At 44.6% G+C, this 144,179-nt stretch overlaps 4 protein-coding genes and 1 long non-coding RNA gene across 7 annotated transcripts; 2 read left to right on the top strand and 3 right to left on the bottom strand.

Moving 5' to 3' along the window:
* Positions 1-35,352: 35,352 nt before the first annotated feature.
* LOC311032102 lies at positions 35,353-106,439 on the bottom strand. The gene is made up of 4 exons (XR_014599151.1): positions 106,216-106,439; positions 76,202-76,222; positions 74,817-74,985; positions 35,353-35,473 (listed from the first exon to the last, which is right to left on the bottom strand). It is a non-coding gene; the product is annotated as an uncharacterized lncRNA (long non-coding RNA).
* A 3,786-nt stretch (positions 106,440-110,225) lies between these two features.
* Positions 110,226-121,720, bottom strand: brd1a (bromodomain containing 1a). Of its 3 annotated transcripts, none has more exons than XM_084038721.1 (14): positions 121,188-121,720; positions 120,565-120,598; positions 118,983-120,381; positions 118,407-118,575; positions 117,984-118,115; positions 117,737-117,865; positions 116,310-116,622; positions 115,863-116,216; positions 114,037-114,648; positions 113,524-113,665; positions 112,817-112,950; positions 112,040-112,149; positions 111,513-111,667; positions 110,226-110,560 (listed from the first exon to the last, which is right to left on the bottom strand). In XM_084038721.1, the coding sequence occupies exons 2-14, from the start codon at positions 120,569-120,571 to the stop codon at positions 110,377-110,379; spliced, it is 3,840 nt and encodes a 1,279-aa protein (XP_083894847.1). In that variant the 5' UTR covers positions 120,572-120,598; positions 121,188-121,720; the 3' UTR covers positions 110,226-110,376. The 3 variants fall into 3 exon arrangements, with proteins under 3 accessions (XP_083894847.1, XP_083894848.1, XP_083894849.1); XM_084038722.1 differs by having other exon boundaries at positions 118,419-118,575; positions 121,188-121,719; XM_084038723.1 differs by lacking the exon at positions 120,565-120,598.
* An 810-nt stretch (positions 121,721-122,530) lies between these two features.
* zbed4 (zinc finger, BED-type containing 4) lies at positions 122,531-129,059 on the top strand. Its single transcript, XM_084039056.1, has 2 exons — positions 122,531-122,686; positions 124,228-129,059. Exon 2 carries the CDS (start codon positions 124,423-124,425, stop codon positions 128,209-128,211), a length of 3,789 nt encoding a protein of 1,262 aa, XP_083895182.1. The 5' UTR covers positions 122,531-122,686; positions 124,228-124,422; the 3' UTR covers positions 128,212-129,059.
* A 128-nt stretch (positions 129,060-129,187) lies between these two features.
* On the bottom strand, positions 129,188-133,553 carry alg12 (ALG12 alpha-1,6-mannosyltransferase). The gene is made up of 9 exons (XM_084039057.1): positions 133,376-133,553; positions 131,598-131,730; positions 131,324-131,497; positions 131,057-131,251; positions 130,864-130,966; positions 130,523-130,747; positions 130,097-130,266; positions 129,834-129,909; positions 129,188-129,733 (listed from the first exon to the last, which is right to left on the bottom strand). Exons 1-9 carry the CDS (start codon positions 133,532-133,534, stop codon positions 129,484-129,486), a joined length of 1,485 nt encoding a protein of 494 aa, XP_083895183.1. The 5' UTR covers positions 133,535-133,553; the 3' UTR covers positions 129,188-129,483.
* Positions 133,554-133,871: 318 nt separating this feature from the next.
* creld2 (cysteine-rich with EGF-like domains 2) lies at positions 133,872-136,971 on the top strand. Its single transcript, XM_084038661.1, has 10 exons — positions 133,872-134,219; positions 134,362-134,444; positions 134,680-134,790; positions 134,976-135,067; positions 135,180-135,356; positions 135,438-135,536; positions 135,618-135,701; positions 135,816-135,911; positions 136,281-136,421; positions 136,620-136,971. Exons 1-10 carry the CDS (start codon positions 134,073-134,075, stop codon positions 136,676-136,678), a joined length of 1,089 nt encoding a protein of 362 aa, XP_083894787.1. The 5' UTR covers positions 133,872-134,072; the 3' UTR covers positions 136,679-136,971.
* The last annotated feature ends 7,208 nt before the right edge of the window (positions 136,972-144,179 follow it).

Here is a 144,179-nt window from a genome sequence, read left to right as displayed (position 1 = left end):
TATCTTAATAATACATATATAGTTGCATAAAAAAAAGGCACGGCTCGATTTCCATTTCGGTTTACATGAGTTATTGAAAGTGTGTTGATAATAAGGGAAGCGTTCGCAGCATCGAGCCACTGGGTATCAAGACAAAGAATGTGTTCTGCTCTCATTTAACTAGCGGGATTTCACCCTCAGCAGTCGTCTCGCTGCATAATTGGTTTCATTTTTCATGATGCACGGACACATAGTTGGATTGCCAATGACTTATCAGTTAGGACACAGAAGATTTACATGAGACAATATCAGGAAAGTAGCAACTGTACTGCAGGTTTAGATGGATTGATAGATTCAATTAACATCCCAAACTGTGTTTTCTTACATTAAAAGAAGACGTATTATAGTAGGGATCATGTTTAATACTTTTTTGGAAATGAGGGTTAATATCTTGACAAAAAAAGAATATGACTTTCCCCAGGATTTAAGAAAAAGTGACTTTAAACTGACTTATTATTAAGATAATCACTCATATTGACTGTTTCCTAAAACACGCCGTTGTGTTTAACATTTTGGGATTGCAACTTTCCCAGGAAGCTGCTAATTTTAGGTATTTCACAATATTAAAATGAACTATCGTACTCGTTTTTTTGTAAAAGTTATATAGTTTATGACTGATTAAAGCAATATTCAAGCCTTTGCTAATAATTTAGCATGAAAATTCATGAAAAACCACGGAATATGAGAAAAATGCTTTACGAATAAAATAAAAGAACAAAACAATGTATTGACTGCGAAAAATCAGAGCTCTCTTTATGGCGGTTACCACGACAACACAAATGAAGCTACTTGAAGTTAATATGAGTGAGTTAAGGAGCTAAAACTTGCCAAAAAGAATAACTTCATTGAAATAAAATGTTAATCAAGTGATATGAAATTGCAGCACTTGATCCTGAACGCTCACTGAACGATATCAAACGCTGACCACCGTCCTGCAGCCTGACAGCAGGTTAATTAACATTACACTGGCAGTGACGTCGCTAAAACGTATGTGTTGCTCCCGAGGTTGGCGGCTGCCCAAAAAACCCACAGTACATATTTATCACCGCCTCCGTCTCACAACGCTCCCCGAAGCCGAAGCGGCTGTCCAAGTTTTTTTTTTTTTGTTTTTTGCTAGACGCCCCTGACAAGAAATGGATTGTGGTGCTTTCCCACCCCAGTAAACAGGCTTCCTGCTTGTGAAGGTATAGATGGGTTTGATATAGGATGCTGTTTAACCCAGAAACGACGCCGCGGCCCCCGGGACGGCCCATTCCTCACGCTGCACATCCATCATGCGGGGCAATCGAATGAGCGGGATGCAGGGCTCTCCCCGGGGAACGGGCGAGGAGATGCAGAGGGAGTGAGGGGAGAGAGAGAGGGTGTCAGATTCCACCCGTGCATGTAGGTGGAGGTAACAATATGCCCGCCTACCGCATCCCCCCCCCCCCCACCCCCCACTTACGGTGCTAAATTTTTTAACGGCCTCTTTTGTCAGCCTCCATCATGCTCCGACTGCTAAACAGCAGCGAGGAGATCGGCGGGGGAGCCGGCTGGAGCGCTGGGGAAATCTTCTGTTTAGGCCTGAAACACAGGCTCTAGATTGGTGTAGTCGTGCTGGATTGGCGGCGGCTGTGAGGAATCTTCTGTGTTTACCAGCTCATTTTGATGTGCCAGACCTTGTAACAGCTTTTAGGTGCCACAACCCGCCTCCCTCGTCCTCATCCTCGTCTCCCCCCCCCCCCCTCCTCCCCCGGAACAATATTAAAAAGCACCGTTGTGTGCTTTGCCCATCACGGCGTGACAGCTACACACTTATGGAGTCTGCCTACCTTGAGTCTGGGAATCATTTAGAAGTCACCTCTAGATTCACTGCGCTTGTTTTTGCCAGACTGAAATGAAAAGAAATTAGCGCTTACTCCATATGTGTTGAAAAACCAGCAAAACAGGATTTTCCCTCTTTTTTTGGTTATTATCTGCTATGATAGCGAGATTTTTTGGTCACAATTTCACGATATATTATGATTGTTCGCATGTGATACGTATATTAATGCCAGCTTATTAGTGTGTGTCCGTACCATAGATTGTATATAAGAAGTGGACGTAGTCATGGTGATGTCACCCATTGGCTACGGATTTTGAAGCTTTTGGATTTAGACCGTCTTTGCATCCAGTGAAAGGAAGTGACCATATTTGGACTACATCTGGCTCCAACTGTTAACAAAGCTGGTATCAAAGCCATGGTAGCGACCTGTCAATCACAACGTAGCCACGTCGTAAAATGACTGTAAATGGGACTATAATTAATTAAATAACGACTTGAAACCATACCATAAACTCCATGTTTAAAATAATATCACAACATCCATCGCTTATAACGCCGTTCCAGCTCGCCTTTTATAGCCCGAGGCTCCAACCCCGAATATTGAATGTCGTGCTTAGGGGGGGTAACCATAGCAACACATAGGTTACAGGGCTATGAAGAGCTCCACCACAGAAACCGACAGTTTCTACGAGAAACCACGACCTTCACATGTCAGTCGAGGACGTTGCCATTGGAAACATGGAGAATTATGCACGTTAGTTGCAGTATCGTTTTAGTTCCTTCCAACTTCAATGTGACCGTAAAAGGAAATCTTTATGTGCCGTCACATGGATTTCCACTACTTTCATCATTTCAGTAATATCTTCACACTTTATCTGATATTTAATAAATTCAAATCATAAACACGCACAATTCATTGGGCAGATGACATCTCTCTACAGCAGGGGAGCGACTGTAATAGCACATCTGATTGGCTGAGACATTAATTATGCACTTGGCTTCCCTTGACCGTCTCCGTGCCCCCCCCCCCCCCCCCCTCGGTCCCGACTCTCCGCTGAGTGCTCATTAGCGAAATGGATTACTAATGGATTATTAATCTGAGAGGAGGGAGTCTGCGGCGACCCAGCTCTGAACACACCTGGAAAGGAAAACAGTAAATGGCAGTTTACACACACACACACACACACACACACTGCATAAACACAAACACACCCTCATCCACACACACACACACGCTTGTTGGGTTTTAGTCACAAGTCTTTTAGGATAAAAATAACTTGACTGTATGATTTATCGTTGGCCCAGTAAATATAACGGATACATCTAATTAGCCGTAATTAATTGTTGCGCCGTCTTTGTTTCTCCAGGTTCTGGCCTCCAAATGGACGGCCTCTGCCACGTCCTCTCTCCTCCTATCCTTTACCGCCGGCAAACAAATGGCCGCGCGCGCCGAAACCACCGCGGACGACGTAACATACATCTTTCTCCGTGGCCGAGGCACCATTACGTTTGCTTTTTGTCACATAATTATTCCTCAGGAGAGGCAATTAGCCACCGCACAGCAGCTAAGGCAGCATGATTTGAAATATACTACACACACACACACACACGCATAACATGCAAACGCAGGTATGCACAAACACGGCGGCACGTGTGAATGCACTTAAGGCACACACACACACACACACACACACACACTAGGCATAATCACTCAGGAGCTTTGGTCCAGAGAGAGCACAGTGCATTTCACAGATAAAAGAATCTGTGAAACAAAACCAAGGAGCATATATTTAGATGGTTAATTTAATCAGATAAATGTTTTTTTTTATCTTATATGCAGAGAAAACCATAAATATATGTACGTATTATCCACATCAAAGACAGACTTCAAAAGGAAAAGTACGTCCATTTGGGGGTTTGTTCTTTTTTTTTTAAATAATCACTGGTCTAAGCAAAAGTATCACAAAGGGAAAAAGTGAGAGAAAAAGTCCTTCGTTGTGGGAAAAGATGCCGACTTCTTATTACGGAAGTTTTTGGCGCCAACTCATCGGGCCACAGAGACTAATCGCCGAGCACCTTATTTGTGTTTGTGCCCTTAATGTGTCATGGAGTCGTCAGTCGACTCGGCCGGCCGGGGCCTCGCCTAAACACTCGCTTATCACATCTGCAAAGCTCCTCGCTGGGATGTCACTTCTCATCAGAGGCCAATTACAAGTTCCAAATGGGACCGAACACAGTTCCAGTAAACACCGACACGCCAGACGTCTCCAGTCTGACTGTGCTCTTCATTAAAAATGAAAACGGAGTGAAAGCTCTGACAGCTGCGTTCGGGGTAATACGTCTAAAAAACACCTCTGAGGACCAAGTATCATTGTTTGTCCCATTTAAACAATTTCATTATTTCATTATGAATTTTGAGCACACATCCTACATGACATTTATTTCCTGAACGATCTTATTACTGAGAAAACGGCTCAATCTTCCCTTTTTTTTCCCCCGCCATCCCGGGAGCTGATTAATTCAGCCGGCCTCTCCGAGTCTCGCGGAGACACGAGTTTAGAAATGATACGATGGAGGTCTACAGCTCTCTTTTCTCTGATTGCTTACAAAGGTCTCCCTCTCGCCGCCCGCCATCCCCGGCCAAGATACTTGGCCGAGATAATTTGGCACTCGAACGCGCGGCGTACGTACGAGCACGTCCCCCGCACACACACACCCATCGCGGCCTCCCGCTGCACTTAATTTGGCCTCCGACGCACGCCGAGCAAATCCACCAAGCCGCCCCCGCTCCCCTCACACAGCGTCGGTTATTAGGGCCCAGGGTTTTTAGGGATGCAAGGGAGGCGGATGAGGAATTTGAATTCCTGGCAGGAGTATCAGTAAAGGTTATTAAGCCGTTGTTGATGCATCCATTTGTCGAGGCTGTATCCAGCAGTGTGACATTTATCAAGTATGTCCAGCTAAATGTCACAGAGAGAGGTAGCTCGCTGTCCTGTCCCTAATTAGGACCCTGAAAGTCACACTGAAAGTCCCTCTCATCCACTCCTCGACTTCAGGACAACATTGATCTCTTTCTCACTCTCGCCTCTACTTTCTGCACCTCCCTTCTCCCCCCTCCTCCTCCTCCAGCATAGCAGGGACTGCATGTTAAGCAAACTTTGGGGTTTAACAATTGATTCTGAGATGGGGATAAAGCGCAGACAAATGGGGAGGGATGTAGGCCATCCGTCACGGACACAGGCCTCATTGTTTGCAGATTTTAACCTATGGGAGAGCTCGCTTCTTCCCCCAGTGGAGCTCCACAAATCATAGACAGGCAGGGGAGTGCAGCGCAGCAGGCAGGCCTGGCCTGGGAATAGCCTGGAAAGCAGGACGGAGACTCAGCTGTAGTGAACAAAATGCATAGCTTGTACTCTCGCTGCTTCCCAGCCCCACTTTTACAGCACGGACTTAGATTTTAGGTATAAAGAAATACGTTTTATGCGGTTTGAACATGCCACAAATAATGTATGCAAATGAAGTCATTTATATTGAGTTCTGCTTTTCTCCTACTTGTCAATAACTTTAGCAAATATACTGAACTGTGGTGTTAATCACAGGAGAAGTTGTTGTGATTATATTTATAGTTACCTTCTGTCTATTATTACAGATCTGAGGAGAAGATTCCACTCCTTTCAAAGATGAAATGTCTCGTTTTGCAGCGATTATAGCTCATAACTACGTAGCATCCATAACTGCTGAATGAACCGTGAATGAATGATGATTAAAAGCTGTAATCATATTTAATGATCCTTTCACAATGGAATAATATATTAACCCTTAATATCATTCACAGGCAAATTGAACTGTTTAGAAGTGCGTTCAAACTCATGACTGGAGTTTAGGAGTTTTCATGCTGCATATGTATCATAGATCGATAGATCAGGTTACATATTTGTAAAATATGCTAATAAATAGAGCCACAGGATTAAATTATAGCTGGGAAACCAGCAACGAGGATTGATTCTGCACTAAGTTGCTTTCATGAGAAATGTCCTTGCTTCCCTTCCAGGCCACCGTAGATAGCAATAAATATAAATATATACAAATGTAAGCTGGAATTCAGTCCGTATTTTATAATATCTGACACAAGAACAGTTGTTTCAAAGTCAAGTGTAAACTAGAACTTCACAAGAAGCAATTTATTAAAAAAATAAATTAAAAAAAAAATCTGATTTTTGCTTTGTTGGCTGACTGACTTGTGAATTACAGTTGAATTAATTAGATCAGCCTTACTTTCACATGAGAAATAATCACTTAACGATGATCTCGGCACGTACGCGTTTGGCCATTCAAGTCGGTGAAAAGTTAGCGGGAAAGAAAAGTTTCTTTCTGTCATTAGTCGGACAGGAAAGTGCAGCTGAGACTGATCTGGGAATAGGCTACGGAAAGCAGGACGAAAGCCTCAGCTGTGGAGAACAAAGTGCCAAGCTTGTTCTACACCCTTTACTATTCACCGGCCCCGTTTCCTCTGGACCTTGTTTTACTCTGAAGGTGAAGAAAAAGAAAATTGCAGTTGTGCAGTGAGTTGGAGAGCAGCTTTGAATCAAGTGTTCTGTGGGTTCAGGTGTTGGGGTTGGCACACACCTGCCCTGCTGGAGTGTTTACCTCTCCCCTGACCTTCCTACGCATAAAAACAGGTAAAAAAAATAGAGTTTAACCTGGTTAATGAAGTTGTGAGCTCTTAAACATCCAGCGTTGCCAAAAACATCAAACAAGCTCGGCTCCCTTTTGCCACTTTTTCTAGTTAGTGAGAAGAAGATCGATTAAAATGAGGGGAAAAAAATAAATTAGCATTAAACATCCAGAGATTAGAGAAACACAAATTGGCATAATGTGCTATCTAAATGGCCCCTGTGTTTGAAACAGGTGTGGTGAATTTAACAACCTACTTCATTTAACATGCTACCTTTAAAGTTAAAAATAGAGATACAAAGAGTGCCTCGACGTTTTTTTTGCATTAACAAACAAATGCCGCCACGATACAAATGAGGCCATCTGCTGCACAGAACTGTGCCTTTTTAAGTTGGAAGCCGGCTTCATTACACAAACTCATTTTTAACAATTCAGTAACGATTAACATATTTGCGTAGAGCTCCATAATAAAGTCAAAATGATAATTTTCATGTTTTTTTTTTTACTTTGCGACTTAACAAGTTCAATGATACAAAACTTCTGTCATTAAATATATCAATTTAACCTAAAAAGGTCTGATCAGCCACAATTACCTATTAAAGAGTAATAATGCAACATATTTTTAGGAGTTTATCGTGTGTTTTTTATGATGTAATTAGTAACCAAAGCTCATGATTATTGATTACTATAATGAAGTATTGTGACGTACAGATGTAGAATTAAATGGAAATATATATAAAAAAAAAGAAAGACAATTAACTCCAAATGGAGCTGGAGTTCAGTCCTCGGTTCCACTACATGCTGTAAGGTATTTGTTCACTCATTTGCTGCAACCCATCTGTGTTTCCGTCGCCACGCGTTGTGGAGAGCCTCTCGTGAAATTAATATTAGCGCGGTGAAATGGCGCTAGTTTAGCCGCCCGATGAACCTGGCAGCGAGTCAATTTCCCAAATTGTTTTTTTTGTTGCATTTAATTACTTTGAATCCATTTGGCACGACGTAGACTCCCATTGTTCCTCTCGCAAAAAAACATCGGGATGCCGTTTCGTGTCCCGATTCCGCTACAAGCAAACAACGCGGGTCACCTTGTTCTGCAGAGTGAAAAAAAAATAGAAACCCAAATAGCGCGTCACGTGTTTATCTCTATTTCCCCCCCCCCCCCCCCCCAACCCCACCCGTCCATGCCCCCGATTTGAAACCCCGGTATTTGTTTTGGTTGGGGGAGTTTTGAATGTAGGCCAGCGGTGGACAGAAAAAAGAAATCCCTTGAAAAATCCCTCAGGGATATCAAGTGTGGTCCTTAAACATGGAATATGCTTCCGCCGGAGTCATTCTGCATTTAGATGAAAATCCAGCACAGTCACAAACAATACGTCTGATGTCATAAAATATAGAGCCATATATATATAAATATGCGGTGTTGAAGGGGAAAGGAATGGAGGCACATCTAGGGTTCTTAATGGGGGAGTGTGTTGCATTAATGTGTAGTGAGCTAACCCAGCGGTGAGTATCAGGAGACCTCCTACCTGCATGGAGACAGAGCCAAAAACAGAGCCACGGACTCGGGGGGGGGGGGGGGGGGGGGGTCTGAAGCCTGAGATTGATGATAGTTGGGGGGGGTGCATGTGCACGAGTGTGTGCAAAAAGCCAGCTACTTATTTAATGTATTCTTAGATATCCGTTTGTGTGTGTGTGTTTACAGGAAAACGTGAATCAATGATGAGATAAATGTGTGTTCCTGTGAGAGTTCACAACATATCTGTGCATGAACGTGACCCCCCCAGCCCACACCTCCTTTCTGTTTTTTTTTTTGGTCATTTAATTTCCCCTCGCTCGTTACCTCGGGATCCCCACCGGTTCCCCCGTGGCTCCTGAGCTGGCCCCCCCTTGGCCTCCAGGTTCTCTAACTGAAACCTGTGTTCTTCAGGCTCTGAGCTGTCTAGGGGCCCCCGCCTGCTGCAACCTAAATAATTCATTGGATTCCTATGCTTTGGCAGAAAGGTGATAATGCCTTTCTGGGTCCGTCTCATCCCCCCAGGAGCGCCGCGGCTCGGCGGCGAGAGCACCGAGCATCAAGCGGCGGCAGCATGTGAGGGGGAGTTTGCATAACGTCCTGATAAACACGTACAACAGGAAATACGCGTACAAATGTATGCGTGTTGGTATCTGTGCATGCCTGTAGCCCACACATCCTCTGCTATGATCTTATGCTTGTGATGTTAGAAAGCAGAATCTCTCATTTTAATGGGAGAATATAAATAAATAGATATTATGTAATGCAATAAATGGAGACGATGGAATGGCACGAGTTAAAAGCAAATCAGTGGATTTACCTTTAAAAAGCTGCTGTGTGCTCAAGGTAGAAAGGGATTATTTCGGCATTACCCACAATGCAACTGATAGCTTGGGCCAAGATTTGGGGTGCACTATGCTAGCAGCGACTAACGTAGCCTGGAGCTGCTGGCCTTAAACATTGATGAGGAGCTACAGAGGGAGATTTATGTAAAACACTGCGCTTCACATTTAGCTGATAAAACGAATGCAAATGAACGTTAGCGGAGATGATTTTGGTGGGAAAAGACACAGAAAGTCTTCACCTACTTTTTTAAAAATGTGTTATTATGATTTAGTAATTGAGTGCACACCAGCTGATCAAATCTTCCAACAACACTTGTCATTTTACCCCCTCAAAAATGCACTCTCTTTGCCTGAAATCTGGAGGAATCTAATCTGTGACTAAACCAACTACATTAGAACAGTTTAAAACACCCGTTTTCTCCAGTTTATAAGCTACTAAAGGTCACGTTGTGACTTTAATGACGGTGTGCTATCGCAGCACGATTGGCATGACAACGGACGAAGCAACAAGTCCTCCAAAAAAATGAAACAAATGTAAAACACGCTCCGTCTGCCACGAGGCTAATTATCAGATCCACAAAGCAGAACAAGCTTCCTCTCTTCCCGTCTCACATAAAAGCATACTGACGGTGCACCCTTTGTGGTCGCGGAGGAATAGAAGCACATGCCTACATGGGTACACACACACACACACACACACACACACACACACACACACACACACACACACACACACACACACACACACACACACACACACACACACACACACACACACACACACACACACACACACATACACACACTTCATCAGCAGCATCTGATGAATGAAGCGCGGCATCAAAGATGACAGAAGGTATAGTCCCAGCAAAGACTTTGTTTGTGTGTTTTAACCTAATCAATGCTTTTCCTGCTCGTTTGATCCTGAAGGCTTTTCTGTTTCCTCTTCTTTCTTTCTTTTACGTTCGGATATGAAGCTCAGCAGGGGAGCCGGTGTTAATAGAGCAAGAGGAAAAGAGACGGCGAGGGAAGAGGACAGATGGAGACAAAAGATCGGCGTTGATATGAAAGGAACAAGATACGACTCAAACCAAATAGCGCGGATCAATCAGCTCCCGGAGTGTGATGCACGCTGGGAACGCGGCAGGTTCCTCGCCTGTGCGATGTCCTTGCTTCGTCGAGGTTCAATAGACACAGGAGAGCTCATTCACTTTTCTTTTTTGTATTTTTTTTTCTCCTCCCTTTCTCAATAGGTCTCTTCCTCTTCTTTGCCTCCCGCACACTCTTAATCCTCGCTTTTGCAAATTCACCCTCCGGTGTTTTCATTCGTTATTAAAAGCTGTCAAGCCGAGGCCGGCCTTCGCTCCGTCATCCCCAGGAGTTCCCGTATAGTCGGTGCAGTCCCGATGTAACGCGCTCATCTATTAAGACCAAATTATGTGGGGGAATTCTGCAGAATATTCACTCAGTCTCACTCGGTGCCTTTTTATAAATTATCATATTACTAAAGAGGTACATTTGCTATGTATGGTTTGTTGCCTTGGAGCTTGCTCTAATAGCCTTCTATAAAGCAGGAAGGGTGGGGGGGTTGGAGGGGGGGTGGACTCTGATGTATGCAGGCCAGAGCCCACTGTCAGCGCTTGGCCCGGACATCATTTATCAGATTTTTTTAAAGAGATCTCCAGATGGGGAATATTAACGAGCATATTTGGTGGAGCTAAAGTCTAGGATCGTAGCGCTGGACTTTGCTGACAGTATAGTGAGGGGGGGGGGGGGGGGGGGACATCCATACAATACTAATAAAACTTTTACTCTATTAAAACGTATTGTATGTGCATATGAGTCACATCCAGTCATTGAAAAACATGGCTTCCTTTCATAAAATGATCGCATACAGCTGTGGTCGAGGTTGAAACCACACTTTAAGAGTATTTTAATGTATTGGAGTCAATTAAGAAGATGGTTATAAACCATAATTAATTGCATGCAGAGATTATTTGCACCCATGTGTCAAAAGCTGTTAATACTATTTACATCTGAATGTTACATGGCAGAGACAACAAGATAACAATGCTATTAGGTACACATTAGTGTGTGTGTATGTAGCCGAGGGCCGGCTATGTACATTCTTCTTCAATTCAAGTCAGTTTGTTGCCTAATCTGCACCGGAAAACCATAATAATACAAATTAGGAAATAAGTCAACTGAGAGGAAAAGGCTTCAGATGCCTCCTGGGTGAAAGTCCTAAATTCAAACTATTTATACTACTACTTTCTATTACTATAATCCTAAACCTGCCTTTCGGCTAGTTAGCTGGTGCTAAATTAAGTAACATATTCAACCTAGCCGGTTGCAAATAGCCAAATAGCTGCCATGTCCTTACCCAGAAAATATACTCTGTTAATTTAATTCTTAATTGGAAACGTATAATATGAGAGAATCTGACAAAGGAATCTTCGCCCTTTGGTGGTTGGATTTCAGTCTCCAACATGTTTTCCCCCCTTTTTTTTTTGTCAAGGAAATCTGCCATGTCATTTTAAAAATCGGTCTTCACGGTCATGCCCGGCGTCGTTGAACACAAATTTCTGGCGAGCTGAAATCTACTCGACAACAAAAGGCTGGGCTCAAATTAAAAAGAGAGAACGCCAGCGAGGACACGTGTCCCGGCCGCCGTGGCTCCCACGACCACAGGAAACTGTTCTGGATTTATTCGTTTCAATTTCACACCTCTTCTCTTTTAACGCCCGCTGTTTCGCCGCGCTCCTCCTCTCCCGTGAACGCTCCTCTCGCCGTCTCCGCTCCTCCTCGCCAACCTGCTGCTGAGCTCCACTCCTCCTGAACTCCCCCTCCCTCGTATCCCTGCTGGCTTTAACCTCCTCCTAACAGTCATCCCTCTCCTCTCTCGCTGAGTCCGATTCTGCAAACGTGGCTGCACAACAACTTCAGCGGGTTTATGGAATAATATTAGAGTGGAAGGTTATCTATATTTTATTCTTAAATTAAGTTTTTTTTTTTTCTTTTGGGACAGCAAGTGAGAGCTTTTTAGGCTTTTTCTCACCCCAGATTTATAACGTATTTCCATCTTTCGCTTGTGAGATTTACTATTTATTATAAGAAATAGATACAGCCCTGTCTCTATATCAGGGATTTACTTTTCCTCTCGGAATCACCGGGTAGAAAATGTCAAAATAGACGTGAATCTAAGTTAATAAGACATTTTTGAATCTTTGAATGAATATCCAAATACTAATAATACTAATAGTTTTCATAAAGTCCCATAGGCATGAAACATGCATCAGCTTGACGTCAGTATGAGGTTGTGGTCACAGTTAAATAAGAATCCCATTTGCCTCATAATTCCAAACTTTCTGAATGCTGCTCATCCACATGAACACACTCTCCTCTTCATCATTTCAATGTCAAACTCCCACCTGTTTCAGCCATGTGACTCCACCTTCTGCTTCACTTTAACACAGAATTTGTGCACATTTTTTTAAATGTATCTATAATTAAGAATTCCAGGCTACATTTTCTGCTATTGCAGCCGTGCCCTCCCTCTCTCCTCCCCCGTCTCCTCTCATCGCCGGGGCCTTTGCTTGCCCTTCCTCCGTGGCGTGTCTGTGGTCCCACCGCAGAGGCAGAGTGACCCGCAGGCAGTGAATTTAAACGAGGCTGAGAGCTGGGCAGGCCTGGGCCGCACCCGGCCATATGGCTCTGTCTCTGATAGAGGGATGAGGGGGGAGGGGGGGGGGGGGGGTAAGGGAGGAGAAACCAAAAGGAAGGGGGCAAGGATGAAGGGGTAGGACAGAGCAACGCGGGAGGAAAGCTTACTTGGCAGAATTAAAGGAGAACAAAAGTGGGGATCCGACAACTCACGGAGCTGAAAGGGGAAAAAAAAAATGAGAGTGGCTTTCACCTGGAGGAGGAAACACAGAGGAGCAAATTAGCTGGCATTAATCTGGAGGCAACAGCGGGGAGGATAGAGGACGGAGGGCGGGAGGGGTGGTCGCAGGTGTGGAGGCGCCGGCTCACCTGGCAGGAGAGCGGCGCTCTGAAGAACACGGAGAACGAGTGGAGAGGGGCTGATGCTCGCTCACTCGGCTAAAAACGTGGAAGGTGGGAGCAGAGTATCACAGCAGCATCAAAGGGGTCAATACGAAAAAGAATGGATCGATCACATCATGTTGCGGTTGTGAGATCACCTCATTATTTTTAGAGAATGCATGATATTAATATCTGTTAATTAAGATTCAAATGTATTAGATTTAACGTGCACTTTCAATTTAAAAGTTTGAAAGACGACAGGTAAAAAGAAATGAATCGTTGGCGCTTCGATACTAGAGTACAGAGGAGCAGATGGGAGGAGAGAGCGAGGGAGGGACGAGGGAAGGAGAGACTACACGAGAGGACGGGAAGGAGGGCGAGAGACAAGACATACTGGCCCGGTGCAGAGCCGGCTGTGGAGGCTGGGCGTCGGGCTAGTCCCGGCGGGCCCAAGGGTGCAGACGGACAAAGGGAGGGAGATGGGGAAACAGAGATCAATTCTGTCAGAACTGGGTTCATACCCCCGGGGCCCCAGAACTGGGCTGGCCTGGGGAGAGGAGGAGGAGGAGGAGGAGGAGGAGGGAGGAGGGGGGAGGTGGTGCTATTTATATCATTATATTCTAGACTTAACACTTCCACAGAAAGAGAAGAGGAGGATACATAGATGTGCTGCACGCGCTTGAACATCTGTGCATGTAGAAGTACTGCATGTGCATGTTGTGCACTCATAAATCAGTCAATAAAGGTCGCTGGCTGGAGAAGACACACACACACACACACACTCACACACACACACACAGAGCGAAGCATCCTTTTGTCATTGCGAGGGAGAGTCGTGCATCGGCGAGAGCGGCGAGCCGGGGACAAAGACGGAGAGAGAGCGAGGTAACCCTGCCTCGTCCCCCCCCAGCACCGGGGGAAATCTCCAACTCCAAGGTTAATTAAGCACTGGAAATGAGATCAAGAAGCTTTCGCTTTCCGACTCATTAACCAATCACAACGCTTCTTCAAAACAGTTCTGCAGAGTGCAGAATAATTGTGTGTCGATGCGGATCAAAAATCAAATCACGCGATCGACGGGGACCAGCTTCGGCGGCGGTGTGTGAGTGTGTGTGTGTGAGGATGTCCGAACAAGGAGCTGGGTGCTAAAATGTGCGGTTGCCATCTTTGAATCAAGTGTGATTATTCAACAATTCAGAAGTTAAGCGTCGCATTAAATCAGAGTGATATTAAAAGCACAAGGATGAAGTTATTTTGACACAATAAAAAGAAATAAATGAAAAAGCTTTTGACTTCCTGAAAGACTGTAAAACCTTGTGAGAGTAAAAAGGTCAGCTAAAGCCTCCCACTCTTCTTCTAAGAGCTTCTTCAAAAATACTCAAGGATAATCCTTGGGACAAAGAGAAATGGGACAGTCATATTTTTTTTGACCCTGGTAATAAAATAAATAAAAAAAAGAGTGTATCAGAGAGTCTGACTCTCTGTGTCAGCGCAGTAAATTCAGTCCCATGTCAGCAGCTTTTGACCCCCAGATCAGTAGTTCTATCACAGCCACACAGCCACGGGGCGTTTCGCTTACATGTGCTGACAAGGTCACCGCACAAAATTTCTTTCATACAGGAGCTGAGATCAAGGCTTCGTCGTATGAACATCGCCGCGGCTCGCATACTGAACATGGCCGACACTGTGAGAGGAAAATGGAAACAAGAAAAAAAGATGAGGATTGGTATGTTTTAAAAAAAAAAAAAGAGCTTTGCTGGAGGATTATCGAGGGGAAATGCTTTGATTTGTTCCCTTAAAGTGTTTTAATATGGTATACTGTCTGGATTCTACTTTAGAATGGCACAGGCTGGGCATTTCCACCATTTATCCAGCACTTTTAGCACTTTTACCGAGGGGGAAAAAGGTGTTTGAGAGCAGGTGAGGAGGGGAGAGGCCAGAGGCCCCGCATTGATCGCTCCCTCGAAAGAAGTCAATCAAATCAGTGGGGTGAAGTCCAGGGAAAGGTAACCCCGAGTTCGCAGGTAGCAGCATCTCCGCCACGGAGGAGGAAGAAGGAAGGAAGACGAGTACAACGGGGCCAGGGAGGTGGTGAGGGCAGGCAGCCGCCGAAAAGACAGCAGTGATGGGCAGAGACCCAAAGTGGATTGGCCCGAGGCTGGAGAGAAGGGCAGATCTGAGAGGTGCGGCGGGGGAGCTGAAAGGGATGTTGAGAGGGAGTCGGAGGAAGATGGGAGATTTAATTTATGAACGCGGAGTGGAGAGGGTTCGGGGTTTGTGAGAGAGTACGAAAAAAGTTCCCATAAGAGTTATTGGAGTCAACGCGGCAGGAGAGAGATTGATCGGCTCGTCCGAGAGGAAAGGCAACTCAGGACTCAGTGGAGGAAGGACCTCAAATCTACGTCGGCAACTTTAAAGGGCAACTTCGGTGTTGATATTATAAGTGTCTGACAGTATTATGGAAAAGATAATAAAAGAGAAACTTTCACTTCATGCAGTCTGGTTGTTATTGTGTCTCATCAAGTCTTGCTAAAGGGGAGGTCTCATTATCTATCTATTTCAGCCATTTATTTATTATTTTAGCTAAGTATTTCAACCGTTTATTCATTATTCTAGGTAAGTATTTATTCATTATTTTAGGTAATATTTCAACTATTTATTCATTATTTTTAATTAACTATCTCAGCCATTTATTTAATATTTTAACTTACTATTTCAGCCATTTACTCCTTATTTTTTGTTTACTATTTCAACCATTTAACTATTATTAATCTAACTAGAATAGAAGAAGAATAAACTAAATTTGTTTGCACTGTATACTTAAGAAAGAACTCCCCGTAGTGTTAGTGTGTGACATGGAGAATAAATGGAAGGATTTCACAATGACTCCTATTGTATAACCTAATTTAACAACGAGGTTTGCCATACATGATTTATAGATTCCAAATGTATGAGAACAGGGAGATGGGACGCGCTCTATATTGTTATTCAGACTAAAACAGCTACGCACGAGTAAAGCCGGGTGTGGATTTAAATAAAAAAGGGTGAGGTAAAAAGGGCAAAAGATGGACTAGATAAATCCACTGTCTCACACACACACACACCTATCTGCTGTTGTTCATTTGTCTCAATTAGTGAGGATCCATTCAGGTTGTACAGTCGGTAAATCCATCACGCCGCCATCTATTTGCTTAACCTTTTTTCCTTTTGTGTCTCGTTGCCTCTTTCTTCATTTATTTTAATTTTCCAGATGAGTGGCATTAATGTCTGACGTTGCCTTTACACTATTACCGAGATAATTATGTAATTACTGGATAGAGGTCAAAGGTCAACTGAATATTTTACATTTTAAAAGCAGGTAGAGGGACGGACAACAACAACAACAGATCTTAATTTTCAAAAAGGTACATATCATGGGTTTGTTGCCGATGGTTTCAAATTGTGAGCCTGGATAATCATCGAAAAAATGGTTCTGCTGTTCGTCCTCTCTCTCTCCCTCCTGCTCTCGTTTCCCTCCCCTCCCCTCTGTAATGAAAAACAGAAGCGGCAGCAGCTGGGTGGTCAACTGTTGTCCTTCACATCCCAGTGACCAGCTCACACTGATCACCGTGCATTACCTCAGCAAGGCTTGACGCAAGCATGCAGGGACGCACGCAAACCGGATCGTCACACATACAGGGAGAGGGTGGAATAACAATGAAATAAGAAATTTAACAGCACAACATATTATGAAGTGAACAGTATTTCCTGCATTGCCTTATTCTGAACAGGTGCAGTTTTTTCTTGATGCCTTCACACCTCTGCTATAATAGCTTTAAACTTTCATCAACATCCTGTAGACTTTTCCCACAGAAAAGATTTAAACTTGTCAAAGCACAAAACAGGTATAATTAACGGACTGAACTTGTTATGTTTTAGCTGTGGATGTAGCGGTGTGAGTGCGTTTAAAGTTCAGACTATCTTTTGGTGAATAAAGTATGGGACTGGGGACATGAGGGACATGAGGGCGGGCCCTACACTTCCCTGATAACACCGCTGTAGAAGCTAAAGGGCAGAGAGGCGGCCACCTGATGCCGACCCGGCTCCGTCGACAAAGCGAGGAGAGAGAACAACTTTCATTCTCTGAAGAGTCTTTAATTCATGGCGGGCACTAATCTAGTTAAGGTTCGTTAATGGTTCGGTGATTCAGGGATAACGAGCAGAGAACTCAGCAAACCTCTTCCTCTGCTTTATTTTCTGTGTTGGCCGATCTCCATGAATACAATCATTCGAGATCAAAAAGACACTTTGAATTTACCCTTTCCACCTTAAGTAAAACTTCAGTACCATCCTCTGACACTCATCCGCCTACAAACAGCAATAAATCGAAAAAGGCAAATATATCAGGTCAAAACACAAACCGCCTCATAACAAGCAGGCGGATACCAAATTGAAGGATGAGTGCGCTCGCCAACGTCGGACCTTTTCTCCTCCCGCCGCCCATCGAACCGCGGACCGGGCTGAGAAATCGACCTGCTTTGTGATATCTGGGTATGAATATGCAAAGATCCGCCCTGATGCTGCGGTGAATGATCAATGTGTGACTCCGCCCGGTGTGACTGATTTCAACAGGTGTTGCCGCGGTTCATTTTTTGTAAATGAGATGAATAGAAATGTCCCCTCGGGGCCCCGCGGTGAAGTTGAATGTCTCTATTAACGTCCTATGGGGAAAGGACAGTGTTTGTGTACGTCCCCCCCTGCGGATTATTCCCATTCCTCTCACCGTTGTATTCCCTCCAGCAAAGACAGTTTCATTGTTTGCGTATGTATAAAGTGTGATATTGGTCATTAATATTGCATGCTCTCCGTCTGGGTGGTTCCCACCATGTAAACGTGTGTGTGTGTGTTTGTGTTGTGAGGCTCATGTCGTGGTTTGAGTTCCAAGCTGACCTTTCATGTCCCCATTGGATGAAGCCCTCCAGAGATTAACCAATCACACGGGCCCGTTGAGCCCGGATTAAATCTGCCTCCCTGAGGGTCCATCTCACACAAAAACACACACAAATACACAAATTCATTCCCTCCATGTGTGTGTATATATCATGTTTTTCTACACGGTTTCCATCTGTTGAGGTTTGACTAGCGCTGTTTTAATTACATCATGTCATCGTGACCTATTCGTTTGCAATATTTTAATTGGCTCCAACTCCTAAAAACGTGCATTAATTAGCATTTTATTTTGCAGATTCTCTGGAAATTTGGTTCAAATTTCTTCTATATTTTGCAATGTTTGCTTATTGTGTTGTTTGCCCGTTTATTTCAGAAACTTCTGGATCTAAATAAAAACTCCTCCTCCTCTTATGCCGGCTCTTTATTTAACACTGATGCATTGAGACATTTTCGTATTTGCTTCAAAAATATTTCAGAATTTCTGCAGATTCCTGCAAGTGCGTGAATGAGTGATCTGCATTGCCAGTGCCGTAATAACCGCTGAAACTAAGATAATATGGCGTGGCTGTATCCTGCTGACTGAGCATGTGATTTAGTGTTTATTTAGTGGTTCCTGTCAGGTTCTGCACAAGGTTACTTTAAGTTATAGGGGAGATTTTCTTGCCACACCGATACATGAATTGCACTTTGTATTTAAGGCATATATACTGAGGCATATAGACCTGCCGGGGCACGACGATTCAATCACAATAGGTGCACCGTATCAGGAAATAACAGTAAATAAAAGGCGGGAATTGCAACGGCATCCCTTTTTTTGCATTTGTTGTTAAAAAGGTAAAACGCAAGATAAAATTGAGCCTTAGCAGCAGCGGCAGCATCCTCTCCTCTGGCTCATTTTGTTGCTTCCCCTCGTTCTCTCCCTCTCCGGTCCTCCCAGTTCTAATCCCTGTTATCTATTTGATTGACCAAACCCTTTAATCACACAGCTATCTCCAGGATGGAAATGGCAGTGGCTAGATAATTAGCTGCTAGATAATGGATGCCTCTTTTTTTTTCTTCTTCTCTTCTCTCGCCTCCAACAGCCAGCCTCTCCTCCCTTGTTCACTGGTCATTGCTGGAACAAGTTTATAGTTAATTGACTATTCATCACGAGCCATCTGATGCTTGCCGAGGGTTGCTTTTCGCCAACACTCTCCACTTTTATTTCCTTGCATACAGATCCGCAATGGTGGGACTCCGCAAGCACACAGTGGGCATTAAACAGACATGCAAGTACAATCCCAGAAAACCACATGCGCATTAGCATACAGCATTCCTTCACGGGCGAGCTCATCTACATTCATGCCCAAGGGTTGGAATTTAGAGGTTGATTATGTGGTAAACAATGTGGAATGAATAAAAAAAATGAAAAAATGAGGCGTGACTACACAGGCACGTGTCAAAGTGTGTGACCTTTGACAAAATATAGAAAGCGCAGATTGAGTGACCTTTATCAAAACACGCGAGGAAAAGTCGGGATCGGCGTTTGTGTACGTGTCATCGGAGTAGATATCAGACGGCTCGTTTATCTCGGGCTGAATCGTTAGAGACAGTTATATTCTTGTCTTGTCAGTTATATTACATTGTTACGTTTTTTAATTTCTAAATGGATTCCACCATTGATCTCCTTTGAGTCGTGCTGCCCAGCTCCCTTGGAGGGATACTGCTCTTGTGATACTGGGTTTGATCCCCGTTAAAAGTTCATTTGATGTTTTAACTCTGTGAGGAGTTGACACGGCCTGAAGGGGTTTGTACTTTGTAGCTTAATAAAAGTGCTAAATTAGAGAACATTATTAAAGCATACAGTTTATTTGACTTTTTTGTATGGTTGGTTGTATCTTGATTTTGTGCCGATATATGGTTTTAGGATGTTGGTTTGGTTGGTTTAATGTTGAATTTGAGTTGGTTTCATAGCGTTGCTTGTATGTTGTTTTTTGCGTACATGGTTAGTTTTGTATTGACATGGTTGGTTTTGTGTTGGAAGGTGTTATTTATGGTTGGTTAATTGGTTTGGGATCCTGCTGAGGATTATTTAACACTATTGTGCTCATATCACCAAATCAAATCAACCAGCGTTCCCCACATCTTCATCCCCTCATCCCATTTGTGGAGTCTGTCTCACGGTATTGCATTATTAATATGTCAGAAGAGGGAAAAAATTAATTATTCAGGGCCATTCCAAAAATTTAGCGAGGTAAGGGTCCGGTCGTGCCAATGGGTTTCCTTTACTCACGGTGACAACGTTAACCCGGAGATCCGTCATCGCGATAACGCAGTTTCTGCCACCAGGCAAACAGAGTGACATTCACATTTGTCTCCCCAATTAAAGCAACAGGATAGATTGCCTCCTAATCGGGCAGGTGGGCTGCGAGGACTCTAGGCATCAGAAAGCTTCAGATCATTCCATTTATTAACACGTTTGATTGAATCAGCGACGCTGATTTGATGAATTGCTCTAATAAGCTGCTTGGTGAATTGTTCATCTTTGAGAGAAAGACAGCGTCTTAACACTGCTTACATGCAAATAACTCAGGGCATTGAATGTGAAAGCGACGTATGGAAATATAAAACAAAGAAAGTAGAATTATGAAATATATTAAAATAAAGTGTGAATCTGTAAATGAGGTGAGAAGTGGACCGGCTGGCAAAACATTAAATCTGCAGTTTATTTTGCAAAGAAAGTGGACATTTAGTATAAATAGTCCCGACATGCGAGATGCATTTTGCTGTCTGGAAGTTGAAAAAGTCGAGAACAAAGAAGACAACCAATCTACATGCATGTGGTGGTCTCATGAACTTCAGTGAGGCCGCTGTGATCACAGACATAGTTGGACAGCAGCTTGTTAACTTCACTCCATCATCCAATTTATTACCGCAGAACGCAGCAGAGGACAGTATGTCCACGGCTTTATGCTCCAAATACTCTTTTTTCATGCCTAATTTACACATACAGATGATTAATGAAACTGTAGCCCGTTGTCACATGAGCCCCCGTGTGTGTGTGTGTGTGTGTGTGTGTGTGTGTGTGTGTGTGTGTGTGTGTGATGCTCTGGCACGAGAACATCCCACAGACTGTGGTGAGAAGTCATGCAGAGAGAATGTAGTGTGGGGTGGTGGAGGTCTGTCCCATCTGTCTCCCTCAAGAGCACAGCGCACACACACACACATCAACACACACACATATAAACACACACACACACGTAGGAGCACATAAATAAGTCATGTATTTGATCGGAAGCTTGGTTTGGGAGTTAGTACCTGTATCTATCTATCTGTTATCCAATTTGTCTTTTTAAGCCAACACGTGTGACAGGTTGACAACATTTATTTTCTATTTGATCTTTTCTTTTTTTTAGCGAATATAATTGGACTCGCAGCCTTTATTTACAGGAATTAATTATGCATGGGTCCTTTTCTCTTTGAGACAAAGCAGTCTGACCGTGTTTGCTCACATGGGGACTGTTTAAATTTGCTATTTGTCCTAGTTAATCAGACTGATGTGCGTCTTTGCAAGATTTCTGTTACTTTGAACTGTGTGTGTGTGTGTGTGTGTGTGTGTGTGTGTGTGTGTGTGTGATGCTTCCAAAGGGGAATCTGCTTTGTTTGTGGTGTAAAGCAACGTTTGGTTTGACATTATGCAAAGTGACTGTCATCTTAAACGCACACATCTATCAGTTGTGCATCATCCATAAATCATGTTTCAAATGTCTTCTAATAATTATGGACATTTTCATTGTTTTTCCAAGTCATAGGAGAGGAGAAAAGTAGAGCAGAAGATTTTGATTCAAATGAGTGATTCAGGCCATGTGGTGGATGGATAAAGGCTTGAACAAAGTGATGCAAACTACTGTGGAGGTCTCTGGTAGCAGCCATACTGGAATTCATTTGGTGCAACTGGTGAAATCCGTGAGTAAACGTTGAATACTACAGCTTATATAACTGGCAGCGTTATTTTCTTATCAGCTTCAATCAGGATTTGACCCACACTCCGATGACAGCTGATGGGCTGTTTGCACGTCCCAGTCCTGATGAAGCAGATTCAATTATGTTGTCGAGCAGTTAAAACCTAATTTAATTCTTTAACTATTTCAATGCAAACAGCTTAAAAAAGTGTTGTCCGTCAGACAATTCCAAGGTGATCTTGTAAAGCAGACGAAAAGCACATTTACATTTACATTTAGGGCATTTAGCAGACGCTTTTGTCCAAAGCGACTTACAATAAAGTACATTTGTCAAAAGAAAGAAACCACAATATATCATTGCCGACAAAGTAAGAGCGAAAAAATGTCCTCGTCTGAGTAAAGTAGTAGATGTTCAGCAAGGATACCTTAAGTACAACTGTGCTATGATCCCAAATAAAACATATATAATACATTTTATCTAACAAGTACTCAATCTTTAGAAAGAAAACTGAAAGTGACATCACAAGGCTGCAACACAATGTACGAACAACAAATCGACATTGATTTCTTGTATCCAAACTGCAAAAAAAAAAGTGTACCATGAGAATGAGTAGTGTAGAACAAGTGATGGTAAACACTGCATATCATCATAATGCACCATAAAGCAGCAAATGAAAGGCGACACGTTTTTAATTGGCCTTGTTTACGAAACGCCTGAAAATACACTGCAGCCTCAGCCGACATTACACAGTACGATGCACACGTTCCTTCACGCTACTGATTGCTGATGGGTTTCTTTGCATCTTCAGAACGCGAATTAGGAGTAAAGGCTTCGATTGTATTTGAAATCTACGCGGCCGTGTAAACAGCTTGGTATATTCTTTTAGCGACGAGATAAGAGACGAGAAAGATCTGCTATAATGAGTGTGGTAACTGTACACGCTGTACAAACGCATGGCGGAGATAATGCAGCCCGTGTAACCGATCCCGCCTTTGTTCTTCAATGGAGGGAGCGCATAAAAGAAAAATGTACAGTCACTATCTCGTTAATAATGATCATGCTGGTTTAAACAGGGGAATGGGGTTTGATGCCATCGCGCTCGCTGTTTCAATACAATCTTCACACAGCTGAAGATGGGCGTTAACAGTGGTTAAGTCAGGATTCAGGTTTTTCCATAGGTGGGTCACATACTGCTCCGTCCAAGGAGGGCAATAACACAATACTGACAAATCTGCACAACCAGTTAAAAACAACATCAACGTGATGTGAGAAATGATATTACGTTAGACTGATAACTATTTTTTGATACCCGTTGACGTACCTGGACGCCTTTAGCTACAGAGGCAGTCAAAAGTCTGTGACATCATGACGCCAGGAAGTAAATAAAAATCCTGCGAATGTGACCTTGTCTCCCGGACCTAAGGAGACGGCAACTTCCTGTTACGAGTGCACGGTCGCAGCTCAAGTGATAATGTCAAAGACGTCGCTGACCTTTCGTTGCTGGAAAACGTCCACGGGCGCTCATTCACACACACACACACACTATCTCCTATCCTGTCTCATTGTCTGAAACTGCAACGACCGATTCCCCCTGAACTCACCGCGGCCCTCTGAGTGACACCGCCCGCAGACGGACACGCATCTTCAGGTGCGTGAGCACGCCGCCGCGGTGTGAGGTGACCCGAGTCACGCGGCGAAGGCAGCGCCGACATCAGAGGGTTCGGATGGGGGTTCCTGTCAGGGACTCTGTTCTCACATCTGTCTCTGCCTTGACCTCTCCCTATGCTCTGAACTCTTCAGCCAACACACACACACACACACACACACACACACACACACACACACACACACACACACACACACACACACACACACACACACACACACACAGATCGCTGGCAGCTAAACTTATTAGAAATGACTGGACATGCCAGGACCAGCTCGGCCTCAGCCATGAAGAAATACGACACGGCCACACACACACTCCCACATCTACACACACACATTTACACAATTTCTCTTCATTGGACAATTTCAAGAGCAATTAGTCCACCCATGCCACCGGGGTTAGGCGGCATGCCCGAGCGTGTCCCAGAACCGGAGGCGAAGCACTGCTAGCTAATGATGTGGAGTCGGGGGAAGGGGCTCGCCCCGTGACTTTGGTCAAAACTCGCTCAACGCGCTTCCTCTCTTCCCTTTATTCAAATGCGGGCTGAAGGCTTGCATTCACGCCTAATTGACTCGACTCCTCCCGCTGGCCGTGTCCTCCTGCCCACTGTCATATTATATGTAATGTACAGGAAGTCAAGCCTTTTCTTTCAACGGCTTCGGCTCATTATACAGAGAACACGCCGACGTAAGACACATTCTTTGAAGAGATAATAAGACACGTGAGCGTCTCGTAGGAAACGCGTGATTAAAAGAACAAACAGGACACACGCCTTCGGATTTCGTGATTTTACAAAGCCGCTAGTTCGGCCTATTAACGTTAATGGCCGGCAGTCCACATCGCTGACCACGGGAAGAGACAAAGTTCAGGTAGACGTGTAGAATCGGAGGTGTATGACAGCAAACCAGGAAATGAGACCTCGTCGGTCGGGAAGCCTTATAAGAAAATTGGTAGGAATGAAGCCAGGAATACATTATTATCCGGGTGTGAATCCAGATGACATATAGTGTCAGATAGACCATTTGTAGCAGATAGACAGACAGACAGACAGACAGACAGACAGACAGATTCTGCTGGGGGAGAGCCCTGATAAACTAGACATTAAAAAAAAGAAATGTTTGCAAAATAATTCATGATCTTTAATAAGTAATCTAATAACTAAAATATTAAACAAAGCATCAATTATAAAACTAATGAGGTTACACGCATAATTACGTTTTTAATATGATTGATGCTCCGCTGGAGACCGGCCACGGAGGGGGAAACACATGAGGGAACTGAAGCTTAAAAAAAAAAAAAAACTTTATTTGCAGTCTGGCAAAAGCAGCCATCGATTATTTGGCACCATCTGAGAAAATCCCACAAACCATTTGGTTAGAAATGTGCGGACTAATTGAAGACGGTTGAGAGACATATCGGCTCTCGGCGAGGGATCAGCGATTAAGACCTCGGGAAGGGGAGCCGTGGAAAATCTGCTTCCCTTCCCTTCAGGATGAACGGCGAGATCGGTTACCACTTGTTGTGTCACACGAAGAAAAAAAAACCTCGGCACGTACGTGGCTGCCGTCTTGAAAAACGATGGCGACGAGGACTGGAGACGAAACGCTCGGAGGGAGGGAGGGGGGAAAAAAAGGCTCGCCGCTCTGCACGTGGCGAGCTGAGAAATGAACGAGTGAGTGGCACAACAGCGTGAGCCCACAGGAAGTTTATGGGCGCGACAGGCAGATCAGCGCCCCCCCTCCCCCCCGGTGGCAGATTACACAGAATACACACAATGTGAGACAGGAATATGGCAGCGGCTCACTTTTTCTCCCCCTAATTATCAGACGCCATATTGGCTCTCTTCAGGAAGAGAGGAGGTAATTTTGTTTCCGAGTCCTTTTGGGAAATTAATTCATTTTACTAAAGTGACTCGGTAATTACAGTGACATCAAGGTTAATTGCCAAATCTGTATTGCTTTGGTGCCGTCTACGTCAAAGAAATCTGTTCTCTAAACACTCGCCAGCAGACAACACACACACACACACACACACACACACACACACACACACACACACACACACACACACACACACACACACACACACACACACACACACACACACACACACACACACACACACACACACACACACACACACACACACAGTTGCATGTGATTTTTTTGTCTGAACAAAAGCCTGCAGTCGTGCACACAAAAATACCACAGTGTGAAGGCTTCAAAGATGCTTCATGACTGAAAGAAAAAAGGGAAAGGTCAAAAACAGAATAATACTACAGAGGAAGAGAGCTACAAAAAAAAAAACACGCTTATTTTGGACTTAAATAAACATGACAAAAAAAACCCCAATTCATTCTATTAAAAAAAGTGTTTTTTCTGCTGATGACATTCCGCTGTTTCCGCCATAAATACACACGGAGAAGTTTATTAACGAAAAACAAAAGACAAAGTCATCAGGGTGAAAAACTTGGGTAGTCATCGTTATGAAACAGAACTCATTTGTTCTCCGGGGACCAAATCAACAACAGAAGACACTGTCCTCATTAACGGATCAGAACAAGGTGCCAACTGTGGTTGGAACGCCCAAGTACGGAACGCTCCGCAAATACAACTGCTGATTTGCAATCTTCCTTCTCGCCCTTTTATCCTTGAATAATATGAATGAAATTATGTTTTCGTCTAATGTCGGCGCCCCGGCACCCTCATCAACGTACACTTTGATGTCTTCTTCAGTGTGCATGTTTTTTTTTTGGTTCGCTACTGTTTTCCTGCCAAGCTGGTCGGACAGCTTCCTCTCGACAACATCAGAAAAGTAAAAATTAAACCATTGCTTTATCCAAAAGTCCTTTTTCTTTCTCTCTCTTTTCTTTCTTTTCATGACTGGCGAGACGTCTGCATTCAAAGAAATGCCAAAATCATCAAATACTTTTAAAGGTACTTTCACAATCCCTGACAACTTCACAAACAACGTGTCCGGCCCGTGACATGCTTTTTAGAGTTTTTATACTCCTCAAAGAATAAAGCACGAGCAGAGAACATGGAGGGAATCAACAAATAACGTCAACATGTGCTGAATTCTTTTGCATCCAAAATCTTAGTTCCCACGACGGTCATCTATCCCGTGTCACTGCAGCTCGTGTTTGTGCATATGCCTTTTCTGTTCCCACCAGCCCGACAGGATGTTCCTGGATGTTAAAGGGAATCCCTTAGGCGTCGGTCTGGTGCAGCTGCCAACAAGCACGACGCACAAAAGAATATTTTGACCAGACAGTGACACACAAGAATCCACCATGTCTGTTTGCAAAAAAATAAATAAAAAGTGCTGTGAAATACAGTCGAAGCCGAGAAAACGTGCACCTTTAATCCTCAAAATGTCTGTCTGCATGCATGAATCCAGCTTTAAGGCTTCCTGTGCGACCGAGGGTTTTAAGCCAAATACACTTTACAATAAAGTGACAGCATGCGTGAAATAACTGCTGTAACTTTGCAAATTCTATGGGAAAAATAATAGACCACGAACACCTTTAGCAACCCCACAAAAACACACTCTCAATGCCGATCAAAGCCTCACACCTCCTCCACTATTTTATACATTTAAGTGCATCCATTGACAACATTTCTAAGTACCATAATTACAAACATCCTTTTTTTCCCTTTTGGATTGAGAGAAGTGAGAAAAAGTAAGACACATCTTAAAGACATACTTCAGTTCACCCTCCCCCAAAAAAATACATTTGAAAAACTCGACTGCATAGTCCCTTTCTTTGCAACAAGGTCTGTGGATTATCTCCAGTAATTGCTGTTGTGTTTTTCAAATTGTATTTTTCGATGCCTTGAGCACCTGAAAGCTGAGTGCCACGTAGTCCCATTATATTGGAGAGAATGGAGGACATCTCTACAGCTGATAACTCCAAAACAATCCAGATTGATAATAAATAACTCTGCAGGTAAGAAGGAAGAATATGTAGTTTGGATTTTGGGAGAAAATGCCCTTCAAGGGCTTTAAAAGTGTTCCAAGTCGGGCATCTAGAACACATTTTTGAATATCTTAAACAATAACTCAAAATGGAATTACGATTAATTTTTGTACAATGCACATTTGTGCACATTTTTTGTCTTAACGTCATGTTTTTAGCAAAAATAAGAGACATGCCACACTGCACTAAACCACATACAACTTGTATGTAAATGACAAATAAACCTTTGATTCCTTGAAGAAATGAATATGCAAGATAACATTATCTGACGATGCATCGCCTCGACACAGGGCATCAAATTAATCACATTTGCTGTTAATTTGTCAAACTTTAGTGCCTTTTTTAGTGTTTTTCACACTCTACATGATTAATGTATTCATTTTATTTAACCAAAGTGGCCCTCTGTGTGCAAATTCAAAATGACGTCATAAAAGAGAAACATGGACATTATTTAAGGAGTAAAGATTCATTGTTTTTTCTTCTTTTTTTTTCTTAGAGATCCATAATGAATCCCGTTATGTAGATTCACGTTGACTCTCCTAAATAAATGATTCAGTTGTGCGTAGAAAGCTTAACCCAGGAGTCCACGGCACTTGTGCGGCTCTTAACCAATCAGAGAACAGCTCAAGGCCAGTTGATCCGTGATCAATGATGGGTCTTGATTTGCTCATTAGGCCCAGATGTGAGGTCTAATTAGGCTCACCCGTCTCAATTGGTGTTGTATCAACACACACACACACACACACACACACACACACACACACACACACACACACACACACACGAGCGCGCGCACACACACACACACACACACACGAGCGCGCGCACACACACACACACACACACACACACACACACACACACACACACACACACACACACACACACACACACACACACACACACACACACACACACACACTGAGCTTCCTGAGTGATCAATGTCTCTGTCATCCAGGGCTGTGTCCGGGGCGCCGGGCAGGGCCGGTGAGCCTCAGCGGCCAGGCTCGGGGCTGACATTAGCGGACACAGGGTGAGTGATGTCAGCCTGCTACTCCCGGGGGGGCGGCAGAGGCAGGGGGATCTGGCTCGGCCCAGAGCAGTGGGCTCGGAGAAAGGTCACTGCTCAGACTGGTGTGATTAATAAGACAAGAAGCCGAGTCTCCCCAGCGCCATTATCAATATCCGTGGCCACCAGCCCGCTCCAGCTGCATATGCAGCAGGGGCCGACACGAAGCGTAGCTAAGGCTCACCGCCGCGCGTCGGCTCGCTCACATTTGCTCGTTAATGTGAGAGGTCAGCTATCAATTAGATCATATTTATTCACAACAACGGCTCTGACTCAACCTGATTCCGGTAATGACTCACAGCGAACGGAATCCGAGAGGTGAGGAGTCTGGGACTCAAATGTCAGCGCAGCCTCGGCGACAAACATGACATTTAAACAGACATCTGTTCCGCTGTTCTGTTTCCCCACCAACGGAAAATATTTATCCTAACCACACAGTTATCCCATGTAAATCAGGGAGGGAGAGACTGCAAGCCATGAATCTTCATTTCCATGCATCTGTAGAGTTTGGGCAAATGGGAAATAAAACTGAATTTGACATCAAACGCATGTTAAAGGAATCCAAAGTTTACAAAAGGCTTCATCACTCCATTCCAGTCCCGTCCCTCCACTCTCCGATATTAACTTTCAGTTAAACCCATCAGCAGCAACAAGCAAATCCCGCTTCCTTAAATCAATTAGCCTCCGCGTGTTGAGTGTAACTAATAGCCCTGCTGAATCCCAGATTAAATATGCGAGATACACGCCGAGTATGAAGCACCATAGTTAAGATAATTAAGAGTGATAAATACTTGAGAGGAAGGCGGGGGGGGGAGGAGGAAGTGAGGGATTTCGAGACAGCGGTTTTGAAAAAAGGGCCGGTTTAAACGGGCGTAAGAGCAAAAAAAAAGAGAGGGGGAAGAAAAGAAAAAACACAAGGAGTGAAATTAAAACCGATGTGAGCTGGAGAGCCGGGTTGTTTTCAGCCTCGCCTCGAGCTGCCCAGATGGCGAGGACTCGTCTTCGTCTAGCCCGCGGTGCATTTGGCAGCAGCTACTCTTCACTGCTGGCTACTGTACGTCTCTCTCTCTTTCTCCGTCTCCTCTCTCGTCCGAGAGCAGCATTAGCGCAGGACAAAAAGTGTACCCTCCACTTCCGATTTGGCACTCCGATCTCGGCGTCCCATTTCATTTGGATGAATGTAAAGCGGTTCGTTCCTTGGCGATCCCCTCTACATATGTACATATATTTGTGTGTTTGTGTTTAATGCATTCACATAAGTGTTGTTGAATTCAATTATTCAAGACGGTGGAATAAAATAAACATCTCAAGCTGTGTTAAATGTTATGCCATCTCTCTCGACATGCTGGAGAAAAACAAACATTTTAGAGTATTTAGACGTCAGCTGCTAAATGTTGAACTATATTAATGACTCATCCTGCACTCGGAGGCGTAATGTATCCAGGAGCACTTTATTGGTTGGTGAATGCATAGTAATTCCCTTAATATATTCCTGTTTTTATAAAGGAAACATGTAATTTGGCACTAATTATCGGTGAAATAGAAGCAGTGTTTGGACTGGTACAAGTTCATCAATTAATTTCCATTAGTTTGCGAGCGGAGCAGGATTCTTTTACTCAGCAGGTCAGCTGAACATAATTCAACGTGGGTTGGAATACATTTCCAGGAATAAATGAATAAATACTTAGTTAGGTTTAAATGGAGCCCCACTGAGAAATACTCATGAACATTTAACCTGTTTTTTTAGACTTACCTGAATGATGAACTTATTAGAAGCAGAGCCCCATCATGGGCGAAACCACCTACTTTCCCATCCTATAAAACTGCACTCGGCTAGTGAATTAGCGTAGATTAGCTTCAGATTCAAGCATAACTAGAACGCTTATGAGGACTCTCTTTTTCCACCGAGCTAATAAAACCTTCAGGAGCTCTCCATCACCGTGAGATGCTTCATACTTCCCTCAGTCATAAGCTGGCAACTGATTCAGAGCGAACCGCACAACAATGACTTTTATTAGCGAGGTTAATATTAAGATGGGCGAGCGAGAGCCACAGAACCCAGATCGTCAAATGTCCCTCTTGTGTCTCTTCTCATTAATAGATTGGACCGCGTCCTCATTTTTAATGAAATAACAGGAAAAAAAGAACCGTCTTGACTTTTACAACTTTGTACGTGAAGCCTTTAAAGAAACAACCTGTGGGATTAACATGTGAGAATGTTAAGCGCTGCATGTCGTACCGTGGCGGAGGCATTACGACGGGGCAACAGTGTAAATGCACGCGAGCTCACTTAACATTTTCACACGGGGGTTTGCACAATGCCGCCCGGAATCCACTCGAAACAGCTCAGCGGAGCTTTTGAGGCGGCGCAGCGGGAGACGAGAGTCGCTCGGCGGCTAAGTGCCGCATCACACTTTTTTTATAAAGAGTCTCCTTCCCTCCCCTCCCTCAAGGCCATCAGTTGTCAGGCCGGGGGAGCCTCAGAGAGCCAGACACTGCAAGGACACATAAAGCTAGGCAGTGCTAGTAAACTGGAAATGATGAAAGCAGCTGGAGAGCGATCTGAGATGTAAGAAAGGTGCTTAGCTCCTTTACAGCAAAGCCGAACGGTGGAAAATGATTCACATTGATATTTGGTACTCGACCCCAGCATTCATCACACCTTGTCAGCAGCCGCCACCCTTCTACGCCCGGACGCCTCGCCTTCGTGAAGGTGAGGGTTCTTTTTTCCAAATCACATCCTCCCCCTCCACGATGAAGCACCGTTTCCCTTTGTAATGGCCGCCGTGACGGCTCCGAGATTAGCCTAGATAGATACACAGAGCGGGCGGTTTCACTACATGGCTCATTGGCGTGGCAGATGACAGTTATTACATGCTGCGGGTTAAATCCCGTGGAAGAGAGCGCGGAGAAAACGGCGAAAGGCAGATGGATGATAATAGCAGAACAGATGTGTTTCTTTTTCCTTTCTTTCTTTGAATAATAAACATTTGCTTAACGGTTTTTGAGCAGGTTTTTGAGTAAGAGAACTCCATGATGAGGAGGAATCTGAGGGAATGTCTGTCACCTCCCTTGTTAAGGAGTTAAAATACTTCTTTGCATGATACACGTTTGCAAGCATACTTCAGATGAGAGATGGCTGCAAAAGCTTTTTTATGTAAAACTATAACCAGCGTTGTATTTTCTCTGACCTTGCTTTGCATCTCCACTTGAGTCTCCCTCTTTGAAATGCACACTTTGCTTCTACCTACTGTGGAGTGCAGAAGACATAAACACACTGCCTGAGGGGCTTCGTAAAAGAGCTCTGATTGGGTGGAATCACCGGGTACATTTCAGCCAGACGGGGTTAAGAGAGTGCAGAGCCAGACTGTGGGGCTGGGAGGAGGAGAGGAGGAGGCGGGGTGCAGACTGGCTCCAGGGGTGGCTGCCGGGTACCGAGGCTGTCTAGGTTTTTGTCGTAAACCCAATCCGGGAGTGGGAATGTGCTCACCGCAATCTTTATGTCTGATACGACCGGCGGCGGGAGTTTGATGTGCAGCTGCGACCGAGTCGATTGAAATGAAATGATGACTTCGCTCACAGCTTAAAAATGGTAAAAAGGCACATTCTGTCATGTTTGTTCGCTCGAAGTTAGCAAGCGAGTGACTACGACCCCCCGATTCTCTAATTATTTCTCGAATGGATGCAGCTGTGGAGCCCTAATCTAGTGTAGCTGCTGAATTAATTATATAAATGAATGACAAGGGTTAAAGAGCGCCTCATTCTTCTTTCATAGTAAGTAAATCTCAACCTTCTATCTTCCAACTAAACTTTCTTTGATATTGAATCACATGACTTCCATTTTTACAGATGTGGAATTCTTGCACAAGTTTCCGCTTAAAGAAATAATTCAGTATCTCAGTTTAAAGTGTTACACATAAAGTGTTAATTAGTTCACTTCAGAAGTGTTGGTGGGCTAACTGTGTTACCTTTAGACCTTTTTCCCTATTTCCACACTTTATGCTCTTCTAATCATCTCTACTATGTTAGTTTCATATGCAGCCAATTAGCTTCGTTCCACTTAAAACACAGAACAGGTGGAAATAGCCACAGATGAAAAGGTCAGCGAAACGTGGATACAAGGTGATATTTTTTCACAGCTTCCCATTGCTGCAAGTCTTGAAGCTAAACTCAAGCTATCATGTGTCCAACGAAATGTTTACAATCCTGTCTTTTTATTGACAGGGAATAAAGCGTTTGCTGCGAGTGCCCAATGTGAACCACAGGGGGCGACGTATTAACTTCCAGGGAGGAGACCTGAAGTGTTATTGAGGTCGTTGCTGTGAGTTTCATGGCCGGTCCGCAGGCCGTCTTTTCGGCTCCATCCTGAAAAACAAAAGGCTTTTTTGTACCTGTCTGGCAGCGTGGACGGAGAGACAGCTGTTAGATGAACGGGTGGGAGCTGCTGGGTTTCTAAAACACTCAGTGATCCCTTCGTGGCATTTGATCTTTTTTGACAAGCTGAGCAAAGCGCAGACAATATTTTTAGGTTCGCCCCAAAACACTTCGACGTGAGATGTTACGGCTCCGGTGCGTTCCAGAGCGCTGCCTTTTCTAGCCGTGCATGTTTGTGTCTCACCTAACGAGATCTGTACACGGCTCCCCGCTCTCCGGCTGTTTCAGATTACAGCCAACTGTGGTTGAAATTCAACTCATTTGCACTAAATGCGATAAAGAAAAATATGCCGTAAAAACAACTAGATCAAAAACTGAAAATACACAAAAAAAAATGTGATATCGGATATTGTTTAACCGAGTTATATTAATAACAATAAGCTGTAATATCAGTTTCTAGTTTCCATTAAATACATTCTAGAGTTTATTTTATTTGTTTACTATTTATTCTTCATCTCGACCTCGAAAAAACATAAACAGCTTCCTCAACGAAACCCCTCTCAAGTGTATTAATTAAGAAAAAAAAAAAGAATGAATCTTTTTATAGCTGCGGCACCTCTGTGAAGGTTTTTTTTTTTTTCCTGAAAGCACTTTTAAGCAAACCACCGCGTCAGGTTTTTCCTCTCCATTTCCCGGCTTATTCTGAAAAGTAATTGGGGATAATGAGCTGTAATCCATTCAAAGCCTGAGCACACTTGTTCAAAAACGTGTACGACGCTCACGTGCACGGTCCCCTGGCAGGTATCACGCACGGGCCTGCACCTTCCCGTCTCCGTGACGGGGAGATTTTAGATGCCAACACGGTTGTTCCCGTCTTCGGGAGGAAGCGCGGATTGAAAGCGACTTCGGGGCGTTTAAAGTTCTGCTGCAAGAAAACAAACGAGGACATGAACGGCTTCATTCGCCTGGCGTATTTTTTTTTTTTTCCCATCACCCCCTGCAAAGCGCCTCGCAAAGCCGCGAGACTGTTCGCTCAATGCAACAATCAGAAATGACCTTAATGTTGACAACAAGGACACGCGCAATGGATTACTTGTCAATTTGACTGCATAACAGAATCATGGAGTTGGAAGATGAATTACCCTGCAAACCAGCCAAGACAAGTGGTGTGTGTGTTCATTTAAACCCGATTTATGTATTTAACGGCTTACGACGGGGCGTACGTGACGGAGTGCCACCGGCCGCTTAATTCAGATGTATTACAGCTAACGCGGCGCGCTAGGTGACTGACAGGCAAAACATAACGCTCGGGACATTTATTCATGGAATTCGGCGGGATTCTACGTCGTAGGCTGACCGCTCGGTTTCGATGATGAATGCGTCTTTTTTTTTTGCCCCCCCCACCCCCCCAAATTAATTTCCTCCATCAGCATTCATGGACGTCCCTGTGTGAATGCGATCCCTTCCCTTTGATAAGTGCCCTCAGCGCTACCGTCATTGTCGTCAACAATGCTGCTGATGTTTGCTGATTTAATCATACGGCCGTCAATGTGTCGGCGCGCTGGAAGCTTTGTTGCTCCGTGTTGATCATTAACAGGCCGTCGGCACAAAAGGGAGGCTCGCGTTGATCAATGCGCCAAGAAAACGACGGTTCGGCCCCGAGAGATGTTGTGTTGGGACGCATTTATTCTCCTTTTCAACTTGTATGGCCTCTATCCTTTTATTTTGGGCCCTCTTGGTGCTCCACCTACCAGATTCCCTTCCATTCAAGAACCACACATAGATAACATGCTCGACTTTTCACAGACACCTTGCTCCGTCTAAGAAAAAATGCATATACGTGGTTTGGCCTTTCATTTACACACATTTTTATCACGGAAAACGATCATTTCTGAAAAATTCTGGCCAAAGTGGAGATTTGTGAAAACGCTGTTTTCCTGTTTATTGGGTGAAACAGAGTTTTAGGTTCCCAAACGTCACAATATGCGACAGAAAAGACTGAGCGTTGTGTGCGTCCATGTTTACCCTTTTGAAAGGAACAGGAAGTGGCTTGTGTCATTAGATTCTGAGGATTCTGATTGGCCTGCATGGCTTTATCCTCCTCGTTACACTGCCGCCTATAGGTTTAGCATTATGAGGGCATATTTATGCAGGTTCATGAAAACTTTTTGAAAACGATCTGGTGTGTAGGATGTTATTAAAAACCGTTGTAAATACCTGGAAAACAATGGAAAACGACCACAAACATGTAAAAACTATGAATGCTGCAGCACATTTTCTCAAAATCCAAAATATTAGAATACTTAATTTTACAAATGAGCTCCCCTTCCTTAAAACTGTGGTATGCAAATGAGCCTTAACTTGTGCACACACATCCGGATTGTGTCATGTGTGTGTGTCCTCGCCATTTTCCGCATGGCCACTTATCACTTTAATATGCTCCCCTCACCTCTGGAGAACGTCCCCGAGCTCCGCCGCGGCCTGTCACTTCCTTCCCGGTGGCTGGACGTCGCCACCGCCGCGTGCCGCGCTCTCCACGCCGCCTTGTTATCTGATATCTCTGTTCCTCCTTAACGCCTGATCTTCTGGAACCTTCATCGAGCAGAGGGAAAGAAATGCACAAACAAAAACAACATCATTAAACTCCCTTATTCATTTGAGCATTCAGGCTTCACGCATCACATCTACTTAGACGAGTCAAATTGATTCAATTTGCCGTGTTTGCATCACGCTTAATTCGGCGGCCTCTCGGTGAGCTGTAAAACACGCGGCACTCGAGGAGATGGTTTTATTTTGAGTCTTTTTCCTTTTTTTTTTTCTTTTTTGGCACTTTAGCCGCAAATGTGTCTTCCAATGAAATCTCATTTATTAATATTACGGAGCAGATGAAGGGAGCTGAATAAAAGCAGCAACAAATAGCGCCGTGTGATGAAAAGCTGTAGATTGGGTTGTCAAAAAGCTAAAACACTTATCTGATAAAATGATTGTTTTATATAAACAGCAGCTGCACCCCTCAGAAAATTAACAACAGTCCTTAGAAACTGTTGTATATACGTATGATAAGGATACAAAAACAATACAAAAAAAATTCAAAATTAGAAACAATTAAGCATATAAAACAAAGCTGTCAGCCAGACTACCAATCAAACAGACCCAGTGCAGCACAGTTATTAAAATAAAAAACATGTTTTAGTATTGACCCTAAAATACAGGATAAGCGGTAGAAAATGGATGTTTTAGTATTGTTGGGCTGTGATATGTAATATCAAGTAATTTAAAAGCAAATCAAAAATCTCTTTTAGTCTTGACCTCCAATATCAAACTGAATTTCATCAATGTGTTAAATAAAAGTAGCATGACATTGATTCAACAAGAGTATACAAGTATTTGCTTTGTTTCGTTGTCTTATGTGATAGTACACTGTCGGCTGAACACACACACACACACACACACACACACACACACACACACACACACACACACACACACACACACACACACACACACACACACACACACACACACACACACACACACACACACACACACACACACACACACACACACACACACACACACACACACACACGGAAACAGAGGAGTTTGTGGAACATTGACCACTTTAGCATGATAACGAGTGGCGAGTTTCTGGTGATGTTTCCCCTCCACAACTTTACCCAACACACCGAAGTGACAATGAAAATAAAGTCTGCCGAGGACTCCCCCCCGGTTACCACACCTGCAAGTCTGTTCAACATTTCTCATCACCGGCTTGGTCACGAAGAAAATGGCACAACTAATGTATTTATGTGGAACCAGATATTTGGGTCTCGAAGGCTGTTGGTGGAAAGACAACCGCTAACATGCTCGTCAGGCAGGAAGGTACTCACATTATTTCTATTGTACTTCTACATATACTCCCTCCTGGTATTTATTATTACATACTGAATACAGAATACAACAATAAAACACTCACATGAGTGGATCAGACACCAAAACACAGATTGGTTGGTTGGTTCTCTCGGAGCTAATGGACTTTCTAACTGCTTCAAGTCAGTAAGCTTGTCAGCTTGGTCTCTGATATGATTATGTCTTCAAATGGTTTATTCAAAAGCTTCCTGTTTTGAAAATGGTAAAACACAGCTGAGAACTGGACCCCTTTGTTCCCTCAAAGTTGGACTGGTTTATCAATTAATACTCAGCTCTTTTCGGGCGCCGAGTAAACACTCTTAACTTTGATTTCTCAGAAAAGCAGAACCTCCGAGTGCCCTCCCCCAATGCTCACTTTCCCTGAAGAATCCACCAAAGCACCTAAAGCGAAGCTAAATCAATAGCATGTACAGGTTAATAGCAGTCATGTTTTTGTAAGCCCGCGCATCAACTATTAATTAGCTGGTGATTAGAGTTGCCTGGCAAGAATGATTCTCAGCCCGAGGAGGGTGTCGTCCTTGTGCTCCGCGAGGATGAATCAGTATTAAAGAAGGAGATAAAGGGTGCATCGCAATATGTATCGTACTGTAAAGAAGTACAAAACTATAGAAGGCCTCGGCGTCTGCCCTGTGCAACATCAAGCACACGTTTCAAACCGCAAAAAGACCTGATCTCCGCGAGAGGTTCCCTCTTTCCAAAAACACAGAGGAAAGAGAGGTTTTACATGAGGACCACCAGCGTGGACTCGGCATCGATTTTTAAATCCTCCCGAGAGACGGAGACAGGAGAAAGCATGGAAGAATGAGAAAAACACAGCTCAGGAATAATGTCGGTGGCTGCTTTGATAAATGCATGGAAAAAACCAGTCCAGTTACAAATGAGAAAAAGAGATGTTTGCTAAATCTCAGAGTCCTCTCGGCCGGTTTACACCCACCAGAAAGAAGACAGCAGGCTCGTTTGATTGGTCCCTCTCCAATTCTTCCCATAGATATGGTGGAAATGAATCCCCTGCAGCCAGGAGACTCTTTTCTATTATTTTTTTTTCATTTTTACTCTCGCCACTTTCTTTTTTTAGGATGTTGTTTTCGCTCTTTGGCATTCATGTTCCAACAAAGGATAATTGGAATGCACACCTCCATATTCAACACCCAAAGTGGAGGAAAACAGAAAAGGATATTGGATTGCAAATCAAGTGTTTATAGTGTCTGGTTCTCGCCACGTTTGTGTGGTTTAGTGTTTGGTATGATTGTGAAGGTGTACACTGCGAGAAAAGAGGCTGCCATATTGATTGATTGTTGTTATTTTACATATATATATATAATTCTTTCAAAGTGAAATATGTTTGGGAAGTTAATTTCATGGACTGAAACATTGTTTTATAAATCTTTAAAAAAATATGTGTCTATTGTATTTGTACGAGAAAGAGCAATGCCGTCTGTTGGATCGGACCACATCCCCGGGGGTCCCGAATGCAAAAGCAACATCCACCTCAAGTAAATACCATCACAGACTGCTCAGACATAAAGGAGATGAAGAGAGGACATGTATCAAATACAAATGGTGGTTCCGGAGTGCAGTGTAAACGGATCGGGGAGCCCTCAAAAGCAATTACCGCTGCTATCCTCGTATTGAAAAACAGGCGTCAAAAGAGCCAAACCTCAGAGGTCGCATTTCATATTTTGTCTTTTGTTTGAGTCGGCAATAAATCAAGTCTGAAAGGTGCATGATGAGGGAAAAGGTCTTTTTTTGTTTTGTTTTGCCATATCTGAAGTGATGCTAAAATCTTAACAATTTGACTTTGTGATGAATATGGAGTCCTGTCAAAAAGAATAAAACACACACTGTTGCTGCATTGGTAGGAGTGCTTGTTTAAAGCATAATGCTGCTTTGTTTTTGCCTTTTGCAAAACTTTAGTGTAATATATCCAGGGTGTCAGCAATAAAACAACATGAGGGCGGACAGTGTGCAAATATTATTAAAAAGGGATTTCATATTATATAATATTAGGTTTAGTATTGCTATAGAGAGAAATAATATGTACTGCAACACAACAAATCCAATCAAAAGGCATCAAATACGGAGACGATTGAAATTTAAATCGCTTCCTGAAATGCTATCCAAACCTGATGCTCTTTCTTGAAGGTTCTGTGTTCAAATATTGCTTTGATCCCTTTATTTGTTCACTTCATAGTATTATTAGTCCATATTTTAAACAGTTTTTGTGTTAATTGAAATTGAGTAGCAGGAAACTATTCTAAAATAGTAGCCCACAGCTAATGTCTGCCCTTGGCCACCCTGGCAGGTTTAATCCCCGTCTTCCAGAGGCATCCCTTCTCCCTTCACAGGTAAGTGATCAGTATTGTGAATATGCACCCTTAAGCCCCGGCTACAGACCAGGCAGGCTAACGCCAACAGTGCAGGACGCACTGCAAAAAGAACAGTACAACATGGCAGCCGTTATCCCTCAGACAGATGAGAAGGTCTCACACCTCTGATGAAATATGAGGCTCCGTGGCTCGGTTATAAGGCAGCCGTCATGACCGACGGTGAGTGTGCACCGTTCCAGGCCACGGCGTTTGATTCCCCCACCGTACCATGTTGCATCAAGGTCGTTTCCAAATCACCCCCCATGCCCCATTAAAGCGGGTTCAAACCCCGATGCATCCCCGCGCACCGAGAAGACAACATAAATAAGCTCGGCTGAAGAGTCACTATGAAGCTTCCGAGTAGATGGAAGGGAGGAAGAAAATATTTTTCCACCCTTTAATGGAGCTGTCAACAATCACTTCCCAGCTGAGAGATGGAGTCACGAGGCAGATGGCGGTTTTGTGGTCGAAAGGCAGAGGGGAAGCGTCATTACTATAGAAAACATTATAGCGAGCGACGGACATCCAGGCCATCAAAGATGATCATCTCATAAATTCCTGCGCTGTATAATAAGCCTGTCACTGTTGAAGGCTGACGGGGAGAATAATGCCCACAGCTGATCTTTATCTTTCACAGTGCTTCTGCTGATTACGGCTAAATAGGCCTCAGCTTGTATGGCTAATGCTAAAAAAAAACAACAAACACACAATTTGCCGGGGGGCTTTTTGACGGCCCCACTGTCCGAATCCATATGTCCCTTTCAATCTCCCGCATCTCATCATAACGCCGATAATTTGATGAGCAATTAATGCCAGGGCCGTTGTCAACAACCACTCAGCCAGCTTGATGTGTGGCACGTCCGAGGGTGGAGAGAGAGAGAGAGGCCGCGGCCCCCTTTCGCAAAACCGCCGCTTAAATGCCAGCGGTGGGTAATCGACCATCAGCAGACACTCCGGATGGTCGATCGTGACAGCGGATTACACACACTATGGAGGTGTTCATAGCGCCGCGGATCCGGCACGCGGCCCCGTAAACAAATCCGCACACGGGCCGCATAACAATAAGCCGTTCATTTAGAACCGGGGTCCGGCGAAATCAGAGACGTATGTCTTCGGTAGGCCAGCCGTCTCCCCGTCTGAAAGGTCACTAATGATGTCTTTGCCTCGGAAAACATGGAGTCTAGACAGTGTTTTGGAGGGAATATTTGTAGCAGGAGCATAAGACAGGCAGTCCCCCCCCCCCCCCCCCCCCCCCCATTCTCCTTAATTACATGATTAAGCTCTGCTAAGGTTAAACACCCATTCAAAGCCCTGCATTGCTAATTGGGACACAAGTGATGCTGCTATCCGGACTTCATCTCCTAGTATTCCCCACACACACACACACACACACACACACACACACACACACACACACACACACACACACACACACACACACACACACACACACACACACACACACACACACACTTAATAGGTTACATCACGTGAAGGCACAAGTCGTTCTACATTTTAATTTTGCCAGCCAGGAAACACCCGTCGTGGCACCACATTTAACACAAATAAGCATTTAGCTAATGCACTCACCCAGCAGTGAGTAGAACCATTTCTACACTGAAGTCACAGTTTTTAGGCGACTGATACAAACGGAATACACGTTTCATTCACACACCAAAGCGAGGACGTTAGTTTGTTTATTTATATGAAATAATGTCAGGGATTTGACTGATTCTTACAGGTAAGGCTGTATTAGCATGTTAGGTATTTTCTTGACCAATCTTTGATCTGTCTCAATTATCTTTAAAGAGATTATATCTGCGAATAAACACACATATATGTGTAATCCACTCAAAGGTTAAATACAATAAGTACTCAGAGGTACTTGAGGGTGGACTGTGTGTCGCCTGAGAGGAGAAACCTAAAAAAAAAAAAAATCAAGGCTGCTGCTTATTAAGCTCATAGCTGAGAGCCCCGTCTAACAACTGATGGCAGCTCAAATGAGCATATTAACATATTCATCCAAACTTCTTCTCTTTTAGTTGCTGGACAGAAAGAACTAGAAAAGTGGAGGGGCCTAAAACAGAGCATGTAAGAGACATGACTTGATATGATTTGAAGATGAAAGGAAGGATAAAAACGTGGCCTACACTTACATCCCCCCCCTTTTGTTCCAGGATGCCTTCACTCGCGTCCGTAGAGCAATCCCTGACTTTCAAACGCAGACGGATGGCTTGTGGGAGCGGGCGAACAAATGAGAGCTAGCTGGCTGCACGGACTCTCCCAGGACCGAACCGTAACGAGCACCATGAAAGGCCGGCGGAGCAGAGAGTGGAGACCCTCATACCACGCCACTTAAATCATACAAAGAATACTAACTATAAGAGCTGTCTGTTAATGAGGAGCAAACACTGGACTTCCTGCTTCCCGCCGCTTCACTCGAGTCCTAGATAGAGACAAATAAACTCGCCTTGTGTAAATGGAGCAGAAAGCATGGAGGGAGGAGACGAATAGGGCACACATTCACACCGTTTGGGAATCCACTTTTATCCCTACATAGAAATAGCCCCCCTCGCTTTCTTCTCCCTCTCTCCCGACTCGCTCGGCCGTCTCCCGGGCGAACTGAGAGATGGTGATCTTTTCAAAGGTCATTCCAACCATTTGTCTTATCTCGGAGTTTCTTCACTGAGATGGCGAGCACAACAGAGAAACTTTGCCTCGGGGCTTCGGCTCTGTACATCTCATAACCAGCCAGCGAGAGGCAGAGCAACATCCCTCCTCTTTTTGTTTTTTACACGACACAACATTCCTGGGTTATTAAATTAGGATGCACTAAATCAAGCTTTTTTTTTTTCTTCCCCTCGACAAGCAATCAGCAAAAAGAAGGTTGCAAACAATATCAACTAGCTTATGAATATTAAACGCGGACCCCCTGATGGTTGAGTACGACCGCACGCTACCTCGACCCGAGTTTGAATCCGGCTTTTTGCTACGCTGCCATGACTTGCCCTTTTCATTTCTCCGTAAACACTAACAAGCCACCGGCGAGGACCGGCGTGCCCCTGTTCACTTCATATAAAGAAGTGAAAAATGACGGTGGGCCGCTGCTGCCGCCGGCGTCCTGCCGCGAGCTCTACTTGAGTATTTACCTGCTATTATGACAAACGAGTGCTGATTATTACCCAGGGTGCACTGGGGACAGCAGTCATTACGGGCGACTTCCTGTTTCTGCTGCAGTTAGCCGGTCGTCCTCCTGTGTTGTTCGCTAAACACCTGTGCTGGACGCCTCCGGCTTTGGCAAAGAAAGATGAGGAGAATGAATATTTATAAAGAGGAAACCGGCTTCAGAATGATCACCAGGACGACTGCAACACACACCGAGTGCAGTGGAAACACATTAGCCATAGTAGGAATTAGTAGAGAAATAATTATATGACTGATGAGTGATTTTATAAAAAAGATCATTGTCAAATATTTACCTGCAAAATAAAAGACGCGCTGCTCTGAGAAACGAGACGAGAGTGACATGGATTGTTGTGGATCAGAGCTGTAACTAATGATTATGTTCAGTCTGCAAAAATATTGAGATTAGCACGTCCCTGATCCAAGGTGATGTCTCATTTATTTATCTTTGTTTCTCTCAATTAACAGTCCAAGACCTTAAGATATTCAATTAAAAGTTATACTAAATGGAGAGAAAAAACATGAAGTCACATCTGAAAGCCTGGAATCAGACGACATCTGACATTTTTGTTGAATGAATCATTCAAACTGAGATTTCGTTGTGAGAAGCTGTCCTTCTCTCTGGTGTGTCATTCTGCACGAGAAGGTCAAACGTGCATTTTGGAGAAAAAATATATAAATCTGCATTCGGATTATCGGAAGGAATGCACACGCCCCCATTATTATCGACTAGCACGACAGGGAGGGGAGAAGGGATGTGTTCAGAGGTGGGGGGATGCTGGTCCAACCAATCAGCTTTAAGGGACAGGTCAACCACGCCCCGCCCCCCTCCCCCGTCTCCCAGAACTCATGATGACAAGTCGCCTTCTATTAACCTGCTGCACTTTGCCCGATGACATTCATCACAAACCAGCCTCCCCTCCGTCCTCACTAGTGTCCCACTTCTAATTGCCTGAAAGCAGCGATGAGACAGAAAGGTTTGTTTTTTTTTATCAGATGCAAAGAAGAAGCGTCTACAGTATAGGTGTGTGTTTTTCTCTCCCCACCTCACATGAAGGTAAACCCACAGTGTCCCTGGCAGACACCTCCTGCTCTCCCAGCAGCCCCAAAACTGAAATATGCATCTTTAAAGAACATGTTTACGGCGCATGATTTACGTTTATAGCCCCATGCCTGCTGTTGGGACCGTTCATTGTTGCCGTTATGGAAACAGAATATTCATACAGCTCTATCTTTTCCATCCAGACACCGTACCCCCCTCTGTTTTCCTCTCATTGATTTTGGCTGCTAGTGCCCCCAAGTGGCCGGACCGTCTCGTTTTAACACTGCAGTCCCCTCTTCTTTTCATCCCGGGCCGGGCTCGGTCTAAGTGCTGGATTGATCTGCTATGAAGGGAGCTGATATGCCTTTTTTTTTTTTTTTTAATGCTCAAAGCAGCTGAGTGGCCATCATCTAAAATACATCCCAATCACGGGCCGAGGAGACGGTTCACCATGACGTTCAGGGGGCCGCTGATAGATGCGTCGCTGATTGTGGAGGAGCTGCTAGATTGAAGAGCGGTCCACCCACGTCGCCCCGGCGCTCTCTCGGGCCTCCGTCTGGCGATGGCGGGGCGAGAGCTTTGAGTGATATACGAGCCGGCCTGAGAGAGATGAGAAGGACCTGCCATTCCCTGTCAAGAGGGGACGTCGCCAGACGAGAGGTTACGCACATTGAAATGCCATCCTCTGCACTTCGCCACCTCCGAGGCCCCGACGAGAAAGGCGCCTGATGAAAAATGGCTCCCATTACGGGGCTTGACCCCCACAGCTGATCTTTGCCCACCCCCCCCCTCCTGCATCTGACAAGCGTGAACCCGTTGCAACGCCTCAACCTTTCCACTCTCCACACACACATGCAGAAACACATCCGCTCGCCCCCCCCCCCCTCCCCCTCCCACGGGTGCCTTTAAATCAGTAATGACCATCTAGCTAGCTGCCAATAGGACCGTGGTGCGTAACTACCGCTAGCCCCCTTTTCTAAATCAGTGCAAATGGCTTCCCACCAGAGGACAAGAAATTAATCTAGCGCTAATCACTAGCACGGACTACTTAACAGGATCTGCATCAGCTGGAACTGGATCTATGCTGATCAATTAGTGACATATTACCACCCTGATGGCGTGTTTACCACTCTACTGTAAAAAAAAAAAAAGTATTTAATAAGAGTAACTCACTTCGGTTAAAGATGATGAGATACTCGCTGTAGCAATATGGCTCGTGCTCCCAAGTACGCCGTTACGGTTCCCATGCGAGGCTTTCGCTATTTTAAACACAAGAAGACAATTTTACTCACATCAAACATATGAATGGTCTTTTTTTTTTTAGAACGGGGAGCACAATGCACCATCAGGTGCAGCTTTAACTTGTTTTCGCATTTGCATTAAGATTTATTATTTATTTTGGTATACATATGAGTAGATAGAGACCTTCCTCTGTTGCTAAGGCACACATGATCTTTACATTTCTATACATCTATGGCTCCTATAGATACTGAGATAACCACAACCATCACAGATAAACGTAACAATAATGGTTTACGATATTTTTTTCTTTGCAGATTCCGTACACAGTTTTTGTCAAATACTGTCTATTTTTCTTTTTTTATTAAATAGTCACTCCAAAATAAAGATTTTTTTTACGCTTATAGTGTTTTTAATCATCTTGCTACTTTTATCGCTTTCTTTGACTTGCCTTTATTCTGTTTTATCGATCTTTATCTCCATTGTGTGGGAGGGCAGGAAAAAAAACTAATAAGAAACAGTTTAATTTCCCTTTATAAAAGGGAACTGTCGTGTGTTTGCATCCCACACTTGAAGGATAAAACCTTAATAATAATAATGAGAATAAATGTTTTTTTTTTCCAAGAACAGAGCTTTCCGGGTCACACGATCAGCGGGGTAGTTTGATTCTATGTTGCCCCTCAGCTGTTTAAAAGGTCTGTGCAGACGAGTTTAAATGTGAAAGTCTTTAAAGCTGACAGCGTTTAAGGAAAACATCCCACCGTTAATTAAGTGGACAAGAACACATAAGAGAACACATTTACATAATGATCAGTGAAATGTTTCCCGGTTCGTCCTGACCTCACGGTCATTCTCCTCTGAAAACAGCCTGTCTCACAGCGCCTGCCTGTCTGCCTGCATGCAGGCAGCAGTACATCATGCGTGGGATGTTTTAACTTTCAACACTACGACCAGGACGGCTTAGAGAGAGAACTGGCATAAGCTCTTCTATCGTCCGCCTACTGAAACAAAATCCTGCTTCTCAAATCGCAGATATACAGTAACAACTGCCTGCACCATCACACACACACACACACACACACACACACACACACACACACACACACACACACACACACACACACACACATCACACACACACAGTATGAAAACTAATGGCCATGTTTGTGTGATGAGGTCAGGCGAGTCGATGAACATCCCCATATCCGCTCTGCTCTCATATTTATAATAACTTCTCCAGCCACGATGGAGCATTTGGAAGCGAGACGCCTGAAAAGCTTTCTGTTCTCGCGCGGCACGCTTCCTGTTTACAGCGATACCCTCTCAGAATTATTTGTAGTTCTTATTTTAAATGGTGGGTCCTGATTTCCGAAGGTCTAGTCCCCCTCATGGATCCTTTACCTGACTGAGGTCCGAGGCGTCCACATGACACCCTGCACAACGCATGTGATCATGGCCGCAGTCAGCTACGAGGTCACCTGAGGTGCTGACCTCTGTAATTATTTTCTCAATGAGGTGAAACTGACAGCTATCGATGATACAGCCATATCTAGCTGGGGGGGGGAGGTGGAGGGTGACTTGATGAAATTTAAGCGTGTGTGACACAGCGTTTCCAGTGCACTCGTTGCGAAAACCAAAACCTACTCGGTGATGTATGCACAGTTTTTGAAGAGGATTTCATGAGCGGCTGTAGGGACGGCAGATTTTGTCCTTGAAATATTCTCACGTTATTCTCTATTAAAATTGCGACTTTATTCCCGACTTCTCGGAGAACCCGGATATGTGGGAAATGTTTTGAATGTGCAGAAAGTTTTGAACCGCGAGCAGAAATCCTGCTGGAACACGTACGCGAAAATTAATGAATGTCATCTACTAATGACATAAATAGATTCCACATGCAAGTTTTTAGGCTATTTCCCCCCAAAAAGAAGACATAAAAGAGGAGGGAAGAGTACATCATGACTCAGCAGAATTAAAATGATGCAAATAGTTGATCTACAGGAAATATTTGAAGGCAATGAATAATGCATGGAGCCTTGCTTATGTTTTTACATTCTGAATGTTCACCTTTAAAGAAAAGAAAAGGGATCATAGTTAATGATGTGCTCCTTGGCCTCGGTGCTAATGCTCAGTCACTAGCTAATGCTAGTGCTAAAAAAAATGCTAAAAAAAGTGTATTATATTATATGTATTATAAAGATATACCCACAATTTCTTTGACGAGGCACATGACTAAGAATTGAGTCTTCCTCCCCATCAAACTTACATGAATAAATACAAGCCATGATACACATGAAGCGTGATGAAGACGTGCTCCGCGGAGACAGCCGCTGAAGAGGAGAGGAGGCGTTTTACATGTTTAACACATCAGTGATTGTGTACGAAGAGACACGTCGTCGTTAGCGGAGACGGAGACGGCACTCACACTGCCGTTACACAGTTATGCAAAACAAATGTGAGCAGACGTCACCTCCAGGCAGCGATACAAGAGCAGAAACAAGGCATGGTGGGAGGAAGTGTTTGATCAAAGTTAGGGAGGACGTCCGCGTGTCACACTTTTCCATCTGTGTCCAACTTCCCCACCAATCACGTGAGTTCAAACGCCCGTGTGCAGCGGTGCGTTCTGTTCTGCCAGGAATACATAATAGAGGTCGCCGTGGAAGGAGTGCAACACTCAGAGAAAACCATTTGACAATTTGATTACAGTTTTGACTGATGGACACCGTGGCGCTCATAAAACATCATTTATTTGCTCGCCATTTTTTTTTTTTATGAGGAAATATTATAACAGAACAGTGTGAGGCATCGTCTTTTAATTTAAACCAATATGTTATGACAGCAGACTCGCCAAACCCAACTTGACTCTCTCATATTTAAAACTCCATTCCATCCATTTTCCAACGCAATAATTATGAAAATTACCTTTTTCAAATTCAAATCCACAATCTGGAACCCCAGAGAGAGATTTCTTTTTTTATCATCTTTCATATTCATCGGCAGCCATGTCAACAACACTGTTCTCCCCCATGGACGTTATTAAATACATGAAGTTTTCAATAACAATTCAGAAATCACAAGCTTTATTTTCCACCATGTTTTTGTGTCGTGCCGAATAACGCTGTTTATAAAATTAATTCTGTTTTTTTTTTGGACAGGACACAGATTTTCAAATTAATCTTTTGACCTAAATTCTCGAAAAGGAGTGTGACAAATCCATTAAATGCTTCCATTACACACATGCTCAAAACTGATTTGTAGTAACATCATGAAATTAGTTAAAATTTCATCCGACAAGCGACATCTTCACTGGAGTGAAACGTTGTTTTTCAAGCGAGAGCAAAAGGGTTACGAAGAAAATTAACACATAGAGCCGCAAAATAATGAAGAGGAGGAGCGGCATCATCTAAAAAAGTTTTTTTTTTTCCTCATTATCAAACTTGATATTTCTGTCAGTTGTTGAGTTCGGTTGTACAGCCGGGTTGTTGTTTTTTAACACATTTTTAGTCTCGTGCCCTCAAAGTCAACAAGCAAAATCAACTTTCCAATGTGTGATTACTGTCGGGATAACAGTTATTTATTTACACGTTCAGCGTAAATGCGTGAGGAGGATTTTGGCTCGTTTAAAGCGTCGCCCCCTAGTGGAATTCTCTGAACAACACAAAATTCTTTCATATCAGAAAGGCTCATTTTTCCTCCCTTTTGCCCACAACATGATTAAAAAGCCTCAATCAGCCTCCAGGCTACTCGACCTGCCACCATCACCCTCTCATATCTCGCCATATCTCGTTATCACAGCCAGCTCCCCAACGTCCTTCCGTCCTTTCACGTCGTTTTTAATACATTATTACAACGCCTGCCTTCAGACGCCCACCTCGCACCCCATGTTTTTTAGGGATTTAGTCGATTTCTCTCATCCAGAACGACTTTTTGACTTTAGTTGTTCAAATCACCGGAATAATAACACCCGAGTGGGCTGCTGATTGGTCACGTGAGAGGGCTGCGTCGGGGAAAAGAAGTGGATTCACAAGGTTTTATTTATGGATCTCTGTTGCCAAGTAGAGTTTTCACATAATAAAAGTTTTTTTTTTTTTACAAAGCATCATGGTCTCTTAAAAACCAATAGAAGAAATACAGAAGGATCCCACGCATCTTTTGTATCCACTACTGATATATGACAGCTTTGTTTGTTTGTTTTTTTTGGAATCGTAGAAGTACAAATTTATTTCAGTCCTTATTGACATTTTTCCAGAACATAATGCACATAAAAAAAGAAATAACAATAAGTCATTAAATAAAAGGGAAAATAAAAGAACACTGACAGAAAAGATGAATTCTCAAGCTTATTATACCGCCTTAATAACTCTTAACTCGAGGTTTACAAAAGCAATAGAAATGCTTTAAAACAACTTGTAGGTAAAGGGGAGGATGATGTGTCTATTAACGTTCAGTTACAAATCATTGTGTCACCAGAAAACTTCCTTCCAGCCTCTCGGAGAGATAATTTTTCTCTTATTCTAGGTCATCCTCAAAAGGTGGTCAAGAGAGAAATAAAAGCTGTCGGCTCCTACATCATCCGTCCGCCTCGGCCTTGAGGAACATCCTGCCGTTCATCTTTTTCCTGCACAACCTCAAATTCATCTTCATTTCAGGTCCACACATCCACACATCTGTCATCAGTAAACAGACACAGCAACACTTCTCAATAAGTCACTGATTATTGTCTCCCTGCTACATCTCTTCACTATCATCTGACTTCACAACCGAACAAACAGGAAGTGGAACCGTTTTTATCTGGGCCCTTTTTTTACTAGACCTCCCTTTGTCGACACTCTGACAACACCGCAGACAACTAAATCCTGTACTGTGGGATTTGGAGATATTTCAGGGTAAGTAAATTTCTGTTCTATCTCCTTCCTAATAATCCCTCCCCCCCGTTTGCATCCGTTCCCGGATTCTCCCACGAACAAACGTCTCCTCTCTGGCAGATTCGTGACTCTGATCCAGGGGCGTAATCTGTGAACGGCTTTGTCAACATCATCGGCTGCCTATTCGTGTTTATCGCTACATTTCACCGAGACGGGGGGAGCCGAGAAGGAGAAGAAGTGGGAACAGAGATGAGAGGGAAGGACAGACAGCACGGTGAATGAAAAAGGGGGGGAGAGAGAAGGGAGGAAGGGAGGGAGGGAGGCGCTCAATCGTTTCTGCGGAGGGGAAAGAAGTATGAATATTCCAATTTTACCCTGCTCATTAGAGACGGCTGCCTGTTCCTTTGGGGGGAAGCGCTGCTTGTGTTTGTTTCCAGCCTGATTATTTGCATGATGTATTCCCCAATTTTGTATTCAGTGATGGGAGAGAGACGGCGTTCTGGCAGGCTGACAATGAAGCCTAAGGGGCGCAGAGGCAGGCACAGTCAGCTTTTATTCGACGCAGAGTTCAAAGGCCACGCTTCTTTACCCCAAATTAGTCACTATTTCACAGTCACTAAAGCCCCCCCTCCCTCCAACAACTCTACTTACTTGAGCAGCTCCTCAACAGGGCGATTTTCTGAAAGGTTGGGCACGCCGAGGGGAGGTTGCTATTTTTGGGGACAGCAGCCTTCAACTAAACAACAACGTGCGAAGCGGTTCTCCATGTATTCTGAATAACTCAACGTCATCGTTTACTGGTGTTGCAGCATGGAGATGATGCAATGCTTATCAATGAGATGTCACGAGATATAGATAATCGTACGATGCTGAAGTACATATTATTGATTGTTTTATCAATATGAATCAAATAGTTTATAGACAGGAATGGAATCAGCAGACGAAAGACAATTTGAAGATGTAACCTGGGAAATTGTGTTTCCTTTCCTTCTCTTTTTTTTTTTTTACTTCTGGTACCTGCAGCTGACCTAACCGCTGTGATGCATCTTCCTTTGAGCAAAGGATTGTGGGTCAAAATCACCAGAAAAGTGTGCTGGCTGGCAACAAGATGCAGTACGACATGCTGGTATTTTTGACATTTGAAATATTGACACAATTAATCTTTTTTCTGGCTTCATTTTAAAGCGATTTCCCAAGAAAAAAGAATTGTCCGATTAATCAGTGATGAAAATGATCATTAGTCGCAGCACTGAAACACATTGTGTTAGCCAGAATTAGCGTTTCCCATGTAGCCACCTTGCTTCTTTCCCTCTCAAACATGCAGCCCGTGCATTAGAAAACGTTTGCCATGTCCCTTTATTGTGCTGTAGATGTTTCTGCCACATGACGGACCTTGCATGTGTTGACATCAGGTGCTCTGCTGACATTGTTTGAACACCTGATGCCTTCAGCGTACCTGACATCCAGCCAGCTCCACGTAAACCATAAGAGACGGTCGCTGCTGATGTTTGTGCTTCTTCTGTGCTCACGCTCAAAGAACATTTCCTGGAACCACATCGACGACACCACCCTCCCCACCCCCCCCTCCTCCTCCAGCACCGTTCCATCAACTCCGCTGGATACCTTTAATGTGCTGCATAATGAACTGCAGCAACGAGTGTGCAACGGCTCTCATTCCAAACAAATACACAACGAGCGGGCGCGTTGCATCACGGTGAAGCAGATTGTGCCTGATTAGGCTTAACGTGCGAGCGTGATGCCTTCCCAGCGTGGCGTCCACCTTCCCTCGCCCACTCGGCTCGCCCCCACTCTTTTCACCTTTTCTCTCTCTCCCTCTCTCCACTCGCCACGCCTCGCTGACTTTGCGGGGAGAAGCCTGCAGTCGCATTAGCTCAGAGCAGTGACTTTGCAACTGAGACGACCCCCCCCGGCGGTGCGTCGGCTATCTATAGATGTGAGCAGATACATACATGTTTCGGGCACTAAATGCACGTTTGACGGCGACACAAGATGTATGGCGTTCGGTGGCTTGATGGCAGTTTAGAAGTGCCAGGCGATGAATCAGGGGGGGAGCGAGGAAATAGAGACGGCAAGTCGTAAAGAAGGAGTGGAGCTCCGAGAGGAGAGGAGAGCTGTGAAGGTGAGAAGAGGAGTTGAGGAAGTGATGAAGCAAGACTGAGAGGTGAGAGAGAAACCGGTAAACAGTTCAGAGGAGAAGTTGCAGCAGCTGGAGGGCAGGTTTTTTTTTTATTTTTTTTTTTTTAAGTCGGCAGGCAATGTTATCATACAAGGATACTAAATGGAAAAAAATGAAATATCATTATGTTAAGAACAATAATTTTCAACAACTCCGGAGAACGAGACCGGAAAACGCCGTGGTAACGACCTGTCAATCACATGGTAGCCCCGCCCTCAAGCATTCCCTGCTTTCTGGTCTATTTGACTCTAAATGGACCATCATTTACTAAAGGAACATCATGCTGGGTTGAAGAAGACTTGAAACTAGAGACCTGGAGTCTATTTTAGACCCCATATCATTTACATTTACATTACATTTAGGTCATTTAGCAGACGCTTTTGTCCAAAGCGACTTCCAATAAGTACATTTGTCAAAAGAAGGACACAAGGAAACCACAACGAATCATTGCCGATAAGGTAAGAGCTAAAAGTAGAACAAGTGTTAGGTCCTCATCTGAGTAAACTAGTAGTTCAAGAGCAACAGTGCTACGATCAGAGTGCTATAGGTAAGGGTTTTTTTTTTTGGGGGGGGGGGGGGGGGGGGTCATGCTAGTCGAGGTGAAGTCTGAACAGGTGAGTCTTGAGCCTTTTTCGGAAAATGGCAAATGACTCAGCTGTCCTGACGTTAGTCGGGAGTTCGTTCCACCACTGAGGCGCCAGAACAGAGAAGAGTCTGGACTTTGCTGAGCGACATTTGTTTGATTTCAGCGATGGTGGTACCAGCCGGCCAGCTGAAGTAGAGGAGCGAAGTGCTCGCTTCGGGGCATGAGGTTTGACCAGTGTTTGAAGGTAGATGGGTGCTGTTCCATTGATGGCCCTGAAGGCCAGTGTCATCGTCTTGAATTGGATGCGTGCTGCAACAGGGAGCCAGTGGAGGTCACGGAGGAGGGGGGTCACATGGGAGAATTTGGGTAGATTGAAGATAAGGCGTGCTGCAGCGTTCTGGATACGCTGCAATGGTTTAATCGCAGAGGAAGTCCGGATGCAGCTGTGCTAGCGCTGGAGCTAGCAGGCTAATCAGTCAGCTTGTAGGAAGCATTGTTATAGAAATCATGATGTTATGAAAGCATTGAAAGGAACCTGATCTGCTGGTTTTCACCACAGTAAGATTACACCACATGCAGCCCTCGCTAGCAACAACGCTACTTAAAGCCGCCTACTGCCTTCACCTACCTCCGGCTGTCACGAGACAATTATCTTGCCAGTCTTCGCCGTCCCTCGAGAGGCTTCCAAAGATTGCTTAGCAACATTGCACCCCCCACCCCCCCCCCCCCCCCATGAAAGTTGCGAACACAACCTAATTTCTCAGGTGTGCCGTGTGAGGCTAAAGCCATTATACGCCATGATGTACATTAAGTGTATCTGACATGCAGCTGTCAGCCTGACTCTCTATTATCCTACACTGAACACACACACACACACACACACACACACACACACACACACACACACACACACACACACACACACACACACACACACACACACACACACACACACACACACACACACACACACACACACACACACACACACACACACACACACAGGTCTGGTGAACTCACCTGATCAAAGTCACTCATTCATGTCTCCCCCCTCAGTCTCTCGCTCTCTCACCCTCCGTCACTCACTCTGGTGGGAATCAGAAGGGGACACACACCTGTGTCTGTGGATGGCCTCGCTAAACAGGCTGTTAGGATGCATTCAGCGATGACGGCGACGCGCCTATAAACACAAAGGTCGCACTTAGATCGGAGGATCGCTCGGGACGACCTCATCGCCGCTGCATTCGCGTTCCAAATTTCAAACGACTGCTCGGATTTCTTCATTCAAAAATCGGTGGGATTTTTGTTGATTTGAATGATAATCGCCCCTTTTTTTCCCCACAGATTTATACAGTCACAGCAGGATACGTCATGTTTAACTAACCGCAATTGTGATGAACCTTAATTTCAGCTGAGCACACCCATTTGGGATTTCATTATTAGGGGGGTTCAATGAGATGCTGCACTAGCGGAGAATGGCATGTACAAGACAGCCTCCGTCTACGAGCTGTGGAGTTTAACTGAGCAGGGCGGCCGACATGCCTAAAGACTCTGAAGAGTTACAGCCATGAAACCACATAACCCCTCGCAGTATCAAATCCAAAATTGAATTTTCTGCTCCGTCGCATGTTGCTTGTTGAGATGGAGACGGGGCAGGCGAGGGAAGGGAAGGGAAGGGAAGGGGGGGGAGCGTTCTTTGAATCTCTTAACCTTTACGGCTTGTTGCAGTATCAAGCCCCGCGGACAAGATCGGACGCTGACACGTTTGTCGAGGGATGACAAATTAGCTGTCCTTCCACATGCCTGATTGCCTGACCTTTATTCACTAAGTGGTGGCGGTGGCGGTGGTGAGAAGGGGAGGAGTGACAGCGGTAAATGGTGCCCGTGTCAACGAGAGGGGCCTGCACAGGAAATACACATTTCACCCTGTCAATTAGGAGGCTTCACAATGAGCATGATAGATACGATGGAGAGGGGGACGTCTTATACGGCTCTTCTTCTCTCCGACCGCATTTTAGATCATATGTTTGCATTCGACTGCATTATGATTATATTTACTGTGATGAACTTTTAAGCATAACAGCTTCAGGACACTTAATGTAAAAAAAAAAAAACAGTCCGAGTTCTTTTTACCAGAGATTTCACCCCCTGCTGGCCATTAGAAAGAACTTACTTCCACCTTGGCTTCACTTTTCAGAACCAGAGGCTGCTGGGGGTTTTTAGGTGTCCGTTATGTATTTCAATGTGCAAAACCCACGTTCAATGGTCATTTTGGAATTTTTTTTTGTCGTATTTTTAAACGGGTGCTCAGATATTATGCATATATGTTATATTTTGATATTTTATTTAAAGGATGCCCAACCAATCAGGTAAAATGTCCAATAATAGGTATTATTGCTCACAATGTTACTTTAAACAAAACTAAACACTGCTATGGAAAACAACATTTTCTGATTACAAACTGTTGTCAGAATGATAAATCGAGTTTTAGACATTTGTTTTTAATTTAAAATACAGTAACAATATTATTATTATGCCATTAAACAATAAAATGGAAAGTTGAAGTTTGCTACAAATGCTTCACTAAAATACCTGTACCATAAAAATGTAAGACGCAGGTACACACACACACACACACACACACACACACACACACACACACACACACACACACACACACACACACACACACACACACACACACACACACACACACACACACACACACACACACACACACACACACACACACACACACACACACACACACACACACACACACACACCATGCCAGCTTTCATCGTGATCACGCTGAGCGTGCTCACTCATCCACCATGTTAACGTCACCTGATGTCATCGGCTGACATGAAGGCTCACCGAGCGTATGCGAGTGTAACATGAGCTCCCAAGACATCTGCTCTCTGACTCACACACAGAAACACCATAAAAGTCTCAAACCAGACACGTGGCTTCGGTGCCTCTACGCAGTTTCTGCATATCAAAGTTATTTTCCTCAACACGAGAGCATCATGTCTGTTCGTAATCCAGTCATTTATTTATGTTAATGACAGCGTGAGCTGAAAGAAATAGCCCCGTGTTGGTGCTTGAGAGAAGACGGACAGCTGCAGCGGAGGTGTCGGATCACGTAATTATTAAAAAAATATGTAACTGCCTGTTTGAAAGCAAATCAAAAGTGGTGAGAGACAGAGGAACGCTGGGGAAAAGTTCAGAGTGGAGAGTCATCAAAACAACACTATATATTTATCCGATCGTAGAAAACAACTCAGAATGTCTTCTATAATTAACATATATTACTAATTACTTGTTCACAACAACATGTTAAAAAACATTTATGAAATAAGACATTAGCAAACAATTATCATGTTTGTAATGTAAAGCATTTATGTTTGATGTGGATCTCAAATAACAGTTAATGGTCAAAGATGGTTGAAGGGCTGACTGGAGTTCAGTTTCAAGTGAAATATTGGCTGAAAAATACTTTTATAAATCTAATTTCAGTATTCAGTGAGCAAAAAAAGTGTGAAGTTTTTTTTCCCCCCCAATCTGTCAAGAAATGGTTTCAATTAAATCTCCAAACTTGCTTAAGAGGACAATTTTGTCACAATAAGTTAAAAGTCCACCAGTTAAAAGTTGAACTTCTGTAAAGCACAGATTTGAATGGTTTGCAGGCAAACCAGAACTCATAATGGATGTGAAGTTTAAACAGAAGTTCGAGGTCACATCGGCCTGTGAGCAAGAACACATTAAACTGTCAAACTCTCCCGTCCAAACACAAGGTGGGCCGGGGGGCGGGCCATCCCTGACCTTGACTTTTCCCTCCGTCCTTCCCTTGTGCAAGTCTAAAGGTTTCCCCGCGTGCTCCCACGCTGCATGTTAAGCAGTTCCATCCAGAGTAAACTTTACCCAAGTGCATCGTCTCCTACCTAATTGAGTTAGAGGATGCCATTTCCTTTGAGAACAGGACATTAAGCTTCCCTCTCAGGGAACGGCGAGGGAAAGTAAATCGCTTTTAATTAGAATAAACCTTAAGATTAGATCTGGCCTTTCCTTCACAGTCATTTGCATACATTGTGGCTCCTCTCAAAGCGATGCGGGCGCCTGGTGGCTGATAAGTGGGATTTGGAGACGAGGGGGTGCTTCGGTCGGAGCCGACGCTGCTCAACAGGTGATTTGAAAAAATGCCCCGGAGGTTGATTATATTTACTTTGGATGGACTTCATGGGTTACATTACTTTTTCAAATGGAAAAAAATGTCTTCAGCAAAAGTACAGATGACTTGTAACGGTAGCAGCTAATTATCATATCAATCTATTGACTATGATGATTGTGTTTCACCTGATCTATAGTGTGAATCTGAAATATATTAAAAACACAAAGATTTAAAAAAAGAAGAGCATAAACTCACATAAAACAAGGTGAAAGCATCAAATATTCTGCACTTTTTCTTGGAAAAACAACAATTCGATGATCAAAACAGGTTAATTTGTTAATTTAATGGTTTATGGTTTTAAAGACTGACATATGCTGCTTTAAATATTAATGGGTTTATGATATGATTCTATTGAACTATTCACACACATACACACTCCTATAAGTAACTGGGAGAAACTGCATTATAAACACTTTCATCGTCAACTAACTCCCACTCTGAACCTCTCTATCGCTCAGCCTGTCTTCTCAATGACAGAGAGAGAGACCCGGTGTGTCGCCGCCATTGTTTTCTTTATTAAATGACGGACGCAGTCAAGTTATTCTTAGTTGGAAAACGTCTGTGACTTTATGTATTTGATCTCCGGCAACATCTTAAATAGGCTTCGCGGTTCGGCGTCTGTAAATGACAGTTGGCAGCCGCAGCGATTTAACCTGCGACCTTTATGTGATGGAACGGACTTTCTTACTCGAAGTGCGTAGTTGTGCGGAGAGAGAGGAGGAACAGGAGGGATGAGGGGACGGGAGGACGGATGAACGGAGCAGAATGGAGGCAGTGAATGAGCCCCGCTGAGGGAGATGTGAGGGGACGTGTCCCAATCTCCTCTCATTCAGAGGTGACAGTCCATCTGTCACCGCCGTGGAAGTCCGCAGGGGGATCAATGTCTGCTGAGGTGGCCAAACTGAAAGCTATCTGCATCCGCATTAGTATTCCTCTGCGGCGGGGGCCCACCCCCGCATCCAGGCTCCGAACGCGAACCGGCAGCGCAGGTGCCACGTCGATAGATTGATAAGACAAGCCAGACGTGGCCCTGGAAAGCCCGCGACCGGACAAGTGATTTAACCCCCTCTGGGATCAACTTTTAAGATCTCCCGGCGAGGCACTTTCACACGTACGTCACATGCAAATGCGGGTGTACACATACACGAGTGGACGCTCACGTCCTCGCCCACACCGGGAGCAGACACGGACATCTTACAAGGATGAATGGCCGCCTCGCGAAGGACGGCAGGACAGTGTAATAAAAGCCAGACGAGGCATTAATCCTCCTTGTGGGGTTCGCTGATGTCTGCAGCATTATGGCAGGCCACTAACATTTGTCACGTCCCCGCTGTGCGAGGAGGGGGGGCTGGAAGTAAAGGGGCCACCGTTAAGTGTAATGGTAAATCATAACTATGTGCTTGGCATGTTGTGTCATCATTATAATTCAGGCGCAGCACGGGGGGGCGGCAAGGTTCTTTTAAAGCTGCATGCGGCCTCTTTTCTTTAAGGTCCATCGAATGGGATGCTACAGCCGGGAGGCTAGCTTGGGTTAGCATGAGGAGGAGGAACGGTGTCCTGGCTGGAGCTTCATATTTAAAGGAAAAGGTCGTTATTTAGATGACAAGGTCAATATCATTGATGTTGTTAATAATGATTAGCTTAGCATGAAGACTCAAAACTAGCTAACCTGCTCATTATGACTAATTAACACGTGATATTGTGTTTTGTTGTTAATTAGTGAGTTGTTGCTAGGTAGATTTTGTTAGCCAGGCTAGCTTTACGCTAAGCTAAGCTAACCATCTCCTGGCTTTATAGTTTAGCGTACATGTATGTGAATGGTATCAATCTTCTCATCTAGCTCTTGTCAAAGAACCTTATTTCCCCAAATGCTTCCTTTCTGACCTGAAAAGTTATTACCAGCCATTTTCTAGAATTTCATAACAAATAAAAATGCTGCTGACGGTTACTGGAGCAACAAGAGACAAGGAGAGTCACTAAAAACCTAACCTTTGTGACTTCAACGGGGGGGCCACGGCAAACAATACTTTTGGAACCATTTTTCATTTGATTTTCTGGGCCAAGTCTGTCAGGCCTGTTAATAGAAAAGAAAAAAGAAAAAAAAAAAACAAGTGAGCACTCCATTTTATGAGTAGAGATGACCTTTTGCAGAGCTCAGGCTACATCGACGGGATTCCAAGCCACCAATTAGCACTCGGGTTCCCGCGATCTCGGGTCTCGGGGAGACGCACACATCCCATCAACAACACCGGCATATTAAGCAGGACGCATAGGACCCCGGTCATCAACAAATGGATACAAAACAGCCTCTTCCAGTAGAGGTCATGTTGTGTTCCTGTACATTGTGTGGTGAAATGGCGGATTTTACAAGTGGTTGCCTTTGAAACGAACACGTAAGGTATTTTAGTATGCATAAACATTAACATGCATACAGATTTGGATAAAATTACTAAAAAAAAAATGAGGGATGAGGGCAGGTCATATTCACAGCATTTCTGAAAAATGACAACACCAACGTGCATTCGAGGATTATGCCCCAGTAAGCACACTAACAATGTGGTCAAGGGCAAGCATAATAATGAATTGATTGTCCTCTGAGAGTGTCATAATGAATGTGAATCAGACTATGCAGTGTGCTTTTAACAATCAATAAGGCTATGAATTGCCACCGCCATCCAAGTGATTGATTATATTCATTTCTATTTAAGCATAATGCGGGGCGAGATCAATTATGAATATATTTGGGTAGCCTCATAAATAAAACAAACATCAGAGGCAAAAATAAAGGTGTAAAAAAACAACTCTTTTTTGTTGTTGTTGGGAATGGAGAGAGAGACAGAGTGTGTGTGTGTGTGTTAACTATTTTGAAATTAATTTCCAAAGAGTTGTCAATATTCCTGAAGTGTGGCACATGCGGCGGCGCCTGGCTACGGTGCTGCATTAAGCTTTCATGAAAGTGAAAGTTAATTAGATATGATGACTGAACTCCCGGGATCGTAATTAGCCGAACTGCGTGACTGCTCTCCTGTAATTAAATGTCATTTTCCCTCAGTTCACTGAGCCTGAAAGTAGAAGAAGAGGAGGAGGAGGAGGAAGAGGAGGAAGAGGAGGAACCCCGGCTTGAGGAAAATGTCAGTTGCAACAAATTCACCTGTGCCCTGTGGCCTCAACCCCGGACATTGATGTTTTATGAGTAGTAGTTCACACTGAGCTAATAAAAAACGAGCCTCTGCTCGGTGGTCTCACACTGGTCTAGTTTCACAGCTGCCTCTGATAGTTGTGTTCTGGTGGTTTTTGGACGCTCCAGACGTTGCAAACGAGCGTAAACACACAGGTTTGTGTGCAGGTGAGAAAGGGAAGGTGAGAATGAAATGTCAGACTCCTTCTCCGGGCGCCAGCAATGGCAGGTGTCATGTGTGGACAACCCCGGGATGAGAGGGGAAGGGAGCGAGTCCAGCAGAGCACACGACGGGTCTCCTGTCATGTGTTCCGGGAGACGAGTCAAACCTGCAGGGACCAGACTATTGACCGACACCAGAGGACAATCACTACAACAACTACTTTCATTCCCCAAGTGTTTGCACCTTCTCAAGTAAAATGAGGGGCAGCTTTTAAAAAGAAAAGTTGCATCTAAATTGTTACCACAAAAATAAATTGCGTTATACACACACAGCAATCAATGTATATAGTCACTTGTTATTTAAGCAGCTGTTGGAATTGAACATGATTATTTAATCCGTGCTAAACTCCAGAGTGAGGGGTCTGCAGCTATGATGAGTAAAGAATTTTAATGATTCATCAGATTGATCAAATAAAATGTTTAAATCTCGTGTCCTAACTACAGATACAGGCTTTATATGTGGTGGGAAAAAGATGATTTCCTTTGATGTTTTTTATGGGTTTAACATCGTGTGTAATAGTCTTTTATCAGTTTCCTTTTGATGCATGAAAACTTTGAGGTATTTATTTTAGAGGGTGTTTTTCCAAATGTACCACTGATATGAGCGGACCCCTGGAGAGAGGGTTCAGTCCACTCATATGGTAACCTCTCATATCATTGTTCACCCTCGTGGGTCATTTGGATTATTATACGAGGCGTATTACAGCATCGAGAGGAAGGGTTGGAATTTTACCCAATTTGCCATATGAATCGTGATCTATATAAACATTTGAAACATTTGCCAGGCATTGTAGTGAATCCATCTTTTACATTTCCAAATGAATGGAGACGCTTCTTTCACTCCAATCGGGGCCTTTAAAGCGACGTTTAGCAGAGTGTAAGTCGGCATGAATATGCCCCTCAGATCTTCAACTTTACAATATAACAGTGTAATTCTCCTATACGTCTATTTCCGAGAGCGTCTCCGAGGACGACGCGTTCACAGGAACGCACGCATGAATGCTCGAGCGCTGGATGTCATTGATAGGAACACCCACGGGCTATGTTCTCTATAATAATCACTCATTTTACTGTCTGTACGTGGTGATGAGATACCATTGATGCTGGAAGAGACGGTGTGAGCGGGGGAACCTAATTAGCTCTGGCCTGATGGACAGAAAACGATCACTGTGAATGTAATAAGGCTTTCGCGTATTTGCCTGAGAAAACGACTCGGGGCTCCCCGCCGTCTTTTAAATTAGAAAAACGCCAGGTTAAAAGCCCCACCCGTGTCTCTGACTCAGCCGCTAATGCAGGAGTCGACCCAGCCCCTCGTCTCTGCTCGGGCCCCTACCTGTGAAATTATCTGCGTCGGGTCAAGGGCCCGGTGTGAAAACCTTTTTCATGTTAAAGAGCCCCATAGCGCTCAGAGTATAACAATTACTTCCCTTTGATGAAGTTTTGTCCCCTTATAAAACTTTTTTAATCTATCTACCTACTTGAGGGTAGATTACCGTGAGAAGATGAGGGTCTCTTTTCCCAACAGGTGTAAACTCCAATATGTTAAAATTGGAGTTTTGTTTTGGAAGATTTGTGGTCGGCATTGAATGTATTCACAGTGGATCCTGTGAGTGTATCTCTGCTGCGATGGGAACGTTACTTTTCCACCTTATTTCATCGGAAAAAGTAACGTTTACAAAAATGGAAGGAGATGGAATTGAAAATCTAGAAAAATCCGGCAAAAGGGGCGAGCCGTCGGCCCGTAGAGAGTATTAAGGATCCATCATGTGGATATTATTCCAGGGGGAGTCTTTTATGGGTGCTTTAAATTGGGTGATTTTACGACTGCAGCAGTCTATGTAATATAATCACATTAAAGTCCCTAAAAGAGCCTCCTAAATCCCCCTTATGCTCACCTGATCACTTATCATCATAGACCTGGAGTGGGAAACAATCTGCGGTGATTTTTCACACTAAATCATCGCTTCCCCGTCACCGTAACGAGTCATTACGGTCGACACGACTTCCTTGTGAACAACAGTTGTCCGTGTTGACCTTTTCCCGTTTCCGCCGCGGCGTTCCGCGGTGGCATCTGTCCTCCGGCTATACTGTAGCTTTACATCCCGCCTGCCTGAGGGCACTTAAGGTGTCTGGTGCTAATTCCACCTGAGCCTTTAATTACCTCATTAATTTAGGCTGACAGGGTAGGTTAAAACCCCCGTGTGATCCCCAGGCTCCGAACACGGACATTAGCCACTGAACGGAAGGCCGTAACCCAGTCCCCTTTTTTTGAGACCCTTAAGTGTTTAACAAGGTTTAAACCTAATCCACAACTTCATCTTTATGGATCTTTTTTGGAGTTTTTCTAAAATCAGCTTAATTGTTGATTGGCTTACAGTTGAACCGGACACCATCTCACTGCTTGGACGGGTCTGAAAGTGGGTTTTAAGGGACATTACGCCCAGTGTGGCAGCTAAGCTAGGATAGCCCCCCTTACGAAACCATCAGTTGAGGATTTCCACCGTGGCTTTAGCTAAGCCATCCCCCATCCGGATCCATTCCATGAAAGACGGGCCACCGAAGGAAAGAGAGCGAGGAAACACAACGGGAGCCTCGTGGAGATGCTATCTAGACAGAGCAGTAATAAGAAGAGGGTTATGCTGGTCCAGCTGGATGGCACGGCGGCCATCACACATGTCCAAGCTCCACTGAAGATGGGATTAGAGAGGGAAGGGAGGAGGGGAGGAGGGGGAGACAGGTAGATAGAGAACAGACACTGTGGAAGTGATAGCGAAGGAGAGCAAAAAGGAATGGCGCAGAGGAAGCTTGATGGCCGACTCATGCTCGTTTTTTCCATCCGAAAAGCCTCGCCTTCGGCCGCAAAGCAATAAGGGTGAAGATCAAGCAAGAGCGAGGGGAACGGGTGAAACGAGAGTTGAGGGGGGGGAAATGATTAAAAACGATGTTTGGCGGTTTTGTTTCAAGAAGAACGGTCGCACACTGCTCTTCCCGTTTGAGACACTGAAATGTAGTAAAACAGGGTGGAATTCGGCAGCTGGGGCTCTGGGCCATATGTGCAGGAGCAAACTGGGTTAAATGGCATAATTCCATCTAATAGGAAAAGCTGTCATTTGTGTGTTTTGCCGTATTTGAGGTAATCCAGGGGTTAAAATCGATTATTCAATTAAGCCGCTGCACATGAGGGCGGACACTTTACATCTTCACCGAGGAATACAAAAGGCCCGAGGAAGTAAGTTACTGTACAAGAGGGGAACAACGAAGCTGACAGTCCTAACTGCCACTATATTCAGCCGGAGCATCAATGAGTGCACTCGGCAACAGTCAAGGAGCTAATCTATTAATTGATCAGTTTTGACATAATTACATAAGCTCAGGCGCTGTAAGTCGTCTGGGTTGCTCTGCTGAAATCTTCACATTAACAGAATGCATTAAACATTTTTTCATTGAAGACCCCCGCTTTAAAGTTATGACCCTTTCATGAAAATCAAACCCCCCCTCCGGTTTTTGATGCATCGGTCGTAGCGGAGAAGTCCGCGTGGCTGATATCAGACAGAATCGTAAACTCGTTAACGCTCCCGTTTCCATCTTCAGTGCCTCCGCTATAATCGATTTCCATAAGGGGGGGGGGGGGGGGGGGGGTGGATTCTATTTTCACTAACCAATCACTAGAGACCAATACAATTGTCAATTGCCCTGACAACATACTTTGTGCCAGTGAAAAAGAAAAAAAACCTGATGTTGGTCGATAAGACATCGTTTTTCTTGAGAAGAAAATGTATTATAATAATACAAAATAATAATACATTTTTTTTTTTTTTTTAATTTTAATTCTTCTATATTTTTTTTCTTCTCACTTTGTTTTATGTGAAGCACTTTGAGTCTGCCTTGTGTATGAAATGTGCTATACAAATAAAGTTGCCTTGCCTTGCCTTATGTATCATAACAAATTTAAAACTATTCCTATTCAGCTATTTATATATATACACGTCAAAGGGAACGCTGCTTCACATTAAAGGCATTTAACTGGAGGAACACTTGCTGGCTTTTATTGTGAAGTACAAACCACACTTGCCGTTACCAATTCAACCAAAATCTTATGGATTGCACCTTTAAAACATTCGCTTTATTTAAATGTGCTGCTTCCAAGGTGTAAGTGAAATACAATGCTTCTGCCATACAAATAGTATACAGTTTATATACATACAGTGCATGCAAACACACTTGTTCTACCGATGTAATTGCTTTTGCACTGACGGCTGTGTGCGCTGCATAATGCCACATTATGACCGGAACAATAATCCCAGTATGGCTACGCTATATGGAGCGACTGCAGCACGGCGCTACACAGCTGACTTTCTTTTGTTAGCCAGTGATGCAGTGTTTGTTATCACACACAGTTACTATGACCCCAGGCTACAAAGGCTGCACCCCGGATCAGCAAAGTCAACGCACCATAAACCATACATGATGTGGGAGGCCAGTCCTCTATTTTGTTCAGCTCCACCGTACTTTTGTACAAAACGAGCACTATATTTCAACCGCAAAAGAACTGGATGTGGATTTCATTGGACTTTTATTCCATTGTGCATTAATTAAAATAGATCTGGGACCAAACTGGGACCATGTCTTTGAATATTTATGAGATCAAATTACTGTTCGCTAATGTAAAAGCCCATCAGACAGAGCATCACCAACTCGTTACCAAGCACTACACATGCTATGATTTCACAAAACACAAACATGACCCTAAAAACGATTTCAGAAACACTCTCGCCACTAAACGCCCCGGAGGCGACGGGGAAAATGCAATAAATGAAAAAAGATGATAAGAGATACGAAAACTTTTCCCATACCAACTTTTGCTAAACTGGGCCGAAACGAACACCGAGCAATAAATCACACCGATTTTCTACAAATAACTTGATAACGGTCAAGGCCGCCGTATGAAAGTAGAGATGAAGCCCTGTATGTCCTTCCCATGCCTGCAGGCTCACTTCCCATCCTTTAAAAAAAAAAAAAAAAACATTGAATCAACTATACTTGCAGTTTACAGGTCCATTAAATCAACTGGGATAGTGGCAGGGAGCGGGCAGGCATTACATTTGTGTTATTGGTCAAATATCACCGGCCTGTGAAGGGAAAAAAAGGTGATATCCAGCCGAGGCCGGGCAAATAGAGAAAGAGAGTGGGGGGGGGTTGGTGGGGGTGTGACACCGCTATGTCCTTTCTGATAAGTGAGTTTTCACTTGCCTTCAAACCCCTCCCCACTGTAATAAGAGTTGACACCCATTTGTGACATATGACTGTATCTCTGATTGCCTGGGGCGCGATAGCATCCCGACGCCCCGCTCAGCTGCCGATGGAGGGATAGCGAAAGGGAGCAATGGAGAAATGAAGGGGTTTGTGGCTGAAATGCAGCGGCCACTGGGATACAATATCTGTGGAGATATGGAGGCTGTACGGGTGGGTGGTTTGGGGGGGGGAGGAGAAAAAATTGGAAAGCTCATGTGTCCGCGGCTTTCAGATGTGTTGGATGGATGGTCGTGTGGATGGATTGGAAATGATCGGGTACCTCGAGGGAACCCATTTACTCACATCTTTGCTAGCTTCTAGTCCTGGGGTGTAGACGTGGGGGGTCGTGGGGCAGAGCCCTCACCCCCCAGGTGTTCCCAGACCAGCTGTGAGGTATATTCTCCTTGTCAACCCTGGGGTTCCTTCACAGGTGGCCACGTCCGTTACACCTCCAGTGGGAGGCTGCCGACTACTGGATGCAGGACGGGTTCTCTCAAGATGGAAGAGGAGAGCCACAATTCCACCGTCCTCCCGGGGCGCCGGACGCTTTAGCCTATTTTAGCAAATAAGCTCAGGTCCCGGTTGGCCCATAGACTTAGCGATGGCAAAAGGAACATAAAAAATTGCTTTGCTAGGCTCTTGCAAAAATATAATCATGATTTAAAATGCACAATAGAAAAGAGTCTCTTTTATAATGGCTGTCCATGGGGGAAATGCTTTCTGGGCAGCAGAGTGTTTTATTTTGCAGTATCGTGAGTGACCAATGGGGCAAAAATTGGCAGCAACGCTGACTAGTTGCACCATTCGGCCTTCTTGAAACACGGTGTCGCCAGGGAAGCATTTCCTGCCAAATTCTTCATAATGGTCGGTTCACCACTGCTCTCTCTCCATCCCGCTCACTCTCTCGACACCCCCTTTGTGCAATGCTGTTCGCATTGTCAGCGCGCCTTGTGTTCCTCTGTCTGAACACGGCCTCGCCAGGTGTTCACGAAGCTGATTTGTGTTAGAAATGCGAGGGAACGTATTGACGTGGGTGTTTTGCTTCACGCACCAGGGAGAGGATGAAATATAAAGCTGCTCTTTTGAGAGCTTTGTCATGTCTCGCTGCCTTTTTTTTTTTTGTCTATATGTATTATACTCTGTATCTATTTATCGCTTCCGTTTATGTGATCAACAGTGTATTGTTCTGTATGAATATATGTATGAAGTTGACACGCACTCGATGTTAAACGCTTGCTGCCAGATCATCGTTAAAAAGATTTTCCATTTCTGTGGGTTTTTATCTGGTTTAATGAAGCTTGTTTATAATAAAGGTTTATCTTCCGTCTCAGCAGTCACAAGGCAAAATGTAGAAAGCATATAGAAGTACATCGTTACAAAGGGATGTACGAGGAATGTGTGAGCCTGCTGCGTTGATCATGCAACCCGGCCTTGCTCCACCACCTCGGAGATACTTCCCTCCTGCCCGGATGGCAACCCTTGCATAGAAAAGACTTAAAGGTGCATCTAACAGCTAACGATGCTAATACGCTAACGGTGCAAAATGTGAAAACCGACAGAGCTAAAGGTGTTTACCTGAGAGGGAAGCAGAGGGTGGGCGCTACCGCCGTATCAACACATATGTCAACACAGAGCAAGGAGAAGCTCGGATAACAACACACACAGAGGGAGAGCAGCACAGGTAGACTTTACTCCTCTATATCTTTACATAGCTAATAGCTGTTTGCTGCTGTATTAACGCTATGAATATTGTATGGAGAACCTTAAAGTTTCCAGCCACTTCAAATTCAGAAGTTCAAACAGGTCGACACACTGACCTTGAACCATTTAGAGTATGCAGAGTAACAGACCCAAAGACCTCATACATCATCTCACAGCAAGATAAATGACAAGGTTTTTTTTAAAACCCAAACCCTGAGATGTGCCTTTATTACTTTATCAGCACGCACCACTGACTGGTACAGGGTTTTTAATGGGTATGGGATGAGACGTGCGACTGGCTCATAACAATACAAATTTACAGTCCATATCAGCCAACCTTTTCCTGAGGACTACATTATATATGGTACTGTGCAAAGTTAAATGTTTAAAAGGCAGCATTAACAACCTCCGGGATCCCAAAAAAAAAAAAAAAAAAAAAAGTTTCAATTTCCGTGCAGCCTTGCAGTCAACACAATGTTCACAGAGCAGAAGTTTGACACTGTGGTTTCACAGATCAATGGCCTGCTCCTCTGCGGTGTCTCTGGCATGATAAAGCACTCCTCACTCTGTATGCTTACTGCATTTAATGTGCCTGGCTAAGAAGGACAACAAGGTTGGATAGAAATGGATTTTTGTTTTATCAATAGGCATACAGACAGTTATAAATGTAGAAGTTATATCAACGATAAGCACACATTGTAGGAATTGTGCGATGGGAGATATGAATGCATGTCCATGTAAAAAAGAATAATTGAAAAAACATAATTGCCATTATAAAAACCGGTCAATGCAGAACACGATCTAAATCCGATGAGTTTCCCTTACTTTGGAAGAATATTTCAGCATTTCCTGATATTGTCATTTGTTCCCTTGGAACTCAAGTCCTTCATCAAGACAATACGTCATACTTATTTTCAAACCACTCATCGACTACTGTTACCTTCCCATTATACTACTTTTTTTTTTTTTTAACCATTATCCAATATTGTTAGCTATCTACTTGAACTGTTCTGAGCCATTTCAACCATTCATCCATTACCTCTAATTGCAAAATTGCAAAAAAATGTGTTCTTAGTATATCTACTCCTCAAGCTTTCCATGTCGCCCCTGGCAACCGTCCGTTCCCCCCAGTCCGGAAACGCCATCCGTTGTTTATAAAAAGCCGACTACATTTCCGTGGTTCCACTCAACTCAGAGGGTTTCTAAGAATAAATGAGGTGGACGAGATAACAGCACAGGAAACTCCACCAAGGGCCATTTGTCAGTCGGTAAAACCTTTTGTGTTTCTCTAAAATGTAATTCCTGGAATATCTTGAGCCAACGGAGCCGGCAAAGAAACCCATTTCAAGTCATAACTTCATGTCATTCCTTTTCATTGACCCGCGCAAACTCTGATGAAGCTCTAAAACTTTGAGCTAATAACCTTTGCGGCTAATGGCGTAAGACTGAATAATGTAAAGTCATCAGGTTTGGAAGTCGATGCTTCCTCCTGACCTTACAACCTGTAATGAAATGCATCTTCAGCCTAATGTAGGAATGATTGCCGCGATTAAATACGAGTCTTTTACTTCCTTTAATGTAAAAAAAAAAGGCAAGTGGGTTCAGCTGCAGTGGATTCTTTTTCATAACAGGAAAGTGGAAAATGTCCCTATTGGGGGCACAGGTGGTGACGGAGGTGTCAGACTGAAACGCTGCTCGGCCACATTCAGGACTCCTTTTACAGTCCTGACCTTTATCAACACGGGACAGTGTGCAATGTATTTTAGCCTAAATGTCTTTCATGTGTCTATAAGACATCAGATTTCCTTTAAAAAAAACCAATATCTTAATCCAGGCTGCTTCAGTCCACCTTGAGCCCACATTGATAGCGAGTTAATGACTGTTTGTGGAGCAGTTTGAATACTCTGTGTGGCGCCGGCTCAAAATTACAGGTCACTCTAATGCGTCTCAAGACTGTTGAGATTGTCACAGTCCTGATCGGGATTCATCAAAGGCTTCTCAATTAGAAGACATCTCCGTTGACACCGGAGAGCTTTTCCATCTAATGAAGTACCTCACATTATTGCCCTGCTAGTAAATTATTCAACTAAACTCCTGACAGGGAGTGGGATGGGAAGACAGACAGAGAGAGAGAGAGAGAGAGAGAGAGAGAGGGGGGGAGAAAAAATGTAAGAAGTCTCCTCATCATTTTCAATTCATCACCCTTCTTCCATATTGCCCTCCAGATCACAGAGAATATTCGCCTAATCAGATTTATGATTTATCCCATTTAAATTCAGTCGACTTTCTCAAACGCTGAGAGGCGGGTGGGTGGAGAAAAGGGAGGCAGAGAGACAGAGAGGGAGAAGCAATTTATAATCTACAGAAGAAAGACACCTAGAGTGGGTGACCTCTATTTGAATGAATAAAGATTGGCTCTTTATACGTCCCACTATTGTGCCATTTCTAATGAGCATAAATTATTAACGGTTAGTGTCTCAAACTCACAAATCAGGGGCCAGATTTCCCCCCTGATGTGTCTTCTTAAGAGTTAAAATGTGGGTATTTCTAAATTAGAAATGGAAGCAAAAAATGCAAAGCTATGAGACTATTATGTTATTATGCTTAATTTAACAATTCATGAGCATTTTGCCAGAGTGTGATTATGTTGTTTGAATAGTCTTCGAGGCCAAATACGCTTATTTAAGTCAAGTTGCATAATCTAATTAAAAATAAATTTTTAATAATCATAATATTAAGCCAGAGAAGAAAAAAAAACACTCGTCAACAATTTCATAAATGGCGGCACTTGATTTATTCCTCACTTTCTCAACATATTTTCAATGATAATTTCTTATTAAATTGCATGAATCAAAATGCACATGCAATTCAATAAAAATGTGTGTGCTAATCATTTTTTAAAGATCTCACGTACCAATCATAATTGGTTCAACACGACGGCATTGATTTATCAGGTTTAATTAGCGCAATATTTTGTTGAATAAAAACACATTTACTACAGGTAATTGCAGATTTTTGTCATTATTACGAACCGGCGACTTAATCGTGTTTATCCGTAGCTGAAAAAAAAAAAAAAAAGTTTGCAAACATACTGTATACCTGCCACATTAAAAGCTCCACGGTGCTATACTGGTATCAAACTCCTCAGGGTAGCTTTAAAGGGGCATTCCACCAATTTCACACTTGGATCAAAACAAACAATTAGGGGTAATCTGCATGAGTCATCAAGCTGTATGAATATGTAACACAAAATACAGTACGAATGCTGCTACCAAGGAAAAGTTTTCAGCTTGGATTGTCATTTATATGCAGATGCAAAGTTTACGAGAAGGCGTGAGAGGGTTAGGAACGCCGTAGCCTCAGAAAATAAGGGCAGCGATTCAACTCTGTAGGGGGAAAAGTCACAGGCCATTTTGTGCAAAATCAAAATGAAGCGCCTAAGGCAAAGGAGTATCCCAGTGGTAAAGCATATCATTCCACATTACATAACTTGCATGGAGTCAAGTGTAAGCGGAAAGAGAAAAGAAAAAAAAAGTGAGGCTTTACATAAGATGAAGAAGGTGGCCTTGAGGTGAAGCGTTGGTGTGTTTGATTTAGGGACTCGGCCCACCTCACTCAACAGAGAAGTGCTCAGGTAATGGAGGTAGAAGCCATTTCACTTTGAAACGTATCAGTCAAAGACAAGAGGTTAAAGCCAGGTGGGCGGAGCACATGAGGCAGACAGGATGATGTCACTCCATGATGCGGTTGTGAATGAGGGTGAGGGCGAGGGTACGGGTGAGTGACTACACTGGAGCTGACGACGGAAGTCTCTGCAGACGCCGCAGAACATCAAAACCCACTCCAGTGTTTCTGTCCTGCTTCGGTCTCACGGGGTTTCCAAAGACACAACTTCACTCCGGCGCTGTCAAACAGATCACAAGCTTATTTCTCCAACGGCTGTCCTAAAAGTAGGTTTTTCCCCTCCTCTCTTAGACCATCGGTAACATAACTGACCTGCATTTGCATTTAAAGGTTAAATCAAACACAATAGGAATGTGAATGAAAATAAAGCGTCCATACTGTACGCAGGTTTTTTGTATAGGCGCCGGTATAAATACACCAGCAAGAAATGATAATAAACTGGAGCCGTCGCATACGTTTCTGCAGCGTGTCAGCGAGAACACACCGTAAAAATAGTCCCCGCGTAGAATAACCATTACAGCCAGCTCCAGCTATAAAGCCATCTTTTATGTTCACGGGAGGCGAACCAATACGATTCGATAAGATCATGTTTTTCCGTTCCGCCTACAGCCGATCTGTGACACACTACTTTATTTAACAGATAAAGGCGTGCATGAACATTGGAGGAAAAAAAAACACACACACACACGTATCTAAACCCATCATTGACGGCGGTGTTGGGATCCACCGCTCCCTGTAATGACACGGACAGGCGGTTAAAGAAGATGCTCTCCGTGTAACCGTGACATTTATCCTCCGAGTGTATGTTCACTTAATGCACGTGGCGAGAGCTTGACATCACAACGAGCCCTTCAGTGACGGCGGTTTGACCCCGGCAGGTTATTTCTGTAAAAGTCAATGATTCAAAACACCCTCTGACCCCTATTTCCCATTTATCACATTACTTTGTCCGTCTGTCAATACGTGCGCCTCAACTACAGCAGAAAAACACATTCAGTTGGACCAGAGGTCTTCAACGTTTTCAATTTGACATCCTAGGCCAATAATAATGTGTAGTGCAGCCATGTATAACAGTACTTTAAAATGTATGTATGATGTATGTATATAATTATATTTTAATTCTATGTTGGCATTTCTACATCACAGTTTCACAACATAATATTAAACAAACAGGAAGATTTGCTTATTATATGATATATTATATTTATTCATTTTAAGGTGTATTTTTGGACATATTTACATTTTTGGAAGAAAAAAAGTTTGGGATAAAATCATTTCGGGGACCCCCTGCAGTAACTCTGCGGACCCTCTAGGGGTTTTTGATAATAATCCCAACATTTAAAGCAGATATTCTATTTGCTGACACAACATTCCTTACCGATTCGTCCGGATATAAAAGTACAGTAAGTGTTTCACCAGCTCCGATTTGGATTGGCCAAACTGAACATTTCGGATTGGCCAAACTGAACATTTCCCACCTAGTGTGGAAAAGAAAAAAAAAGAGCAGGCGTGTGGAAGAGAGGAAACTTCTGTGCGACTCGAGTCACGCTGAGAGGCGTAGCGGCCTTTATCATGGGCCGGCGCTGCCAGGATGACGAGTCTGAACAAATTCACACGCACGGGAACATATGTGGCGTCCGAGACACACAAATAAAAGCAGACACTGACAGAAATGTGAGCGAGCGTGTACACACTAACTCTCACACCAACGGCTAAATATCAAACACACACACACACACTTGGCGGCTGGGCTCCCTCGCCATGAAACGAGTGTGAAATGAGTCCGGGGCGAGCTGCGCTGCGGGGGAAGCTTTCAACACATGCCTGGACACCGGCGAGCGGTCACAGCGCCTCGCTGTGAGCCGGGTCGCAAAGGCTGCTGGGAAACAATTAGCTGCATCGTCTCTCATTCTGAAAACGAGGCTCACCGGAGCGCCGGGTGTGCAGACGGGGAGTTGAACCGAGGTTATACTGTAAACGCTCAGGGTTCGGGTTGGGCGATGACTTGAAAATAAACAAGATGGGGACTTCAGTTTTAGCTGGATTTCCCAGACAATTAGCAAATTAACATGTATTTCCATTTGCTAGCGAATATTAGAAGATAGTTCATGTATTCATTTGATGAAAGTTAGTCTCGTTGTGGCTCCACACACATCTGACATCACATATTTGTTGTAATGCTCCGCTGCTAATAGTTCTAATTTATAAAACGCCACAATGACAGTCATTGGTGTTTCCATCCAAGCGACTACATTAAAATCCAATCCCAGATCCCAGATATGGTGCATGACGATTATGAAGTCGTTCTAATCGCATTTCATATCCTGTTGCACTTTGGCACAGTTTAACTTGTGCACAGTGTCCTTGGTGACTTCGAGCCCGCCTCGCGTGTGAAACGCCAACGCTGACAACTCGGCTTTGAAGTTCGGCATCAACCTTTTGTTGCGCAAAGGTTATCTACTCATCTCTGAGCAGCGACTCGTCTCCTTTCCGAGGACGTCCATCCGATCATTCAGAGGTGTTGACTCGTAGCGAATGAGCGGCTACAAAAGGAGGCTTCAATGAAACCAGCAGAGGTGAACCTTGAAAAGTAAAGTGGATATTTAATTCGGAGCCGACAGTTTCCTGACAGTTTACTAGTGAGGTTTGCGTTACCATTCAGAAAGACCAAGTTCTACAAGCGTTCGGCTTTGCCTTTCATCAGATTTAATGGAATGTTTCAACTTGATAGTGACAAATATTTCCACTTACAATCAGTGATAATAATCACATAGTTTAATTAATTTGAACTATATTGCTTTTGATACACCATTTTCAGCGAGCTAATGCTAAGTGTATCAAAAGTTTAGTTAAAGTTAGTTAAAAAATGCATAGTCGATTATGTTTTGAGGGAAAAAAAATTCTCCCAGATTATGTTCATATTTTAAATGTATAACAAATAAATGTTCCCCTTTAAGTCCGTGTAGTGGACGTCAAGATGGACTGATGGGTCAAACACAGGACTTTCACCCAGGAAACCACAATTCATGACATGGATCTTTTTAAGAATCTGATCAAGCACTTTAGTTCCCTAAACCTAAACATTGATAAATGTAGAAATATTGATACAAAAATTGATTTTTTGCACAAACAAAACCAAAGGAAGCGAAGGTCTCGACTTGATAATCCACATTGCCACTAAAATGCCTGTTCTCCCCCGACTCTCTCGCCTAAATAACTCCTAGAAATCAGTGTTTGTCCTAAAAATAGAAAGACAATTGATTGCTCAGAATCTCAAGTCCAATGCCATAACTTTGCATTTTAAGCCTCAGTAGACACCGTGCCTCTCATTTGTCAGCACAGTTAATGGAGTACAAATGTTTCCCTGAATAACGGCTGAAACAAACACAACAACGGAGGCGGCATCCGGATTAAATGACACCGAAAATATAGCAGGAAATAATAAACGGCGTGGTTTAGTCTAAATGTATACAACGAAGCAAATAATGAATAAAATCATCTGAAAGCCGTGCTTGTACTAATAAGAATGTGATATTTTGTTTATCCCCTCAGGGGAAACGGCTAATGATCTGTGCTAAAACACAAACCACAGATTGCATTTCTGCCACCACCGATTCTTCACTAATCTTTATATTCACAGGAGATGTCGGTGGGGATCATAATCTTTAAAAAAAAAATCTCCATTTTTACTCGATTACATGACGTTTATTCATATTCAGACTGTAATACATGTGTATTATCGCACCATCACGCCAAGCCACTCCAGTCTGACCAAAAGCAGCCAAAATTCCCAAAATATATTCTTGAGACTGGACTTGAATTTTTGGCTACTGTGAAAGCGAGCAGCTGCTGCTGAAGTCCTGAAATAAACACTTGTGATTTTGTGCATTCCTTTACATATTTGGCTCCAAGGATAATAATTTGAAAATGATATTTCCGCCGGACAGAATTATGAGCACTTGCACTCCAAAAAAATATTCTCTCTGCTGCTTCGAGAGCTCCGACTGTCTGAGTCTGTTAAACTTCAGACATAGCGGGGCCCGTCTGACAGTGGAGGGCAGGTGGATTGTAACCCTGTCAATGAGCAACTTCACTGTGTGGGAGCGTGAAGTTGTGTGCGTGTGTGTGTGTGTGTGTGTGTGTGTGTGTGTGTGTGTGTGTGTGTGTGTGCGTGTGTGCGTGTGTTCCCATGTGCCAGGCGTGTGAGTTTATGACTCACCTCCAGTGATGGTCTGGGATTGCAGGAGAAGAAAGATGGGGTTGGAGGTTAATCTGAGGTTGGTACAGTTCATCAGTTCCCTGAAGTGATGTGCGGCAGCAGCAGCAGCAGCAGCAGCAGGAGGAGGAGGAGATGCAGGCAGGTAGAGCATGGAGAGTCGAACACAGATCTGCAGCATCAACAACATGGACTAAAAGCTGGGACTGGTAGCGATCCACACTTTGCAAAGAGGTAAACTAAAACGAGAAGCATCTGACAGTCGGAGACATCGTTAATGTCGTAGCAGCTATTTTGGTTTTCCTTTTAAAAAAAAAAGCACAAGCGGACGCCTGTTAGCTGTGTTTCCTCTGCTACCGCAGCCTTTTGCAAATAAGTACATGGCAGGAAAGCGATATAATGATTTCGACAGTCATGCGTGCCATCAGTAATGACAGCGTTGTTTATTCACCGCGTGTGTTCGTTTCAGGCTCCAGCACAAGTTGAGGAAAAACAGACATAACTTGAACAAAGAGGGAGAACAATGAGCGAGACAAAAATGAAAAGTGGGATTGATTTTGAGCCATGCCAGCCAGCCAGCCCACCACTTTGATATAGATTGATAAAACTCAACTATGGAGTGGAAATACTGCATGTGTCCACTTTGATTTCTGGCCAAATATCTGCAAAACTAACGCTGACATTCCCATCAGCCCCAGCTGAATGTCGTGTCCAGTGCTAATTAACTACCTCATCATGCATGCTGAACATCAGCATGTTAGCGCTTTAGCATGACGTTAGCATTCGGCTCAAAGCACCATTGTGCCTACAGGAAGTACAGCCTTACAGAGCTGTGAGCAAAGCCGTTATGTTTAGCTGCGTTATTACTTAACAAGAGGAAAAGATATTAACTCTATATTACAAACCGCCAGTACACTTGGATAAGAAACCCTTAACCTGTGGGTAAAAAAAAGCCTTAGAAGGCAGCTCAAACGCCGTCTGCTTTGTTCGTCATCTTGCAGCGAGGGCATGCGGTGTTGACAGTGACGGCAGGAAAAAAGGCAAGAAGCCATTCAGATTAAGAGCGCTAAGCCTCCAGAGGCACAGCCTCTTCTGCTCCCGTATGAAAAGACCCAGAGTGAGACCTGGCATACGCTTTGTTGGATTACAGGGGGAAAATGCCTTCCATCAAAAAAAAAAAAAAACTCTTAGTCAATGTGGATGGTGAAGAAAAAAAGCCGGATGAATGAATAATCATGGAGAGGAGAGCCGGAAGGAAGGTGAGGCGGAGGAAGAATAAAAGGGTGGAAGGTTTGCGAAGCAGGTATTTAAAATCTGACGTTTTATAAATAGTGAAGCATTCATGGAGTGTATGGTTTACATGCAGTACATTTCATTTCAGTACTCACCACAAAGGGCCTTTGTAGAATCTGTAAATTAAAAAAAAAGAGAAGCTCAGTAAGTTTTAACAACACTTCGGGAAAAACAAAAAGTTTCAACAAAGAAGCTCTACGAATACAATGAAGCGTCTTTACATTGAGATCGATGGAGCGTTCAAATAAATCTGTAATAAAACAACCTTTGTGAACAGATGAACACGGCTGGTATCGAATTAAGACTTTTCTTCATTTTAATGTTTTGTTTACATTTGGGGCGAAATTGGCGTAATAAGGCGCACACAATGCAATCGTGCTTCCAAAAGGGAGCTCGATTTTATGGATTCCCGTCTGAGTGGAATGAATGGCTCCTCGGGACCGAGTTAGGAACGCTGGGCGAGAATACTTCAAGGCCGACTCCTACAGTAACCTTGGATGCTTATATCATGTCAACCATCAGCTGGAAATATTCAGTGCAGACACCATCACATATAAATCAAGATGACCAGTGTAAATAAATAACTGCTGTGGCTGGTTTTGCAACATTTATTAGGTTTTTTTTGAAAAATAAAAGTGTGGATTGAAACTTTGTGCGACTTTTCTTGGAGGTGATTTAAGGACCCGTGACGATCACTTCATCTACAAATGTCCACGGGAGAAGCGATGCATATTCAGTAACCTTTCCAGCCACTAAACATGCAAAGGAGATGGCAGGAAGTGTGCTTCCAGATTGCTGCACTCATTTGATAAACAACACGCTAGGCACCAGAATGTGAGAGAAATTTAATTAAAAGGTGCTCAGTGAATCTGGCTCGGTGAGTTAGCTATACAGCAAAAACCGGTGTTACATAATGTAGCCACAGAGAGTCCGATTATTACTTTAACACAAGAAATAAAGTTCAAAACCATCGGACCAAAGGTGAAGCAAAAATATCTAAATTAGTAATTGAGTTAGTTCAAGTGCTTTAGGTGCATACAGTAAACAACATAAAAAAAAACCTTTTGAACAGTCCACCCTTACCAGCTTGGGGTCGCACATTAAAAACAAAAAATCAGCATCGGGGGGCAGCGCTCTGCAGGGCAAGAAAACACCGCCGACATCTTACACCCTCGACATCAAAATGCAACAAATGAAAGGCATGAAATTCTCTCTGAGACGAGGGCCAATGCTGACAGACCACACCATCAGGTGAGGCTGCAGCCAAGCCATCGCTGGCAAACCAGCCCGGCTCTTCTTCTTCTCTTTTTTATTCTAACACTCCTTCCTGTCCTCGATACACACCTCCTCTACACCAAACAATCTCCCTCTTTTCTCACATCCATCCACCTCCTACACATATCCATCCTGTTTTTGTATCAAATCGCACATTTGTTCTCCTCTCTCCGATCTGTTTCTCCCTCCCTCCCCTCTGCCTGCTACAGTGTTTTGCCAAGGCTCTTGCGTTTTCCCCTGTAGGGCCCGTGTGTCTGCTGTAATGAATTGTACTTAATTGCCAACTGGGACCCGCAGCCTTAAATATAATTCTCAGGACACTTAACCTGGGTCAATATGAATGATAAACACACCTTAATAAATGGGCTCGGGCTCGGAGCAGAGAAGAAAACCATTTCTCTCTCTCCAGGCCACAATCACTGCACAGGTATAGGCCAACACAGGGAACGGTCTTTAAATGAGCAGAGCATCTTTACATTGGAGGACAGAAACAAGATTTAACATTTCAAGCCTTATTAGAGTCATGACATTAAAACGGATTAAAAAAATGTTTGGCTTTATTTTTGCATGTCCTCTTGAGATCAATTAACAAGTCGCTAAACAAACATCATCCAATCACAGCTTGGCAAAGCCTAATTTGGGCTGTCGACCTTTGGATATGGCTTTTTCACAGCAGACATTGTGACTTGCAACATTAGCGATGGCTCAGTTCTGTACGGATTGTGCCTGGCTAGTTACATCAGCAGTGACGTAGCATTACTACCAAGGCAAATAGTTGGCATTTCCACTAGCGCATCCATCAGCTGCTTCAGCACCACGGACAGCGCCATGGATTTATCGATACACAGCCCAGTTAGGCTGCTGATACTTCACAGTCAGAACCATAGATTCTGACTTGCACAAACCCTCAGTCAGATAAAAAAAAAGATCAGGCAGACTAGATTAAAGATTGGACTCAACATCCCCTCTGCCACCTCTCTTATAGAGGGAGAGGAGAGCTGGGATGGCAGGTTAACAAGGGGCACGGCCATTTTGCTAACGAGGGGGGATGGCATCCCTCCTCATTCCCCGATCAAATCGCTGAGTGGGCATATCATTAGCTATCTGCATCATTACGTGGGGGTTACAGGCTGCGTTAAAGAGAGGTCGGTTCAGTACCAACGCCCCAGTCCCACATGATAACTTCCTAAATCAGAAGTGCTGACGGCTCGTACTGAGATGCCTTTGCTGAACACTTCAGTCCACCTTTATCCTTAAAGCATTTTCACATAGAAAAGTGAGCAATACTGTCTTCTAACACTAACAAAGACGCATAAACATGTGTAAAATATTGCTGATCCTTTATATTTTCACAAGCAGATGGAGACGTTAAAAGTTTAGCTGTTAACTAACATAGTTATAGGTCGAACACACAGAATTAAGATGAATTAGCCGGATGCTTGTTTTCATCTGCCTCCCTCTGAAATCAAACCCATTGTTTCAAAAAAATAACCACAGATTGTGAGTTTTAAATGTGCCACCATTATCATAGCAAACAGCATAGATGTTGTACTACATTGCAGGACACACATGGGACCAGTAACTAAGTGGAGCATGGTTTAACATGGCAACTATGCACATTCAGGGAGTATGCCAGCTTAAAAGTTGGCCCATGTCACTTTTGTTTAAAGAAACCGACTCCAGTGTGTGTTTCCTTTTTGTATATCAAACAAAATCCCCCCCCTTCATAGAGCTGTGGGGATGTCTGCTCTGTGTCTGCGGCCGGCAGATCCACTGTACTGGTTATGACACTCATGCATAATAGAAAGGGCGCAGGGCCCGGAGCAACTGAGGAGCATAGAAAAGGAGGCGCGGGGAACAGTTAGGGCGTCTGGCCGGTAGGACAGCGTCCCGCTGCGCTTCCACCTCACCGCGGGTCTCTTTCCCCTCCCATCCACTCTCCCCTCCGTCTCCATCTGACACATGCCGCAAATGCAAAGCCAGATCAAAGTTAGTGTAGCCCCTTATGAATAAAAGAGTACAACCCATCTGTGCGGCTGCAGAAAGAGAGAGGTTCTACGGCATGACAAAAAAAAAAAAAAAAGGGAAGCAAACTACACATCGGGTGGTGATTTGGCCACAGTGGCGCCGCGCCGCTCAGCCCTCATGAGGTCCAACCTAGAGGACCATCTCTCTCTCTATAACTAGCGGCAGAATCAATTGCTTGTAAAAAATGCATGAAAAGGACCATTCTGATTTAATGAAGTGATAATGATGATGGCATTTAAGAAAAAAAAGAAAGGAAGAGGGAGAAAGTCAATGTATGAGCTGTACAGAGTAGTTAAGTTTCAGTTTGTATCAGTCACAAGGTAGCTTTGTTTTATTCAATGTAATGTAATGTTAAGCATCCATATAAGCGGACGACCAAGTCCTAAATCTGACTCACTGCTGTCGCCTTCAGCACGTCAGACTCGGCTCTTTTTCCCCAAAGAGGCCTTTGAAAGCCGCCTTGTTGTGGGAACATAAGTGGGCTTCATAGACAAACACCCCAAATTGTATAGCTTCCACCGCGCAAAAAGACGGGGCGACTAATGCCGTGTTCAGTTGTTGTTTCCTAAGCACTATATCGAGTGCATGGAAGAGAATGTGTTTGATGATAAAAAAAAAAGAAGAAAAAAATGTAAAAAAACCCACAAATCACACCCCAGGCTAATTTCCTAAAAAGCAATTGAACATAGCTCGACTAGCCTCTGCCTGATGCATCATCCTTGGCAGGGATTTCTCGCTGGTTGGCACAAACATGCGTCAGCATCAAAGATGTATTATTATGCATCAACTGCGAGCACTCAGCAAGCACTGGACCTGGGAACGCTGGGTGAATGAGGAACAAACATAATGGTAATAGCAACACAGTTGCATAAAGGGTAAGGCGGGTGATATTCTATATTTCCCCTCCAAATCCCCGAAAAAAGAACAAACCAACAATAGCTCGACGCTAGCATTGTCTGTGCAGCCAAACCTTCATGTAGCTTATTCCACCGAGCCTCCGAGCCCCATTGTTGTTTCAAAAAAACTGCTGAGGCTGCACGAATAAAGCACGCTGTTGCACACGGGTGACGCGTTCCTCCGTCGCGAACATGAGCGCCGTGATTTATTTTAAGTCGGCGTCGCACACACCATCCTGCTGCTGTACTTTCTAGCAGCCAGTCTGTTAATCCGGGACTGAAGACGCCAACAAACGCACTGTTTACGCCTGTTGGAGGAACGACCCAGCTGTAGTAGGAGATTACTGAGACTTTAAATACCAAACTATACATTTGTGACTTCGTTTTAAAGATACACGTCGAAGTAGAAATGAATGGGAGTCAGGCAGGTTCGGGAAAGTTGGTTGGTTCTTCTTGTGGAATTTGGTCCCAATTACTTAATAATAGGAATATAAAATGTTGCCACACCTGTGAAGAAACGTACTCCTTCTGGCTCTATTTATTCAAATATATGAGATGATGCTATTCAAATAAACCGCTCCTAAAATCCAGAGAGTGTGTGTGATTCAGTGAGATGATGGTGATCTAAACGGACATAAAGAAGGAGTGAAATGCTTCAAATGTCAAACATTTCATGATTTTTTACACATCAAAAGCAAGCTCAACCTCAGAGCTCTGGACTTAACCTCACTATGTAACATCTGAAGAGAACCAGGCAACTTGATTTCCTATTAGCTGCTACAATATGAATGACACTCATATTCCACTTCATACAAATCATGTTTTTATAGTCAAATTTTAGCGAGATGTAGCATTATTTTTGCATGGATCTTACCAACAAAAAATCATCTGAAAGGCCCGACTCTAATGTAAATTCCTCTCCAAAAATCTTACATAACATTTCAAAGTCCTCTCTATGCGACAAGATTCTTCGCACTCCGCAAACTCCGTTTTTAATTCAGTCCTCGAAAGTAACATACTTACATCTGTACAAACAACACCATTTGTTCTCGTTTCAATGTCCCACCAAATGGCGCCTCCCCAGATAAACACCATTACCACAGCTTTATTCTTTCAGTCTTACCCCGAGGAAACGAGCCGAGGCAAAGGAAACACTCTGTGATGTGATGTGCCCGGCACAGATGCATTTACAGTGTGTTATTAATCATAGAAAGATCATTTGCTCCTCCGAGCCGCCCAGGAGCTTAATTTCATTTGTTCCCATCGATTTAACGGCTGTTTCAGAAACAAGGGGGGGGCGTCGGGGGCTCGATACAAGCTATTGATCAGAAACTAAATGACCTTGTGTACACAGTGACCGTGGCAACCGATCAGAAGGAATTGCATCATCCGGGAGGTCTCGGCAGGCTTACGGTGGCGACGCGGAGGCGAGGTTATCCGTGGTCGTGGCGCTGCTTCACGGAAGCACAGATGGACCGCCGCTCGTTAATGCAAAACAACACACGTGCAAATGAGCAACACGCTGCACACACACACACACACACACACACACCTGCCCACACACAAGCATCAACCCTCTTCTCCTGAGCGGGAATTATTTCTCTACATACTCACTCCCCCCGGAAACGCCGTCGTGACGGCCCATTTCCATGCCTCCACTCCTGCTTGGCACAGGGAATCAATTACGCAACCTTTGGCCCTTTTGCACGTGAACTACTATTCCCAGGTACGTCACCACATGGCGGTTAACGAGAGCCTGGGGGGGGAGGGGAGGGGGGCTCTCTTGGTGTGCAAACAAACGTTGTTTACAAGAATTACATGCTATAGGAGATGATTAACTACCCGGCTGAACCCAGGCTCCCGCTTTGGCAGCAGTCCCACAACACAATTTATGAGGTTTTGTGTGTGTGTGTGTGTGTGTGTGTGTGTGTGTGTGGATGGGGGAGGCGGCATAGGGGTTAATAGAATAATGAGACTGTGATGCTGTGAAGCCACCAAGCAGGAATTAGTGGCACTAAATGAACTGCTCTTTTGTTGGAGGGCCGTTTGATTACTTGGGTGGCAGCAGAGGGTGTGATTTCATTCACATTTCTAATCCTAATCTTGTTATAGCATACCCCCCACCACACACACACACACACACACACACACACACACACACACACACGCAGGTAAGCATGTGTGTGTGTGCGTTAAGTAGGTGAATGATGGATATATCTCGTTGCCTGGCTTACCTTATCAGCAGAAGGGCCAGTATGGGTTTCATCAGGAGGTTGATGAAGCTGGAGATACAGGTAAGCCAGGCAGCTTTTGAGGAAGGGACCACACACACAAAACAAGATTGGCTTGTCTTCACAGCAAAATAAATGGTGTTGTTGGAGCCGAGATAGTCAAAAGAAGAAAGGGGGAGAGACTGCTTTTAAAGGCGCAGCCCGCTTGATAAGAGCCCCGCTGTGATTAAAAAAAAAAGGGAAAAAGGAAAGCTTAATGCAGTTGTCCCTGATGGGAAACTGTCAAGAACTTCCCGAGGTCGTGTGCCCGGGAACTGAAAGCATGTTAACACGGTCTCACAGTGTGAAAAGACCAGAAAGTGGTTTAAATATGTGGCTCTGAAATAAACATCCTGTTTCCTGCAATAATGAAAATAACAATCACTCGTAGCCGAACCTGCTATATTAACCTGCTATATTATTCAAACTGCCGTTTGCTCTGTTTAACGACAGGTTGTCCCCTCTTTGATGCACTATACTGGAGATCCTCCTGTGTTGTAGCAGCTCAGTGAGTTTATAGGATGGAGCTCATTGTAACGACACTCCCCTCTGCTGCTTCTCCTTTTCAACAGTTTAGTCCACTCTCCGTTATGCACATTTGTAAGAAACACTGCATGAGACCACTTAAAGAGACAGTATACATTGGAAAAAAAATAAATGAATAATTTGGACCGGTCAGCTTCTAGCATAACGGCAGGAAGTGAGATTAGGGAGGAGAGCGATGCAGGCTTTCAGCCCCATCTTCAGATTTAGTCATACAACAACAACAACAGACGTGCCTTTCTGTTTAAAACCAGTCCAGATTATTGATGTCAGGCTCTTGTGGGGACAAAAAAACAAAACACCACGCATCCATGGAGATTCATCCACCCGATGGGGCTCTCCGGCAGCCCAACAAACCCTCCCCTTTGCTTTCACAGACACCAAAAAGCATTCGGGAAACAGGCAGAGCTGTCGAGACCCGGAGTGAAGGCTGAAGGTGTCGACGGGCGAAAAGGGAAGGTGACAGCTTTGCTCGGCGGGGCGCCCCGTGCTTCCCCGGAGCATGTCCTAAAACCATGCTTTTGATTCAGACAAATAGTGGCTTATCAAAGAGAGCCGGGAACGCAAATCGAGTGTTGACCACCTGCACTGGTTGTTGTGCCACTCTGGACCCGCCGTTCAAAAGGAATTAAGCGGAAGAGAAAAAGGGTGAGACATAAGAGGAGGTGTCAAAGAGCAAAAGATGAGACCGAGAGGGCTGAAAGCAGGAATTAATTTGGCATGAAAAAGGAAAGGAAGGTACACAGAACGCCAGCAGAGACGCGAGTGAGTGAGTGAGTTAGAGAGAGAGACTGTCGTACTCCAGCTGACACGACGTCTCCTCGGCTTGTCAAAGGGATAGCCAGGCCCGGCTGGGGAAATTGGGAAGAGTGGAAAACGCTGGAGCTCAGGCCCACAGTTCCCATCACTGTCACTCATGGGTGACACTCAGATCCCCTGAGAGTCTGAGGGCCCCCTCCCCATCCTCCCAAACCCCTTCCAGTCCTTCTGTTTCATCATCATCACCCCGACTCCTTTCTTCCATCTCATTTAACTCATTCTGAGGACCAATCTTACAAAAGCAATAACTGGGAATCAAAATGAAAAATCTTGATCTGCGAGGAAAGGGTGAAGCTACCATATAAGTTGGAAACTCTTCGTTGGCGCGCTACGTTGCGTGATCTCACCAGTGTTTCTGTGTACGTGTGAACAAATGTCCTTGTAAGCATGTGGTGGCACTTACTAGGAATTCAGATTCTTCCCCAAAATAACTAGATTTGTTATCCAGGAACTTCCAGGAAAGTACTTGTTTTTATGGTATAACTTCAGTTAGAGTCGACTTATTGGCATATTTCAAGCAACACTAAATGGAAAAATGTGCTTAAAGATTCCTAACAACTTCTCTAGTGTAGTATATCATGGTTGTGGCGACGTTGAGGCTCTTTATGCACACTTCCCCGCTGAGGGAATTACCCACAAATCATAGCGCTGTGATTAAACACTGGGTTTAACGCCATTCCCTGAAGAATGAAGAAAAAAGGTAAACAAATGGCTGTTCATTACATTTACAAAGTATTAAGAATTTTAGATGGACCATAACAAAAACTTGAAATCAGAGGAACTACTTTATTCGTCAACCGTTTATTTCAATGTTGCTTACTGAAGCCTTTATGGCTGAAACAAGCAAATTAATTATTTAACAATAAACTCTCGTCTGGCACGACAAGAGCCTGGGAGACGTTCAAACCAGGACGTAAATAATGGAAAATAACATCACAATTGTAGATGTTTTTGTCCCATTTGTATTCACGCCGTTCCAAGCCCTTCCCAGGAAACAGGAAATGGTTATCCGGGAGTAAACGTTAACCCCTACGTCCATGTGCAGCCCTCGGTTTGAGTAGCTGTGATGCTCATTCGGGTCGAGCACTGGCTCCAGCCTTATTAGAGAACCACTAGACTGAAGGACCCAGACCTAACCCCCAAGAGCGGGAAGAAGGGGGGGGAGGGGGATGCAGCTGGAGTAAGACCAGAGCGAACAGCCACATTATCACATTTCCTGCCGCTATTTTCCAATTAGCTCGCCATCGATCAGCTTGAAGCACAGTGTTCCTTTCACCGACTGGGCTTGAAGCCACTCTCAGGCCAAGTTCTGTGGAGATTTCACCGCCGGGAACCGGTCCAGGTACGCTGGGACGTCACCGAGGTTGGACCCGGCGCCGACGTTCGCTTCATCCTTCACTACCTGTCTTCGCGGTGAAACGCGGGCAGGCAAATGTCATATATGCATTAGAGGAAATTGTATTTTTAAGAGGGGGGGGAAAAAAATCTTAATCTTAAAAGTACGTTGCTCGGAAACAGGTGACAAGGACTCAGCTCAAGGTTAATGTGATCGTGAGTGTGAGGATTGGTTCTATATGAAGCGGCTGCTTCTTGCAGGTCACCCCTGACATTTACTGAAGAGAAAATACGAGATACGACACAAAAAATCACTGTATATATATATATATATATATATATATATATATATATATATATATATATATATATATATATATATATAAATGCTGTCACGGTCAACACAATTCCTCCATCAGCTCTCAGCCTGTTTGTGTAAGAATGTGTGTCTGCAGCCATGAGTGGCAGGGCAAGAGACAGTGATAAAATAAAATAAAAATGGGACTGTACTGATAACCCCATCACACTATGGAGGACAGGGAGTTGAGGGAATTGACTGAGGCTCTTATCTCACTCTCTGGGCTTTCTCTTTGCACCGTAAACCTCTTTCATTCGTCATATTTCTCTGTATTTACATCATTCAGCGGCTTATACAGTACACAATCCACCTTAATGCAACATTAATGAAATTATAAGACGGTGTTCCAAGCTACGGTACTCTCGTCACTCCCTGCGTTTGCATTTAAACGTGGTCAAATTAACAAAAGCACACATTCAGGTGCCTCCATTGTTTTTTCCCATATATCGAATCGATATTGCCTGCGCTATTACTGTGATAGACAGACAAACAAAGGCATGAATGGAGCCAAATCAATGCCCCCGGACACACACAAGCACACACACTCCACCGACACACGCTCAATTTCATTACGTGGAGGGCATTCATCACACCGCATTAGTAGATTTTCTACACCTGCGTCAGGGAATGCAGATTTTGAAAAGCCAGGGATTATATAAACAAATGCATCAGATGCTATCGTGTATTCATGTACCTTTTGTCATTATTGTTTTTGCGGCGGCGGCGTCTCGAGTGGCTCACGAGCATGGGAAACAAAAGCGGCTGTCAGTGAGGATCTGGTTGCGTGTCCTGAACAGGCTGCACCCTCTTATCTGAGCTCAGCAAAAGTTCCCATCGATTGGTCCGCTGATTGTGCGTCTGTCAGCCTACCTGTCCAGCCCTCCCTCCTCTCCCCTCCTCCCCTCCATCCATCCTCCCTCCCACCTCCCCTCTGCCCAAGGCCTCATTGATCAGCCGTGCCCTGGCTCCTGCCCGCTGATCAGTCAGCTTGATGTCTTTTGTGTCTGGGTGAAGTGAATAAACTATGGGGCCGATCGAACGGGAAGCGTCGGGGGCCAGGAGCGACCGGTGGTGCTCGGCCCCCTGAACGAGACGGAGGGGACGGGGGAGGGAAAAGTGGAAGGGATGGCGAGGCGGGATGGGAGAGATGAAACGGGGGGGTTTTTAGGATGAGGGCGGCCAACCGGCTCAGCTCTCAGCAGGATCAGAGAAACGGCGCACAAAAGGATGGAAAATGAAGAAGTGTTGGAATAAGAGATGAAGGGATAGAAGGTGGCGCCTCCCATCGGACCCCCTCGAGTTCACAAAGCTCAGCGGGCCTCTCCCACCGCGCTGAAACATCCATCTCACAATCCACACGCCGATGACAAGCTCCTCAGATAAACACGAGCCGCGGCGTCCGATCCGTCTTGAGACTGTCAGAGTCGCCGCCACTGTGGACAGAGGGAATAATTGCATCCATGAGGCTGCATAAATTAGCTGGCAGCTATGGCAAATCCATAGGCGAGTGGATTGAGGCCTGAGCGCGGGGCGGGGGGGGGGGATCAGAGCCCTTTCTGAGGTCTCAGATGGGCCAGATTGATGGGGAAGGGGACCCGGGGTAAACCGTCATTTCCATTTCATCCCTGTCAATAAGCGTTTGATAACGGGTGGGGAAATTTGTTATTATAATAAGTGGGGCTTTTATGATCAGATTTTGGAGCAAGGTGGCAGACAATTGCGCTGATGGATGCGCTGACGGATGATGCGATTGTGGAATAATATGGACAATTGGTGGGGGGGGGGGGGGGGGGGGGGGGGATATTGGTTATCAAAATAGATGCTCATCCAAAGTGTGTTTAGAGGATATCCAGACAGCTCCAAGAGCATGTGACACCGCAACAATTGTTTTCCTTTTCGACGTCTAAAGTATAATGGCTGAATATATTGGGTGTTTTGCCGACTCATTAGCGGATGCGTTTCTAATCGCGCTTCTAAAAAACTGAAGACATAAACAAACATTTACCCCTGGAAGCCCCCCCCCCCCCCCCCTGGTTTGCTTGGGGATTGCTGCATTTTCTTTCTGTCCTCCATGTTTTCAGTCAATCGGTCCTTAGATAAAAAGAGCTTAGAAAGATTATCCCCCTGGCTTGCATGCCATTATCATTAATCAGTGTGTTATTGACTGCTCTGTCCTTTCCTGTTTCAAGTTCAGGCCTCCCTTAATCCACAGATTTTGCCCAGAAGACACACACTCGACTCCGGGAGGCTCAGCGCGGCTTGAACCATGCCCACCCTTGCAGGCACCAATCGATTTGTGAGCCCCCCCCCCCTCTCCCGCCTACCAATCAAAAATGCCCAAACATTGTGACTGATGATGTAACCCCCCCCCCCCCCCCCTCCCTACAGAGACTCATTTGGAAATTTGTTTCAAAGACCAGAGGACTTGAAGCTGTCATCCTTTGAATAAAATATCAAATTAGATGTGGAAAAAACTAAATGACAGATCAGGATTGTTGCTCTTTGATCTATAAATTACGCATGATTAGGGCTTATTATTTGGGAATTCATTTTAAACCTTAAAATCAAGTCATTTTCTTTATAAAATCAATATTGCGAAATAAAAAAAAACACTTTTTAAAATAGTTTGGAGCACAAACACTATTCTTGCTTACATGGAGGGACTCTATGGTGGATAATTAGCAGCTCATTTGCATTCCCTCTGCATTTTTACTTCGTATCGATAGAAGGTTTTCTGGGCGAGTTCATTGCAAGAAGCCTGTGTAAACCAGCGGTTCCCAACCAGGGGTAAAAGAAACGCATATATTATTTGTGTTAAAGGAGAATATACACAAACAAATAGGATTACAAATGTGTGATACTGATCTTTTGTACACTTACTGCTACAAGAAGCACAAAGCTATAGAATTAGACTGCAGAGAAGCCTAAAATGGTAAAAAATTGTTTGCAAAAAAAATGGACAAATGGTCTAAATTGTGAGTAAAAGTACCTGGACTTCAGCTGTATGAGGAATTAGGAACAATATACACTTTAAAATAACTAAAAGTGTTCTTGCAGAAGGCTATTTATAAGAAATTGGGTTAGAATTTAAAACAATGACCCTCAAACATTATGATTAAACTCACATTATCTCAAAACTGATAATACAAATGCCAAGCTACCATCAAATGTACGAAATGACAATCAACACCAAACAAAGTGTCCCTTCAGCGCGCCGCTCTGCGGTTCCGACCTAAAAACGTTCCCCCAGCTTTACCGTGGGAATTGATGTTGCCAAGCGTGCTTGTGCTGGAGTACAAATCATGCTGTCAGTATTAGTGCGCCTGTCAAAGCAGCAAGACGTCAAAACAGGCAGATGGGGACGACGGGAAGCGAGGGTGACACCGCGTGAGTCGCGCGTGAGTCGACGGGGGAGGGAGGGAGGGAGAAGCCTGGAGCGGCGACTGGAAAGTTGTGTATTAAAGGCCGTGTGTCCGTGGCTGACCGACGGTTGTGTATACGTTTGGAAATACACCTTTCCTTCGGTAAATATGAGCCGATCCTGATCGATAATCTCAAGCGACATCTATTATCCCCTCGCAAACATGTCTGTGTGAGCAGCCGTGTTTGTTTCCAGCTAAGGCGTGTTTGCCTCGCCGTGTCCGCCCTGCGTTATTTAACATACGTGGACTGAGGTGGCGAGCGTTCCCCCAGATTTCCAGCCGCTTGTTGACTGCAGCTGATTTACCGTCTTTGCCTTACTGACACATAGAACCTGGTCAAATAGACGGAGATAATCTATGCAAATGTAGCACGCGGGTTTTCTCAATCAAAAGCTATTTAGCCGCCCGCGTATCCCTCCCGCGTGTGTGGAGACGGTTCCCAGAGGGCTTCCAGCGGCGCCGGCTTACTGATATGAGACTGATTAAAAACATTGCAAAGTACTTTGTTTAGCAGCGAGAGCGCCAGACAAATTTGTGTTCTTTTAATGTACGCCGAATTCAATATCACGCGGGGTTGTCGGGGAGCTTGTTTCGTCGTTTGTTGAAGTTAAAGCCGCTCTAATCGATATGTTCACATCAACGGTGGCTCAGATGCGAAAAAAAAAAGTGTCACTTGTTGTGATCAACACACGGAGGATTATCACGCGGCTCTGCAGGCCACCTCGGCTTTATGGAGCTGTATTTATATATTTTTATCTTAAGGTGGCTGAGCTTTTAAAGCAAGACTCTGTTGAGTGAAATAAATAAATAAACACAATAGAACATCAGTGAATGAGGTACAGGCTGGGAGAACTAATTAAAAATCACCAGAGAAGTGTTTCCAATTACAGCCTGAAGTCACGGAGACGTATCACGGTTTGGGTTTTTTTAGGTGACGTTGCAGATTATTCCATGGAACGGCTTCACTAACAGAAAAGGCAGTTTTTATAGCAGCAGAGGTTTACTATCCCGACACTCGTCGACTGTCTCCAGCAGCAGCAGCAGCAGGCACTAAAAACCTGCCATCATCACACGGCACGCTACCTGCACATCAGCAGCTTCACGACGTTGGCAACAGAGCATTCGACTGAACAGCTTCAGGGGCTAATGGAGTCCAAATCAGTGTGGACTTAAAAAAAAAGAATAATATCCAAATTTTACATTGGAATTGCCTTCGGAAAGGATCTTCATTAGGAACAATTACAGAGACCAATGCATGCATTATGTTAGTATTGTTGAAAACAAGTCAAACCTATCATTTTAAACCTTTTAAAGTGTTTTTTTAATGTCCGTCTGAACTCATTTAACAGGAAAGGTTAAGCTGATTTTACTCTGCTGCGAATAAAACACTCAATTTCACAACTTCGACCACATTCTGAACTCTTTTCTGAGCGTTTTAAGCCGTTTTAAGTGTCTTGCTCATGAGCACTTCAACAACTTTCCTTTGTGCAAGCCAAAAAAAAAAAAAAAAACCTGTCCTACTTTCTATGCACATCCTCTCCTCGGCACAAGGCTGAGCTCGGAGCCAAAAGCCCGCCTTTCCCCACAACTCACACCTTCCCTTCTCCCTCTGTTCTCGTCTCCCCCTTACCCCCCCCCCCCCCCCCCCCATCTCCCTCTCCTGCTACAAACTCCAAAGTCTCCTAATTCCTGTCATGCTAATTGGAGCTGACAGACACAGCTAATTATGCGCAGATAATCTGCTGCATCTGACTAATTATAATTCCCATTAGCTGCCGATAATGCTCATTAGATTAACTTTCTCCAGGAGAAATTGGAAATAATAGGTCGGGCTCGACGCCGCATCTTTTTTTTTGGTAATCACGTTCATGAGGGGGTTGGGGGGCGCACTTGGCAGGGAGGGCCCGGTGTTTGTTTGGTGTCGAGGAGGCAGGCTGGTCGCATCGCGATGGCCGCAGTGGAAAAAGATACGCCGTCTGATCCAAATGATATCTGATCCTCTCGACTGCGAGCGGCGAAATTGAGAGAGACAGGGAAGCCGCCAAGAGGGGGAACTGGGACATGTGGGTCTATGTCAGGTCAGAAATGAAAACATGGTGGGGTGTGTGTGTGTGTGTGTGTGTGTGTGTGTGTGTGTGTGTGTGGGGGGGGGGGGTTAAAGTCTTCAAGGCACTTGCAAAGACGGCTTTGGAAGTGGTGCTCCAGGTCTGCCCCGGCTGGTAAGAAGACCTTTCTCTGTGATGAATTAAGCAGCTTTGAGCAGAAGAAGACACACACACACACAACACACAACACACAACACACAACACACAACACACACACACACACACACACACACACCCGTAGATATCGATAATGAGTCCCGAGCGTTAACAACGCTGGCTGCAGTCCATTAGCCCGCCGTGTGGCACGATGGCCAGAAACCACCAATCACGCGGCGCTTCCCCCCGAACACAGCAAACTATTTATTTAGGGCCCACTCAGTCTGCCGCTGTGCTCTCGCTTTTTGCTGCATGATACAACAATTCTGCTGCTTTAGCTCACCCACCACCACCAATTACCGCCGCCTTAGATGTGCTTTTATGTGCTGCGGAGAAGGACATTATTTAGGTGGGCACCGGCGAGGGCGGGGACGACATAAAAGTCTTATTCACTGTCATCGTCTTAAAAGTTGTGTTCATTTCTTTATATGGAATAGTTTCCTTTCACCAAAGTGCATCATGCATATGTCTAAGCATCATACATATCCATCACACAAGCTCTTATTTTGTCGTGCAGGTTGTTTTCAAGGTTTAAAATCCTCACATGACAAGAAAGGCTGCAGCTAAAAAAAAAAAGATTAACAAAAAAACGCCATGAAAAGAAAGTGTTGCTTACAATTAATTTCAACAAGAGGAACCCGTTTGGATGGAGAAATCCTCTGTTATGGTTGCCAAAGCTTGGAGAGCAATTGGACACAGAAACCAAACGTAATTTATTGATGCAGCGTGAGACCGAGGGGTACAAAGCCCGGGGAACGCACAGGCCCTAAAATCCACAAATGGGATATTGATCGCTTTGAGAAGGGGGAGGGGGAAAAGAAGTTATATTTAACCATGAAGTGCCTCACTTACTCTATTGAGTGGTTAACATTCTCTCTGTCTCTCCCACACACACACACACACACTATATTCAACAGCTCTGTGACATTCAACAGTGTGCGTTCCTATGACAACCCATCAAATCACCCATTGGGAGCAGGACTGACAGCACCTCGGGGTGTTTAATGGAAATACTGATCTGAGCTATACAAGGTTCTATAGTGGAAGTGCTCTGTACTCAGTGATAGGACAAAAAGACGAGCGCAGTATTCTTTGCTCCAGTTGAGTGTATTCATCTCTATATTCAGCCCCTGGGGCCAGTCGTAATCCACTCTGTGTGTGTGTGTGTGTGTGTGTGTGTGTGTGTGTGTGTGTGTACTGCACATGTGTACCCCCCATTCGCGATGTCCTGAATTCGATCGCGTTAACCGGCAGCAAACAATACGTACCAGACAGCGGAGATGGATCCGGCTACAGAACGAGTTATGCCGCGACGCAAAAAAAAAAAAAGAGCTTTTGCTGCCATACACACTGCTGTGTATTTTCAAAAACACAAATCGGGGGGCTGAAACCATAGCAACAATGCTTTAGCAAAGAGGGAAACAAAAGCAGTTATTGTCGGCATGAAAGTGTTCCAAGCCCACCTAAGCCGGGCTGCTGCACACGTCCAGCAAAACGCTTCCGAGTTGTGTTTTCCAGAGGAAGAAAAGGGGAAGAAACAGTGGGGGATATAAGTGTGATTACAGGACCGCTCCGTCACTCCTAACAAGTACAAAGGGAGTTTGATTTGATTCTGCATCTCATATTTCAGTGGCTTCGGGCTTTCCGTGGTGTCTGCAGCATACTGGAGGTAACGAGAGTAAATCAAAGCATCAAGAATGATTCACCTTAACGTGTCATTTAGTCATGACAAGGCCATTCTGCCAGGAAAAAAAAAACATATTTTGGCAAGAATCCTAACTTAAATTGCTTTTCTAAAAGCTGTTTTGCCATCTGCCCGGCTCCAAACAGCAGACAGAGAAAGTTAGCAACAAGCTAACACGGAGAACAGAGCAGCTGCAGAGCCAGACATTGTCCTCGGGGGAAAGTGGTGGAGACCAAAGCAGAGCTGAAAGGACAGGATATTGTTTTCATCAAAAAAAAAATGCAAAAAAGGCTTATTTCCCAAAATGTTTCTTTAAAAATGTAGTTTTCAAGTATTCTCTATGGCAAAACATGAAACAAACTGAGTGATGATGCAGTAGAACCATTAATTACAGCAGTCTAGCCATCATTCTGTTTCAGAGGTAAACTTTAGATTAATCAGGTGTGAAATACATCAGAATTCTCCCTTCTCAATACATCAGAGGCACCACGGTTAATAGAGCGAGCAGCTCATTCTTTTATGTAAAGTAGCCACTACATTAAATACACCCTCAGAAGTTTATTCTGCTGATTTGTCAATAAACCTTCTGTATTTTCACCAGCAGTGAGGAAAGAAAATTGCTTATAAAGACCTATGATTCACAAACAATAACTGACCAATTTATATCGTATAAAAGGTTTGATGAAGAAGTTTACTTTCTTACATTTGGACCCAATCTGCTCACTTTTTGTGACTCCCTCTTTATAAAGCCTAAGTGGCTAAACTGTGGATCGATAGGAAACCCTTGTGAAATCCTTTAACAGAGTGTTGAGATCGCTACGGCAACCTCGGTGTCGCTCAGCACGGATACGAGAAATGTCTCCCGAGAGGCTGAAACACTCCTTCACCAAATCTGTTATTTTTTGTTTTTGCTTTTCGCCGACATCCAGACTGATAAGAGCGGCGGCAGGAAGTGAGGTTTCAATGTCTTAGTCAAGGGCGATTGGACGGGACGTGCGACGTGTTTGACTGCCGCCTGTGAAAACTGCTAAAAACTCTCCGGCGCGTGGGCGTGAAAGGGATGAGATTAGGGAGCAATTCCGTTATTTTTTGCTTTGGTGATCGTCCAAAAAGAAGAAGCACTCAAATAGAGCAACTTGTTCTGAAACGGGGGGAGGCCTGGTGACGGAGATAACCACCGCACCGACGTTGTTTTGTTTTCCCCATCTTCATCAAAACCAGCCAGCGATGCCCTGGGGACGAGGGGACGCAGCTCCTGCAACAAGGAAGAATAAAAAGACATATGCTTCCTTCCTTCTGTCTCCTTTTGCCTCCCGTCCCTCCCAAGCAGCTCTGATCATTTATGGATCAAGGGCACGACGGCTCTGAAGATTTAACAAAACACTATTCGCCGCTTTTAATTAACTTGATCCGGGAGATTTATTATTTAATGGTAGCTTACTATGCAATGAAAGAAAGTAAAGCAGAAAAATCCTCACGACGAAGAAGCTGAACCTCGGGAATTAGTCTCATCTGCTTGTAAAACAAAAGGAGGTGCTATTTAGATTTCTGGATGCCTCGTTTCTATTGGATCAGGATCATCTCTACCCGGGTGGATGGATGGAAACCTCAACGACAGTTGGTCAGAGGATGGGCGGCCACATTTACACACTACTTCTGCAGCGCTCCCAATCCCATAATTGCCAAATTAGAGACCTTTAACAACTGTGTATCTCATTGTGTCTGCGGTTACAAGCTACACACTAACACTTTAAAGGGCAGCTGTCACTTTTATGTGCAGTGCATGAATATGACTTTTATGTGCAACGCAGCGCGCCCTCATGATTGGTCATTGCGGGGGCGGAGTTTGAGCCGGTGGCGGCGGAGTGAGGTTTGGGGGGGATGCTTAATGAGGATGTCTGCAGGTCCTTTTCACCACAAGCTGTCCGCCTGCCCTGTGTAAAGATGTCACTTCGCGCTTGATTCCCATCTGATGATTATTGCCGTCCCCCTGCCTGGCGCTCGGTATCGGCTGCCCAATCGGCGCGCGGCGCTGATGAGAGGGGACAATAACCACCTTAAGAGGTGCTCAGCGGCTGTAAACGATGAGACTGAGAGAGCGGCACAATAAGAGGATGGGGGGGACTAGCTGGAGGAGTGGATGTCTCTAGCCATCAAACACCCAAGTACACCCCTGACCCCTTTGTGTGGTGCAGCACTATGTCGCCAGTTAAACATGCGCGCACACACACACACACACACACACACACACACACACACACACACACACACACACACACACACACACACACACACACACACACACACACACACACACACACACACACACACACACACACACACACACACACACACACACAGTGCAAACAGAGCAAAACCTGCAGCCTGTTTTATTGTCTGCTCACTCTTAATGTCTCTCTCTCCACAGATCTCCCATTTCTATTTATCCTCAAGTGAAATGTGACAATAATTGACCCACACTGTCCAGTCAATCTGTCCGTTTCCCCCCCCCCACATCCTCCCCCTATTTTCCATTTCCTCCATCCCTGGATCCCAGCCGAACGCTGCAGGATCTCTATAAAGAGGAAACGAGACGGGGACATTTTCAAAATTAAAAAAAAAAAGGGGAGCTCAACTGTCTAAAACGAGCTTCCAGCGAAAGAGAGGAAAGGACTAGAGCGTCCTATTTGCATGAGCAGACAGAAGGTTAATAACACAAGCCCTGCTGTGACAAAGGAGAAAGAGAACATAGAAGGGAGGCAGGAGGGATGGAAAGTGCTGATCCTCCACTTCTGACTCCCGAGGATCCATCTGAGACACGAGGGAGGAGCGTGGAAGTAATTAGAGGCCTGGATATATGACGGGTTTCATGTGTCGAGCCAAGCACCCGTCTCTCCGCAGCACCTCATTTCCCACAATGCATGTTGAGATGGGACGGCGGCGGCAGAACCAGCTGCCACAATGGGAAATTGTGAGTGTGTGTTTTACATAAGTGATTAGCAGCCAGGGGTACTTGGACCCAAGGGGGTACTTCTACAGTTGCCGGGGGGTGCATGGAAAGAATGAGGAAGAAATAGTGATTTGATTGAAGGAAAAACAAAAAAAACAACACATTTTCTTCAGGAGAAAAACACATGATTATAATTATAAATTGGTGTGATCCTGATTGGTTTATTTCGAATTGCCAACTATAAAAAAGGCTGATTGTACAGTACATGTTAATTGACAAAATTGTACTCTTGTAATCTTAACATTTTGCCCAATACACACCAAAAAAAAAACACTAAAAAAGGGGAGAAAGACATTTTTAATAAGCTTCAAAGCGAGTTTAATATCTTAAAAACATTGAATGGGATTTGATCGACTGGTTGTACGAAAGATATGGAACGTTTTAACGTTTGAATGGAGTTTCTACGTGAATGAGTAGATTGAAGTTTCGCCTATTTATTCGAAAGAGGAAAATTTCATGGAGAACGTTCAAAAAAACTTGAAACGAATGCTTCCGGCATTCACAACAATTAACCATCAAGAAATCCAATACTGTTCTAAAGTTCTACGTAAAGTTAAAGTATTTCTGCCGGCTTGTGAAAGGCCACCAGCAGGAAACGTGTGCAGTTGCTGGGTTTGAGAAACATTAGCGAAACAAGCCGAACCTCAATGAAACAGGATTTTCCTCAGTCTTTGCAGTCGCCCGGGCCGTTAACATCTGGCACGAGCTCATGGCCAACGCTCTCCTGCTTTACTGTGCGCTCACAGCTTGGCTGACAGACTTTAGTCAGCGTAGCAAGACGCACGGCAGATCAGAGAGCAGTCGTAATGAAGGTATAAACGGCAAATGGAGCGGAGTTAAAGTTACATTACTGGGGCCAAAAGAAACACTTGGGTGAAAAAGTAAAAAGTATAGGAAAACTGGTAAAAACTTCCAGCTTCTGCCTCTCCAACTGGTATTATAAAAACACAAATATATAGCATTTTCACGCGATGAAGGAGATCTGGAGCTCATCTGATAGGGCTTTGAGGGAACCACTGTTTTACATGGAGGTAGGGGTTTGCAGTGACAGGGAGACGGTTCAGTGTGGGAGGCGTCGTCAAACGAAATGCGTTTCCCTTTTTCCATCTCTCGCTATTTGTTTTAGCGAGGGTGCCAAACGACTTCCCGACAATAATGCGCCTCCGAGCCGAACAGACGTGCAGGCAGTCAAGTACAGTTAAAAGGGAGGAAAACAACGCGTTGTCACTCTGATATGCATCGTGCAAAGCAAACGGTGAAGGCGAGGGAGCTTCTTTTGGAGCCGTCCTCTGGTTTTTTCCCGTTTGGTGGCTGCAGAGTGCAGTTCAGAAGTCACCAAGAGGGAATTGATCATCAACAGGCAGGGGGGCCGGATCCTGAAGCTCTCTATTTCGGGACCTTCGGCTGCTTCCTCTCTGTATCCTCGGATCATGCCAGCCCAGATATGAGTGCACTGGGAAAACAAAGCTTTTTAGGTCTTGCAAAAACTAAAACCGCAATGCGATAGTTTGCCTATGACAGTATTTGAACTGCACGATGGCTGTAAACTACAGGGGGGGGGGGGGGAGCAACACATGCACAAGCTATTAAAAACACACAAACGCACGGCCGGCAAACACACATGAAGATGAACAGCCTATAAATAGCGGAGATCCATGGCAACCTGAGATTTGTTGTTTGCCGTCACATGCTGCTGCGAGCGGAGGGGAGAGCGGGGACTTAAATAACACCGGGAGATTGGTTTGTGTGAGGGGCAAAGTCAAAACAAATTACGCCTTTTCTATCACTTTGGGCCCACCGGTAAAGCATCTGAAATAGCTTTGTGCCTGGGGACATTTTACCACTGAAAGGATGCGGTGGCAATATGCTCGGAGGACCTTAAAAAAAAAAAAACAAAGGGGACGCAGGGAAGAGGAGAGGATGGGGGAATGAGAAGGTTTCGTTTTACTGCGGATCACAGGTGGCGCCTTGACCACCTAACTAACTCTTTTCACCATTCCGTCCCATCCCTCCTCCCTCTCCTCCGCCTGTCTCTTCCTATATCACCACGGCGACCAGCGTCACACTGGCAGGCTGAAATGCCATTACACCGATGCACACTTTTCTTTTCTTCGTATATATTCCTAAAGCGGGCTGGTCCAAAGTGGTTGACGACGTAATGAATATGGAATTCATACACTTGAGAGGCAGCCCTGAAGGATTTTATCCAATCTCTATCAACTCCAGCTTGTTATTTTAACCTGTTTTTCTGGAGTCGGGAAGAAATGTCTGACTTTCTCCACTTAAAGTGACCTTCGGCAGACCTTTCACACTCCTCTCTCTTTCTAGTAACAACTCAGGGGGAAAACCACAAGCAACAGGCTTTCCTGTCTTCCTTTGCAAACGCGAGCGCCGTGGCAACGTGAGACACGCGTCGGCCCTTTAATTGATTTTTTCCCAAGTTTTGCAAGATGAAGTAATTCAGTGCAATTGTTTCAGTTTTAGCAGCATATTTGCACTCGCTTCCAGATGCTGTTCATTAATTTGCAGCTCGTGGGTGATTTATCAACCTATTACACTTGGGCTTGTGCCCCACACACACAAACACAGGCTCGTGCCCGCGGTTCATGTGGCACCTCTTTGGTGGCTGGTGCTGGATTGGCTGTGCTAAAGGGCTGGGTGCAAGCCAGGCTGTCAAGACTGCAGATGGATGGACCCATGGGCAGCTCACACACACACACACACACACACACACACACACACACACACACACACACACACACACACACACACACACACACACACACACACACACACACACACACACACACACACACACACACACACACACACACACACACACACACACACACACACACACACACACACACACACACAGTTTGCCCTGGCCCGGCCCGGACTACATCGGACTGGCCCGGCCTACTTGCGAGCCACAGCGAGGCTAAGTGGAGCAACTAGTCCAGGACTAAATCAAAGTGCTGTTAATTGCTTGATTCTACTGCAAAAAAAACACAACCTAAGCATTAATGAATGCATGAATATACACTTTTCGTAACGTAACGTAAGTAGGAGCCAAACTTTTCTGGCTTCTTGAGGAAAACAAAAATCAATATGGTAAAAAACAGAGTAGAAAACATGAAGGCTGCTTGATGTCTCCCTGAAATAACATCATCCAGACTAATAGCATCCAAAGCTTTTTACCTCTTCATGCATTAGTACGAAGCAGAGGAGAGGAAAACATTGTTTTTTTTTTGAGAAAACAGAGACATAATTCGGTGAATACGGGCAGCAAATTGGTCTTGAAATATGGTCTTAATATCACATGGCCCTTGTTGTGTTTCTAAATATATTTCATCAGCGTCAGCGTTTTATTGTGCTAACTACTGTGCGATAATCCCACGCTGTTGTTTGTGAGAAGCACCGATGAGAGAGAGAAAACATTTATGTTATGATTGCTTCAGAGAGCCAGCTAAATAGATTTATTTTTTCCACCCCAAAAAAAAGAGGAAGCTACAAAATTACAAACTGAACAATGAAGCCGTCTTTCCTGACCTAGTGTGGATTTTTTAACGGGCACGCTCCCTGGATTGGATGTCAACGCCGACTGCCAACTGTCTGCAACAATTTTGTGAAAAATCAAGAAACCGAGAAGCGAATATCATATTGATTTTGGTCTGAAAAGCCTCAAGTCCTTCCTTCCGAGTTTGGCTGATCTTTTCCGCTCCTTTTATCCAGCAGCACATAACCACAGCTGAAGAGTCTTTAGCCACCAGGAGCCACTTTCTGTCAAATAGGAGTAGTTCTAAAATAAAAAAAAGAGTCTTTTCACAGAAGAATCAGACGCTCCGCTGAAAGGTGGGCGGGTGTGAACACGCATCGTCTCCCCCACCCCTCTGATCTAAACTTCCACGTTCACTCTTCTTATCTCGACACCTTGACTGAATGCGTTTGTTTGTTCAGCTACACTGAATCCGACACCTTCCACTCGTCTTAATTCAGAAGAAGCACACATGTGCATACGGCGAACCGTTAGAAAACATGCAACTAATATGGGTTCGAAATGTACCATACACACCCACATTAAATTAAAAAAGACTCTCCATTCCCACCATTTAACTTTTCTTTTAGTTGATTATTTCGACCATTATTCTCTGCTCCCTCGCCGACTCGTTTTCAAGCACTCTCGATCCCAACAAGTGGTTCTACTTGTGAAAGCTTTCTTTGGGTTAGTGGCCACTTGTAAATCAGATGGAAATTACAGGCTGTGATCATGCAGTGAATCTGCACACAAGATGTTGTTTTTTTATATTTCTACAAGGGGAAGGAAAAAAAAAAAAAAAAGATCATATTTGATTGCGGCGGCAAAAAAAGAAATCAACAAACTAGACAGGGAACACTGTTATCAAGTTATATTGAATTTGAATGACTGAGATATTCAGTGAACATTAGCTGTAACGCCTTCTCAAAATTGAACCCAGTCCAAAGGACAACAGCGTCCCACTGTGTGAAACATAAGAGGGGACTGCAGAGACAACCTGCCTGCAACAAAAGAATATTTAGAAAAAACATATTTTTTGATGATTGATGGTGATTTCCCGCTCCTAATACGCTACCTATTTAACATGTAAACAAATTGGACGTTGTGGAAATTGAAGTGGGATATAAAATACTGAGATAAAACATAAAAAAACTGGGTTCAATGGCTCCACTCCCACAATTCCCGGCAATTCCGAGACATTTTACACCTAAAATACCCAAAGTTTGATCTTTTTAATGATCTGCAGGGTCAACTCACTCTCCCCTCTATGCCACCTTAAAACCCAGCCAATCCAATTCATACAACCAACAAACACACCATAAATCCATAAGCAAAGAGACCTCCAAGCCAAGAACGCTCCCTTTTCCTTTTTGTGCAAAGTGCTCACTTTAGTTTAATCAACATTAATTAATTTTATGCAAGTATTTCAACTTAATGAGCTATAACATGCAAAACCCCCCTTTTAAGTAATCAATATTTCCACTAAAGACTTTTCATTAGCAAACTTTCACACTGGCCTTGCTTTACTTCTTTTTTTTTTTAAAGGATGCAACGATGGATATTGTCGGAGTTCGTCTTAGGGGCGACTATTCGCCGCGGGATAGTTTCCTGTGGGCTTACGTGACAAGAGCCTTCGCATTCGGCTGCTAATGCATTTCACAGAGCAGGATTAAGCCTGAACGCTGCACTCCGGACCAGCATTCAGATGAAATCAGAGCCGACATTAATAGGTAATCACACCACAATAAATAAACCCCATTAAAAAAAAACTGATATGTTTAATTTAGCTTCTTTTATTTTTGCTCTTATCAACTCGGATGTGATTTTTTTTTCGGCGAAGGGAGAAAGGAGAGAGAGAGAGAGCGCTGCAGGTAATTATACTCCATAAACTTGTAATCTGGGGGTCAGCCCGAGTCCCTCCCTTTGTTCTACAATCGATATCCTCCGAGGAGGAGCTGCAAGCGAGGAAGAAAGACGGAGGGGAAGTGAAGGGACGTGACGGAGGGAGAAAGTTGGTGGGGCCTTACATTCAGCATTAATCATTTAACAGCACGACTCGGTGGGCAGGTGGGATGGAGAGGGAGCGCAGTAGAACACAAACACTTAAGTAGTCAGGTGCAACAGGGAAATATCGGGTGGCATTAACAGGCCCCTGCAGGGGGACAAACGGGGACTAAACCCTGCAAAGAGATTGGTTGGAGGAGGAGGCACAATAAAAAGAGGTGGAGGGGGCTGGAGAGAGGGAGGAATTATCACTTTTACTTAGTCTGGCGATCTGTGGGGGGAAAAGGAACAACGGGGACTTTATTGTCGCCATCCTGCAAGATAACTTGGTGGGTTTATTTGACAGGAGAAACGGCGACAGAGCCAGCCATAAAAATATATAAATAAAAAAAGGAAACAGCAGGAAAGAAAGTGCATCACTATTTCTCTTCTAACCCGTTCGGCAGACGATCCTTTATTTTATTTTTTTTATTTTTACGAGCTCCAACCTACATTCTCCTCCAGGTGCAGCCGGAGCAGCGACCACAGAGGGTCGTTCCTTTTTTTTCTACGTTCAAAGGTTAATTGAGATTTTCAAATGAAGCTTCGAATGTGTGTCGCCATATTTTATGATGTCATCGCCCTGAGAATAATATGAAACGACGATATGAAAGTTGAAACAATCTCTCAAGCCTTTCGAGGCTCTTCTGTTACTTTAAAAAATGGTTCACTTTTGCCTCAGAAGACAAGTTCTTGGGAAACAAAGTCCTCTCTGTCGTCAAAGACAGGATTAGAGAGAATAAAGCTTCATTTTTATTGACCTCGGCTGATAAAAGTGAGTGTTTCTGTGTGGAAATGCTGCTCCCTGACCCGCGGTAAAGCTTCCAGCTATAGGCTCGGGTTTGCTTATTTTCACAGGGAATGTATTAAGAGATGTCTTTCTCTCTGACTGCGGCAATTGTCTGCATCCATGCATGTCATGCGTTTGCAAGTAGATATGTGGTGACGGAGCGCGGCCAATTTACACCCGGCAAGCCAAACCAGGGTCAGCAACGCGTTAAATGAAGGCCCGCTTCCATCTTGCAAATATCCCAGATGATGGTCGACTGTCTTGCGATCGCAAACGAACGCGGAGGACTCCTGGAGAGGCTCACCTACGGTCAAGCAACGTCCAATTATTTATGAAGAGTCGTCACGTTTTGAGCCGATAACAAAAAGAGCCTTCTGGACACGCGCGGCGCCTCACACTGCGTTTGTTGTGTGTGTGAATGGATGAAAGGACGCCACTTCAGCAGCGCCTCCGCATGGAACCAAGATAGAAACTCATTGTTTCCTCCTCGGCTGGAAATGGGAATCTGTCTTGGTCCGCATTCACTTCCTCAGCCTCCGAAAACAGACGGAGATAAGGGGAAAGAGGAGGGAGGGGGCGCTATTGCAGTAATGTCAGTCTTCAGCCAAATGGATAAACCTGGATGGCAGGCTTTTTGCCGGCGATAAGGATGTTACTGCCACAGATCTGCAGGAGACAAGAGTCAGCCATCTAAAAGCCGGGGGAGGGGGGGCCCAGATCACGGTGAACCGATGCCACGGGGTTCACAGATCCGAACGCGTCTTCATCCCCGGCTGTCTTCGGGATTGATGGTGGCTCGGTATAAATGCCAACGCTGACAGCTGATGTCACCGCGGAGACTTGTCCAAAAAGCCCGGTTTTATTTCACTCACGGACTTGATTAGGGGCCTTGATGTGTGGAAAAAGTGTTTTGCCCCCCCCCCCTGCCCTGTTACGCAACACCAGGAGTTGCCACGCCACCTCAACCCCCCCAAAAACAGCGCGGGGTGTGGCGTGTCTGACAAGCCCGCCACAAATCATTGTTTTGTTTCATCTCATCAGTGCTTTGAAGCGTGAGGTGCCAGCAGGGGAAGTGCGATTATTCAGCTAAATTCTGCGAGGGAAATTACAGCTCTGTGGCAGCAGGTGCATCTACTATACTACCCCCCCCCCCCCCTCTCAACCACTTCCTCCCCCCACCTCCTCAGGCGTAAACAGGCGGGCAAAAACGTGGACACATATGCCCCGCAACACACACCTGTACAGGAAAAAATGCATACGCGGGAATCAAAACAAGCTCCCGAAGACGCACCTGCTCTTCCCCCCCCGTCTGTCTTTCACTCGGACAAATCCCTCCCCCCTCCCTACATCCCTGGTTAAAAAAAAAAAAATAAATACAACACAAGCAGCACAATCACCCGGCAACACAGAGACGCCACAATGCAGCAAGCGAGCAGGCGGGAGACGCTGGAGAAGAGGTAATTCTGTTTCTGTTTGTTCGACAGAGAAAAAAGGGAGGGGGAGATAGGAGTAGGTGTGTGTGTGTGTGTGTGTGTGTGTGTGTGTGTGTGTGTGTGTGTGTGTGTGTGTGTGTAAATCTAACATAGGGGCCCAGTGGCACAGCCCCAGGATCAAATCCAATTCTGGCAAGATACACATTAAGCCCCGTCAATCACAACAGTGTCCTTGGAATGCGGCAGAGCGGCGATGAGAACGGCGGGGGAGTCGCTTTTCCACGAGAGCCGGGATGAAGCCACTTAAGTCACGCGTCTGTGCAGGCACGAACAAAAAATCTCACCCTGAGGGGTCCCATCATCCCCCCCCCCCTCCTCATGATCCACAAGTCGACAACATCCCCAACTCAAGTGTTCCTAAACTCGGTGGATTTGTTTTTCTACCTTCAGGCCGACGAGATTTAGGTGTGGAGAAGAGTTTGTGACATTTAGACGTCCAAGTAGGGGCGTCACATTGACAGGAAATCCAATCAAATCAATTAAAATGATAACATTTATGAATGGAGCACACTTTCACATCAGTGGGTGCTCAAATGTTTCCAAAGGGGTTGTGTTGGAGGAACTTATACTTGTTATATTGATATATATATATATATTTCTCAGTAAAGACGGAAACCACATGCTGTTTGGCTCGCAACTTGAGTTACAGTGGAAGCGACAGTTAGCCTATTTACTTTTTTTTTTCCTGGATTTTTGCTAATTATCTTAACAAGTAATTATCTTTCACATCAAAGGGCCGAGCTGTGAGACCTCCTGGTCCCCCCCCCCCCCCCCCACCACGTTTCCGGAGGCAGCTGAATCATGACATTAGCAGATAATTAGACAGTCGTTGGGGGCGCGCGTGACCACGACGACGAGCCGAGTTACCCAACGAGATATAATCCACAGATTAAGCCGCCGCTTTTTGTTGGCAGGTGTTAACCTGGAGGCCGAGTGAAAGCCGGCACAGTTTGTTACGGATTAGCAGGGAATACATGACACCGCAAGGGACCGTCCACCATTTCTCTTTTTGGCTTTGTCCAGGCCGCTCTTTCACCATCCTCGCCGATCAACGCCACACATTTAGTTTCCATATCCTTTTCATTCAGTTCCTCTACTTCATTCGCCGATTGCCTCTGGGGGGGTCTCCCGTTTCTGCACAATAAATCAGGTCATCTGGCGTCGGGGCGCGAATCCTCTTCGTTAACAATCCGAGCGCGGCGGAAACATGCGACTGTTGGAGAGAATCTACATGAACTGCATTTAAATTCCTTTGAAGTTGTTTGTTTTTCGCTCACCTTGGAAACACACTATTTCTACTTCTCCTCTGTGGCAGGAAGTAAACGCAACCCATAAATATGTATCTATCTGGGGCCCTGATGCTATTCTGGCCCAGTGTTTTTGAACATGGCCACTGGAGATTGGGCCTATCAGGGACCCGCCGAGAGAGGGAGGGAGGGAGAGGGAGGGAGGGAGCTGTGAAGGATAATATTTTTTGTGCATGTTCCAAAAGTGCATGATGTTTAATGCAAGAGGATCAGGGTTCAGAGAGTGTTTTATAAACAAGTCAACCTCACACACCTCCCAACTCTCAGTCACAATTAAGACGAGTCTCTGCAGCATTTTAAAGAATACAGCTTTCGTTCTGGTGGGGGAAACTTTTTTGTGTCTTAAATTTCAGATGACAAGACATATATATATATATATAGATATACGCTGAAATTCATGTCAGAAAGACAGAATACAAGTATCTTTCTAAGCATAAAGCTACTTAATGCTAAATATATGGTCTATAATGTGGAAAATGTCAACAATGCTCATTGGAACTAACCAAATTCCAAGGCCATGGCTTATATTATGGTCATCTTTTTTTACCAAAAGTCCAAAACCCAAAAGAAATGTATTGTGATAATGATACACAACAAAGAAAAAGCTGCAAATTATCTCATTTCAGAGGCTCAAACTAGAGAAATAGAGCTATTTCCCCCCCATCTCCGCTTTTGAGCTCGTTGTCAAAAACCCAACAACAGCTCTGTGCAACAAAAAAAAAAAAAAATAAAATAAGCAGCCTCGGTGACTTTCATTCTGCCGAGAAAAAATAATAATAATAAAATAAAAGCAGAGACGATCTAAGAAAAAAAAAATCTTGGGGAGGAAAAGTTATCGGGAATTAGTTGCCAGGTCTGACACCGGTGTCACCAGCTGTCACTTTCCTGACGTGGGAAAGAATTGCATGAATACGAAGCGTGCGCGTGCTCACGCAGCGTGCACGCCGGCTGCGGGAGGAAGTGACATTTCCTCCCTGAATCCTGGATTATAAGTCTGCGGCCCTGTCACACACACACACACACACACACACTCTCACCTCATCACTGAGCTCTGCAGGCTTCCGTAACTTCAGAGCACCTCCACCTGGATGTGATCGTCGGCCCCCGGCGGCAGCCTGCTCCGTCGCTCTAATGAGCCCCCCCTCCTCCTCCTCCTCCCCTCAACTCAGTCAAAGTCATCTGATGACACTGATGTGGGGAGATTGATATTCACGCTTGACTCGTCGTCCTCTCCACTTGACTGCCGTGTTTACCTCCCCACACAATTAGTATCTGGTGAAGACAGACAAGACAAAAAAAGAAGGAGAGGAGAGACTGCATTAGTAGCTCCAACTGTTTAGAAGGATGGGAGATGTCTTTCAAATGTGGTTTGAAGGTGGCTCTCTATATCACAGGGGCCATTACTAGCTCATTTATTCCCCCCCATCTTCCATAACGCCACTTTACCTCTCTGAACGTCAGTGGCTTTGAATAACAAAAGATGGATTGGCTTGAGTGTATAAAAAAAAAAAAAAAAAAATGCATATTTCAACAGTTTCCATCCAAATTTGCATCTGAGACGTGCCCACGCTTTTGGCTTTTATTTTTTTTAAATGAATGAATCTGCAAAGCAAACTCCACAAGTGTGAAGGTAAGTTAGCAGTTAGGCACGAGCCCACACACACACATGAACGCGCAAGGCCGTTTACGCTCCTAGGCTTCCGTCCGCTAGCTAACTTTCCTCCGAGCATTAGCATACACACAAATAAAAACACTTAGGAAGGAAAATTGTTTGCCCACTCTCCGTGAAATAAAGAAATATCGAGGTGGTGGGGAAGGGGAAGACGAGGCCACTCAGACTTTGAGCTCGAGGAGAGGAGAGGAGAGGAGAGAGGCGCCATGTCTTCAAACTGATTTAGCATTAATTGACATTCTCTCTAATCGGTGCATTCGCCATTTGAACACAGTGATGGAAACGGTTCATATGCTGAATACTGATGCCTACCTGAGTGGTGGGGAGGGAGGTGATGGGCGCAGAGCAGGTGGACGTTCAGGTACGCCGGGTTTGGAAGAAAAAAAAAGAAAAAAAACCGTACTGGGCAAAATGGACGGGGGTTTTGTGTGGAGTCACAGCGCCCCCGTGTGGACGCACTAAGAACGGCCGCCTCTTCCTGTTGGGAGCTAATGTCAGGTTGGTGTCTCCCAGGTATCTGTAGCAGGTGTTTCTTCACTTTATTCATATTTAATATCATATTTGTATTATATTATTATAATATTTTACGTTTGCCTTGATGTAACCCCCCCCCTTACACCCAGATGACTTCTTTAGCTTTCCAACTTTTCAAAAATAACTTTTAGAGGATTTAATACACATTTGTGTCTCATAACACCTCAGATTCATAACTAATCAACCAATATGTATAAAAAAGACTTTCTATTGCAGTTGTTGCATTGGTAGTTTTACTCCAGTAAAGGATCACAGACCTGATCTTCTAGATACGGGCACTAAAAATCTAGTTTGGGACTACAATGATTTCATTCATACAGTGTTAACCAGTAATCTATTAATTTGTCATTTTCAAATTCAGAAGATTAGTCCTAGGCTTTATGGAGAAGCAGCATTAAAGCAAGTGGAGGAGGCATTTCCTGAAGGCAGGACACAGAGCCGGCCCTAGGTATAAGAGGTATAGGTGAATTATGTTTTTTTTACTAATACTATTTTTATAGGCAAGGCAACTTTATTTGTACAGCACCTTTCATACACCAAGACAATTCAAAGTGCTTCAGAACACTAAAAGAATACAGTAAAGGTAAAACAATTTACAATTAAAGGGAAATAGAAATACAAGTTATTATTTATTTAAAAAAAATAAATAGGCCATATTTTCGGGTTGCCCACACCTCACCCTAATAAAAAGCCAGCATAAATGTTGGTCGCTCGCACCTTAAATTCATTAGGAAAAGTTGGAAAAACGGTTCCCGGTGTTCTGGGAATAACCTCAATGTTATTTTGAGGATTTTTTCTTTCATGTGTGATCTGCAAAGACAGAAAGCTAAGCACTTTCTGGAAATCAGGGCCGGCTCTGAAAAATACGTGCGAGAGCTGACAAGCAGCTGCTGTTGCTCGAAGGGCACGTATTAAAACTAGAAAGGCTGCGTTTACTGCAGAAAAACAGGCAGGCGTGATTGTATATGAGCTTTATCGTTCATGTATAGCAATAAAAACAACTTTCACAACAACAAAAATGCCCCAAAATTAATCAATAATCAAGTCATGGATTATACATTTAAAAGTTCAAATTCTCATGAGCATTTTAATATTTGATCGGATTCTGCAGCCTCGTGTGTCTCAGAGCAGTTTCCTTTCAAAGGTGAGTGGAATCATTCCTCCAACAGATTCCCATTATGAACTTATGATATTAAAAAATTCATATAAAACTGCTGGAATGCAGCAGACGTATGCAGCTGGCAGTCGGTAGGACAAAGTTTGCCGTTTAAGTGGACGATCATTGGGCCGAGTAGATGAGCAGGGTGCGGTGCCATATGGCAGGTAGAGCTGAATTAGGGTCCGCCTCCTGCCAGCCGCTCCTTTTAAGTGACATTGAGGACATTTGGAGTCCCTCTTGTTCCCCAGATAAGCCTCAGAAAGTCAATTTCAGAACAAAATGAGTTAAAATGTAGGCTTTTTTTTTAATGCTTAAACTGAGAGACACTACGTAAGAAAACAAAGCATGCGTTCATGTTTGTATCTTTTATTTTTTTTGCTAGAAAAAAAACAAAAACAAGTCCCAGCAATATTTCATATTACCTGATTAAAAAAAAACTACTACAGTTAAGTACAAAATGAAATATACCAAAACGACCCAATGCTACCCAGAAAAAAAAAAGAGTATAAAATGAAATGTTTTGAAGTCTACAACTACAAAATAAAAAAAAAAGATAGAAAAGGTTACTTAAAAGGAAGGCAAGTATCCACCGTCGGTTTGCACGTCTTTCCTCGGATATAAAGTAATGCAAATACTTTACAATAAGTTACCGCAGGCACGTCTCCCTACGACTACAGCAAAACCAAGTAACAGTCAGATGTATCACATAAAAATACACTTTACTTTTTTTCTTTTTCACTTTTTTCAGTGGGGGGGGGGGGGGGATTTCACACATCACACAGGAAATTAATCGGCAAACAAAAACTTCTTCTGGGGTAGCAACATTTTTGGTTTCTTGAGAACAATATATACGTTCTGGGTCCACAACATCAGACTGCCTGTATGAGCTTCAGAGACTTCAAATCATATAAATATATATATGAACAAAAATATACTAAAACTATTTGGTTTTAATACAAAAAGGATTAATGCCAAATGGAAGCTTTTACGATTATAAACTTCAATAACTTAAAAAAAAATGAATACTTTCATACTTTTCAGAAACATGACGTGTTAGCCTCTTTTTTTGAATTCTCCTTGATCATACAGCACTGTCAAAAATAGCACTCGTTAGTGCCAAGAATGCATCAAGTATAAATACTAAGAAAACTCCTGTACAGTACCCATCGATGTCAAAACTACAAAATAAGTTAGTGTCAGGCAACTGTACACATTATTTACAGTTTAAATACAAAGGAAGGGGTTTGTAAATGGAGTCGAGCGGTATGTGACGGTGACATAACGGAAGCTTTGGCTACAACTGATAAACAGGAAATGTACGTTTTTCACCCACTTTAAGCTACAAATGCTTCTTTTTTTTTTAAAAACAGCTTGTAAAGGGAAATGATGATTGGCTACCTGCCAAAAATAATGGATTGATCAGTCACAGCCTAAAGTCAACATTCGGTGTTAACTCCTGACAAGTTTGTTAAGGCTGCCAAAAGGGTAGGAAAATCAATCACTAATGTTTTTGCCTTGAAAAGATGAATGAAAGTGACAGTCTTGAGTGATGGGGAGGACATAAAGAGCAGTCTGGAGTTACACAGCTACAAGCCTGGAGGTGGAGAGGATAGATAGACACATTCATTTGAGCAGCAGTCGTATCCCATCGGCACATGGTAGGAGAGTGTGTGCGAGTAGGAATGGAGGAGACACCACCTGTTACAGGCAGGTGCCCAGTAAACATTTGAGTCTCCTGCAGAGACGGAGTGGAGGAGGGGTGGGAGGAGGGGAAGGTTTTTGGTAGAGGAGAGGTACAAGTTTGTGTGAGAGAGAGAAAGAGAAGGGGTGTCATCAGTCCACGTCGCTGAGGTCGCTGACTGGCTCGTCCTGCACGATGCTCAGGTGGTTCATGGCGCGGCTGTAGGCGATCTGGACCGCCTTGCGAATGCTGGACGTGCGTCCCTCCATCATTTTGATTTTGTCTATGGTCTTGTCCATTCCCAGAGGCACCATCTTGGATCTAGGAAGCCACTGCCTAAAGGGGGAGGGGAGGGGGGGGAGACGGCGTTTATAGAACAACACCTGAACAGCAGCGAGGGTTGAAATCATCACTCTGCTCACGGGAAAAACACCTCTCGCACTAAAGTATGTTTGATTTTGAAAAACAAGCAGCCTCAGATAATCTGCGTTTCATATTTCAACCATCAGACGTCTCACTTTGACAGATTTTTGCACTGAGTTTTTGTTTTTGCAGCACGACATGACAGGAAGTAAACCAAAGCAGCCGTTGTTGGACAAATAATAAGAATTATTATTATAAGAATATTTTAAAAAGCTGTAAATCCTCATATGAAAAGCTGGAATCAGCAAATGTTTGATAACGGGGTTAAATAATTACTACGATGTCATTGTTAATTGACTACATGTTTCGACACACACACACTAAAAATCACGGGCCTGCAGGTATTTTACTTCCAGAGAAATGGGAGAGAAGTGTGGCAACACATAATGAATGCTGCAACCTCACTGCTTGGTATTCAACCCAAAGACTAGCAAAAGTAACCGCCTCAAATCCTACTATTGCTGCCGTGACTCTCACATTGGCGTGTGCAGTGGACTATGGGATGGAATGTGTATCTTCTGCAAGCTAAATAAATTGAGTGCCAAAAGAAAACAGAACTAAGGAGTATTTAATCAACTTATTGGTGGTAAAAAGACAAAACAGAAAGCTCTCTTTATACTCTATTTAAATCATTTACCTAACAATATTATCAGTGTATTCAGTTGTATTTCTGATATTAAGGCTACAGTCCCGTCGTCGCTGTTAAAGACTGATGAACATTTTCCCAGCAACAGGAGTCCAGGTGAGTCTGTTGCCTCTTGACGCGTGAAAATAATGATCAGCCGACTGAAGTGTCGGCGGCGTTCGCCCTCGTACGGACCCGCGTCGGCTTAAATCATTCCCCCCCGCCGGCAGCGGCACTCACCAGCTGCGCTTGTTGTCGAAGAAGAGGACGAGGTAGAGTTGCTCTTCGGCTTTGTACTGCATCTGCTCCCCGATGCGGAGCACGTCCATGGGGGGCATGGGGATGGACACCCCGTTGTGCTGGCAGCCCACACGCGGCATGTGGGGGTCGATGATCTGCACACAGCAGGGGGGAGGGAGGAGGGGGGGGGGAGGCCGTTACACACAGATGCTCATGAATGCAGAGGCATGGAAACCATACATCTAGTCTAGTCTAGTAAAGATGTACACACACACACACACACTCATTTGTCCTTTGACGCTAAGGTCAAATTGAAGTAACAGTGAAAGGCTGCCACCTAGAGGAAGAACAGGATATTCTCCCCCCTCCAAATGTCCATTGGACACCTAAAAGGAACAGCTGTAGTAAAACTATGCTTCATCCGAGGGCCATAATTCTGTTCCAATGTGAAGAGATGACAGGAAAACGTCAGAGCGGAAAAGATTTAAGGCTGCGATTGTCATGCTTTCTCTCTCTCGAACACTCACCAAGGCAGGGTAGGAAGGATATCCACTACATTTGGCCCAAACTAGCTTCAGGGGTTCCAATGCAACTGTTGCGGCGCTAGCAGGCATCCAAATATTGCTGTTGCCAACCTCTATGGAAGCGGGAACAACACCAAACAAGTCACGGGGTGGGTTTAAACACAGGAACACATTTTTTTTCAAAGCGGTGCTTCGAGTGCAGGTGCACACAGCAAAAAAATAAATAAAAAACAGGTTGGAAATGAACGTTTTCCCCTTTGAGGGCAGCGGTGAGCGACAAATATTAAAATTCAACAGCCACTTTTAGCGTTTCATTGGCCAAATGTGAATGTGAAGAGTCTCCAGTTGCTGACTGGTTACGTGCCATGATGGCAGGCGGTGCGTCAAGACTCACCGGTCGCTGCCAAAAGCCACAAGACGCTGGCTGGTGGCTGTTGTTCATTTCCAAGCCTGCTTTTCACGCGTGCGTGTGAGAGTGCAGGTGTCTGCATGTACACCAGTTGAACAGGAAAAGTCTCATAGTTTAATGAAACAATTTAAGGCATTATGAGATTTCACAACACCTGCAGACACCCGGGCATTTACACGACTCGGACTACCCACTGAGACACACAAGACTGTGTGTCTGCAAATATAGGGCAAAACCTGTATGAGTGATCAGTATCAACCTAAAACTGCAGCATTATGTATCCATTTATGAGAGAAAATCAATACCATAATGTTAAAGCAAACCCTCACACATGCTCGGGATTCTTTCAACACATAATGCAGCCGACTTACCGGCAGCGATCCGTGCAGCTTTTGCGAAATTCCCCGTTTCGATGCAGGCGATTAACTCGCTCTTATCGTCCACAGTGTTTCTCCGGACCAGGGCGGGCTTCCCTTTCCCACATTTTGGAAGACTGAGAATAGTGCTAGAAAGAACGAATAAAAGACCAGAGTCACCAGTTATCCGTTAAGCGAAAATCTACCTGGTTAACTAACATTTTGAGGCTTTAGTTGACCCATGTATAAAACATAAATCCCTCATCTTCTCTCCACTGACAGGCTGGGAAAGTGACGCCTGCCTCGCTGGTCTCTTTGGTCCTTTTGGCAGAGCAATTAAATGTGCTGCACAGCTGACAGCCAGTCAGTGCTCGTTAGAGGAGATCGTAAACAACACTCAGGTAAGATGGCCGACGCTTATCCCATTAGTTATTATGTAATGCCATGTCTACTTTCATATCTGTGCTTGTCCGTCCGTTTGAGAAGGAAAGGACAGGCTGGTGTCTGTCCTTCTGATACATTTAAATGATGTAATTACAATTTATCCATCATCTAAAATTCACATTCAGAAGTCACTGTCTTGAATCAGAGGATTCTGAATAGAGCATTTTTATTGACCAAGACCAGTTGGAAGTAAATATTCCAACCAGTGTTTGAAAAAAGAGACTAAACCGTGCTTTCAAGTCCATTTAGAAGTAAAATCATGAGACATCTGCTGTTACCTGGTGCTTCCTGGCAGACTGCTACACGAGGAGATGGACGACTCGGAGGCACAGCGTCTCCGCGGCTCCACGGGTCTCGTGGCTCTACTCGAGTCTTCTAGCTCCTTCTCCTCTCCCACCTCCAGAAAACCGCTCGACAAGCCTGACGGGAGACGCAACGCAACACAAGTTCAAAAAGCATGTATTAGAAAGTTTGTAAGACAAACACTAAACTGTCCCTGCGTGTGTGCGTTGGCTACGGTGCTGATCTAATTTAATTTAGGCAAACTGTTGTAAAAGAGTCGTCTGCTGTGTCTGTTGTTACTTACTGCTGCGCTGTTTTGATTGTGATGACTTGTAAATAGTGTAACGGCTAATTGCGATGTTTGAACTGCCAGTTTCGGGGTTTGGCAGCGGAGCTAAATACTGCTGTGCTAATTGAATCAGAGCGTTGAGGAAATGCCATTCACATTCCGCCGTATGGAAACTCACACAGAATGCATTGTGGATCTTTCTCCGTGCATTTATTCTCACCAGTGTCAAGTCGTTTCACAGGGGACTCTCCCTCCTCTTCGTGCTCTCCTCCCTCCTCCTCCTCCTCTTCCTCCTCCTCGCCGTCTTTGTTGCCACTGTGCTTCCTCTTCTTGCTGTGAAGCAGCGTCTCCAGCCTGGGTATGACCACCGACAGGAAGGATTTGGAGCCCAGCTGTGCACCGTCTTCAACTTCCTCCTCCTCCTCCGCTGCTGCTTTTTTTCTGTCCACTCCGCCGGCCACCTCGCCGCCACCGCCGCCGCCTCTCTGTGGCTTGTGGGGACTGGCAGCCTTCGATTTGCGGAAGAGCACGGACGTCCGGCGGTTCACCGTGCCCATGGGCTCGGCGAGGGTCGACGTGGCCACCACGCTCACGTCGCCGTCCAACAACGACTTCTGGAGGCTGTCGTGGGAGTGGCCGTTGAGGCGCGGCGCCGAGGAGAGCAGGTCTGGGATTTCCTCGTCGAGCTTGACGCGCTTGCTGTGATGCTGGTCGTCACAGTCCGGCGGGGCGTCGACCGGTCGGAGGGTGGGGGGGCCGGGGTCTGTGTCCGAGTGGATGAGGGGCGGGATGGAGTCCGACGGCTCCAGTTTGGGAGGAAGAGATTTGTCTCCTGTAGGGGAGAAGGGGAGAAAGGACATTAAACATTCAAACGGCGACCAACAAGTACAAAGCATATTATTCATGCTACGACACCGTTATGTTTCCTGAGTTGCAGTGCATATTTTCTCACTTTTATTATTCATATTATTTTTCTCATTACTATCTCCTCGCCGTGCCAGAGAAGCAGAATATAATACTTTTACTGTGGTAAAGGATTAGCTAGATGGAGGAACACAATGAAATCGTATTATTTCGGAAGAACAACAAAAGAAAAAGGTATTCATAAAAAAGCAATAACAATACAACAAAAGTCCAGTCATAACAAAGGCAAAACGTATGACCTACAGTATAATGCTATTACCAACAGCTGCAACACCCACACTTTGTCCTTTTGTTTGTAGAAGTGCTGACGCTGCACATTATCCTATAGCTTTTAGGTTTATCATAAAAAGTAAAACAAGGCACTGTTTAGCATAACAGCGAGGCACTTTTATGAATAAAAAATGAGAGCAAAATGACTTTTTCCTCCCCTTTCTTTCTTCACCCCCACTAGCTCATTATGACACTATCTTCAGCAGACTTAATGTGACTCAGCAAGTGTGTGCTAGTGTGATCCCATTCAGGGATCGTTAAACAAAGACATACAAATGTTGCTTGGACTCACCAATAACTGTCAGTATATAAGTTAATCAAGCAATCAATCATTTCCCTTTTCTTCTCTGTCGTACCCATAAATATCCTTACGTGTCCGAGCGTCAATGAAACATCGTATTACACATAAACCAAAATATAACCACTAATTATCCTAAATCAAAGGTTTTATTAATTATCTATATACGGTAATTAAGATTGGTTTTCATTTCCTGATTCACGGTTTGAGAAATAACGGTGCAAGTTCACGACCATAGTCACTGCTTTCCCAAATACCTGGAACATCTGTAGCGATTTTAGCTAATATCTGAAACAGGAGACAGATGCTCACCTCGACACAAGCAGAGCAGGGTTTATCATGATAATGTGTTATAGTAGATGGAGGCTTGTTGTACTAAAAAAGTGACAAAAATGCAGCATGTGACATTGCTCTGTGATGTTTTGGGTTGGGGGGGCTAATCTCTGACCTCTGACCTGCACTTCAGCATATTAAGGACACGTGGTTGTCTTTAAAAATCACACGGCATCAAACAGAATGTTTTCTTTCTAAAAAAAAGCCAAGCCCATACATACCCTCGTCATCGTGAAAATGTCCATTGGGCTTCGATAGCTCTTCTTTAGGTGAACTCAACTCTGGGTGGGAGGCAGCTGATGAGGCTGATGTGGAGGGAGTTGTGGAGGAGGAAGCGTGGTGGTGATGATGATGATGGTGGTGGTGGTGGTGATGGTGGTGGTGGGAGGGTTGGACTCTCTTGAGGCTCATTTCGTTGCGCACATCGTTGATGGTTTTTTTGAGCAGCTTTAGCCGCTTGCTGCGGGAGGGGCTGGACTTCATGGCGCAGGTCAGGTCAAACTTCTCCAGTAGCTGCTGCAGCTGCTTGTCCAGAGGCAGATGCTCCCGATTGGCCGGCGTAAGTAGGCGGTCCACTAAAAAGGAGAGAAACACGTTTTTTGCTGAACACATTCTTTGAATACTTCTCTTTAACTCCAATCATGCAGACACGTCACTGCTGCCCTTACCGTCTTCCCAAGAAAAGGACGTGGGCACTTTGATTTCCGGGGCTTCGGACAGATGCGTGCCGCTCTCCGAGTCGAAGCCGATTTTCTCCACGTCTCGCCGGGCCTTCCTGAGCAGGGACCCGCCCTGGTCTCGAAGGCGAACAGCGGCCCGGTAGAAATACGTGTCCTTTGAGTTATATTTCATGCAGTTATCAACGATGAGGTTGAAGTCGTTCTCGAACTGGTCAAAGTTGTTGTAGGCCTGTGCATCTATTCGCAGCCGCATGGTGGAGAAGTCCATCGGGTGCTTGATGTGCTCGAGGTAGTCAGGCACCTACAGGAAACAGCATATAATTAGCTCATATCATTGTATGTTGCATTTCAACTCATCATTCTTGACCAAATATGATTATTTTCTAAAGCAGATCATATCTTTTACAAGAGCACCATCCAAAAAGCCTGTAATCAACATCAACACTATTCCAGATTTGTATAAACTCTTAGATGTGATAATAAGTTAAAAAAAACCTTTCCACACACACTCAACTAGCCAAGAAAATCTACCAAATCCAGACTCAAAAAGCTGCGCCCAACGTGGGGCTCGAACCCACGACCCTGAGATTAAGAGTCTCATGCTCTACCGACTGAGCTAGCCGGGCATGCAACATGGTGTACCCTTCACCTTATTCAGACACCACTATCTGCCAGTGGACCTTAGTCTCAAGTTACACATTCCACTTAACAGGAGGTCTAGTTGCTCAACACCGTCACAAGGAGAGGGGTTGATTTATAATCTGAGTCACGATGCTCGGAGCGACACGGTGCGAGCAGTTAAGTCTGCTGCCTGTTATCTCTGCGGTGTGAAAGAGCGTCACTTTTAACACGTGTGGGAAAGCAAAGGCTGTAATTATTTGCTTTGGTAAACCACAGAATTATTTACGTCACTTGGCATTGTTTCAACTGCGAAGCAAAACAGGTAAAACAGATGCACTTTTAGTGCCGTTAGTTAACTTTCTTCCCTGACAACGGCACGCTAGCATATCAAACAGGAAGTCTCTGGGTTGTTGTGCAAGTCCTTGAACGGACTAAAAGCGAGATTGTACACCTCTTAAAAAGTTTATCATGGCTGCAGCTACTTTCTTTTCTGACTCACTCCGTGAGAGCCAAACGACAAATGGGCACAATGCCACAAGGTGTATTAGTGCTGGGAGATATTTTACCACACATGATTAGCCGACACAATTAAATTAAAATAATCAAAACCAGCAGAGCGTTTCCTTTGTGCAACTTCTTCCGATGACTCTACGACGTTACAGCTATCCAATATTGCACACAAAATCACAGCAGCACGGACAAAATACATGGCATTCAAAGGAAGAAACAATATAATAGCGTATGTGTGGACAATCCCCAACAACAAACAGTGTTAAAAGTCTACTGAAGTTCACCTCATTGACGTCAACTGGCTGGGTGAAGATCTTAGCTTGGTCTTTAATCTGGAGCTGGTCCAAGAGGGCTCTGAGCAAAATACTGAAGGGACTCAACTGTATCTCCAGGAGGGTCTCCTGCAATTTAATCTGCAGCACAGCGGAGAGAAACCATTAGAAGAGCAGGCTGTTTTAATTTGCTTAGCGGAGGTTATCTGACCACAAGTGAAGCCAGAAGTCTCTCCCATTGATTCCCCGACTCTTTTACCTCCTCCCTCTTGAGCTTCTCCCTCTTGCGGATTAGCTCCAGCAGCAGCCGGGCCCTCTCCAGGTCATGTCGGAGACGATGCCACTCCTTCAGCTGGTCCTTCAGTGCCCTGCTCTCCTCCTCGCTCTGCCGCTGGAGAAGACATTTAGATAAAAAATGCATACATTAAAGAACACATTAGAAATCGATTTGATTCACAATATGTGTGTGTTTCTCATTTCTGCATACAAGTCGGTCTTTTTGGCACACAGACCCACATTTAGCAGTAAAAAAGCATGTAAACACACAGCATTGTAAACAAGGCAAAACATTCAAATGTGAAAATGCTTCACAAAATGTGTGGAAATGACTGGAAGTTCTAAAAGCTATGATACTTTGGTAAAAGGCAAAATGAAGACTGAAAGTCTTCTGTGGTTGACTGACAGATGAACAAACCGGTTGTGCATTCTTCTGAGACTGCATGCTCGTCTGAAGGCGTCTGATGAGGGGCAGTCCGTTCCTGGATTGCCTCTTTAGTGTCCAGTAATTTAAGACCAGCTCCACGAATGCTTTCTTCTTCTGAACCGACACCTGGTTCAGGATGGTTTGTAACCTAGGGGAGACGAGAAGCCGGACATTAGAGAGGGGGGGGGGGTTCAGCCAGGGGAGAGATACCAACGACCAGCATGCCGTAAAAGTCATGGGCTGCTGAACAAGAATATGCAAGCAACGTATATTTTTAGACAGAGGGAACAGTCGCTGGTTGTGGGTTAATATTCAATTGACACAGTCACATTCTTTAAACAGCGTTTGACCGGCTCCGATGCAGGCGAACCACTGAAGCTGTTATTTGAGAAGGCAAATGTGTCACATGCTCAAACCCTGCAACAGCCAACGTCGGTACATCAATGACCATAAGCACTGTCAGTGTCCTTGAGAAAGACACAAAAGCTGCAAGCATCAGGCTTAATAGTAAATGCCATCCCTACCAACCCAATACAACACCTCCCATCATCGTACCTGTGAGCAGGAAACGTAGGCACAGTAGCAGGGCTCGCAGCTTCACTCTCAGGCTCGGGTTCAGACTTCTTGCTCTTCTTCTTCCCTTTGGAGTGTCCTTTACCAACGCCTCTGCCTTTTGTCCTACATAGTCCATTTCTGGGTTTGGCTTCATCGTAGATCGCAAGAGGCCTCCTCACACACCCGTTAGGCGTGTGAGCGCCACAATAGGCCGTCTTCTTCACAGAGAACGTGGGCTCCCCGGAGTCCGTAACGTCTTTGATCGGCTCCATCTTCATGAAGAGACCAGCCTGTTGGGCACAGCTGACATGGAAGGCGGTGTAACAGTTGGCTTTGTGGCACTGGATGCACGCCCCAACGCCTTTCTCCTTGCACACGTAGCATGTGAGCTTCCAGCGGGCCGGAGGGATGTGGCCGACGCCGTCGATGGGTTCGATGAAGGTGGTGTTGGAGAAGCCCACCTCGGGGACCCAGAGGGCGCACACCACGTGGCCCCAGCGCTCGTCGTCCGTCTTTTTCACAGCTCCCCCCTTGTTGGGACAAAGGATGCAGTCTGCAGGCTGCGTGGGTAACTGGAGGCAGTGTCTGCAGAGCCACTGGCCCTCGGGAATGTAGGGCACGCCGTAGCAATCCTGGTGCACGGCCACGTTGCACATGTCACAGAACAGGATGGCGTTACTGTTGTGGCACTCTCCGTCCATGCAGATGCAGCAGACGGCGTCCTCGTCGATGGGCGCCTGCTTTTCGCTGCTTTGGTCCAGACTCTCCAAGTGCAACTCTTTCTCAAAGCGGTCGACGAGGAACTCAAAGACGTTGTAGGAGACCTGACTGACGCCTTCGCTTCTCCGCTTTTCATTCACTAAATCCAGCCAGGCGTAGTCTTCCTCGTCCATGTCATACTCCGTTTCCTCATCCAGCTCTTCCTCCGTCTTCTCCGTGTATTTGTAAAAGGCAGCTGAGCGCTTAGGAACTGCTGGAAGATTATATTCCACCGTACGAAATTTAGGCTCTTGAAGCTTTGGACCAGCGTTACTAGCTGCCTGCTGTCCACCTCCCTCTCCGTGACTCGCGATCCCCAGTGCGGCGTTTCTCTTCTCCTGGTTGTTTTTTAGCCTGACCGACCTCAAGAGGACCTGCTGCGGCTTCTCGGCGTTCTCCTTATTGCTGGTGCACTCCATCATCTCCTGCACCATGGGGTCATCGTCCGAGATCACGTCCAGCTGGTCGAGGATGCTGATCCGGTGGAGGCGGCCGTCGACGTCGAACTCCACTATGCGCTGCGCCTGGGCGTACGTCAGGATCTGTTTGTTGGGGGAAGGCTTGATCGGAGACGGCGGCCTCTGCGGCACCGCGACCCGGTGCTGCCGAGCTTTCTTCTTCATCTTGGCGCTCCGTGTTGCTGTGGAGACACAGAGTTTGGGGAGAGAACTCGTTAGAGGGACCTGCATGCATCCAGGCATAATGCACACTTGTGATTGATGCAGTTAACAGCGATACAGTTGGAAACAACATTCATTGTTTTGCATCAAAATATTGTGCAACCTGCAAGAAACATAACAAATACTACAAGAAATAAGCCTACCATGCATTATGACTGACTGCTAGGATGATGATACCTGTTTAAACAATGAGATAAAAGCTATTTACACTCAAAACAATGTCCTCAGGACCAAAACACAGAGAGAAAAGTTGTGTGATTTGAATGCATTTTACTTTTAACACCGTTAAAGCCAAGCAGCTGACAAGAGAGAGCAACATTAGGTGTTATACAGCTTCACAACTGTGTTGTTAGCTGCTGTGTAACGTTCGCAGCCAGCAGTACGTTACAGTTTTGTCAATGAGCTGTGGGGGCATTTAAACGCGGTGGGAGGCGGCCACGCACGGCACTTTAAACATGACTGCGCAGGAATTAGCGGTTGCCCGTTTTGGGCGCATAGACGAAATTGCTTGGTTTTTTTTACGCTAACGACTCGCAGTCTCCAAAGTGTCCCCCAAGTTGCTAACAATAACATTAGCGATTCGGCTAGCTAGCAAGATGAGCTAGCCAGCCCCCCTAAAAAAACACACACACAAGCAAATGGCGTCAAACAAAAACAGAGCCCTTTAATAAAAAAACAAAACGGTTATAGTGTGCAACATAAAAGGCCATTTTCTTCGCCGTCACTACACACAAAGCACAGCACATAAAGAGAGAAGAGGACATACCTCGGAGTCGCCAACAGCTTTGCTAGTTGAGGAAGACGGTAGCCGAGCCAGCAGCCGTACAAAGCAATGGCGATACGGCCTGCTAAGTGGCTCTAATTCCGAGCACAGTGTTCTCATCCAACGGGCTGATACTGGGGGTCTTTTCAGTTACTGACGAGAAGAAAAAAAGAGGAAAGAGGCCCGCCGCTTGGTGCCTGTGAAGTTTCGCTATTCAATTCTGCGGAGAACACACAACGTATATGTGCTTTTTTTTTGTGGACCATTCATAGGATAGGAGTCGCTCGCTTAGCCGGAGTCGACCCAGGAGCAAACAGCACTAAACAGCGAGCGGCAGCGGCAGCGGCGGTACGGGGCGGCTCATCCCCCAACACAACAATGCGTTTCCACCAGACAACTCCCACCCGTACGCACTACTCTGCGTGTGACGCTGGAGGTCATGTCGGTGGTGGTGAGTCGTAGATTTCACACACACACACAAAAGCCCATCTGTCACACAATCAATGCATTGCTTCTTCTTTTTTTTTTGTTGGTCCAACCTCACTTGCTTATGCGCAGACAAAGCTCCGAACAAAGCTCAGACATACTCTCTGTTTTTTTGTGGAGGGGTGGGGGGGCTGTGAGGCAATAACCAACGGATGTGAAGTTTCCAACTGGTAATAACGTCTTTTCTACCCGCCACCGTGCTCCGGGGCTGTTGATTCAGCCGTCTCGGTGTTGTCAAGCAGGCAGGACGACAACAAACCATCGCTATGCCCCACCCTGGTGACCAGTTGGCCCCCTTGCCGTTGCGGGGTTATCAACTCACCCGTTCGAAACTCAAAAACCCGGAATGACCGTGAATGCAACACACGAGAGAAATTAAGGTAACTGGAACAACAAGCTGCCGTATTGTGTTGGTCGATTGTTCTTCTCTTTTTTTTTATTTTATTTAAAACTTTACCCAAGTTTCGCTCGAGCCGAAAAACAAAAAAATATAAAACAATTTAAAATGTAGTTTATAACAATTTAAGAAACGGCTATAGTGGAGGAATAACACTGTATTACCATTATCATTACTATTATTATAACAGCACGAAGCTACCTCTCCAATTGTATGTTGTAAGTTAAATACGTTGACTTTTGCCGTTCAAATATAATATATATAATCTCGTTTTTTTATATGTTATATTCTATTTTTTTATGAAGTAACAAAAGACAGTAAAGCATTTGACCTTTCATTTTAATAATTAATAATTGGTCTTAACTAGTTTTATGTGATATATTCTTTAAATGTATGACCCCCCGCCCCCCTCCTCCGTATGAAGACCCTGAGCCCGGTGACATCATTAAAACATGTTCCTTCCGTCCGACGCTGTGTGGAGCTGCTTCGGCCGAACGTGAACTGCTAGCAAACCAGGAGACAAAAGCAACAAAGTGAACCCCCTCTCCGGATCAATCAAATGTGTCATATTTAACCGTTTCGGACCCGAAACCCGGTGGTCACACGGTCACACTTCACAGTAAGTACACAGGGCTCGTGTACGTGTCCGAAAAAAAGCATTTTTTTTTAATGTGGTCGGAACGTCGTGGCGAGAAGCTGGTCTGATTCGGATCCCGTGTGGTTCGTGTGTTGCTTGCCACGGCTGGTTCTGCCTCGCCAGGTTAGCTAGTGTGTCCTGTGTGGCCTAGCTGGCAGCTAACCAGCTAGCATCCCTGGCGTGGTCCGAAATGTACCCAAAAAGGGGCCACTGTGGCGTCAACGGGATAGTTGTAGAAGTTGTATTGTCTCCTTAATGTGTGTAGCCACGGAACCCATGTGACAGAAGCGTTGAGCCCGTTGCGTTGTTTTTGTGTGTTTATTAGCTTCGCGGCTAACCCAGTTAGCGCCAGGGATAGCCACCGTGGTGTGTTTACTGACGATACAGCGTAACTGCCAACCATGTTTCATTGTAAACGTTGAACGCTTGTCGGTTTGAGGGGCGGGTTTTCGGGATATACGTGAGCTGCTGTTGTGGGGGAAAGCCGGCAATGTAACGAAAAACAAAGTTGTGTGAAAATGAAAGCTAGTGGCTATTTTTTTCTAATGTCCCCAACGTCTTCCGGACGAGCACTTAAGCCAAACCCGGAAAAACGGTTTCGTCACAACTCGCGTAAGGAAATGGCTTATTGATTCTGTTTTGAAACGAACGACCACTTAATACACGTAAAACGTTTATAATCAAGGATGTGATCGGTCGTGTTGGGTCACATTCATGAGGTGGGATTCGGATGAATGAGCGATTATTAGTACAAGTTGGACAAGTTCGGGTGATACTGTGTGTACTTAGGCTAATGTCCTCAGAGCGTCTGTGTCTTGCATGGACGCATGCGGTGTAAAGCCTCTTCTGGGTCTCGTCTGTAATGTTTTCTCATGCATTGCAAAGGTTATAACATTATTATTATTATTTATTAGTCTAATACATTTTCTTTCTTATTTTAGTCCTGCATGCAATGCTTCCTGACATAAAGGGGAATTAATACACTTAACATTCAGGGTATAATGAGGCAAATTTGACCCCATTACATAGCATGTGGTGTCTTTACATAATAATGGTAATTATAATATTTGTTTTCTTTTAGAGAGCTGTTGATTAAACTCAAGTGTCTATAATTATCATTATAATCAATGAGGGCAGACAAAACAGTACAGCTCTCTAAAACAGCGTGGATGAAATTGACATACTCCTGCATTTTGACAAGGTCATCATTTTTGACCGCTCGGTGCTAAAATGCAAAGTCTAGTTGGGTCGTAGTGTTATCATAAAAACAGCGGACTGTCCTTACAAAGTGAGTCACTCTCTCAATCAGATACTACCCTTTAGCTGACTTTAATATTAATAATTAATTGACTACGACTTAATACAACGCTGTCGATACCAACCTTTTTATGAAACTAGATTTTAAAGCAGGAGCTCTTGGCTGAATGTGTTTCACTGTGTTATTGCGCAATGCCTGTATTATCTGCTGTTTTGCTGTCTTGTTATGTCTCAAGAACACAATTTGATTCTCTCCCTCTCTCTAGGCTGTGTGCGGAGAGGTGGGACTCCCTTCAGTCATAAATGGAGAGGGACAAGCAGACACCCTGTGTCCCGGACAGCCACGCGCTCATTACAACACCCGCTTGAGAGCTGCAGATGTCGATGACTACACCTGAAAATATTGATTACGTTTGACAACGCAGACCTGACTATTCTACAGAAACCATTAGGCTGCCGCCATGGACGGGGAGGAAGAGTTGCCTCATGTGAGTGAGGAAATGGCCGGTGAACAGAACGGCGGCGTGGAAAGTAGAAAAAGAGAGGCGAAAGGGACCTGCCTGAAAATTGAGGGCCAGGACGGCTATGTGTTCAAGTCCTACAGCATTAACCCTCATGAGGATGCGGATGCGGATGCAAATTCACCCGCCGGCTCGTCATTAACACTGGATAAAGACTCTCCCCTTTCTCCTCATTTATCTCCTCAAGACGACACACAGTTGGAGTCAGACAAAGCAAGTGAGACTGATCTGACTTCTCCCACTCCTTCAAACCAATGCCTAAACACTGACACCGAGGGAAATACGGAGAATGACAATTATGAAAATGGGAACGAAGACACTCCGCATATCAAAGAGGAGGCTGCGGATGAAAATGGAATGGAGGAGGAGACCCAGGATGATGACAGGCTAGAATTTGGCAGCTCCGTTGGCCCTTTTGTAACCCGAGACGGTGACGAGTATAGTAATTTATTAAGTGGATACACAAGCACCCTTTATGATGTTGCCATGGACGCTGTCACTCAGAGCCTTCTGTCGTCCATGAGGAGTAACACCAATCCAAGGAAAAAATCCCCCGCGTGGAATCACTTCTGCATATCGCCACGAGACAGTACCAAAGCAATCTGTTTATACTGCATGAAAGAGTTCAGTCGGGGCAAGAATGAGAAAGACCTCAGTACAAGTTGTTTAATGAGGCACGTACGAAGGGCTCACCCCACTGTGCTTTTACAAGACGGAGCAGACGCATCCTCAAATAATCTGACTGGCTCCCTCGCCTCATCTTTCATACCTCCATCCCCAAACTCACCAAAAAATGGAGATTTGACAAATAGCGTTATTTCTTCCGCCTCAAAGAACACTTCACCGTCCACCTCCTCAGCTGAGAATTCAGATTTGTCATCCAAAGAAGTGTTACCCAAAGTCGAACCAAAACTAGAACCGTATGCCAACAATGACACCGTTTGCAGCACGCTCTCATCCTCACATTCCAATGACAACAACCTCGAAGACATGTCAGACGGCGGGCCTGAGCGCCTCCCCGGGACCCCAAAAAGCTCAAGTTCCCGCCGGAGATCAGCTGTATGGAAACACTTCTACCTGTCGCCTGCTGACAATTCCAAAGCAGTATGTATCCATTGCATGAATGAATTCAGTCGGGGTAAAAATGGGAAGGATCTAGGGACGAGCTGTCTCATTCGTCATATGTGGAGGGCCCACAAAGAGGTTGTCATTGAGGAAAATGGACAGGGCAACCACATTCCCCCACCCTATACAAACTCGCCCTCGCTACTGTCCCGCACACAACTACAGGATCCACTGGAAGTAAAAAAAGAATCCCCCCTTCTTCCATCCTCACCGGAAACCATATCGGACGAATTACCCCAAAGCATGGAGGAAAGCATGGATATAGCAGAGGAGTCCGATGAGGTGATGAATCTCTCAGGGCAGGACACCTCTTTCAATCTCTCCTTCAAAACTCAGGGGGAGGATACGCCCCTAGCATTCTCACCATGCGACATCTCCGAGGGCCCCAGCATCACTCAGGATCATTCAGTTTTCCAGCAGAACAAGAAGATCATGAAACGGGTGAAATCCGAAGTGTGGCACCATTTCATAGTGTCGCCTGTTGACCAGTTAAAAGCACTGTGCCGTTACTGTCCGTGTGTCATCAGTCGGGGGAAGCGGGGCGACTTTGGTACAAGCTGTCTGATGAGGCATCTGATGAGACGCCACCCGGACGTCCTCAAAAACCAAAAAAGCACAGATGAGAAGGAATCCTCCCCTCATCCCTACAGCAATCTCACCGCAGCAGACGCAGTTTCAACCAAAGAAACTGAGAGCCCTGCCAGTGTGAAAAAGCCACAAACCCTGCCCGTTTTCAGCAAAAAGACGTCAAAACTGTGGAACCATTTCTCCATTTCACCCACTGACCCCACCAAGGTGGTTTGTTTGCACTGTGGCCGCACAATTAGCAGAGGCAAAAAGACTACAAATCTCGGCACAAGCTGCCTCTTCAGACACATGCAGAGGTTTCATGGACATGTTCTTGAAAGTAACAATGCTATCTCAGGTGATGTGCCGTCTGCTGAAATTCAAGTTAAACAAGAGCTCACGGACACTTCCGTTTATGAAACGGAGCAGAGCCGTGAGAGGTTTGATGAACACCACCCGGTTGCCAAAAAAATCACCAAACTTATCGCAGAAATGCTCGCACTGGATCTTCAGCCATCGACTATGGTGGAGAATGCTGGACTGAACAGACTACTAGAGTACCTCCAGCCTCAGTATTCTCTACCATCTTCCTCTTACTTTACCAGCACTGCCATACCAGACATGTACGAAAGGGTGAAGGACGTTGTGCTGACCCACCTGAAAGAAGCTGAAGGTGGCGTCGTCCACTTCACAACAAGTATTTGGGTCAGCAGCCAGACAAGGGAATACCTGACCCTCACTGCCCACTGGGCCACATACGAGTCGAGTGTTAGACCCCAGGGTCAGGACTTCCACTGCTCTGCTCTCCTAAGTGTCTCACAAATAGACTGTGATAACGATATGCATGACATCCCAAAGCAGCTGGAGTATCTGTGGGATTCTTGGATCACCTCATCAGGGCTGAAAAAGGGGTTCACTGTAACTGATAACAACACCGTCGGAAACACCTTGGAGGACCACGGCCACGTCACCATGCAGTGTTTCGGACACACCATAGACCTCATCGTTAGCGAAGCCATAAAGAGCCAGAGAATGGTTCAGAACCTTCTGAGTATTGCACGGAAGATCTGTGAACGCGTGCACCGCTCGGCAAAGGCCAAGGAGAAGCTGGCTGAGCTCCAGAGGGTCCACCAGCTCCCAGAGAACCAGCTGATCCAGGACGTTCCTTCCAAATGGAGGACCTCCTTCTTCATGCTGGAGCGGCTGGTGGAACAGAAGAAAGCCATCGACGAGATGTCGATCGAGTGCAATTTCAGGGAAATGATCAGCTGCGATCAGTGGGAGGTGATGCTGTCCGTCTGCAATGCACTGAAACCGTTCGAAGTCGCCTGCAGGGAGATGAGCAACCGCACCGCAACTCTGGGACAAGTGATACCTCTCATCCACATCCTCAATAGAAAGATAGACTTGCTGTTCGACGAAACCGTGGGCATCGACAACATGCTCAAGTCTCTGAAAGAAGCCATGGTGAGCAAAATGTCCGCGACGCTGCACGACCCACGATACACCTGGGCGACCATGCTGGATCCACGCTACAAGACCTCGCTGTTCACAGAGGAAGAAGCCGAGCGGTGTAAACAAGATCTGATCGGGGAGCTGGACGCGTCCTCTTCTACCTCAGTTGCAGTTAAGCCTCCGCAGCCCAACGGGTGCGACGAGGCCCCCGTTTCATCCAACGCCTCCCACCCCAACAAGGACAACCTCTGGTCCCTCATGGCTGACATCCGACAAAAGATAAAACACGAGGAGAAGCCAAAGTCCTCAGAGCTGGTAGTGCTGGAGTACTTGGAGGAAGATATACTCGATCAAAGCTGTGACCCCCTCGACTATTGGAACCTGAAAAAGTTCCTGTGGCCCGATCTTGCCAAAGTAGCCGCCCGTTACGTGGGCTGCCCTCCCAGCATCGTCCCAGTAGAGACACTGTTCAGCACAGCGAGTGTCAACTGTGCCCTGAATCAGCCCAGGCCTTTACTGGAAAACATGGAGGGTCTGCTGTTCCTCAAGGTCAACCTCCCCTTGATTTATTTTCAGTACTGATTTTTTGGTTGAGCATTAACTTGAAAACCCCCTCTGTCAAGGACCAAGTCGCATAGCTGTGAAACGGGGTTTTTCTGTTGGGCAAAAATGTAAAATATTGATTTATACACTGATTGATTCTCACTGCAAAGGCCAGAGTTGGAAGTTTTATTTTATTCTGTGTACTACTGTTAAACACTTTGAAGCTGTTGTGATGAAAAGTCTCAGTCAAAAAGTGTATCAGGGAGGGAGGGTTTTTCTAGCTGTAGGGGTTGGTGATAATGTGTTTGCTTGTAAATCATTTTTTTCTTTTCTTTTTTTGTTTCCTGTGTCTACTCTCTCCTTGTGCCTTATCCAAAACTACTTCAGGTCAAAATGCTGTAAATATTTTTGGTAAAATTACACAGATCACGTCAGGATGCTTTTTGATTATTGTGTATTAAAGATAGATGCGGAGTTGTTTTCTGAATGGAAACATGGCCCAAAAATAAATGCTGTGACTGAAAGATGTTTTAAGTTAATGTTATTTAATTTTCATTGTGAACTTGTGGCTCATGGTACTGTCATTTAGAAATAGATTTTTTCTTTTTCTTTTTTTACTTGCTGAAATGTTTTTAATAAGATCATGTATAATATTGCTGTATTTTCAGAATAAGCCGTTTGTTTGGAATATACAATTTGTCTCTTAAGCACAATTTAAGTTTATGTCCAGGGGATTAAATTATGGGTTTATTATTGAGTAAAACAATGTACTGTACATTTTTATATTAAATGAGTTCTGAACCTAATTTGATAAATGTTTTAACATTGAGACTGGAACCATGCAAATTTTGTGGTCATTTTTAAATAAAGGTTTTCCTTATGCAATATGGCAGAGGTCTTTTTCTTTGGTTAGAGGTTTTTAATGTACAGACCATGGATCTCAAGTCGAATAAAGGTTTCCTCTGCTTACTTTCAGCTGTATTCATCTATAAAATCTCTCTACAAAATATACAAATATCAGCGTGAGGTAAACGATACAAAGCCTGGGTGTAGAAGTCTCCTCGTCTGTAAGAAAATACATCAGCATCAGCATGAGAAAAGATGTTTGACAGTTCAATGCAACATATTTATCCACTTAGATGTTATAACATGTCAGCGATTGATCTGTAGTGGAATGTGACACATGATCGATGTGTTACTTCAATAACACCATTCCAATCTATGCCACTACTACCTGTGACATCACTCGTTTTGGTCACCTTTGCTGTTATTTTTGGTCACTATGAAACACCATAATCCGAGGCGTTGCTGTTAAAGTCCGTCTTTCTGCTGTCCGGTTTCAGTCTTTCTTTCCATGAGCACAGCTTTTCTCTCCAATCGCACGCTAACGGGTGGGAAGTGAAGCGCGTTGAAGGCGATGTTGCTGTAACCTTGGATGAAGGCCAGAGGCTGATGGGTGTCCCGGAGTAGCTGTATCTTGGTGGCGTTGGCCTCCATCAGTAGGTGCGAGTACATTTTGTAGATGGGATTTGTGAGGCTCAGGTCTTCACGTTTGTCGTATCTGTTTTAAAAATAAAAAGTGATTGCATTACAAAAGTGATGCTATTGCGTACAGTATTTCTGACATGTTTTAGTTGCAAATACAGAGAACAACACTTAACCTCCAGTTTCTGTTCTGCTCTAAGAAGCGTGATACTCCTGTTTCAGCAGCATAGGCGTCGATGTGAACAAAGACATCTGAGGTGACAAAGGAATTGTGGAACAACGTGAGAACAGTTCTCTGCATGCCTTCAGTGATTGATTACATTAATATACAGTGATGTATGATTACTGAGGCCACATTTATATTGTTTTATCCATAATTCATTGAAATAATCATACTAATTAGAAACTCCCTGCAGATAAAAATGTGTGTGATTCCAACCTGCTGTGGCTGGCAACATCCTGTGTAGTTCCTGCATCCCTCGGCCCCCTGGGTAGTTGTGGTGGGAAACATAGAGACTGATACTAGAGTACGCTGCATTGGTCAACAGCTGGCCAACCACAACCGCAGAGCCCAGTTTATATATCCAGGATTTCTGGTAGTTGCACAGACTAAAGCACAAAAGAAAAAAAGAGAGTGAATAATAGTGTCTCATTTCACACACTGCTACATTGCTGACACAAGACGTTATGCCACTTATCAATATCTTTAAAAGCAACTGCTCTGTATTAATTTTAAGAGTGAAATATAATCTACCAGCCAAGTCTAATACACATCAACTTTCTCAGCTTCCTAATCATTCCTGTTTAGGTCACTGTCCTGCTCTGCGTTTTATAAATACAAGCGGGGTAATACGTTTTGACTCACATGAAAGAACAGCCTCGGGCAGCCACCAAGCTGAGCACGGGGAAAGTGTATATGATGAAGCGCATCTCCTTGTGCGGCAGCAGCGAGTAGATGAGGATGAAGCCCACGGCCGGCAGCAGTAGCAGCCTCATCCGCCTGTCGAGGAGGCCGAGGGGGACGAAGAGCAGCGTGCAGCCCAGTGCTCGGGGCACAGCGGAGTAAAAGTACCACAGAAAGGGAGAGGTTTACTGGGGAGAAGAGAGTCAAGGAGGTGCAGATCGTCATTGAAGATTTTCAGTGGCAACGAGAAGTAAATGCACCCGCATTCGTGGGGAGAGTGCTCAAATAAATAAAAGGATATTCCCCAGTCGGAGCTTTTGTTGAGGATAGTGTTGTACCACAAAACCTGACCTTCAGGCCACAGCAGCGTCCTCCAAAAGAAGGTGTCAACAGCCACCGTCAGGGCTATCAAGGACAAAGGAAATCAAAATGTTTGGACAGCAGGGGCAATGTATTGTTTCAGGAGTATGCACTATTAATACACTCACTACTCACCCAGTGATGAGATCCCGGCAGGAACAGCATAATAAAGCAGCTGAAGCAGCCCCAGCTTCCTGCTCAACAGTGACATCAGTAACATGAGACCCAGGAAGACGCAGAGCTCTGCCCGGAACACAATGATGACTAAAGCAGAGAGGCTGATGAACCGACCGTACTTCTGAGCCATCCAGGATGTGAATGCTGCCAGAACTGAGAAGAAAATCACTTGTCTTACCAATTAAGAAAACAGAAAAAATAATCCAGAGTCTCCATGTATCTTACCTATTGGCAGTGCGAATACATTAGGGAGCGTCCTGGTGCTGTAGAACATCAGGTGAAACTGGGAGGCACACGTCAGACAGAAGAGCCCCGCAACTGTGGAGCCAAACTGCCTCCTCACCTCCTTCTGCATGTGCCACAGTGCAGCGACGACACACAACCCCAGGGAAGCTCGGACTGCACAGAACACATCACAGGAACGCATTTGTTTAAACTCTTTCAGACCACATCGGTGGATTGGAAAGTGACAATTAGTGAGATATAAGTGAGGTTTTGCCTGTCAGCTGGGTGTAGAATTTCGGTGCATCCAGCAGAGAGGACACAAACACAACAGGGGAGCAGAGCATGGAGAGGAACAGGGGGCCAAGGAACGTCCGTGGCACGACTCCAGGGAACTCATGATGGTCATACTGAAAGACAGCACAGATTTGGGTCTCAACAACATTAATACATCTGGAGCTATCAATCATATTCCATGGTTTTCAATAGCAGAAAGTAGACTTCTGCTTTTTATCTCCGTCTTCTGGTAAAAGACAGAAAGCTCCAAAACAGCTACTAAATGGATCTGGAGCTGGCGATTCACAATATTATCCAGAAACGTATCAAAATATATTTAAAACTCTTAAAAATGGCACTAAAAACATGCTGGAATCACTACTTTTTTTATTGCATCACAGAAAGTATGAATGCATGATTTGATATAAATGGTTCCGTAAGACTACTGAAGGGGCTATACTAATAAAATGGACCACACTTTTGTTTAAAATGTTTTCTCCAAAATTAAATCATGGAATCGGTCTCTCAATCGACAGAATCTTCAATCAAAAGTCATGTGCCTGGCGATTCTTTCCATTGAGGACATCGAGGATGTGTTCTTATTCGGAACCATGATAACGGGCTTTTTGCTGATTGGATTAGGCACTGCCCTGGTGTATCGGAAAATTTGGAAGACGGCGTCAGCAGTCCAAAGCTCAGTGAAGCTGCCGCTAGCGCTCAGACTGTGGCTATAAACCGCAACATGGATAACAACATGGACGAAGCTGTCAACACTGACTGTGGTAATGAACCGTAACATGGTAAACATCTTGGATAGAGCTGTCAGCGCTCAGACTGTGGAAATAAACCATGGATAACATCTTGGAGAAGCTTTTCGGCTTTGCTAAGGCGAATGGATCGACTTGAAGACCAGATTGGACAAACAATCTAGTCTGCATTCCGGTCCCTCGGGGAAGCTGCCCTGGTCAAGGTCGCTGCTGGAACCACTCCTCCAGGAGATCCCTGCTGTGAGAGGCTCTACAGTACTGTTACTATTCCTCCCTCCCTTCCTTCATGGACACCAGTCGATTGTTGACTCTGTCCGGGACCCGATCAAGGACGTCTCCATGGCAACTTGCTGAGGCACTGACATACTGTGCTCCCCCACAGGAACACAGTCTGGGAGCTGCCTTTTTTTCTCCTCCCTTCTCCTCTTGTTCTCCCCCCTTCCTACCTACTTTTACTGAGTGGTTATCCCGTTTTGTCTGTCCACTATATGTACTGTATGCTGTATATGTACGGACAGCTTGATTCTGTAATTTTGCTGTATTCATATTGTGACAAAGTCATCAATATCATCATCAAAATATGAAATTTTCCTTTTTTTATATAGATAATCCAGCAATGATGCTACAAACCTTTTAAAGTGGTACGATTACATATAGTTATGTTACTTAAAGTTAATTACAGGAATCACTAGGCATTCAGTTCACTGACTACACAATTCTTATGTAGACAGGACAAGTTCATATTAGTTATTAGCTCACTCACAGTTTTCATATTGCATTGAATTTGTCAAAAATCAATTCAATGTACCCTCTTGGGGACTGTTTTTCAAATATTATATATTCAAACAAATGGTGAAACTGTGAAGTTCTAAAATACATATGTACTGTTTTTTTTTATTTTGTGATTTAAATAAGGAATTATCTAATTAACTGGTGCTGAGCATAGTTAGCTTGTTAGCACATACTAGTACCAGCATCTCTAGATGCTATAAAGCACACCTGCCTAACTTACCTTGTCAAGGTGAAGTCTGTGATACAGAATGTCGTGCGCCGCTTGTAAATTAAAGCTCTCCTCAACTTTAGTGAACGGACAAGTAAATAAATGCAAAAGAGCCACAGTTATTAACAAAAACAGCAGAGGTAGCCCCAAAACATTCCTCTTTTCAGCCATGACAGCTGAAAACGCTATCACTTCCGGGCAAGACCGGAAATGAACTACGCAACATGGTTTAATTTCCCTTTCTTTTTCTTCTTTTTTTTTGAGCAACGAGATAAATGTATTGCTTGGAAAGTTTCTCTAAAATATTTTCCAATTGAAAAAACAAAATTATTTTAAATGCTGCTCCTACAAATACAAATTTTCCACGTGGAGAAATATCGGTTGGTCCCGCGCGTGGCGGCTCCTGATTGGCCGACGATCCGTTTGACAGGCGACACGAGCAAATCAGCGCAGGCCACAATTCGATCAAAGAGGCAGACGCGGAAGTCGAAAGCCGAATCGTTTTTTTTTTATTTTTTCCTCCAACCGGCATGTAAATACCACTTTGTTGCGCTTTGCATAGATAACGCTTACTTAGATTTAATGTCAAGAACGGCTCACTTAGATGCGTCCGAACCGTGCAGCGCTTTACAATTACTAGAAAGCTTGCTTCGAGGGTGGCTTCAGCGTGTGTCCTGATATGAAATTGTGTCCGAATTGATCGGTTGAGATGCTTCACACCGGTCCACGGCTGCAGCTACTGCGGCTATTGTCTTCTTGTGCAACTCTTCTGTTACTTTTTCAAGTCACCGGCGCCAAGAAAGATTTAACGAGCGCCTGTTCTACCTGTCGGCAAATCACTGACAACTTCAATAAGGTAAAACACCCATTTAACCTCTCCGTTGTGCTGTTTGCTCCCAATATTGTGAATATTTCCTGCTACCTTTTTGAATGGAAATGTATTTCACACCCTTCTGTTGCTTCTTTCTGTGACACTATTTGATTTTTTTGTATTTTAGGGCTTTGACAGAACAACAAAGCAGAATTTTGGCGGAGGCAACACTGCCTGGGAGGAGAGAAAACTGTCCAAATATGAGACGAGGTGAGACATCCTGTCCTGTCCAGGTCACCCTGCCACAGGAGCTGGTCACCGTGTGTTTGCTTTGCACCAGAGCTGCTGGCTGTGACTTGGCACTAAAAAAAAAATCAAGTTTGCAAACATTCATAATTGGCACACTATTACGAGTCCTACAAACATGTGCAACACACACGTCCTTGTTTCACCTCATCTCTACCCCCTTTTTTTTTAAACTTGTGTCTTTGCTTCCTTTTCCCAGCGAGATCCGTCTGATGGAGATCATGGAGGACCTGTGTGACAGCAGCAGCTTCGAGTGCAACCGCATGCTGGAGGAGCACGAAGACCATTTCGAGACCTGGTGGTTCAAGAGGTAGGCGTTGGCTAATGCAAATACTGTTTGGGAAGTTTCACGCCGGCGTGGTGAGCCACCCTGGCAAGATTGACTGGCTTTCAACGACACCGGGATGTAATGCGGCTCGTGTAAAAGATTGATCTCACTTTGCAAAAATCAAATCACATCTCGCACTTCTTGCTTTGTTTCCTGTTGAAATGCAGGAAAACGAAACATACTGATTTGCACAAGTGGTTCTGCATTGAAACCATCAAAGTGTGCTGTCCGAAGGGAACGTTTGGACCGGACTGCAATGGTGAGGAAAACCCTTTCGTAGACCATCGGACAGACTATAAAATAATGTGTTAAACCAATCAAAACAAGGACCTGATTTGTGCTGTCTTTCTGATTTTTCTGATTTTTCTAAGCCTGTGTGGGCGGCTCCGACAGACCGTGTCATGGAAATGGAAGGTGTGACGGCGACGGGACTCGCGGCGGCGACGGAAAGTGCAGCTGCGACGGCGGTTATGAAGGCGAGTTCTGCCTGGACTGCACCAACGGCTTCTTCAACGAAGTGAGGAACGACACGTTCTCTCTGTGCACAGGTACGCTTCACCCGCAGACCAAGCAAAACAAGCGCCGCCTCTGTGACTTCATCTAAACTCCGGCTTCACCTCCTCACACAGAATGCGACGACTCCTGCAAAACCTGCACCGGAGCCACCAGTCAGGACTGCGACGAGTGCAAAGAAGGCTGGGAGGAGGATGACCAGGAGGCTTGTGTTGGTATGACGACCACTATCTCGTTATACAGGGGAAATAATAACGTACACTACCGTCTACCTCACTGCATCTCATGTGTTACAGACGTGAACGAGTGCTCGGCGGATCCTTCGCCGTGTGAAGAAGATCAATACTGCCTCAACACGGAAGGCTCCCATTCCTGCAAAGGTGATTACTTAATCCGTCCTGCTCATTTTGGTCTCTACAAATAAACACAACAACACCTACTGCATAATAAAATATTGTGTGTATTTCCACTATTATACACTTTGTCCTTTGCAGCCTGCAACACCGTGTGCTCCGGCTGCACTGGGGAGGGTCCTGATAAGTGCAAGGCTTGCACCAGCGGGTATCAGGACACAGAGGGCACCTGCACAGGTATGACGTCAATGATTCACTATTTGAAGGGTTTCACATCTACTCTGTAAGAATGTGTGGGTTCATACTATATTAATGAGTGCAAAACAGCAGATAAAATACTGAGGAGAGATAAAAAACTAATGTCCATTTTGTTCCTTCTGGAGGTGAAAGTATGTAAGCAGCAGGGCAGTGTAGTTTTTAGCCCAGACGGTTCCTCAAACAATAGTAAATAGCACTTTATGGGGCACTATTTTTACAATTCCACATTTTTGCCCAAAGGGGATAAGAGAGTATTGGAGCACCTAAACATTTAGGAAGTTTCCCAAGCAAAGAAACATATGTTTTCTCACTTTGCAGTTAATGAAAGCCTCCTGTTGCGTTTTTCAGACATTGACGAGTGTTCCCAGCCGGAGTCGCCGTGCACCAAGGAGCACGAGCAGTGCGTCAACACTAAAGGCAGCTACGTGTGCGTCTGCTCGAGTGGTTATGAGAAGCAAGACGAAGAGTGTGTTCAAACGCCAGAGCCAGGTGTGTTAGTGTTGATTTCATACGATGTTCTCTGCTGACTGTTTAATGAACTGTTTTTATGTTTAGGTGAAGTTTACTGATGCTAAAATATATCATTTTAAAAATGCAAACACATCATAATCCAGCTGTTCTTACTGTTAAGTTTCACAATCATATTTGAGATTATATGTTATTCATTCATGCTTTCGTTCTCGTCAGAAAAAGAAGAAGAGTCCGAAGCGTCTGAGACGACCACGAATCAACATCGGGAGCTGTGATGGAAAAAAACCTGACCAATGGAGCGACTCAGTTCAAACTTATGCACATCTGACGCCGCCCCCTTTTTTCACATCATCAACTACATGCACTTAATTTACCAGGCGGACTTGGAACCAACCAGGACAGGTTTTCCAGCAGTTGATCATGGATTAAAGGACAAAAAAAAATAGAGACATTTTATGCTCATTGTTGCTCTACTCGGCTGTGCTCAAACTACCACTTGTCTTTTTATTTGTTGTAATGTTTTAAAATCGAAGGTGTTTCAATAAAAGTGAATTAAATTTAAGATGAATCCATGTCTAAAAAATCGTGTATGTTTTCTTGGACAATTTGTCTTTTTTTTTTTTCTTCTTGAGGAGCAAATTAGATTGTGTTGCAGTGATCAAAGATGACCACACGGTGGCAGTCTAGTCACAGCTAAAATGTGGACCCTGTGAAGATGATCTACTGTAGACTAGATGGTGTTTCTCACTGTTGACTCATGCCTCATTGCTATTTTGATGCATCTGCATATATATCCTCCTTCTATATCCGCAATCTTTACATTTCCACACATTTATCCACATCTTTCGGTGTGGCCTGAACTTCACGTGAGCCATTCCACGTCTTGAACGTCTGCAACGCCATCACCACTCAGGTGTTGGGAGGCTTTTTCAGAGAGACCTTCTCGTGGCCCCCGTTAGGATCAAAGCATATTTTTCTAACCCGGGTCTCACCTCGCAATAAGGCTTCCTGCGCGGTGATGTCAGCTGTTTGGACTCGACTGGAGCAGCCAGTTGAGACCTGTCTGAGCTGGTAATGAAGGAACAGAGACGCAATCATACCACAGACGCCCCCCCCTCCCTCCCTCCCACCACGGCTTCATCAGGGAGGATGGGGGGAAAAGGTTCTTCCTGAGACGTACTGTTCATTATTTACTGGTACAGTAAATCGGTGATCGAGGCCTCGTGAATCACAATAATTAAATTAACACATTGTAATATTTCGGTTTCCGTACGGATTAAACAAACAAGATTCAGCCAAGGTAGCTATTTCCCCATTTCCTAAACCAACAGCCTGCGGTCGTGCTTTTCATACTCAGCAGACACAAACGTGGTATCAATCTTCTTATCTAAGATCGGGGGGGAAAAGCAACACAAAAAAAAAAAATTGCTTCTAGAGCCACAAACTTTGCCTCGTGCCAGGAGATTTCACATTTAAGCGACCCAAAGAGCAGGCAGGTAGATCCTCTTGGATGTTGCTTAAAAACTCAGTATTTTGAACTTGTGACCTCTTCGAGGCCTGCCTGCCGTTGTTATTGTTTACTCCACATGCTGGCCCTCCCTCCTTCTCGTGCGGCGCGGTGAGTCCCATGGAAACGTGAGATTCGGACGTTCACACACGCCGGAGCAGGATGTGCACAAATACTCTGCGGTCGGAGGGGCACCCTGCTCTTTTCTCTTGATTTTCTGGTGGTGTGTTTTTTTTCCTCCTGCCAGTAAATCTCAGCTGCGGAGCACATGGTCCAGCTGTAGTGGGGTGGCTGCGAGGACACCGACGGGGTGACTTAGGAACCCTGGGAGCATGCAATGCAAGAACTGAGCTGATAGCACCATAATCTCCATTCAGAGATGCTTATTATAGGCCGGGACACCCTGCCTTCCGCCGCCCGGCACCGAATTGTGACTTTCTCATCCTCATCAGCGGTTAAATCTCAGGGCTGCTGTTTTTCCCCCAAGCCTATCCTTAGACAACAATCCCCTTTGTTCCGTTATACGGCGGTGGGGACCGAGATAATCATAGTGCTGAGGTATACGCTGAGGGAAGCTGCATGCTAAACTAGAAGCCAGATGTGGCACCATGTGCTTTTGTTCAGCTGTCAGCGGCCTGCGCCGCCGCCGTCAGGCACTCCTTCAACTCGCTGCCCTCTCCGCTTCCTTTCACCCAGCTTGACGCTCAAACCGCCGGCGATTAAGCCGGACAAATTGGAAAACTCTGCAGAGCAGAACTCAAATATAGACTCTCAGGGTGCCGTTTTTTGGGGAGTTTTCCCTCTTTGAGGACGCTGCGAAGAAAGAGGCGCAGGGAAGAGGTTTATAAAACGCAGACTTTGTCAGGAAGTGAAAGCATCAGACGGAGAACAGAGGAGCATCTGGGGCCGCATGTGTAGCTGGAGTCACCTGCCCGAGGTTAAGGAAGGGAAATTGGAAATTGGTGTTGTGTGCAAAAGAGATATAACAGTCTGTGTAACCCCTGAAACACAGATGGGCCTAGATGCTGGATTTCTCCAGAGAGGCGTTTTTTTTTCTAGTGTGGATCCGAGAGTACAAACGAGTACACGTTATCCACTTTTATATCTGCAGATGAAATGAAATGGAAGCTTATCTCGAGACAAACCGTGCCCTAGACTAGTTATATCGCACTGTGACTCGAGTGCCAACGATACGAAATGTACAAACACAGGACTTTCACCCAGGACAACGTGGTCTCACTCCCAACTGAGTCACGGCTGACGTTAGTCACTCAGAAGTCACGAATCAGCGTAGTTAACATCAACCATCTTTTCCCAAACCATCTTAACCAATCTTAAAAGCCTTAACCTAACTTCCTGTAAAGACGGACATTTATTTTGAAAGGACAACAAACAGACTTGCAACCAGATTGGCATTCAGTTTCAAAAAGTTTTAGGCCCCCAAACAAAGCCTAAAGTCTAATTTCCATTCTTCTTTCAGCTCCGTTTTGGTCTCCTCCACCAACTTGACGGAAACACCCAGCTCCTAGCTGCTAAATACTCCCTGCGATATGAAGTAGTAGTACTTGGAAGTAGATCCGTCCCAATTTAAATAGTGCTGTGAAAACTGGCTGCGTGCTGGAACCACAGACCCGCTTTACTTTACTGAATCATTCAGTCGCGTTTCCTGAGCATGTTCGCCGATCCGTCTGTGAGATTTTCAATTGACTTCTGAGAGCGGTGAACGAGGGGAAGGTAATGCGAATGTGAATTATTTACGTCATCCTCGGTGGTCAAGCTGCACCTGGGCCTCGTAGCGAGCGGAGAAATAATGCATGAGCACAACATTCAATAACACCGCCGGTTGTAAGAAATGATATTCTATCCGGGACTATTTCTGTTCGATTACGAGTGTAAAGCCAATCCAAACATTGTGAATTATTCAGCGTGTTATGTGGTCCTGAATAGGATGTTATTTGGTTTGTTTGTAGATCATCATGAGAGCTTCATATTGTGTGTAATATTAGATTTAGATTAGAATTGCTTTATATGTGGAGGTGCCATTCTTTTTTCTCTGTTAAAGTGTTCGACAGAAGACATTCTTCTGTTTTTATTTTATTAAAAATATGATGCAGGTTTCAGATCAGATATTTCAACGTAGCAACGCACCGACTCAACTGTTTGTTGGGGTTGTGTTTCTCAGGCGATGATGAGGAGGAGGAGGGACAACGTGGGGCTAGCTGGCATGCTCTCTGCTGTACAGATTCTCAGACAGATGTTACCCACCTCCGTTTGATCTCGCGGCCAGCGCCCATGTCTGTGTGCGTGTCTGTCTGCACGTGAAGGCATATGTGCGTATGCCTGCATGACAGAATGATGAGATTTGGCTTGTGTGTGTGTGTGTGTGTGTGTGTGTATGTGTGTGTAAAGGACGACTTTGATCGACCTCTAAAAAGATGCTGCGCTCCTTCCATCTCAAATCTTAAAGGGATAGGACTTGAATAAATCTCTTCGTACGTTGTTGCTTTGTTTCTTGCACTCATTGCACATTTGGTTGCAAATTTCTGTAGATGGGAAACCTGAATTACTTTGTGAGTCTGCTTCTTTTAGGTGGTGTTGGAAAAATTTTGAAGCAACTGCACCACAAACCACAAAAAACACAACAGCACAGGAAGCAGAATCCTGGCTAAATGAGCAAAATGGCTTTAAAGTAACTGTTGGGGTCGACACCCTCAGGTGGGCAACGTATAACCGGACATTTTGCTGTACAAATTCCTCAAAATATATCATGCAAAATGTAAAATAATAAATTCACAGCGTACAAACAGCAGCTGCAGTCGTGGCCGAGCGGCTCTCGGTCCCTTTTTTTCCCCCCGTTCGCCACAAATTCATCACATTACCTCGTGGAGGAAACCAAATGTGAGTGCATTCGGAGCGTGTACCTCCAGCTGGAAGGACACACATTTGCTGTGCGGTGCCCGAGGTCACGCCTGCGGTCTCTCCGTTGCAGGACCATCTCCGCCCTGTCACTCCGTAACCGACCGGCCAGATGTTGATGCTCAACAGACTCCGGGGATTTGAAAAGGCGAACGCAGAGACTCGGGAGGTTTGTCTGGGGATCTCTCCGGAGCCTCGACCTCGAGTGAACTCGTACAGGGACCCTGAACAGGTCCAGTTCCAGGTCCAGATGTTCAACACCTGATTGATTCAACTCTGGTGACCCCCAAAATCAGACATTGTTTTGAGGTTACGTACCGTGTCGTGTTTTTGAAAGTCTTAATTATGGTTTCTTCTATTTATTAATCTATATTAATCCAGAATTCCCGAAAACCGACTATGATCAGTTTCATGTCCGAACTATGGTTGAAAGAAAGTAGTTCCTACATTACATTTCTCCCAATTGTCTGGATTATCTTGAATATCTTGATTTCTGGAAATGGACATTTGCTTGAGCAAATTGTAGTCCCATTATACTGAAAGGATGGCAGGCACCTCCATGGCCGATATCTCTGTAACCATGGCAACTCACACCAAAACAATCCAACACAGCAGGTGAGAGGGAGAATGTGTTTTTGATTTGGAGGTGAGCCGTCCCTTTAAAGCTAAAAACCTTAAAAAAAGGTGCATCAGTCATTGTGTAGTTTGACCTACTTCACACCGGGGTTACAAAACTGGATCTTCTGCCATGAATAGACCCTTTTTTTATTTTTTCAAACACCTGCGGTAACATAAAACACGAGCTGGCTCCCCGCATCAAAGGCATATTTCTCTCTCGCTGTTGGACACGACTTCAAAAACCCCTTTTTTCTCTTTCAAACCGGTTGTAAAAAACCCCCGGTGGAATCTGAGGCCCGATTCCTCGTAGCGGTGTGTGCGTTGCCATGGCGCTCAGGAGATGTTGACACTGGAGGGTGTAAACAGCCGCGTGGGGGAGATGGAGATAGAAAGGATGTCGCACACAGGGACCGACTCCGGATGTGATTTGTTTTAGGAGAAACCTCCACGTGTTAATATTTAATCGATTACCCATCAATCAAAGAGTGAACTGATAATTGACCTTTTCCAAACAATTCATGTTTGTTCAACTTGTTTATGGAGATAAATACTTTGTGGAAAGGAAGCAAAATCCTCAGCATATTTCCTTTCCTCTTTTTTGTCCTCTTTTTCTCCTTTTTTTAAATGATTTTTTACTCATTATTTCTGCAGGCATATCCTCTTTTCAAGGCTTAAACTGCTTTTTCTTATCGCTTTAATAAATGCATGTAACACAAATATCAGCTGACACTAAGTATGCTACAAAAAAAACAAAACACATTTGATGATGGATGCCTGGATTACCAGAGAGACCTGCTGACCCCGAGGGGTCAAGTCATAATTTTGACTATTATATCTGATTCTAACTAATATATTTCTCCTCATTGTGTTTTCAAATATTGAATGCATTTACTCGCCATAAAACCTTGTGCTGAAATGGTGCTGTGACACTGAAATAAAGCTGCTTTAGACTCGTAGTAAACCTGCAAAATGTCCCTAAAACACATTCGTCAGGTCTACGTTAATTGTTTTTTTCAAGGAGTTTTGGGGGCGAGCTGATCGGCACAACGATAGGGAGACATGATTCAGCAAGAGGATGATGGGAGGTCGCTGCAGATACCTATAAAGGTTAGAGATAAAGGTTGCTGCTGGTTATGAATGCCATCATATCCAAAAAACACAGCTCTAACGACAAGAAGCACACACAGCTTGTAATTTGAAAAGCAACGACTGGAAATAAGGCTGATAAGAGCGGTGAGACATTTGGAAGATTATGTTAACTGTCAAATCATTTTCTTTACTTTTGACTGTAATGCAACATAATTGTGCAGTTTGAACAATTTAATGTGGTAAAGTGTTAAAGCATTCAAAGAGGCAGAAGTTGAAGCTCCTGGCTGATGATGAGGGTTTGCAAATTTCTACACAAGTATAACTTCACGCTGCGACGCCTAAGTGCTCAATTTGTCTCGTCTTAAATGTCAGTCACGGTCTTTATTTCTTCTTTTTTTCTCTCTCTCTTCTCTTCCAATCTCAATTTTGTCAGCTGTGCAGCCAAAACACAGCCGGGCCTCCGGGGTCACCACCACAGGCTCACATCTTGATCCAGCTTCCTCAACGTGACTCGGCCTGATCCGCCTTTTATTGGGCAGTTTAGTGGCCGTGCTTCATCGCGACGTAATAAGAGACGACACGAGTCTCTCGTGAACCTTCAAAGCCACACGGCCACATGAAAGCAGCGAGCGGCCCATCACAACTACCCCCCCCCCCCCCCCCCCCCCCCTTATTATAATGGACTGGATATGAACCAGGCCTCGGCTTCTGTGTCATTCCCTATGGAACTCAATTTCCTGGCTCTTATCAATTCATATTGCTTTTGTTTTTTCTGGACGGGAGGCGTAGAGAAGAGTGAGCCGCGATCACAGGAGGGCATCGGGCGGCTTAGACCACCCCACTGGTGGCAGTTATGCAACCGGCGGGGGCTACTCCCGGTCAGAGCGAGGGGTGATTCACGGTCACTTCCACAAAACCCCGGGGCAAAAAAACAAAGTCCTTCCTTCGTGACGGCGGATTTTTCTATTTTTTTTTTTTTTTTAAGCCTTGCCTACTTCAGTTGTAAGGTTTAGGAGAGAGAGAGTCCATTTTGCTGATGAGTCTGCAGTCAGACAGGGTGGGGGGAGGTGGAGGGGGAGGGGGGGGGGGGGTGCAGCACTGCTGGGTCAGCTAAGCCTTGCCTGTCACCTCTCTGTCAGCTCAGCACTTTTGGATATATATCTGCCGTGTGGAGCCGCTGGTCCGGTGGCATGCCGCTCATTCCCCTGCTAAAGCCTCTCACTCTCCGATATCCACGCTCTAACTTCCACAAAATACTTCTGCGTATTGTATTTTATTAGGGATAATACGTATAAACGTGTATTCTATTCTCTGGCCTCAATGTTTAAATTTGAAGCAGTAGAAGTAGGAGATATCCTGACTTTTAATCCCTAGAATGGTTCGAGCTCCTTAAACTCTGAATCCTACAATTCCCATAATGCATCTTTTATCATGTTTATCACACCTCCAGTTTTCAAGTTTCTGTTAAAATGCAAATCAGAAAGGATGAAACCAAATCCAAGATGACCTGACATCATGATATGATAGGATATTTGTAAAGCTCCCCACAATAAACAGCCTTTTCACAGTTTTATATCATTCTAATTATGTATTTATTTTAATTTCTCTATGTATCTGTGCTTATTTCTGTCCTTCTGCTGCTGCGA

This window comes from Eutrigla gurnardus (genome assembly GCF_963514095.1).
Source record: "Eutrigla gurnardus genome assembly, chromosome: 21".
NCBI lineage: Eukaryota > Metazoa > Chordata > Actinopteri > Perciformes > Triglidae > Eutrigla > Eutrigla gurnardus.
The sequence above is the reverse complement of the archived record's forward strand: the minus strand, read 5'-3'. Positions and strand labels throughout refer to the sequence as shown.

What these genes read in the sequence shown, in the direction of transcription:
- zbed4 (XM_084039056.1), top strand. Translation starts at nt 124,423, where the DNA reads ATGGACGGGGAGGAAGAGTTGCCTCATGTGAGTGAGGAAATGGCCGGT.
- alg12 (XM_084039057.1), bottom strand. Translation starts at nt 133,534, where the DNA reads ATGGCTGAAAAGAGGAATGTTTTGGGGCTACCTCTGCTGTTTTTGTTA. An exon ending in ACAGACTTCACCTTGACAAG is followed by an intron (nt 131,731 to 133,375) that starts GTAAGTTAGGCA and finishes GCTGTCTTTCAG; the next exon opens with TATGACCATCATGAGTTCCC. An exon ending in ATTCTACACCCAGCTGACAG is followed by an intron (nt 131,498 to 131,597) that starts GCAAAACCTCAC and finishes TGTTCTGTGCAG; the next exon opens with TCCGAGCTTCCCTGGGGTTG.
- creld2 (XM_084038661.1), top strand. Translation starts at nt 134,073, where the DNA reads ATGCTTCACACCGGTCCACGGCTGCAGCTACTGCGGCTATTGTCTTCT. An exon ending in TCACTGACAACTTCAATAAG is followed by an intron (nt 134,220 to 134,361) that starts GTAAAACACCCA and finishes TTTGTATTTTAG; the next exon opens with GGCTTTGACAGAACAACAAA. An exon ending in TGACCAGGAGGCTTGTGTTG is followed by an intron (nt 135,537 to 135,617) that starts GTATGACGACCA and finishes CATGTGTTACAG; the next exon opens with ACGTGAACGAGTGCTCGGCG.
- brd1a (XM_084038721.1), bottom strand. An exon ending in CCTACGTTTCCTGCTCACAG is followed by an intron (nt 118,576 to 118,982) that starts GTACGATGATGG and finishes CGTCTCCCCTAG; the next exon opens with GTTACAAACCATCCTGAACC. An exon ending in AGTCTGCCAGGAAGCACCAG is followed by an intron (nt 112,951 to 113,523) that starts GTAACAGCAGAT and finishes CGTTCTTTCTAG; the next exon opens with CACTATTCTCAGTCTTCCAA.